This window comes from Onychomys torridus, chromosome 1, assembly GCF_903995425.1.
Source record: "Onychomys torridus chromosome 1, mOncTor1.1, whole genome shotgun sequence".
Lineage (NCBI taxonomy): Eukaryota > Metazoa > Chordata > Mammalia > Rodentia > Cricetidae > Onychomys > Onychomys torridus.
Genome location: NC_050443.1, coordinates 78,513,546 through 78,636,045, shown reverse-complemented (window position 1 = coordinate 78,636,045; position 122,500 = coordinate 78,513,546). Strand labels below are relative to the sequence as shown.

The following is a 122,500-nucleotide window of genomic DNA, read 5'->3' as shown; positions in this document are numbered from 1 at the left end:
GGCTGGGGGAAAAAAAACCCCAAAAACAAACAAACAAACAACAACAACAACAAAAAAAAAACACTTAAAAAAGAATTTGAACACACAAGCCACTGCTCTGATTTTTGTTACAAATTTGAATGGACTTTATGTAGTTGAGGTACTGGTAAATGAAAAGAAATATAGTCTAGGCATGGGGTATACGCCTAATCTCACGGATTGGGAGGTGGATGCAGGAGAATCATTCAAGGTCATTCTCAGCAACAGATGAAATCCAGTCTCAAAAAAAAAAAAAAAAAGCAAGAGCGAACAGACCCTCGAACAAATGATACTAGAACCTATTATCATTTAGAACAGAGAAAACGGATTTCCAGATTAGAGACGAGGGTGGCTAAGCTAATTTGTTTTCAATTTTATTGGTATTTTTGTGTGTGCCAGGGGTTGGGGGTTGGGGAGTGTGGGGGTGGGAGGACATGCGTGGAAAGGTCCTAGGACAACTGTGAAGTCCGTTCTCTTTGACCTCTGGATGCAGGGGGCCGAAATCAAGCGCCTTTGCCTACTGAGCCATCTGGCTGGTTCCCTAAATGAATTTCAATGAAAGCTTTCATTAGTGTGGTCGTGAAGGTGTAAGCAACAGGTTTCCGTGCTGGGTAAGCTCTGGTAGCGTGTGCTTATATCTGTAGTTTGCATCTCTTGTCTCACGGTTAGTCTGTTCAAAGTTTTTATTCATTTTTGAGTTGGGGACTCATGCAGCTCAAACTGGCTTCGTTCGAACTCGCTGTGTAGGCGAGAATGACCTTGAATTTCTGATCCTCCAGCCTCCACTTCTCTAGTGCTGGAATCGCAGGAGCGCTCCACCACGCTGGGGTACACTGATTTTTTTCAGACCAGAATTAGATTTGCACTTCCTGTTCCGCCTACACTACAGGTTGCTAGGTTACACTTCTTTTCGCCTTTATGAACGCAAGACTTCATTTCCCATGAACACTTGCAAGTGTCGCGGTCGCGCAGCGTCGCGTCGTCGCTCCGCGCCGCGTCCTTTATACCCACTTCCGCCCGCGAGCGACTTCCTTTCCTTTCGGTGGCGCGCGGCGCAAGATGGCGGTGCAGATTTCCAAGAAGAGGAAGGTAAGCATCTGGGCCGGACCCGGGGACTCGCGGCGCGTTCTAGAGGTGCCGCAGTGAGACGCACGGCTCCGTGCCCGACCTGGGGAGCGGCTCCTGCCGCCCGGCGTCTCTGCGGGCCGCGGATGGACGTGGATTGTGTGCTGGGCCGGCTCCGGGATAGCGCAGTGTGGCTGGGGAAGGGGAGAACAGACTCTAGTTCTGGGCCGGGCTGAGCACCGGGCGCCTGCGGGCCTTTCCTGGACACCTTTGGCCCTCTCTAGTAACCTTATGGCGCAGTTTGGGAGTGTGGGCTAATCCAGCGACTTTGGTAAACGAAGCTTAGCAGTACGTTCCCCTCCGTCATCCTGCAAGCCGCCTCCGTGGAAAGGCTGCTGACTATGGGCGTGCTTTCTCTGGGGAGCTGCAGCAAAAGCGTCCCGGACTTGTCAGTTCCGTGGGGGAGAAATAGATGGTGACCTGTCCGCGTTTATGCTTAATGCACGCAGGTCATGAAGTTGTGGTTTACAATGCTTTTTGAGTTAGGATCGCCTTCTCTTTCTCCAGGTAGACGTTACACAGTGTCCTTGCTATGCTCAGTGAACTGCAGATGTGCCACTTGAGAATAGATTTTTTTCTTTGCGCGTGTAAGTTAACGTTTTAAAACCCTTCGATGAAGAGGTGATGACGAGTCTGATTAGGAGCTGTTTTCTTTGCCCAGTGCTGCGTTCTGTGGCTATGGTCAAAGGGACTTCCTAATGATGACTTGTAGGCATTTGTCTGAGAAGGGTTGCTGCCGTCCTGCAGGGCCATTGAGGTAGCACTAAGTAAGCCTCCACCCCATCTTTACTCTGAACTTGCTTCTTTGGTTTAGTTTGTGGCTGATGGCATCTTCAAAGCTGAACTGAATGAGTTTCTCACCCGGGAACTGGCTGAAGATGGCTACTCTGGAGTTGAAGTCCGAGTTACACCAACCAGAACTGAAATCATTATTTTAGCCACCAGGTAAAAATGTTGGCTATCACCTGTAATCACTCACTGTGTGTACTAAGATACTATGTAAACTTGAGGCAGCCAGCCAGTGGCCTTGGTGAGTGTAGTTGGTTTTTTTGTTGTTTTGTTTTATTTGAGGCAATTTCTCAGTGTAGCTTAGGAGCCTGTCCTGGAACTCACTCTGTAGACCAGGCTGGCCTTGAACTCAGAGAGGCCGACTGCCTCTGCCGTCTCAAGTGCTGGGATTAAAGGCCTGTGCCACCACCACTCGGGATATAGTTGCTTTTTTAAAAAAAACTCCATTTGGAAAGAATTTATCTTAATCCTTTTCATTTAACGTGTGTTCTTGCTGTGTGATAGATGACACATGAGATGTTGAGTAAAGTATAACTTTTCCCCTCTGCAGAACACAGAATGTTCTTGGTGAGAAGGGTCGTCGGATCAGAGAGTTGACTGCGGTAGTCCAGAAGAGGTTCGGCTTCCCTGAGGGCAGTGTAGAGGTGAGTTCCCCTTGCTTATACCAGGGGTTGTTGTAGACTGGGTTTAGATGTTGGTTCTGTAGAATGATAATTCTGAAACCTTTGCATGGCCATTGAATATTACAGGTGGGTTGATACTCTGTCACAGTTCTCTTTTAAGTAGTGTCATTGCCGAGTATGGTAGGGGGCATACCTTGTATCCTGGCAACCACAAGGCGGGATGGTGGCTAGTGCAGAGCCAGTCGGGGCTGCCATAGTGAGACCCTGTCTAAAACTACAAACAATATGCTTAAGTTTATGGGAGTATTCTGGTGGCTAAAGTGTTTTGCATTACATTTATATATAGAAATGATACACAGGTGGACTGGCTATTCCATTGCTCTCCTAGTGAGGAGTGGTAAGTAATAAATGTGTCTCTTGTTTCCTTTAAAGCTTTATGCAGAAAAGGTGGCCACAAGAGGTCTGTGTGCCATCGCTCAGGCAGAGTCTCTCCGTTACAAACTCCTAGGAGGGCTTGCTGTTCGAAGGTGAGTGTTCTGAGACTTGATGGTCCTGCCCTTCTGCTGGTGAGTGTGTACCTGACTTTGTTAGCAGATAACTTTGGTGACAGGGTCATCTCTGGCCTCTGCTGGTGTAACAGTAAGATAGCTTGTGCCCCCTTGAACTGTTAGGACAACAAGACCTAGTGAAGGGCCTGTTGTGACACACGCTTATATATAATACCAACACTTGGAAGGTTGCAGGCCAGCCTGGGTTGTAGTATGAGCCCTTAAAGAATGGTCAAATAAGCCGGGTGGTGGTGGCGCACGCCTTTAATCCCAGTACTCGAAGGCAGAGGCAGGCGGATGGATCTCTGAGTTGGAGGCCAGCCTAGTCTACCAAGTGAGTTTCAGGAAAGGTACAAAGCTACACAGAGAAACCCTGTCTCAAAAAACGAAAAAAAAAAAAAGTGGTCAAATAATGGGACTACTTGGGGACACTGAGAATGGAACAAGAGTGAAGTCATACAGGGAGGGGACGTGTCGGTGTGCATTGTGTGGTTTAGAAAGGACCCTTGATAGGTAGGCAGAAAAGCATCCTGCTGCTCCTGTATGAGGTATCTGGTTAGTGGATAACACTTTAGTGCTGGGAAAACACATTTCAACAAGTTAGAAGTCATGCGGAACTATTAATGCATTTATTGTGGGGGCTATAAAGAGATACCAGGCTGAGTGGTGGTGACACATGCCTTTAATCCCAGCACTCGGGAGGCAGAGGCAGGTGGATTTCTGAGTTTGAGGCCAGCCTGGTCTACAGAGTTCTAGGAGCTAGGACTGTTTCAGAGAAACTCTGTCTCAAAAAGAGATGGAGAGATGAGAGTTGTGATGGGAAAGGACTAAAAGTCAAGGCATTAAATCGCTATAAATTGGTCAGGCGTGATATTGCTCACCCCTGATCCCAGCACTGTGAAGGTGAAGAATCTTGGGAATCCAAAGCCAGTCTCACAGGCCTAGAGGTGAGGCCTTGTCTCAGCTAAGCTATCCCTGTAAGTTGTGTGACACTAAGTGATGTGAGGGTTGGGACTCTGCCTCCTGAGCTGGTCTGACTTCATTTAAACAATGAGAATTAGAAGAAAATATGAAAAGGCTTTTTTTTTTTTTTTTTTGGAGAGACAGGGTCTGACTATAACCCTAGCTGGCCTATTTTAGAGGTGGTCCACCAAGATTAAAGGCCACTTCGCCTGGCTTACAGATTTGTTTTGTTTTGTTTTTGAGACAGGGTTCTCTGTATAGCCGTGACTATCTGGAATTCAGGCTGGCTTCGATTCAGATCTGCCTTCTGCCTCCCTAGTGATTAAGATGTCTGCCACCACGACCAGTCTTTTAGTTTTTATAAGCCTAAGGGCTTTTCTAGTGCCCTGATATCAAAGTGGCTAAAAATATGTTAGAGCCTCTTGTGCTTCTCAATTAGGATGGTACCTGGGAGCCACCTAGCAAGCATTTTTTCAAAATTACCTGTTCCTGTCGGATGTGCTTTGTGTATTTTTAATCCAGCACTCCAGAGCAGGGGCTGGTGGATCTCTGCAAATTCCAGCCAGCCAGGACTATGTAGTAAGACCTTGTCTCCAAGAATTGTCTCTCCTGACAGCAAGTGCTTGTCAGATGTGAGAAAATACCTATGGTTGAGCTTGGCCAGCCAAGATGATGGCTTGGAGAAGGACCCAGGCGTGAGGGTGTAGGTAAAGAGTTGATCAATCCTTCAAAGGTGATTGTAGCATACAGGCTAGGGTGGAAAACCATTCGGGCAGTGAGTTAGTTGCTGCTGTTTTGGCTACCATTTGAAAGTTAGTAAAGTGAAACCCAAGTGTTTTGTTATTAAGCTTGGTGAGAGGGACAGGCAGAGTGTGTCTTTGGTGATAACAGGTGACTCTCCTCTTCAAAGGGCCTGCTATGGTGTGCTTCGGTTCATTATGGAGAGTGGGGCCAAGGGCTGTGAGGTTGTGGTGTCCGGGAAGCTCCGAGGACAGAGGGCCAAGTCCATGAAGTTTGTGGATGGGCTGATGATCCACAGTGGAGACCCTGTTAACTACTATGTTGACACCGCTGTGCGCCATGTGCTCCTGAGACAAGGTGAGCAGCTGTGCTGGGAAGGGAACCTGGGGGCCTGGGTACCTAGGAATGTCGAGGGCCGAGGAGCAGATGGGTGTATTTCCATGGACCTGTGTTTGGGGGTCTATTGTGGAAGGAGCTGTTGGTTACAGGGGCTGTGAGGAAATGAGTTGTCTGCCTTCTGTGTGCCCTTCGGTGATGACAGGATGACGAGTCAGAAAGGCCACGCCTTGTCTTTGGTCCTTGTCAGCGCCATGTTCTGTGGCACTGTGCATGGTTCCTTTGGCAAAAGTGTCCTGCTCACTGATTGATTTAGAGGCATTTGTCTGAGAAGGGCCAGATCACAGTGCTTTTGAGTAAATACTGCTGTTTTCCTGTTGGGGAGGAGTTGGTAAAACCCCAGTTCAGTTCTAGCTCTGGTGTCTTTTAGGTGTGCTGGGCATCAAAGTGAAGATCATGCTGCCCTGGGACCCAAGTGGTAAGATCGGCCCCAAGAAGCCTCTTCCTGATCATGTGAGCATTGTGGAACCTAAAGACGAAATCTTGCCCACCACCCCCATCTCAGAGCAGAAGGGTGGGAAGCCAGAGCCACCTGCCATGCCCCAGCCAGTGCCTACAGCATAACAGGTATGTCTGCAGTGACGGTCCTGGGCCAGCAGCTGGTTTGTTGTTGGGGTTTTTGGTTTTGTTTTGTGTGTGTGTGTGTGTGTGTGGTTTTTTTTTTTTTTTTTTTTTTTTTTTTTGGGTGATGTTTCAGTGTGTGAGCGAGGCTTTTTGTTTGGTTAATGTGTGGGAGGATACAGGTTGGAATGTGGTGCCCACCCCCACAGTCAGTGTTTCCTTCACTGCCTTTGCACAAGAGTTTACAGATACTCTTGTTGCTACTTAGTATACCTTTTAGCAGCCTTGTCAAGGTTTCAGTAAACAAGCCTTTGTGCTGCGCTGTGTTACGGTAAACCCTGCATGGGAGTGTGTGTCAAATGAGTTTTTTCTTACATTGTTTTATTTGGTTTCAGGGTCTTGGCAGTTGCATCTGGAGGCTGGATGTTGGTTTGTACAAACAGACGTTTAATAAAATTGCACAAAGACAAAGCCTGACTGGATTGTGTCCAGAGTTCAGCTGACTGAGTTCTATCGGCCTGAGGAGTGTTGTTTATCCCACTGGTTTAAGCTGGAGGGCTTGAGCAGAGCTGACCAAAGAAGTCTTGGGTCTGTGAGGGCTGGTGGCTCAAGGTACCACCTTGACACCCTGTTCAGGGTTACAAGAGCAGTTTGGTTTTGGAGCTTATGATGGAACCCAGGTCCTTGCACGTAGTAAGCATACGTTGTGTTGTTAAGCTATGTTCCCAGCCTGGAGGGCTATATGTATGATAAATCCCCCCTGTTATGTAAGAAGTCTTTGGTGGGTAAAGATGCTTTTTATGAAGGCCTGTGACACTGGTATGTATGCACTTGGCATGCACGTAGAAAGTAAATTGGCCTGTTTTGCCACGCAGAGCGATTTTAGTCCAGCATTCCTAAAGTAAAAATTACTAATGCCATTTTCAGAAGTTTGAAATGTAAAGCTTGTTAAATCCGCATTTCTAAGTCTTGTACTTAGCCATTGTTTTAGAAAATGTGGTTAAATACAGAAATTCAGTAGCGTGTTTGCCATAATGTCTTAAAAGTATTTACTCTTGATGCTTGTTTTATGGGGGATCAAAGTTAGCTTGGAACTTCTGCTCTGGTGAGAAGACTGTCAAGGGCCTGGGGTGCCCCCGACTAGTGCCTGCAGTCTTCATGAGCCACTTTATATCTTTATTTCCTTGTCTTCACCCATGTAAGTTGGGAGCACACTGGCTATATATCCACAACCTATTTCCAGCTTAGTTCCATACATGGTGAGTAAGGCTTACCTTTATTATGTACAGTGTTGTGCCTGCACACCAGAAAAGGGCACTAGATCTCAAGATGTTTGAACCACCATCTGGTTGCTGGGAATTGAACTTAGGACCTCTGGAAGAGCAGCCAGTACTCTTAACCTGCATTCTCTCCAGCCCTTAGATGTACATGTCTTTAACTGTGTAGGCCTGGCTGGCCTCTGCCTTAGGGTGTTGTGAATAAAGTGTGCAGCCATCATCTGGTTGATGACATAACTCATGAATATAGGACAAATAATTGGCATCTGAATTCTCTAGACACTGGCTCAGCTAATTTGCTAGGCTATGGTTGAGTTGGTTTGGTGAGACTTCATGAAAACAACTGGTTGACTTAGAGTCATCGAACTCCAGTCGCAGGGGATCTGATGGCCTCTGCAGACACATGGTACACAGACAGTCAGGCAAGATAACCACAAACCTAGGAAAGTAGGAAGGGCAGAGGGAGGTAGCAAGGTGATGAGATACAGTGAGTGGCTTTGCACTCTACAAGAACCAGCATCCACATGAGTAGACTCAGCAGCTTTGCTAGAATGTTACCAGACTCCTTCCTCCCCTAATATTGGACCAATCAAGTGTGGGGGTCTTGAGCATGCTGGGTGAGTCTGGTCCTGGTACACCCAATTGTGTACTTTATATTAGATCTTAAAATGCCTACTGAAGTTTTTGCCGATTTGGAAGTCTAGCCTGTGAGCTAGTGTTTGCTCCTTTCCCAGTAGGTGGCACTATAGCAGCATTACCATAGAGCAGCCAGAGAGGAAGGGCTTAGTCAAATTCTGCCCTCTGCAGCCTGGGAAGGAAACTCCGTAAACTGAGCTTGTCCTTAGAACTCACTGGAAATGTAGTTGCTGGCAGTGTGAGGTCAGTACTGAAGCATTTCAGGCACTTGTTCTAGGTGGTCCTGTGAGCAGGAGGAGCATGACCATGTGGTTTTTGGTTTTGAGGCAGGGTCTCATTCCTGACTGGTCCACCTACCTCTGCTTGTTTTCAGTAGTTTTCCTTGGGGTTATTAGATTTTGATGCTGAAAACAGCTCACCTTTGTTTTTCATCAAGTCTGTAGTATATATGAGGTGAGGTTGTAACTCCTTGGGGCCACTAACAACATTTAATAACATCTTTGTGTGGACATATTCCATTGCTAGCTGATTGGCAGCAGGTCTAACCTTTGCCATCTACAGGATGTATTTATTCCTCTGAGGTTTACCTCAGAGTCTTCACTTCCAGTTTGGGAGTTAACGTCAGATCCCAAGTTGGAAGTGACTTAACCTTTGCTCCTAAGCTTCTCTAATTACACATAAAGCTGCAGCCCCAGGTAGCTTGGAAATGATGAAAGCTTCTCAGTGGGCAGTTATCCACTGAGGTGAGGGATGTATATTGGATGCATTCTTACAGATTTTTTTTTTTTTTTTTTTTTGAGTAGAGGATCGAACCCAGGGCTAGTCAAGAACTCTAGCACTGAGCTAAATCCCCAACCCTCAGACTTGTTTTCACTTTAAATTTATTTTTCTATTAGCTTGATACAGTATAAATTCGTGTCCTAATTGTTTCATTGAGGCTTGCCCAGTAATTAAGTAAAACCAAAACTTACTGTAAGCCACAGTCATACTAGGGCTTCCCCTGCTATATACCCTCCCTGGTTCTGTGGGTTGCAGTCTGATTGTTTTTATATCTAGAATCCACTTATGAGTGAGTACATACCATGTTTGGATTTGGGTTACCTCACTCAGGATGATATTTTCTAGTTCCATCCATTTGCCTGCACATTTCATGATGTCATTGTTTTTCTCTGCTGAGTAATGCAGACTTTTGTGTAGAGTAAGGGTCTGGCTGTGGCTTGGTTTGGCCTGGGACTCCCCATCCTGCCTCTCCTGAGTACTTAGATATGTCTCTTGCCTACCCCACCCCCAGCTGACCAAGAGAACAATATAGGGCACAATTAATAAATTAATTCCCCCCCCCCCATCCCCTCGTGTTTAGGGGCTTTTTTTTTTTTTTTTTTTTTTTTTTTGGGACCGGGTCTCCATAGTTGAACCTTGCCTGGGACTCACTACATAGTCTAGAACTAATACCATGTCCTAAGTGAGTACTTCCTCAGATGCAATGAATGCTCATTAGTTGGAGCTGGGACAAACTTGAAAGTACCAATTCCAGATTTCAAGTCTGTAATAAATAGGCTCTAGCCACTCACTGCTTTTGTACTTAAATTACAGTAGTTAAAGGAAATGATAACTCCTAATTTTGCTGAAGACACTTATTTTCTTGGTTCCACAATTGAAACTTTCATAGACCTGTAAACAATTGACTGATAGGTGGCCTGAAAAATTTGGCACGCTTCTTGCATGCTTGAGATTCTGGGTTCAATCTCTAGTAGAAATTATGTCAACACATTTCCCTCCAGTCACCATTTTGCAGAGGGCATCTTCTGGGGGGGGGGTCCTTGCCTTCCACTGTGGGTCTCTGGGATTGAGTCCAGTTGTTAGAATGGCAAGGAATGCCTCTACCCACTGAGCCATCTTGCTAGTGTGACTGGTGTTACTTGCATCCCTCCAGACTGAAGTGCTGCTGTGTACCCCTACATCCATCTGATCTGTCTGATGAGTGAGATTTCCTGTCATGGGTAAAAGGAGAAAGCGTGATTCCACCTGATGTTTCCAGACTTCTTAAGGATAGTACAACACTTGAGAAATGCAACGAGGAGGTGGGAGGTTGCCGTAATGGTTACTTTACTTCACTGTTCATCTAGGCTGTCCCATTCTGTGTTCTTGTCTTACTTGCCTGTGTGTCCTGGCAGACAGCGCATGCACAGGACAGCACTCACTCATTATAATGAGTGGTTAAAGTTTAAAAAATAGGGTCCTTTGGGAATCTGAGTGGGAAGTTTGGGATCACTGCTTGGCCTTCATGAAGTGTCTAGCCAGGGGAAAGACATCCTTTAGAAGAGTTTGTCTTAGATGGGCTCCTATTGTTCCTGAGTAGACATGATAGGTACCATTGCTTTGTCCTAAGTGTCCCCTTAGGGTTGGGATAGGCAGGCTGTGGTGCTGGCCTGTACTCCTCCCCTGCTGTCATTATCAGCTGTGTCCAGATGGCCACAGTTCCCTAATCTGTGGTATTGGAGCTCAGCTGGGACCAGAGCCTTTGTGCCTGGCTGGGATGGGCCAGCCCCAGCTGGAGAGACCCTGCAGACATGGCCCTGGGGCTTTGAGAATGGGAGAGATTGGGAAAGAGACAGGCTCCTCTTCAAAAGGCAATTAGTGCAAATGAGGATCTGCAGATGGGGCCAGCCAGTACTTAGTACTGCAGCCTCATGCCTGGAATAGCCTCTGCATTCCGGGTGTGTTTTTCCCTTTTTCCCATCCAGCAGTTTGTCACTGTTCTGGAGCCCTGGGCCATACTAAGTGTACAGTGGCATCAGAGTGTGTCTTACACTGATGGTGGGGATTTGGCCAGGGCTGTGGTGCTTTCTACCCTGAAACAAAAAAGTGCTAGGCCTGGAGAGGTGGCTCAGGGGATAAAGGCTCTTGCTGCTAAGCTTGCTGATATAAGTGAGTTCGGTCCCTAGAACCCGTGTGTTAGATGGAGAGAACCAACGTCCACAGTTTGATCCCTGACCTCCACAGGTACTGTGACACAGAAGTAAAAAATATCTACAGTAATGAAAGGAAGTGAGGTAATGGGTGTGCTAACAGTTGAAGGCAGATGTTCCTCCAAAGTGCTATGCTGGGTCCTAATACACAACGTCATAGCATTAAGAATGAGGACTGGTGACATGGCTGGAGCTGGTAAAATGCCATGCCAGCCTGAAGATGTGAGTTGGGATCCCCAGAACTCACGTAAGATAGAACAGACTCCACAAAGTTGTTCTCTGACCTCTACATGTACTTCATGCACATGTATACAAACATCATGCACTCACACTGTAGTAAGTGGATAATTTTAAAAAGAAATAGAGTCCTTCGGGTAGATGAATAAATCGTCTGGGATTAGTGACATTTGGGGAGGTTGAAGGGAACTTATAAAGCAGAGCATCACCAGATCGAATCTGCTGGCACCTTGCTCGTGACAATTGCATGCTCCAGTGTCCAGAATGGAGTAATTCACTGTAGTCTAATATGAATATAGCTATCTGCGTGGCCTACAGTGGTGTAGCTGTGCTGGCTAACTGCAAAATACCTTCTCTGGATAAAGCAGGCATGAGCTGGAACACACCTGACTTTTGAAAAACCTTTTATTTCTACAAGAAAAGGGGCAATAAGTTAGAGGACTATTCACATGGAGGGTCCAGGAGGGGAGCCAAGTGCCATGCCCAGGTTTTCTCTGCCTCCTGGTTCAGGCTGTCCCAGTCATCTGCTCAGGCTCTGGACAATGGTGACACAGCCATGCGAGCTGGTGCAGCGCTGCAGCGCTGGCTGAGCCTCCACCTGCCCACTGCTGGGGTCAAAGGTGAAGACGCTGTTGGTGCTTTCCCCATGTTCGTCCCGCCCACCGAGGATGTGCACCTTCCCATCACACACCGTCACGCCACAGCTCTCCTGAGTGGACAAACAGACAGTTAACTGTGGGATGCAGCAGGGACTCCCTTGGTTCTTAGCTGGCCAAGCCACATAGCAGAGTCTTCTTGCCCTACAGACAACTAGGCAATCTGGATGGCAGGGAGACAAAACAATTGACCCTTACTAAATAAATGGCCTGGACAAGTCACCTGCTCCATCTTAGATCTATCTCATCTGCACAGTTCAAAGAGCAACCATGCTCTTCGCTGTCATTGTATGTGGGATATCCTTCACTTGGTCTTCACCAGAAAGCTGAAGTCAAGCCTGGAAGATCGTATGCATGTGAACAGTACCACCATCTTACAGTCTTATTCAGAGAGCTGGGAACCTTAGTCTTGGAATCACCCAGGCCCAGAACTGACAGAGACCACCAATTATACATCTACATAGTTTCCCTGGAGTCGTGGGGCAGCAGGTGGGAGAAAAGGGGGCTGTGGAGGCCAGAACTTGCACCTCTGGCCACTGATGTCACTGGAGCAGGGAGCTTACTAAGTCACAGAACTTGAATTCTAGGCACTGGCTTACTACAGCCCAACTGATGGCCTTGGGCCAACCTCTTCAAGGCCAGTCTCATATGTCACTGGGGGGACAAGCAAGGGGACTATGTGATGCTACTCAGCATGGAGTCATATGCAGGACCTCAAACTGGTAAGCTGCAGAACCTTGGAAGTGGGTCTGCACTCCTGAATGTGCCAGTGCAGGGGCCCCCACTTACCACAGGGCCTGGCAGGTCAGCTGCCTCTCCCCAGACATCCGTGCCAGGGTCATAGGTGAAAATTTTACTCATGAGGCCTCCCACCACATAAATGGTGTCTTCCAAGGAAACGGCCTCAAGACATCGCTGCAAGAAGGGTGCTGGTGACCGCAGACTCCACTGGTCCTCCTTGGGGTCAAAGCACTGCACCTGCAGGAGGAAAGCAGGGGTGAATGAGCCTCACCCCTAACTGCCCACTGCCATGGCCTCTGTCTCTAGGAACACTCGGCAGATTACTCTAATTTTTAGCCCACTATGATTGGCTTAAGCAGTGCTAGGATCAAACTCTGCTTCCTGTGTCCTATAGCCCCAGCTTATAACAGATTTTCTTTCTTTTTTGAACGGAGAAAAGCATTTTAACTAATCCTATTCTGTCATCTAATTTTTTTTGTTGGGGGCGTGGTTTGAAACAGGGTTTCTCTGTAGCTTTGGAGCCTGTCCTGGACCAGCTGGCCTCGAACTCACAGAGATCCACCTGCCTCTTCCTCTGCCTCCCGAGTGCTGGGATTACAGGCGTGCACCACCACTGCCAGGCCTGTCATGTAATTTTTAAAAAGATTATTTTTATTTATGTGTCTCTCTGTCCGTCTGTGGGTGGTGGAAGCCAGAAGAATGTGTCAGATCCGGAGCTAGAGTGAAAGGCAGTTGTGAGCCATTTGACATGGGTGCTGGGAACCAAACTCTGGTCCTCTGCAAGAGCAGCAAGTGCACCGATGAGCCATCCCTCCAGCTCCAGCCCTGGCTGTCCTGGAACTTGCTCTGTAGACCAGGCTGGCCTCAAACGCCTCCCGGGGGCTGGGATTAAAGACGGGCACCACCACGGCCTGGATCAATCTTTCAAGTTTTAAAATCTATGAAACCCACATGGGTGGTACCAATCGGAAGAGTATAGGTGCCTCACTGAGTACCCTCTGAGATCATTTTCCCCTCCCCTTTCCCTGCACCCGCACCCCCCACCTCGGTTTTTTCAAGACAGGGTTTCTCTGTATAGTCCTGGCTGTCCTGTAATTCTGTCTATAGACCAGGCTGGCCTCAAATTCTGGGATCTGCTTGCCTTTGCCTCCTGAGTGGTGGGATTAGAGGCGTGCGTCCGGCTGCGGTCATCTTTCTTAACTCATTTCCTTGATCAAAATGATTCCCGGAGTGCTAACTGGTTTTAGAAAATTAGATTGTCTCACGCCAGCGCCCAGATCTAGCCTGCACACAGTAGGCTACGCTGTTTCCCTGCAGCCTCTTGCATCCCCTAATCCCAAGGCCTGAGCCCACCTTATCAGTGTTGACACCGTCCTGCCCAGCGCCCCCAATCACGTAGAGCAGGCCCGCGCAGGGCGCCACCGCTGCAGAGCTCACGGCTTCCGGCAGGGGCGCTGTGGCCGCCCAGGTGTTGGAGAAGGGGTCGTAGCGCTCCACGCTGCGCAGGCGCCGTAGGCCATCGAAGCCGCCCACTGCAAAGAGCTGAGGGCGAAGACAGGCCAGAGCCCAGGGATTCAGTGCTACAGGCGACTCTAACACCCCACTGCGTCAGTCTGTGAGCCCATCAGGGGCATCTCAGTGCAGCCACTGGCCAAGTTCCTCTTTCCCTAGTTCAGGAACCTCCCTCCCTGTTCAACACAGGGAACGGGAGGCAGGCATCTATCTGTATTCCAGATGCAGATGATGCTTAGTAATAACCCGAGTGCTTACTAAGGGTTTACCACCCACCTACCTGAATGCAGAATTCCTGTGTGTTTCTGAATGCAGAATGAGGTTTACAAAGGTAACTAGCAGGAGTTAAGTGGCAGAGTCAAGACTCAGTCAGTACATGGGTCCCAAGGCCCAAACCTTTCGACACTGAACTGTATTTTTTACAGTGACGGCTATTGATCTGGGATGGGTGATGATGTTGAGACAGGGTCTTGCTATGTAGCCCTGGCTGGCCTCAAACTCACGACCCTCTTGCCTCAGCCTCCCATGTGCTGATTTGCAGGTGTGAGCCTCTAGATCCAGCTGCTGTGATGACTGTTAACATTATTATGTGATCTTGAGCAAGTTCTTCCTAATCATTTGGGGCCTCAGATCCCTCCTTCCCCCGGATGATCTACGGCTAGGATCCCAGGGCAGTAGCCAGAGCATGTGCCTACCTGTCCCTGCAGGGCTACCATCTTGTGCCTCCACCTGCCCTTGTGCATCGAGGCAACCTTGATCCAGGTGTGCAGATGGGAGCTAAACATCCAGACATCACGGCTGTTGATGTGACCTCCTATGGAGAAAGGAGCAGTGCCCCTAAAGAGCCAGAAACACCCCTAAATCCAAAGGAAGGCTTAAGAGCATAGGAAGGCTTTCTGGCTGGGCTGGTGTAAGACTGGGCCTATCCCCCAGACAGTGTGCTTTGAATGGAAGAAGAGGGTGCCAGAGAGATCCAGGGAGGGGGAAGTGCTATTCACCAGGTGCCCTGTGGTGGGATACCAGCTGTGCTCAGGGAAGCAGAGGAGAATCCTCAAGACAATCACTAAGAATGTGTGATAGGCCGAGGGAGAGCGGGTCATCTGTACAGCGGTGGGGGAGAGAGTGACCCAGTCACTGTTCTTGACCAATGTTCTACCTTCATTTCCATCCCCATCTCTCTGCAGTGCTGGGATTAGTATACAGTTTCCACATAGGAAATAAGGATGAGGTTCAGGGACCGGGAATGACCTGCTGAAGACCAGAGCAAAGACCAAAGCCACAGCGTAAGGCCTTCCGGCCCCAAGACCAACATCAACATCCCCTACAGGTGACTGGCTTTGCTGGACCACACACAGGGCTTTAGCCACAAACTGTAGGGGATTATGGGAAAGCTGGCCCTCATCTCCCGATTGGAGGGAAAAAATAAAGGGTGTGTGTGTGTGTGTGTGTGTGTGTGTGTGTGTGTGTGTGTGTCTGTGTGTGTGTGTGTGTGTGTGTGTGTGTGGCGATAAGAGGCTCCTGCTTCTATTGTGCTCTCACCAGAAACATAAATGTCATTTCGCAGTGCACAGGAGGCAAATTCAGAGCGTGTGTAACCAGGCAGGCTAGGCAGTGGGGTCCAGCGCTGGCTCTCGGGGTGGTAAGCATCGGCGAATGGCAGCTTCAGGAGCCCCTTTCGGTCACACCCGCCAATGACCACTATCACTTCGGCTAGGTCCATGAATCTGGGGTGAGGACAAACCGAATACCTGTAGATCCACACTCATGCTGCGGCCCTTTCCCACGACACCGCTGTCTCCCACAAGGGACGCTGGGGATTACTGAACCAGGCGGCTAGTGCATGCACTCTGCCTCTAAGCCATCTATCTCCCTAGCCCTTTTCCGTGCAGCCTCTGGTCTTGAACTCTCTATCCTGTTTCTGCTTACTGAGTGCTGGACTTACCGGCATCTAGCACCAAGCCCGGCTCCTTTCTTGCTGTTTGGATCACATCACACAATGCCGCTGCCCTTCTGCATACACTGGCAGCTGCCACTGGAACCCATCACTTCCAGTCTTACCTCTGGTTTCAGATAGGAAGTCACTATCCCTTACCCTAGTCTACTCGCCTCTAAGTTACAGAAAAAAATGACTTTCCCCTTTCTTTATTTAATCCTTCAGATGGTTGTTAGGATTGTTGACCCTTTTACAGAGGAGGAAACTGAGGCTCCTGCATTGTGGGCTAAGGCATGCTCAGTTTTGTCTGATAAGAATCCTCCATCCCTAACACCTAATACACTGTTCTTCCCCTAGCCACCTCCTAATGGGGAACTTCCATGAGCAAGATTACTCAGACATTCTGCAAAGCTCTCCACCCTTGACTCTGGGTTTCTGGTCTCACCAGGTTTTCCTAACCAGCTGGCTAGTGCTTTCCTAACCCATCTTGTGTCCTTGGCCTCGTGCTCAAAGTTAGTGACAGCATCACCGCTGTCTTCTGTCCCTCGGGTATGAGGGCCATTGTGGACTATCCCACCTATAGTCTCTGGGTCTGGCATTGCACGGGCAGAGTGGCCATTTCTCATGCCTTTGTGTGTTTAGTTGTCTTACTAGCCTGTGGGTCCCCAGAGAGCAGATTCCCAACAGGACCCATTTCTCAGAATGGCAGATGAGGCAGGAAATGGAATGCATCCCTCCCTCCCAAGACTAACTCTTCAAGGCAGAACGCCAGGTACCAAGAAATAGTAACATTTCAAGAGGGGCAGTGAAGGAACCAGAGCTGGGGAAGATACGAGGCGTCGCTAGGCCATCAAGCCGGAGGCCATACCTCCGCGGCCGGGCCCGCAGCGCGCCCGCCTCCCGGCCCAGGATGAAGCAGGCGCGGGCCTCCAGCAGCAGCGGGCGGCAGTCGCCGCAGGCCTGCAGCAGCTCATCGGCCTCCACCTTCTCCAGGAAGTAGGCGGGCGCCAGCAGCGGCAGGCGCACGTGCTCCAGCAGCCGCCGCAGCTGCCCGCGGCGAGCCGGCGCGTCGTGGCGCACCCAGCGCATGGCCGCCTCGAACACGGCCTCCTCGCGGGCCACGCGCAGCGCGGGGTCGGCCAGCAGCGCCGCCACCTCGTCGGGCGCCAGCTCCAGGAAGTCGGCGTGGCGCGTCACCTCCACGAAGGCCTGGCGCAGCACGCGGCCGCAGCGCTCGGCTAGAGAGGCCAGCGAGAAGGCGGCGGCCACGCGGCGCAGCGCCAGGCTGTTGGCGGCCCGCAGGCGGCCCTCGAGGAAGCGCGCGCACGCCTCCCGCAGCCCCGCCACGCCCAGCCGCTCGGCCAGCGCCAGCACGGCGGCCGCCTCCTCCTCGGCGCGCAGCCGCACGCCCGCGCCATATATGTAGTCGAGCACCACGGCCAGGGCCGCCGCCGCCCCGGGGGCCTCGGGTCCTACGGGGACCACGGCCGCTGCACGCTCGGGCCGGCCGGCCGCGAACAGGCCGCGGAAGTGGGCGCTGGCCGCGCTGAGCGCCGCGCGGTGGCACGGGAAGTCGCGGCCTCCGGCGCGCAGCACCACGTCGGTGAGGGTGCCGCTCCGCCGGTACGCGTTGAGCGTCTGCAGGATGCGCTGCGCGTGGCAGGATGCGGCGCACGGGGCCTCCACGCCCGGCTCCAATTCCTCGCGCCCCGGGGTCTCCCGCATCCTGCGGGAAGAGAACACAGACTGCACTGGGAATGGGTCTGCTGGAGGACATCCCGCACATTTAGGCCTTCCTTCACTAGTTCACCATCGCTGGCCATGCACCTACTGTCCCCACCCCCACCTTGCCCATCCAGACTTCTGATGGCGTTGAGTCAGCCCCTGCCTTCTGTGTCTAGTCTTCCCCTCCAGTACCTGCTTCAGCCGTGTTGCCCTTTTCCGTTCAGACTTGGCTAAGAATTTTCCTGCCAGGCTCTGCAGGAAACAGATGGCAGACTCAAATAGGATAATTTAGGAGAGTCAGAAAGGGAGGGGGATGGAACGATTTAAACAAGTCTAGACTATGCTGGGTTTCAATAGTGGCTACCTCACAGAGGTTGCTGGAACCTGGACAAAATGTCTATAGGACGTTCTCATTGCATGAGCCGTAGTCTTGGTAAAGGGATTCAGGCTAACCTAGACACGTGTGTGTGTGTGTGTGTGTGTGTGTGTGGTGTGTGTCCCTCTCTCACTTCATCATGTTTCCTTCAAATCTGTAGGTACCTCCCCTTGGACCAGACTCTTCCATTTAGTATTTTCCCTAACCACCACAGCACACCAGCATACTATCCTAGGTGCTCAACACTTACTTATACAAGATCAAGTGCATGTATTAAATAAGCTAGCATTTATTATAGAGTGAGGGTTTTTTTTTTTTTTCTTTTTTTTCTTTTTTGAGCTGAGGATTGAACCCAGGGCCTTGCGCTTGCTAGGCAAATGCTCTACTACTGAGCTAAATCCCCAACCCTAGAGTGAGTTTTGAGCCAGACAGTCATAATGCCAACCTTTCTGGAGCTCAGCGCTTGGGTCCTTGGGGGAGGATTGGAGGAACTCCGAAAGGTCAGTACTCAGAGCTGGAGGAGATTTAAGGAAGGGATCCCGAGATGAGCAGAATTAGTGGAGTAAAGGCAGGGGAGTGAGAGATGTTTCTAGTTTCCAGTGGAGAGATCGGGCTCTAGGCACGTGGGGTTCTAATCCTCCTTTAGTCTGGAGTTGTTGGGCCCAGGCAAGCCACCAGCCCCATCTCTCTGAACGCCTAGCCACAGAATGCTATTGGACGGGATGTGGGAGAATGCTGGGATTGTAGTATGTGCCTTCTCTTTTACTGATGCAAAGGGGGCAGAACCTGGGGTGTGTGTAAGTCCAGAAAAGCCTTTCATCACTCACACCCTTTCAAGAGTTTGTTGTGAGGAATCGTCACAGAGAGGCAGCCTGCCCTTCATAGGTTTTGTGTGAGGGTCGGGAAGGAGTGTGTGTACGAAAACACGACACGGATTGCACTGTTCACCCCGGTTAGGATTTGTCCTTAAGAGCCAACACTTGGCATGGTCTGAAGATAGGCAGTGTTCTCCTATCCGTGGGAACTTACTCCGAGGCTCAGCTCTGCCTCTGCGGGTGCCTCTCAACCTCCATTCTCTCATCTACTGTTGGAGGTCAGATCAGCCTGGCTTTCTCAGTTTATGCAGGATCCTACTGAGTAGTGAATCCACTGCCTCAGGATCACAAGAAATAAGCCCCGATGGACAAGGTCTGTTGCTCAGGTAGAGGTGACCAGCCCAATCCTGCTATGCACCAGGCTGTTAAGTCTAGCCCCTCTGCAGGACTTGCTGGTGTGTGTGGGCGTGTCCTCTAGGAGCAACCAGGGATCCAGTGAGGCAGGTCATCGGAGTGCAGTAGGGCTGTCCTTAGGTAGCCTAGGACACAGCTACCCTCTAGGCTGAGACTTAAGAAGGCAGGCAGTCTCTGGACAAGCCCTCTGCTATTGTGATGGTTCTGAAGTTTGCCTCCCAGGAACTTTGCCAATACTTAATTCTACTGACCTAGGCTCAGGGAACTCTGGGCACACGGTGATGGGAGACTCAGTTTCCATCGTGAAGTCCCACCATCTGGAGGGCCCAAGGACACATGGGAAGGTAGGGATTCCCACCTGGGGCTCCATCAGCCTTATCCCATCTCACAGAGTGTAAGCCAGCTCATGGGCTGAGACTCAGCCAGTGGAAACTGGCTTAGCAGTCCACTATCCTGCTACTCCCTCCCACTTCCACCCCCATGCACCCCCCCCACACACACACACACACTCACACTTTGGATGGACACTTCCTACAGCAAGACAGTCCTCTAGCTGGGCTTCCCAAACCCTGCCCCCAGGTACTGGGTGCTTACCTGGCCACACCCTCTTCTGAAACTGCTGCTCTGGCAGAGACGCCCCAGTCTGTGCCTGCCGCTAGCCTGCTTGCCCGCTTGCCTAGCAGCCTGAGCTCTTGATTTTACCCTTGTTTTGCCTAGACTCCCACTTGGGCTCAGCTGCAGGAAGACAAAGGGACTGGACGCCAGGGGGGAGGGGAGGGGAGGGAGCTGGTAGGAATGGGCACTGGGCTTTTGTTCCGCTCTTGGACCTGTCTTGGGAGGGAGGGGTGTGGATAAGCATGGAATGGATTGCGTGTGCAGTGCTGGGCTGTGGTGTTTCGAGGACTTGGGGTGACTGTGTGTGGTATGTGTATAGGGTGTCTGCCTCAGGTAGATGGGGTGGTTGTCAGCATGTAGTGTTCTAGAACCTATAATGTGTGTGAGTGCATGGAACACAGTGACTGTGTAGTACTGGGGTGCTTGGGCTATGTGGACATAGGACTACATGACTTGGGATGTAACCAAGAATGTGGCTGCCACAGCTATGGATCCAGGTTTCCCGCCTGCCTCTTTGTGACCACCATGTGTTTGTTCCTGCCTCCCAGCACACCTGTCAATGTAGATTTCTGCATAACCCATTGTATCTGTGACTGTTCATTTGCATGCCAGGGGCTTGTGTCTATGAGAAATTAGTATCACACGTGTCTGTGTGGACACAGGCTCACGTGTATGTGAAAAGAACCTCTCTGTGCTCTACGTGTTACATGTATGTGGTCCTGTGACTGCAGTGTGTGCCTGGAGGAGTGTGGCCTCTTAGAGAGGGCACAGTGGGAAGGACATGCTGGCACTGAGCAGATGGAATTGGGCGGAAAAGAGAACGGGATAGCCTGGGTCCGCTTGGCCTCCTGAAGCCAGAGGAAGTGGATGTGGACGTGACTATTTGCTGCCTCTGTGAAGGACTATCACAGAGGAGCCCAGCAGTCTGGGGAGGAGGTGGCCTTGTTAGGAGCCTGTCCTGTTCTGTGAGCACACCACCACAGGCACCGGACAACTCTCGCGATGTAGCCTTGCCTGCCCCTCAGCCTGGTTCTTCTCACCAGCAGGAGGCTTGGGGGACTCTTGCTCTGCCCCTTGTGTGTGTCGGAGCCCCATCCTGCCAGGCTCAGGTGGGCCTAGAGATTGTGGAAGATGGGAGGATTGGTTTGGTATGAGTATAAAGTGTCCTCTGACAGGCTTCACATGGCCAGTAAGGCGACTCAGCAGGTACCAGCACCTGCTTCTGTGCCTAAGGAGCTGAGGTCCACAAGGTGGAAGGAGAGAACCTGCTCACACATGCTATACAGCACACATGTGCCCATGCACATACACACATTCACACATACAAAATAAACAAAATGTAATTTTAAAACATCTAAGCCAGCTGCAGTGGCGCACTCATTTAATCCTAATACTCAGGAGGCAGAGGCAAGAAGATCTCTGTGAGTTCTGGGACAGCCTGGTCTACAGAGTGAATTCCGGGATAGCCTGGGCTACATAGTGAGACCGTGTCTCAAAAAATAAAAAGAGCTCTCATGGGTCCTCAAGGTGATGGCAACCGTGCATTTTCTTGATTGGTGAGTGATGTGGGAGGGCCCTATCCCACAGGGGGCAGGTGGTCTTGAGTTGTATAAGAAATCAAGCTGAGCAAAAGAGGAGGAGGAAGCCAGTAAGCATTGTTCCTCCATGGTCCCTGCTTCAGTTCCTGCCTCCTGGTTCCTGCCTTGAGTTGCTGCCCTGACTTCCTTCAGTGACCTAAGAGCTGTAAGATAGAATAAACCTTTTCCTCTCCAAGTTGCTTTTGGTCATGGTGTTTTATCACAGGAACATAAAAGTAACTAAGGGGCTGAAGAGATGGCTCAGAGGTCAAGAGCACTGGCTGCTCTTCCAGAGGTCCTGAGTTCAATTCCCAGCAACCACATGGTGGCTCACGACCATCTGTAATGAGATCTGGCTCCCTCTTCTGGCACACAGTTATACATGCAGGCAGAACACTGTACACATAATAAATAAACAAACAGGAAGTGGTTAACTGCTCTTATACTGGGGGAGGAGAGAGCTTTTCTACGTAGGCATGAAAGGGTGTTAACAGGGCCAGGGAGATGGCTTAGCAGGTGACGGCACTTGCTGCTAAATCTGAGAGCCTCAGATTAATCTCTGGGATCTTGTCACGGCTTCAGTTGTTAACCTGACATAAACCTGGAGTCTCTTGGGAAGATGGAACCTCATCTGAAGAACTGCCTCGTGAGACTGGTCTGTGGCCATGTCTGTGACGTCTTTTCTTCCGTTTTTCGAGACAGGGTTTCTCTGTGTAGTTTTTTTTTTTTTTTTTTTTTTTTTTTTTTAAGATTTATTTATTATGTATACGGTGTTCTGTCTGCATGTATGATTGCAGGCCAGAAGAGGGCACCAGATCTCATTACAGATGGTCGTGAGCCACCATGTGGTTGCTGGGAATTGAACTCAGGACCTCTGGAAGAGCAGTCAGTGCTCTTAACCTCTGAGCCATCTCTCCAGCCCTCTCTTTGTGTAGTTTTGGTGCCTGTCCTGGATCTCACTCTGTAGAACAGGCTGGCCTTGAACTCACAGAGATCCACCTGGCTCTGCCTCCTGAGTGCTGGGATTAAAGGTGTGTGCCACTGCTGCCCGGCCCTGCAAAGTCTTTTCTCAGTTGCTAATTGATATAGGAAGATCCAACGTATGATGGGCAGTGCCATCCTAGACAGCTGGTCCTAGGATTCATAAGAAAGGTATCTGAGCAAGCCAGAGAGAAGCAAGCCAGTAAGCAGTGTTCCTCCATGCTCTCTGCTTCAGTTCCTGCCTTGTGCTCCTGCCCTGGCTTCCTTTGATGACGGACTATAACCTGTAAGCTAAAACAGATCCTTTCCTCACATTCCTTTTGGTCATAGTGTTTATCAGAACAACAGAAAAACACACAAGGACAGACCTACATGGTGGAAGGAAGAACTGACTCCCACAAGTTGCCCTCTGACCTCTACAGCTGTACTGTGACATACAAACACATACACACATAGTAAGAAATTGAAAAGGATGTAAGCGGCTTGGGGACCTTTATACTTGGGGAGGGGCTGAGGGTTTACAGATGGGTTGCAGGAGGTAGGGGGTCATCTGAGCTAGAGGACACTGGAGGAGCCGGAGCAGGGATGCACAGGGAATGGCCAGAATGTGAAAAGGCCCTTTTGTTTCTCTGTAAAGTGGGCAGAGAGGTGTCTTCTGTAGCCAAGGGAGCTACAGGAGGGCTTCAGCAAGGTGGTGTTTTCAGCAACCCCTAAGTTAGGCAGGAGAAGCCAAGGTGTAACATGAGCTGAAGGCCCCTTGGAGGATGGAGACAGGTCTGCTAGTCACTGCTTGGTGGACAGGGAAGTGGCCTGATGGTCCTCGGGCTGGGGAGGGTTACTGCAGCAGGCTCCGGTAATGGTGGGGTGCAACCCGAGATTCTGAATAGGACCCCAGGCTCTGCACTTTTTTATATCCCCCACCCCTTCCTGTGATTACAAGGTGTCTCAAGGCTCATCAGGATGGCCAGGAGCTTTGAACACCTTAGCTTGTGAGCCCAGGGAAGTTGACTGGATGGACAGGGAGAAGATTCCATGAAAGTGTCATCGTTTAGGAATGGGTTTCCACAGGCTGGACAGTGGTCATTGAGTCATGTGGGCAGGACAGTGTACCCCTCCCAACCTGGCAGATCTGATTGTGTTCTGTCTGTGTCCAGGGACAGGCAGGCAGGAGATGATCTCTGCCCCAGAAAGAGAAGATCTTGCTAGATGTTCAGTGGTGAGGGAAACAGTGGATAAATCCTCACAGATTCCCAAGGAAGGGGCTATGTAGAGAGGTTAATGGGGGGGGGCTACTGAAGGGTCTGAGTGTGGAAGGGGATCATTTCCTGTCTTCCTAGAAGGTGATAGAATCTTCTTATAGCAAGAATTCTGTCTAGAACACTCCACATTTGGAAATAAGACAGTACCTGGTCCCCTAAGTGGCATGGTATTTAACTAATGCAGTGGCTCTCAGCTTTCCTAATTCCGCGACCCTTTAATACAGTCCCTCATGTTGTAGTGACCCCCAACTATAAAATTACTTTTGTTACTACTTCATAACTGTAATTTTGCTACTGTTATGAATCATAATGTAAATATCTGTGTTTTCTGGTAGTCTTAGGTGACTCCTGTGTCATTTGACCATCATAGGGGTTGGGACCCACAGGTTGAGAACCACTGACCTAGTGCAGGATGATGCAGAAGTTCAGCCTTCCTTCTTCTTCCATTCAGGATGCACAACTCAAGACCATGCACATTCAGTGGGAGCCTCGAGAATTAAAGACCTTTCCTGTTTCTATTGCTGATCTTTCCCACAGAGGGCAGAAGGCCGAGTCCCAAAGGCTGTGAGGTAGGAGGGGATGCGACCCCAGTGTTCCCAGTGCTGTGTAGACTTTCAGCCCAGGGACTGCTCCTCGTGCTGAGCAGAGGGTGCCAGCGTGCCTCGGCCAGACCCACAGCCACTAAGGCAAGAGGCATCTCTGCACTCAGGGCTTCTTCTCCACGTCCAGGAGCTCAGATACCTCCATGTCACCTTGAAGGAGCTGCTAACCCACTCTACAGCCTGTCTCCAGAATCTCCACCCTACCGTGCCATTCCTAGCTGGTTACAAAAGGTCCTGCCCTCCCAGGCTGAATGTGAGGTCATGCTCTCCTACCCCCGTATTCTCAGCAGAGCTGAAGTTCTTTTTCGGTTTTTGGTTTCGTTTTGTTTGAGCTAGGTATGGTGGAGCACACTTTTTATCCAGCACTAGGGAGTCGGAGGAAGGCAGATCAAGGCTTGCCTGGTCTACATAGTGAATTCCAGGACAGCCAGGGATGCATAGAGAGATCCTGCCTCAAAAAATAAATTATTTTATGTATATGGGTGTTTCACCCCTATGTATGTCTGTACCACATGTGTGCAGTGGAGGCCAGTTACAGAGAGCTGTGAGCCACCATGTGGGTGTTGGGTATTGAAATCTGCTCCTCTGGAGGACTAGCCAGTACTCTTAACCACTGAGCCATTTCTTCAGTCCACTGAAGTTTATTTTTCAGAAAGACATTTTGGGGGCTGGAGAGATGGGTCAATGAGGTTAAGAGCACTGGCTGCTCTTCCAGAGGACCCAAGCTTGGTTCCCAGCACCTATATCAAGTGGCTCTCAACTGCTTGTACCTCCAGATCCAGGAGAGCCAGCACAGTCTTCTGGACTCTGAGGGTGCCACACACAAGTGGCGTGTATACATACACACGAATAAATATTTTTTAAATTAAAAAAAAAAGAGTTAAGGGGTGTGGATATGGACTTCTCAAAGATATGGACTTGTTTAAAGCTATGTGACCTTGGATGGTCACTTTGCCATGTTGCACCCCCCGCCCCCCATGAAAGGGTGTTTATTGGTTTTGCAGTTCAGGGCTCCTGAAGCCTAGGCATCATGGCTGACCAAGGGAAGAGCTCAGGTAGCCGGTCATTTTCACTTTCATTTGCGAAATGGCTCTTCCTCAAACCCAGGGGCCAGCCCCCAACCCCAAATCCACATCATGTGTCCCCAAATTGCCACTGACAGTTCAGAGACACCACACATTGAGATGGCAGCTTTAATTGTCCTAGCCCTAAGGTTCCCTTTACTGCAGGCATCTTTAGCCAGACACCCATGCTTGATGGAGCCCAGAGCACTTTGCCCAGGTGGCCCATTGCCCTGTGGCCACGGTTGTGGGAACCCAAGGTCCTATCAGTCTGTTGATTATCTGGTCTTCAAGGCCAGAACAGCCGTAGCCTGTGATTCTGGCCATCTTTAGCGAGTTCTCAGGGACAGAGGCCAGTGGTGGAGGGAAGCTGGTTGGGAGGAACATGTCTCCACCATAGCCACTGGTTTTCCTCCTGAGAACTTCCTTGTGCTTTGAGATGGATGCAGAAAGTAGAGTTGCCAGCAGGGGCGAGGCCCAGCAGGGGTGCGGCCCAGCCAACGTCCTCAAGGTCGGATGAGAACAGACTCATCTCACAGCACAGACAGAGAAACAGACAGGAGTGGGTGCAGGGAAGCATCCATGTTCTCCACTTCCAGCGGGCACATGGCATAGCCCAGTGACTCACCAACCTTCCAGGCTGGGAGGCTGAGGATGGCTGTGAGAGTGGACCAGGAGACCAGGCCCTCCCTTCCTGGATGAAAAGCCCCAGACCTGCAGGGGCATCTGAGAGGCTAGAGTCCTGGCCCAGGTGAGCTTCAGTGGGGAGGTCACCACCCCCAAGAGAGGCTGGAACTGACCAAGGAGCGTGGAACATCCAAGCAGTCTGCGGAACCAGCTCCCAGGGCACTCCAGGTGTGGAGTTTCTGCCAGCTCTTCTCTTCAGGATCCTACCTTAGGTACAAGTTGGGCAGCCAGATCTTCAGCTAATGCCCACCCCGGTCTGTGAGGGTCTTGGCACGGCTGCCACCACCTCGAGGGCCCACGGGAGTGGCTGTGCTGTTGGCATAGGTGTCGTAACTGCTGTCTGAACATACGGAGAGCTCGTCAGAGACCTCCACACCATCACTGATCTCTGTTGGACCAGAGGAGACAGAATGTGAGTGGGGAAGATGGGCTCTGAGGACAGGGAGACCAGAGGAGAAGAAGGCACTTAGAGGCAGCTGTAACCAGTAGATCCAGTTAGCACTGATCCTGTGGGCACTGGCATTCAGGGGCCCCTCGGTCCCTCCTGGGCCCTTCGTCCTCTGTGGCACCCCCACCCCCGAATGTCCTGCTGCAGAAAACCATGGCACCCTTAGGTGCCTTGTTACTCAGTGTTTACTTTCCTCCAGGCATTTGGACACACAGGCTTCTCTCTGTTGAGTGACTTCCCTCCCCAGAAATTCCTTTTTCCTGAAATTTGGCTCAGGTTTCCCCATCTCTGATATGTTGGTCTACCAGCCACCTCCTTGATTCCCCAGACTGGGTTGGGGCCTCCTATTTCAAGCCAGCCTGGTTCATCCAGCCCCCATCACAGCCCGCAAGGGTGGGGGCCTGAGCAGAGCCCCTCAAGAACACCTGTGTCCTAATGTTGGCAGAGCTGGGCAGAGCCGAGGTTCTGGCAAGTGGCTCTGTGGAATGCTGCTTGGCTCTTTGTGCCTGGACAAGCAGCGCAGCCTTGGGGGGCACACCTGTTCCCCCAGGAGTCTCCTTTCTTATGTCTGAGCATCCCACTACACAGGCACCTCTGGTCATCCTCCACACCCAGGCCATGTCACCACCCAGACCTTCCTTGCTGCCCCAGGGAGCTCTGAGCACACTTTCTGCCTTGACTCTTCTTACAAGAGCTACAGTGACACCTCATGTCCTTACAGCTGCCTTCATCAGACTGGGAATGTCAGCAGGGACCGGCAGTGAACAGAGCATAGTTGTCATTTAGCGAAGTCATGTGTGAACCAAGGAAAGGCACAGGACCTTCAAACAGACACTCCACCCCACACCCCAGCTTGTCAGCTTTGTTTCCCCACCAAAGGCTGACACTGAGCCCCTGGATCTGGGGTTGTCTGATGTGAAGATACATGTGTTTCTCTCCCTCAGTATGTGCATGGGTGTGAACCTGGAAAGAGGTTAAGTCCAACTGTCCTGCTGTGTTACATGTGCACCCCCTAATCCAGGGTCCATGCAGGCTGTCACCTGAGAAGATGAGCTTCTCTTTCATGATGCTGACATCCCGGCTGGTCCGGCGTACGGCGGCACTCAGCATGATCTGCTCTGGGTTGTAGCTCCGTATGCCACCCAGACGCCACCTGCAGAGATGGCCCCATGGGCATCAGGTCCTTCCCTAGCCTCCCTGGAGCAGATACCCTGCCCATTTCCAGAGCCTCTCCTGATGTGGCCTGGGAGTCACAGCATAAATGGTTAAACTGAGGCTCAGAGAGGGGCAGTCCACTGATTCCCAGCCAGGGCTCTCCTGCCTCTTTCTCTCCCCTCATTTATTAGCAGCCCTGGCCCAGATAGGCAGTTTTATTAGTTATGTCCTGGCTCTCTTTGGGTGGGACAGTCGGGGATGGGGAGGAGCCCAGCAGATGTGACTGACGACCTGCTTTATGGACACACCAGCCTCAGGAAGGCCCAGCAGAGACCTTCTGTAAAGCCACCAATGCAATGGGCTGAGGAGAGCCTGAAAGGGCCAAAGAGGACAGTGACAGTGACTGGCCCACATAGGTCCCCAGACAAGGATGTTAGAGGAACTTGGTATGGAGTTATCTGATTAGAAATAAGCACCCCGGATTCCCCAGGAGATGGGACCCTGATGGGTGGTTGGAGCAGTGAAGACTCCATATGAAACTCACTGTGGGTTTCTAGATGGGGCTAGCACAGCAGAAACGGACAGACAGGGTGGCGGGACGGAGCAAACAGGGGGGAAGCAGGAGGCAGGAGGGGAAGGCACTGTGCCTGGGCTGAGCCGGCTGCCTTGCCAATCCTTGTGGGCAGTGCTTGTTCCTCTGGCTCCGTGTCAGGCCCCCAGCGCCAGCCTCAATGCCTGGCGGAGTTGCGGAGTGGGGCAAGTGTTTATTGAATCAACGAATGAAAGAATACAGCCCACAGAGAAATTATCTTCCCCTGCTTCATCTCCCAGGTCCCCTCTTCTCCCTCTGGCTATTCCCTCAGGAGAAATGACTCTCTGCCCGGGCTATGTTTGGTGGGCTCAAGACCACACCAGGCAGCACCATGTGGACTCTGCAGGTGGAAGTTATACAAGCTGAACTTCCTTTCAAGAGCTCAGTCCTGGACCCTGGCCTAGAAGCTGCTCAGCAAAGCTGCCTGACCCAGCAGGTCCTAAGACACCTGACCATCCCTAATACCTAGGTCTCACCTTAGCAACTAATGTTAGAATCCACTGGGGAAAGTATCAGGCCAGGGTCTCTACTGCCAGGCACATCTGGGACAGGAAAGCCACTGGGGGTGGGGTGGGGGGATGTTTCCCCAGGGAAAGGAGAAAGGACTGAGGGTGTGGGTCATAGACAGTGGAAAGGAAAAGGTGATGGGAGAGATACAGAGAAACAGCACAGACCACTGGAAAGGAAGTCCCAAGAGGCAGAAGCCAACGGAGCAGGAGAGAAACAGAAATGGGGCTTCGCACGGGGCAGGTGGCAAAGGCCCCCCTGAGTGCTGGACTTGGGGATGTGAGGACCCTGTCCCCAGGGGAGACACTCCGGTGCTGAGGGAAGCTGGGTCAGCACCTACCACGGAGACGCTGGTCCCCACCTGCAAAAACTGCAGCAAGGACCCAAAGGTACAGAATCCATGGGCAGACAGGAAGAACAAATCCCAGCACGCAGGGGGCTGAGGCAGGAGGATTGAAAGTCGGAGGACAGCCTGGGCTACGTAGTGAGAGCTTGTCTCAAAGGAAACAGGGAAAGAAAAGGAAAGAGTGGAAAGGAGGGCGGGGTGGGAGGGTGGAGACGGCCAGTGCTGCAGGCAGAGACGGGCAAGGTGACCCAGGCTCAGCACTTGGTGAACAGCAGCTTTTCAGACAGACCTGGAAAGGGAGTGGCCGGAACGGGGAAGAGGAGCAGGAGGGAACACACCAGAATTACCTGATCAAGTGATAGCTGTGAGAGGCCAGAGTGCAGCAGAGAGGGGGAAGGGAGAGAGGAGGGACATGCGCCATCAGAGCAGGATGGGACAGAGAGAGAACGTCAGTCAAGAGCCAACCCCAGCCCCTTGGTTCCTGGTTGCCTAGGGCCCCAGGCTGGTCCCCTCCCCGGACCACCCATTCCACCCATGGCAACCACATGCCAGCTGTCTTAAGGGGTATGGAGGTTTCAGCTGGCAGAGTAGCCCTCGGTCCCCCCAGGAGTGAACCCCATGACCTGGCTGACAGTGGGCAGACTGGCCACAGAGGGAGCAGTGCCCACCAGATAGCACACAGCAGATCAGGACAAGGTTTGGCTCTGAGTCCTGAGCTGGCCATCCAGCTTCTGCTGAGGGTGGGGCCTGGGCCTGCTGAGGGTAGGCTGGTTATGGTCTACTCACTTCTGGAGCACAAAGATGCCGATGATGAGGCTGAAGGAGATCAGGTCGGCAGTGACCCACATGAGGCAGTACTCGTCTGGGGGCTGTGGAGAAATGACCCAAGACCAGCTTACAGTCATGGCTCATCTAGACCAAGGGGCCACAGACCGTGGGACCTTTTATATTAGACTAATGAGGAAGGGCAGGGGAGGAGCTTGAGGTGCCTTAATATTTTATTTTGTAAGAGTGGACTCTGGGCATGTTGGGCTAAGGGGCGCGCGCGCACGCGCGCGCGTGTGTGTGTGTGTGTGTGTGTGTGTGTGTGTGTGTGTTAGAAGTGGTGTGTGGAGTCCCAAGTGTGTGTAAGCTTACAGGAGCTCAAAGCAAGAGCCAAATGATACAAGATGGGTTCTTTATTGGCATGTAAGGTGCCATGTGCCTGGCAGATGGATATATGACCCTACAAATAGTTATGGGGCAAGAGGACATTGACCACAGGGCCTGGGGAAAACAAAGCCCCATATGTATAGCCTCAGCACCCTCAACCTCAGACAAATGGGGGGCACTTTTGGGGTCCATCAGCTCCGTGGGGCCTGCACCCATCTGCTGCCTGCCTGTTAGTTCATGTCACCTTCGAGGAGTGTTGGGGGCATTTAAGGACCACAGGCAGATGAGAGCTGGAAAGTGGGCTCTTTCAGGCTTGGCAGGGGGCCTGATGAGTTGCATTGGTCTGAAGCTCATGGCCCAGACCTCCACAGCTTCCTGTCCACGACCGAGGCCCTCTTCTGGCCTTGGCCACACCTCTTTCCTGAAACCACCTGTAACTTGGCTCTGACTTGCCAACACTGCTGCCCTCAGCTATGGAGGGCTTTCCCTGTCTTTGCATCCTCAGGGACGGACGTGGCAGGGGAGCCTCCGCCTCACTCCTGAGGTTACCTCAGGGGTAGGGGTGGGAGATCAGCTGGTCTCAGGTGCTCCATGACTGACCTCCACACACTCCTCAGGGTCCTCCAAGTAGACCTGTGCTGTCCCCAGCCTCTTTTTGAAACTATGTTCCTTTAAAACCAAATCTAACACCTAGCCCACAACCCAGGGAACTGTCAGTTTCTTGAGTGTTGGTTGCTAGGCAATGTGATCTTTCTATGAGTCAGGCCCAGGGTCTCTGGCACTTCAGACCTCAGAAGCTGTGACAATCCCATTCTGCCTTAGCCTATAGCCTGCTGCTCCACCCCCATCCCCCCCCCCCCCCCCCCCCCCCACCAACACACACACTGCCACCATCCCAGGTTCTCCCCAGGGGGAGCCCTGGCAATGACTGATAACCCTAGAGGCCCCTCAGGCCCCATAATCTCCAACTTACCATGATCCAGAGTGGAGAAGGCACCCGAGAAAGGATATGGGAGTTGTCAGAAGTGACGGATGGAACCCCAGCACACCATAGCAGAGAGAAGAGCCAGGGCGCATTGACAGTGTAGAGGTTTACACTCAGGTTCCAGGATGCATAGTCCCTGGGCAGGGGACAGAGTTTGGTCAGCTGTCTCTAGGTGCTCTGTTGCATGAAGCTGAAGGAGTACCCCATAGACTGTCACCCTCACAGCCACCCCAGGAGGAAGGCATGTCTGCATCCATGCTCACAGGGCAAGCCCAGCTCTGTCCAGAGCTTCTGGCCTCACATCCAAACCCTGTGTGCCTAAGCTCCCTGTGTGTTCTGCCCTGTGCCCACATGTGATAGGTGGAGGATTAAACTGGGGGTACACAGTCCCTCCCTCCTTCAGGGGCACCCGGGGTGGCACAGAGCAAGCACCTGAGCTCCTGGTGAGACACCTGAGTGTAGCGAAGGTTCAGCTTCTGGATGTGACCTCTCCGCAGGCTGGCAATGGCTTCTTTAGATCCAGATGTTTGCTGGAAGCCAGGAGCCATCTTCCGTACTAGAGGCCTCTGCCTGTTAGGCAGCCACATGACCTGCCGACAGGAGCCAGGGTGGTCAGGCCTCTCATCTCCAGATTTGGGGTGAGGGCTCTAGCCCTACTAGACCCTTTGAGGGTCAAAATGAGGCCTGTCCACAGTAATGGAGCCCATAGGGAACAACTCGGGCAGCTTCCCTGTTCAAGACAAGATGGGCAACCCCACCCTCCCAGCCTCTGAGCATCTCCAGAACTGTATGTCAGAGTGGCTTCAGGCTCCCAAAGTGTCACACCACAGTGATTTGGGTCTCGTTCCGCTGAAGTAACCAGGGAACACAGGGGCCCTCTCTCCTCTGAGCGATCGAAAGCACTTAGAGGACTCTTTCCTATACCCAGAATGGACCAGTCAGGAATAGCCCTGTGGTGAAGTGTGGGGAGGGGACAGGTGAGTCTATGGTGGTGTGATGGGCTAAGCCAGGGTCACCAACAGGGCTTCACCTGGTGCTGTGGGAAGCCTGAATGCAGCAGGGCCTCCAGCGTGACGTTGAGGAAGCTGCCTCGGTAGGGATGATCGCGGGGCGGGTCTCGAAGGTTGAGCAGCAGTGTGGCATTCCCTTTGGCTAGTTCCAGGAGTTCTGCCAGGCTGCAGATGGACTGGTTCTGGACCTCCCTGACGTCTGAAGGTGACAGGGAGCTGGCTGTCCAGAAGGGGTCAGTCTGGCAGAGACAGGGACAACCACGGCTGTCACCAGCCCTTCCAAGCTTTCAAACACCTTCCTGGCAATAGACATGGAGACCCTGGCAGCCAGTGACTGCTGGTGTGCAGTTGATGCCTGTGGCCCAGTAGGGGTCTTAAAAACACCTAACCTTCACGTCAGTGGTCCCCACCTGCTTCCTAAGAGAACCCTTTGCTTGGAGCCAGTCCAGTGTGGCCTTGAGTCCATTATGTAGCCAAGGATGACCCTGAACTCCTGATTCTCTTTGTGCTGAGATTATGCTACTCTACCAAGTTTATGAGGTGCTAGGGATTGAACCCAGGGCTTAGCACATGCTAGGCAAGCACTCCACCAAGTGAGTTACATCCTCAGTCCTATGGCTACAGCTTCAACAAGCAAATTAAGGATCAGCATCCTTGAGAGGGAAAGCCTCTTAATAAGCAGTGATAGCTCCAGGGTCTGGATGCCAGAGTCCACAGGAGGTCGCTGGCTAGGGTCCTCTGAGCTGATGGCCACCTGCCTCCTTCTTTAGGAGCCTTCCATGTCTCCCATGCCTATGGCAGGCCCAGGTACAGGCAGACCTTGAGGAACCATTGGCCGGCGTTGAGCCTCTGCAGGACAGTCCAGTTGAGCATGGACGCAGGCCTGCGGGCGAGCTCTGGAAACATCTGCTCCACATTGGTGGTCCGCCTCAGGGTGGTGTCATGCATGAGGAAGGGCACGCCATCCAGGCTGCAGGAGAGGGTCACTGTCACCACCCACTCAGGGCTATCACCTGCCCCCAGTCACCACCACCCCCTTTCTCCCCACCCTCAAAGGACACAGCTCTTCTGTTCCCACCTAAGCTACAGACTCCCACCTACACAGGAGTGTACTGGGCCGGTGGGGACCTCCAAGGGCTCCAGGGACAAGTCAAAGGACTCTACGAAGGTCGAGTGGGGAAGAGAGCTGAGGAGAGGAGGGCTGGGGAAAGTGAGTCTGTCACATAGCAACGTTAGGTGAGCACTGCCTCACTTGATAATGGGGGAAATGAGGCTAAGCAGGAAGCACTTATGTCAAGGTCTATGGCCACTAAGTGGTGGAACCTGGCCTCAAACCAAGTCCTTGAGATGCCATATTGATAACAGTGCCAGCACAGATCCCTTTGACAAAGTCCACCTACTTCCCTCATCTTTATCATCCCACCAGAGCTGGCCACGGTTCACAGAGGGCCGCAGTGTGAAGTAATAAAGGGCACCATGCTTCCCGCTCCTCAAGGCATTTTATCAACGCCTGCCGGAGAGGTATGGTGCATCTAATCCGTGCTGTTCACACTGGGAGTGGTAACCTCCCATGCATGGTGTAACTGTTCATTGTACACCCTGTGGAATAGTGTTTGGTGGCCTGCCTTCTCCTCTCCTCGGGGGTGAGGAGATAGGTTGGTGTGGGTTTCCCCATCACTTACACTAACACATACGCTGTATCTATAGATGGAATGTGCACATCACTTTTGTATGGTCTTGTTTTGCTTTGTTTTTCGAGACAGGGTTTCTCCATGTAGCTCTGGCTGTCCTGGATCTCGATCTGTAGACCAGGCTGGCCTCGAACTCACAGAGATCCACCTGCCTCTGCCTCTCAAATGCTGGGATTAAAGGTGTGCACCACCACCTCTCGGCTCTGTACAGTCTTGTATCCAGCACTGTCATTGTGTTCTCTGTACCTTGCTTGCTTCACTTAGCCAAGTGTTTGCACTTACGCAGCAGAGAAACACGGATCTAATTCTCTTTCTAATGTGTCTGTGGCAGGGCTCCAGGTCCCCACACCTAAACCCTACCCGAACAGGAGTCTGTCCTTTACATTCTGGAGTCTGGTACAAACCTCATTTGCACTGAAAGGGTGCCTGGCCTGTTGTGGGCCATCCAAGCCTCCAGGCTCCCACCGCTGAGGCAGGGGCAGGAGGCTTTACCCAGAGACCCAAATGCAGATGCTAGCGAGTGGGGAGCTGCCACCGCCCTCCTCCCCTATGCTGACCTGATGCTGACGTCAGCCTGCAACCCATACAGCTTCTGCTCCAGGGCCTTCCGGAAGGACATCAACGTGTGTTCTGGAGCCAGCTGAAAAGGAAAGGGTGGTGAGGGCCGAGCTAGGGTCCCCCTGATGACCCCTCCCCAGACAGTGGCTAGTCTTCCATGCTGGGAGGCCTGCTTCTCACCCTGGCTCATTTGTGGAGTTGCTGTGGCAACCCTGGGAGCCCACACAGCTGCTCCAGGGCTCAGGTTTTCCATTTGTTAGGACATGTGTACCTCACCGGGGTGGGGGTGGGGTGGGGGTGGGGGTGGAGGTGGGCTGGGGGAGGGGCAGCAGTGTCCCGAGTATATACATATGGAAGCCTGGCACAGCCAGGACTTAGCACACAGTAACTCTGACCACATCACCCTTGCTGCACTACAGGCACTGAGCAAAGACTCTGGAAGCAAATGGCCTTTTCCCCAAGTGGGGAAAGCCTTGGGCAGAGCCTCATTCCTTCTGGATTAATCTCAGAGCCCAGTCCTGGTGGAGATTCTGGAGGGGGAAGGAGAGGAGATGGGGTTTCTGTGGTGTGATGAGTTTCTTCATCTATTCAGATATGATAATATTCTTCTCATTCATACACTCATACATGGGTTAAAACCCAACTTAAGCTGCAACCCTGTAGCAGATCACCCAGATCAGTTCCAGCCACCGCACTGCATGACCCTGCCTTGCAACCTTAGGTGAATTCTCCCTCCTAAGGACCCCCCTCCTCTTCTGCCCATTGTGGATGTGGGCTCTCTGTTCTCTGGAGGTATTTATTCAGCTGAGGAGTTTCCAAGTCTCCTTCAATTCCATGCAGAGTAAATTGTCATACCTCCTCCTACCACTAGGGGTCAGCACCAAACCAGAGATTGGATTTAGACCCGGCAACTCTAAAGGCTGGCAATCTTTTGAGAAGCCCACATGAACACACCACACACTTCTGGACACAGTCATTCACAGTGACATCGAGGGGGCACTGGATGCCTCCCCAAACCAGCACTAAAGAGCCTGCAAAATGGCTTAGTAGGTTCTTGTTGTCAAACCGGACAACCTGAGTTTAATCCATGGGACAGCATGGTAGGAGGGAACTGACTCTAGCTGATTGTCCTCGGAATCTGCACATGTATTCTGAAGCATAAACCATGCACCTCCAAATTTTAAAAAATTTTTAAGTTGACTTCGCAGAAGTAAAGAGCAGAATAGTGGTTAACAGAGGCTAAGAGTGAGGAGAAAAAGGCTGGTTATCAGGTAGGAATACTGGGCAGGGGGAAGAGGTTCGAGCAGTCTGCAGCAGCAGGAGGCTGTGGTAAATGAGAACTCCCTGTATATTTTAAAACAGGCAGAGGATTCTGAATGTTCCTAACACAATGAAACAACATGTGAGGTGACAGGTGAATCTCTTTGATGTGAGAATAATGCCTTGTACACACACACATGCGAGAATAACACCCTGACCTGCAAATGTGCACCATTATCCTGTGAGTCAGGTAAAGAAAAAAAAAATTGAACACCACAACCAGGCATGGTGGCACACACCTGTAACCTCCTCAACACGCAGGAGGGTGAGGCGGAGGTCTGTGAGTTCCAGGCTATTCTGGGCTGCACACTGAGACCGTCTCAACAATGAAACAACAGACATAATGAGCAAGTCAGCACAGGGACGTGAGCAGCCAAGTGCACAGCTTGGGAGACCGTCGGGTGACAGCTTCGTCAACAGATAAATAGCAGAGGAGAAGGGGGGCGGGGCTGTCACAGAATAAAAGGCACCGAGGAGACATGTGTCAAGCAGATGGGCAGCATGATGTCATCTGGATCCTGATTGTAAAAACTGTACTACAAAAAGATATTTGGGGAGAAAATAGAGGAAAGCTAAACTATGCTACTAGGTCATGTGAAATCATTGTTAATCTGGGGGCTGCAGAGTCGGCGCTGAAGCTAGGAGCCCTGGCTGCTCTTTCAGAAGACCCGATGTGATTCCCAGCACCCACACGGCAGCTCACACACAATGCCATCCAGTCCCAGGGGATCTGACACCCTTTTCTGGCCTCCACAGTGCCAGGCAAAACAACTGTACACATAAAAACGAACATAAGTACTTTAAAAATTGTTAATTTGGCGGAGTGTTATAATTATTATCATTATGTAAGTGTGTGCATGTGTGTGTGAGTGAGTGGGTGTGGGTGTGTGCGCACACGTGTACACATTTTACTGCACAGCTAGAAGTTACAGGACAGCTTTCTGGAGTCAGCCCTCTTCTATCTTCATGTGGCTTTCTGGATTGAACTCAGTACGGCAGGCTTTCGTAACAAGCACTTCTCCTCAGAGCCATCCTGCCCCGGCCTGCTGTTTGTTTTTAAGGCCTTATGTTCTGGACATGGTAGCACATGCCTGTAACCCCAGCACTCAGGGGCCAGAGGCAGGAAGGCTGGTACTAGTTTAAACCCAGCTTGTCTCAATCAAGCGGATCAACACAGAAAGTCCTTCTGTGTTGGAGATACATCCTAAAGCATCCGTGGGTGAACTGGTCTAGGATTCACCTCACTGCAGAGAGGAAAACAGGAGAGCAGAGAGGTGGGAACAGTGGGCTGTTATAAAGCATGTAAGGTAGTAATGGGTTCTGCATTACATGGTACAGTACAGTATTTTCACACTTGGTGCATATCTGAATTTTTTTTTTTTTTTTTTTAACTGAGGCTGTCTTGCTTCCCTTCCCCCTGGCCTGCACAGCAGCCTCCAGTCCCACAGAGGCTGGTCCCACCTGAGAAGGTCAGGTTTTAACTTCTCTTCACAGTAGCAATAGCATGGGCACCCCAAACTGAGGCTCAAAGGGGCTGGTGACCCCCACAATACACACAGGTAGCAAACTGAACCTCCATCCAGATCCACTGGCTGCCCCTAGGAGGTGCCAGGCTCAGCACCAGCATGGGGTTCTATGGGAGAGTCCAGCTCAGAAGCACAGGCCTGTGAGGGTTTTTCCTAGAAAATAATACCTGAATCATGTGTAGGGAAGAACTTTCAGGTGTGTGTGTGTGTGTGTGTGTGTGTGTGTGTGTGTGTGTGTGTGTGCATGTGGGTATGTGTACATGTATGCAGGTACCATGGAGCCCAGAGGCCAGAAGTATTAGATGCCCCTGAAGTTGGCAGTACAGGCAGTTGTGAGCCACCTGATATTGGGTGCTGGAAACCGAATTACACGCTCTTAGCCACTACATGCTACATGCTCTCAATCACACCGCGCTCTTAACCACTGAGCCATCTCCCAAACCCCATTGTTTTGGAGAGCATTTTTCTGCGCTGAATCCAACAGCACAGAACTTCCTGCAGAGCCCAGTATTCAGAGAGCTCCAGCGTAGGTAGGGATGGGCACTGCCTCTACCCAGAAGCTCAGGTCCCAGGTTCTGGTGCATGGGGACACTCTGATCCTAAAAGGGATCCTGTTGAAGGTCACAATCCTGTCTCTTACTTTGTGTGCCTGGGATATATCTGGACACTTTGTCCATGCTCGCCTTCACCCCACAGCAGGCACCACTACTGTTTGTATGGCCTAGGAGGGGTCAGGGAACAGAGATGGTGAAGCCATGCCTCTACCACAGCAGGCCAGAGCCTGGACCTAGCCCCACAAGGCTAGGAGACTTTGTCTATCTCAGCTCTCTTATGGGGTGCTGGGCACCTCAGTGGTGCATCCCACTACTGATTTTGACTTTGCCCCTTCCTCTTCAGTCAAGTCCACTCTCTTCCCTTGAGTGGTCGGAACTGGGATCTCCCGCCTCAGACCTGGCCTTAGCCCCAAGGTCACTTGCTTACAGCTCTCCTGGCCTCCATAAGCCAAGGGCTGGCAGTGCAGAGCTGGAGCTGAAAACCCTCTAGCATATCTAGGCTTCTGCCAAGCACTTGATTTTTCTAGCAAGAGTCTTTAGGGCTCTTTGGGATCCATGCCCACCCAGGTTCTCGGGCCTTCTCCTTCTCCTTCCTACTACTCTTGAAAGGGCATTATGCCGGCCTATTGCTCTGCTCCCACAAGGATCACATCCATTTCCCTCAGGGTGCTCCTACAATGGCTGTCGCCCGGTTCTACCCTCTGGGGTCACTCACCATGGGGGCCCCTCGGTGGCCAATGAGGGCAGGCTTAGGGCCCAGGTCCTTTTTCTCCATGATGCAGGGAGAAGAGATCGTGAGAGGGATCAGGTAGAGGCTGAAGACCACAGCAAAGAAGGTACAAAGAACGGTGACCTGAGAGGCTGTGGACACAGGCAATGGGAACTTCCGGTGAGTCATCTGGTCAGCCCTCACCAGGCCCAACCAGGCCTAGTTGGCCAGATTGGAATGCAGGACTTGGTGATCTGAGGAGCGGCCTTTGCTCTTGACAGGAAGAGAACCCCATCTACAGTGTATGCACACATGTACACACAGACACAGGGACTTGGAGCAGAGATCCAGAGCGACCTCTGGTAGCATCTATGAACCACCTGGAACCAGCCCCTCCCCCTTCGCATGCCAAGCACCAAGGCCCCACCTCATGCCCAGGCCACCCAGTAGAGTCCCAGTAGGAACAGCCTAAGCAGGCCTTGGTGTTTGTGAGGCTCAGGATGGGTGGTCCCTCCTCAGGGGTACTCACAGGAGCGCTCTGCACGGGCGGACTGTCCTGCTATGATCCAGGAGAGTGCAGTGATGGCCACCAGGGCCCCTATGTGCAGGAACGGTGCGGTGCCCTGTGTGTGAGGAGAGGCAGGAGGGACCTAGGACTCAAAGACAGGTCCCGACTCTGAGGTCACCAGCATGCTGCTGCTGTCTCTACCTACAAGACAGGCAATCCTGTCTCCATTTGTCGGCTGGGGTCACTGGGGATCCTGCCACCAGGAAACCCCTTCCTGTTCTGCTCTGAGCCTTGGTGTGGAGGAACAGGGGTGTTAAAGGCACGGCCCATGGCAAGGGTCCCGGGAAGCACCGTCCCTGTCCCTAGTCCCTAGCCCAGCTCACTCACCTGCAGGGAGATCAGCAGCACCTCCCATTCATCTTCCCACAGCTGGGCCACTGCTGACATGGCAACCACCGTGCAGGCCAGGATGACCACCAGCACCATCTGGAAAGGGAGGTACCAGAGGGTCATGGCAGGAGAGAAGGGAACTTGTGTTGGGAGGAGGGGAGGAGTGGGAAGGGGAGGAGGGGAGGGGAGGAGTGGGAAGGGGAGGAGGGGAGGGGAGGAGGGGAGGGGAGGGAGGAGAGAAAGAGAGGGGAGGGGAGAGGAGGAGAGGGGAGAGAAGAAGAGAGGAAGGCAGGAGAGCACAAAGGCCAGGCAGTGGTAGCACATGCCTTTAAACCTAGGTGAATCCCTGAGTTCAAGGCCAGCCTGGTCTGCAGAGCGCATTCCAGGACAGTCAAGGCTACACAGAGAAACCGCGTCTCAAAAAACAAAAACAAAAACCCAAACCCAAAGCCAAAACCAACAACAACAAAAACCAAAAAGAAGAGGAAGTTCACAAAGAGCAAGGAAGAGGAGGGAAGGAGAGAGCCTGGGATGGGCTGAAGGCAGCAGGGACATGAGAGGCAGGCCGAGGCCGAGGCAGGAGAGAGCTGTGCAGTGGGAGCCGACTGGGCTCACACTAGAGGGAACTGGAGCCAGAGCAGATGCAGACGCTGGGCTCTGCTCATGGTGTTGCCTGAGAAACTGGCTACCTGAGTCTCCTTCCTGCATCTGGCTGTTTTTGTCTTGACACAAGGTCTTAAGTAGCCTTGAACTCCTGACATTGCTGCTGCTAGGATTACAAGAATACACCGCCATGTTTATGCTTTGCTGGGGACTGAACCCAGGGTCTTCTGCATGCTAGGTAGACACTAGCAACTGAGCTGCATCCCCAGCCCGGCTTCTAGTATGTTCCACAGGAAGTGTGGGGCACAGCTGTAATGAACATCGAGGTACCTTCAGGGACAGAGATCTGTGGTGACAGATGGCACCTGAAACCCCAACTAAGACTAATCTGGGGTTCCCTGCTTCAATCCTCTATGGAGCCATAGAATTCTTCATGGTTCCGGCCCTCCTCCACCAGCGAAGCCTCTGAAGAGCACTTTCTGAAGACATCTTATTACAATAGTAGGCCACCAGCAGAAGCCCTAGCAATAAAACTGATTCCCCATAATCCTAATACAATTAAAATTTCATCACTTTTACAGTTGCTGCTGTACTACCCATGATGCTTGGCAGCATCATTGAAAGTTCGGGGAGAGACTTCTTCCCCATGGTGTCCTTCAGCCACAGGAATAACACAGGCTTACAACATCGTGACCGACCCAAACCTAACCCAGGAACACCTGGAGGCCTGGGGTAGACCTGAACTCAGCCATGGCATTTCTGTCCTTCTGGGCTGTGACTATGATGGCAATGGGGGAGACTCCATTCATTCATTCATTCATTCATTCACTCACTCACTCACTCATTCATCTAAGTCTTTCCCGTGTGCTAAGACCCAAGAAGAATTGGAATCCAGCCTTGTAGATTGGTCTCTTGGCAGGTGCCTGGTTCTTAGGCCTGGGTCTCTATACCCGAGTCACACTCGTGGGTCAAATCCTGGCTCTGTTGCCTTGGAGGAGGGTACAGCTTCGGGGAACTTCTCTGAGCTGGGACATAGGGACAGTGATGAGTGCCTCGTGGGGAGGGGTCAGGGACTTAAATGGGAACACACAAGCAAGATGCTTTGCACAGTGACTGCCACTGAAAGGAAATGAGTATTAGATGTGAGTGCCACCACTCTGAGTAATTGTAACCAAAAGGGGTGACAGAGGAACAGATGAAACCCTGGGGGGAAGTGCCAGTCACACACAGTAAGCACCCAAGAAACGCTGCTCAGTGCTATTATGACAAGCCTGGTGTCTGGCAGACAGGAAGTTCTCAAATGTGCCTTCCTAGGGAGCAGCTGGAAGGACAGAAGCTAGCTGCCAGAAAGAACCGTCACGAGCCCCAGCTGCCGAGGAACAGCCTGAATTCATGGTGCTGCTGGGGTGTCCAGGGCTCAGCAGGCAGCAGCCCAGCTCAGCCACATTTGTGGTCAGGCGGAGTCTCTGGGCTTCGGCCTGGGTGGCTGATAGAGCGTCCTGGGACCAAGCCTTGGACTACAGCAGCGGACCCCTGGGGTAGGGAATTAGCACCACAGAACAGGGACAGAGCAGAGCTAGTGTACACCACCACAGCTAGGGGGGTGACAGCTAGGACAGGTCCCTCAGAAGAGGCGTCTGAGATGGCTCTGGGTGGTGGCTGGGCACAGAGGGGTCTTCTGTTTGCCACAAAACAGCTCCCCACAATACCTTGGCTTCCCTCACCTCCCAGGCCCCTAGACTTCTCTTGGGGATCCCTGGGGAGCTCTGGGCCACAGTACTCACCTAATACAGATGGCCTCTCCCTGCTCATTCCTAAACCCCTTTACCTTCCCCTCCTCGGGACTTAGGAAAACCAGGGACTTTAAACACAGACCAGGATTAAAATGTCCCATAAAACTGTCATCTTCAAAGCAATGTGACCCTGGCATAAAACCAGAGAAGTAAATGAAAGCCAAGTTCAGAAAGAGGTCTGAATGCATTAAAGGAATATAACAGCATTTCAGATTGGAGGGGGGAGAGTGTGTTTGCAAGGGAGATGTGTGTGCAAGGGAAATGTGTGTGCAAGGGAGATGGCTGAGGACACGCAGGGGACACTGGGAAGCATCTCCAGTGAGCTTGGCAAGATCACACTAGGCCCCAAAATAACTTGCAAAAGATCTACGAACATTTAAATGTCAAAAAAGCAATGTCATACAATTACCTAGAGATATCACACAAAAATTTTCATATCTTGGAGTGGGAAGGAGCCTTCCTTCAAGTCTGACCCAAGGGCCACAAAAAAAGGTGACAGATTCAGGTTTTTGTGGTTGTTGTTGGTGGTGGTAGGTTTTTGTTTGGTTTTTGTTCTTGTTTTATTTTTCCAACAGGTTTCTCTGTGTAACAGCCCTGGCTGTCCTGGAACTTGCTCTGCAGGCCAAGCTGGCCTTGAACTCACAGAGATCCGCCTGCCTCTGCTGCCCAAGTTCTGGGATTAAGGCGTGCGCCACCTCACCCACCCAGATTTAAATGTTCTTTTAGAATTAAAAAAAAACAAAAAAATCACATGGCACAAATACAAGAGCAATATTTAAATTATCTGCAGTTCACCAGCCCAAGGGTCAACTCCCCAGATCTACCAGGAGCTCCCGTAAATTAATAGGCAGACCCCAAGCAAAAGGATAGGAGCCAGGAAGCTAAAACTCCAGTGCCCACGTCTGTGAAACACCAAGTCCATTCACTGTCTAGGGAGCACAGCTGGTGGTGTGTGGCAAGGAGGGCATTGGAGAAGATCAAGACTGTGAAAGCAGACCTTCTTGTTGGACATGGTGGCAAATATCTATAACGTGTGCACTCAGGAGGCTGAGGTAGGAGGAGGGTGAGCTTGAGGTGAGCCTGGGCTCCAGAAAGTGACCCTGTCTCAAAAATCACATAACATAAAAAGCTGACAGCGAGAGTGGGGGCGCATGCCTTTAATCCCAGCACCCGGGAGGCAGAGGCAGGGGGATCTCTGTGAGTTCGAGGCTAGCCTGGTCTACAGAGTGAGTTCTAAGTGAGACGCAGTCTCAAAATAACAACAAAAGAAAAGAGAAAAAGGAAAATACATGATGCTTATTTTTTCCCTGATCACAGCTGCACTGCCCCAGAAAAAGACTGAAAACCACTGGATGTTTAACAGGAGCTGTGTAGATACCTAGAGAATGAGGGGACAGGCACCCATGGGCATGGCCTTCCTGTGTCCAAGAAGGGCTCCTAACACTTTTCTAAGAGGGGGGCAAAGGTGAGGTGAACTGTGTGTGCATTTAAGAAAGGGAGGGCGCTGAAGAGACTGTGCAGCAGTTAAGACCACTGGCTGCCCTAGCAGAGGACCACATGGCATCTCACAACTGTCTGCAATTCCAGTTCCAGGGACTCTGACGCCCTCTTCTGTCCTCTGCAGGCATTGCATACATGTAGTATACTTACATAAATGCAGGCAAAATACCTGTGCTCATAAAATAAAAATAAATTTAAAGAAAAAAGGAGCTGGGCTGTGGTGGTACACACCTTTAATCCCAGCACTCAGGAGATAGAGACAGGCAGATCTCTGTGAGTTCCAGGCCAGCCTGGTCTACAAAGTGAGTTCCAGGACAGCCAGAGCTGCACAGAGAAACCAGGCTTAGAAAAACCAAAAGCAGGAAGCAGGTTAGCTGAGGGATTCCTGCATGGAGCCTCCAGACCTGCCTGGCTCTGCAGAACTGCAGGCTTCTCCCCTAGGATCAAGAACGTTTGACTTGACCTGCTGAGAGCCAGGCACAGCCCCAGGAGGAAACCACAGCATGTGTGCCCCATCCCCAGGCGCCAGCTGGTCCCCTCTTTCAAGTGTTAGCTGTGTAGTTAAGAGTAGAAAGGACGTCTCAGAGGGGGCTGAGGAAGTCTCAGAGCAGCCCTCAGAAAGAAAGACCAGCAGGGACTGTTCTACTGTTCTCTTCATCCCTGCAAGACTTTGGCCACCTAGGCCTGGCTCCCAAAGTGTCCCCCACTGCTGGCCTGCACCTCCCGTTCCAACTCATGTTCATCTGTGCCTTGGCTCCCTCTTTATGTCCCTCTGCTAGCTGGGTCCATCTCCAGGGTCCAGTCTGTTTCCAGGCGTTTCTGCCCCTTCTTAGATGGGGTACTCACTTGTAGCCATGCTCTGGTTAAAGGGACGACCCACTCCTCCCTCTACACCCTGGGGCTCCTAGAGGGGTGGCTCTATCTTGGCCAGGACTGGCACAATTCTATGGCCCTGTTCAAGCAGAGCAGGCATTAGCAACCTACACTCAGCATCTGTGTGTGTGTGTGTGTGTGTGTGTGTGTGTGTGTGTGTGAGAGAGAGAGAGAGAGAGAGAGAGAGAGAGAGAGAGACAGAGACAGAGACAGACAGAGAGAGACAGAGAGAGAGACAGAGAGAGAGACAGAGAGAGAGACAGAGAATGAGAGTCAGATGAAGTCCTGGGATCTCAGGAATGAGGTCTGGAATGAACACTGGGGACATCAGGGAAGCAATCAGTGCCAATTTAGTCTTCAAGGAGCACCAAATTGGAGTGGGCTAGCTCGAGAGCCTGATAGAAATTGATAACACAAATGTTCTAAAATGCATCTGGGAGATGGGGAGGCTGCTGGGGCTGGGGGAGGGAGCCCTTCCCTTGGGACACAAGCTGCCCAGGGAGGGTTCAAATAACAGGAAACGGGCTCAAAGAGCAACTGAGCAAATGAGGCCAGAGCAAGGCGCTAAAAGCCAAGGAAAGGTGGGCATGCTCAGGGGTGGGAATGACGTTTCCCAGAGCAGAAGCCGAGGTGACTATCCCATGGCAGCCCAGAGAGTCCATCATCAGGACCAGCCCAGGACAGTCTGGGTCATCCTAGACCTCATTCCCCAGAATTCACTGAAGCCAGTAGGGAAGGTGGGAGCCAAGCAGAGCTCGCGCTGGTGGGTGAATGTCTGCAGAGCTGAACCCTGGGCCTTCCACTCCCGCTGGGAGACCTTAGGCATGTTGACTAACCTCTCTGGTTTTTTGTCCCTGGAAGGTGGGGTGGTGGCAGTGCCTACCTTGTAGGTCTGTGAGGGCTAAAGGGGTGAGTGCAAGCTGGGTTGGATGGTGCCTGGCTCAGTCAGGGTTCAGTAGAATAAGCAGTTACAGAGGTGATCCAGGGGAGGGACCACCCAGGCTATTCTCTGCTTCCACACCTCTTCTCCCACCCCCCCCCCCCAGTAGAACAGCTTCCCCTTACCTTGTGTAGCCAGTACAGGTTCATCTGCTGCCCCACAGCGACGTGACATAGTGCCAGGACCTGAAGAGGGTCCCCATGGGCCAGTCAAGCCAAGTGTGATGAGAAAGCTTGCCAGCTCTCCAGATGCCCTGCCCCACACTCCTGCCCTTGGTCTGACCCTAGGCAGGCAGCACACCCTCCCCACAGGCACCAGGAATGCCCAGCCCAGCCCTGGCCTGGCCTCCTTCCAGATTACTCCAGGCCTCCAGCCTCCTCCTCTAGGAATTCCCCTGTGCGAGGTTCCTGGGTTTGGCACGCAAACTGCCCAACTTTATGCATCAACTGTTTTGGAGATCTAGGCCCTAGGATTCAGAAACAGACTTGAGCCCTGTCCCCAAGGAGCCCCCAGTGCAGAATGTGGTCAACCCGAGTCTCTTAGTATGGAGGACATTGGGGGTAGGCAGCCCAAGCAGTTTCTGGAAAGTGTCCGTGGTAGGTGCCGAAAGCCAGAATGGCTCTTGTTGGCCTGGGGTTGGGGGTGGGGTTGAGAAGGGGTTTCCAGAGGGACAGCTGAAGGGGACTCATAAAATGAGACCTGCTACCTTGGAGGACTCAGGCCTAGACCCAAGCAACATTCAAAGGGGTCTGGGCAGAAGCCCACCCCTCCTCACAGACCAGCACAGGCCATGTCTCCCCCTACTAGGAACAGACCCATATGAGCCCAAGGGAGCCCCTTCACACATACCAGGAGGCCTGCAATGTATGTGAAGGCAGCAGCTGTGGTCACGAGGATGGGCACAGACCAGTCACTCCAGTAGCCCATGCGGTTGTAGAGGTACCTGGTGGGGAGAGGGGCAGAGGTCAGACCTCCACCGGGCCACTGCCTAGCCACAGAGCTAGGATAATCTTAGTTCTCACACAGCTGTGGCTAAGGAGTCACAAGCAAGCCCTTTCCGTCCCATATTGGCAATCAGTGCTTCCCTTGGGGTCGCCATGCCTACTTCTGGTGGGCACTCAGGGCATGAAGCAGAAGAGCCCAGGCACTGTTCTGAAAGCCATACACTTCCTTCCCACTGGCCGCTGCACCTGGAGACAAGTATGAACAGCAGATCTGGGATAAACACTCCACCCCTGCCACCCCCAGGAGCATGGTCAGCACAGCCCTGAGGGACGAACACACTCTGGGATCTAATCTCCACACTGCCTCTTGCTGGCTCATAGGACCTTGTGGAGGTGACAGGCATCACGGATTCTGAGATGCCCTTGACGGTCGTTCATCTCAAGTTCAACGACAGAATGTGTAACTATGGAGCCTTAGGACGGAAAAGATATAACACTCTAGTCCACTCACCTGTAGGGTGGGAATAAGAGAAAGCCCTTCACCGGGCTTCAGGGAATGAAGGGAGGGAGGCTTGTGACAAGGACATAATAAATGTCCTCCTAACAAGAGCACCCACTGAAACCAGGAAAAGTGCTGAGAAACCGTGATTTATTTTAAAGCAGCATGTGGTCTTCTTGCATTCATGTGCCATCTATAGTCAGCTTCCCATTAGTGGAACATCATAGCTTGCAATGATTCACTTTATAAACTAACACAAAAATGAGAAAATGGACACATCTTTTTGCATTTCTATTTCCTTGGGTTGGGTTGCTATAAACAGAATGACAGGGCGGAGGGAGCAAGCTTCTTAAGGGTCCTGGAGGATGCAGCTTAGCTACTCCCCAGAATGATGCCTCACTCACACCCTCCTTGTGTTTGTAGGGAAAGAGAGGCTCAGAGGATAAAATAACTCACTCAGGGTATTAAGGAGTGAGCCAGCATCAGCACAGGTAGTGGTAACCTTCCTGGAGCTGGGAGGAGACAATAGGAAGATTTCCCAGGGCATCTGCCTCCCCATCCCTTCCCAGGGCCCTGCTCTGAGCCTGTGGGAAGGCCTACCATTCAGAAAACCACAGGCTATGTTCATCTGATTGTACAGCTTGGGAAACTGAGGCCCAAAGAAGTTTGGGAATCAGCCCTGGAGCTACTCCTGAAAGATTTTCTGGTCCCACTGGCCTCTCAAGTGTGGCCACATTGGGCAGGAGAGCCTCCAGGACAAACCATAATAGCTTACCAGGTGTGTCCAACCTGTACAAGACAAATTGTAAACTTCGTCAAACATTGTTGTGAGTTTTGTTACTTTGGGTGTGTCTGTCTGTTTGCAATAACCCCACTGTGTAGTACTCTAGCGTACACTGTCGATGACAGCACCCACTGTGTCTCGATGTCAAAAGGTTGGACACTCTCGGCCCTACGTGGCTCTCCTTGCCTATGCCCAGCCAGTGCTGACCCTTGGTGCTTACATCCTCTTTGTGCAGGACGTAATCCCAGAGACTCAGGAGAAGCTCCAGCCTCCCAGGAAACAGCTGGCAGGTAAAGGAGCTGTAGTTTTCAGGCAGGCCTCTGTGCTGCCTTCTTGACAGGCTGGCCTCTGCTGAATCTTCCAGTGACAGGGAGCTATGGAGGGTCAAACCTCCTTCACTGATTTATTGGCAGCTTGCTGTGTGACCTCACAAAGGCCCTTCTACCCTCTCTGAGCCTGTATTTCCTCAGACTGCACTTGCCATGTGTCCTTGGCACTGACTGGCTGTATGACCACGGGTGAGTGTCCCCCCTCAGACCTCACTTTGTTCATATATACAGGGTGTGTGCCGCTGTCTAGGGATTGCCACTGAGGGCCAGCAAGTAATGTTCTCATGCATCTACCATACTACCCATGCTTTAGATACTTACAAAGGTGCATGATTGACCTGTGGTATGTAATAGAGACCAGGGCCCAGCTCCAGCACGTGAGTGGGCCTGGCTCATCTTGCTGGGCTACAGGTCAGGTGGAGGCAACAGCAGTGTGTCCTTTACCGTATTCATTAATGACAGTGGCCCAGTCTGGAGCTTCGGAGAGTACAATTCAATCGTCAACTTGACAGAATCTAGACTCACCTAGGAGGCACTGAGGGAGTTTCTAGATGGGGTTAAAAATGAGGCGGGGAGACCACCCCGAGTGTGGGTGGTGCCATCCCATGGGCTGGGGGCAGGAGGCAGGATGAGCATCAGAATTTATCTCCCCCTGAGCCTGATGTGATAAAGGCGGCTGCCCCAAGCTCCTGTTGCCATGACTGACAGGTTGTGCTCTGGAACTGTGAGCCAAAGCAAACCTCTCCTTTCTCAAGTTGCGTGTATTAAGCCATTTTGTCCCGGCGATGGGAAAGTAACTAACACACAGGTGGGTGGACAGCAGACGTCATGTTCCATTAATAGTCTTGGGATCCCAGCAGAATTCTTGAACCTCAGCCCACCAGAAGCCGAGTCTGCCGAGCCGGTGCTCTGAGTCAGAGCCTCCCTCCGGTGGAGACTTGGCCTCCCAGGAAGCAGCTCCGTGCCCCGCCCCCACTCATCCCCCTGTCTCCTCCTCCTAAGAACCTGATGAGACTGGAGTTATCCCACCTCACAGAGGGAGAAAGAAACTCAGAGTGCACCAGAGGCTTGCTCCCTAGCACTGACTCCTCGCACTAGATACATGAACTTGGGCCTCCGTTTTCAAAAATCTGTCAGTGGAAGAGTTGTCAGAAGCACCCAGAATCTTCTTCCCTGCCCACGCCCTTTCCTGGTCAACACAAAGCTGGCGAGGGAGGAGGTGAGGGCATGGGTAATATTGTACCTGCCCTTGGACCCAAAGTGCCCCTAAAGGAGGCAGAGATGAATTAGATAGTGACATCTGCCAGCCATGCCAGTCCAGACACAGGAGCCAGGGAGCCCGAGGCTAGGGACTGCCTCTTCTGCCCAGATCTTGGTCTCTCTTGGTCTTGCAGCTCTTTTCTCCGAAGTGGGCTAGCAGCCCTCCACCTCAGGCTGATATCGCTCTGCCTTCTGCTCCTGTTCTTCACAGCCTGGGCCTAGAGAGCATCACTGGGTCTCCCTGTAAACTTTAGGGGACCTAAGAGCCAGATCAGGCTAGTTCCCATGTCTCCTCCTCCAGGAAGCCTTCCTGAAGGCCTGCAGATGGGCAGGATCTGGGCTCCAGAGCTGGCCTTGCTTGAGGCCACAGGGGCTGCTGGTTGTAGAACTCTAGGGCCAGGCTGGGCCCTCGGGATTCCTCCACTTACCAGTTGAATTCATCATAGTCGTTGTGAACTTCCCACCAGAAGTAGAGCCAAGTGAGAGTGAGGCTGAAGGTGCACACCAGGAGCAAGAACCACAGGCGTTCCCACTGCAAGAGGAGAGCAGAGGGTGGAGTCACATCGGGAGGCTCTCGCCGGAGCAGGACGAGGGTCCCACCAGGAAGCAAGCGTGTGTCTAAGGCCCTTCTGCTGCATGTGGAGGCCTGCCCAGTGTGTGTTAGCCCTCTGTCCTGGTACTGGTCCCTAGGAACAAAGAAAGCCTCTCACAGAGTCTCCTGTAGCCCTGGCCTGCCTCAAACTCCTTATGTAGCTGAAAATGGCCTTGAACGCCTGGTCCTCTTGGTCTCCACCTCCCACATGCTGGGATTACAGATATGTGCCCCCAGGCCCAGCTATTTTAAGATTTATTTTATGACTTTTATTTGTGGGGTGTGTGTGTGTGTGTGTGTGTGTGTGTGTGTGTGTGTGTGTGTACATGTGTACAATGTGGAAGCCAGAGGCAATGGATCCTCCTGGAGCTGAATTATAATAGGCACTTGTGAGATGCACATGGATGCTGGAAATGGAACTCAGGTCCTCTGGAAGATCAATGTGCGCTCTTTACCACTCCTGCCAACCAAGTAGTTTTAAGGTGGTGCTGGGTATGGAAAGCAGGGTTTTGTGCATGCTAGGCATACACTATCAACGAGCGACACCCCCCAGCCCCTTACATCTCCCCTGTCCCATTCTCATAGGTTCACACAGCAGGCATTGCTTACCACCTCTACCCGATACTACCAACAGAAACACTGAAGCCCAGAGAGACCAATCACTTTGCCAGAGACACACAGCTAATTAGTAGAAGGTTAGGACCAATGAGTTCCCTAAATGGAAGAAAGGCAGCAACTGCCTTCTCACTATGGTGCTGGGGCCTCAGGACTGAGCTGGGAAAGATCACACACACCCTTTCCACTCCTGCTGGAGTGGGTAAACACAGACCCAGCCATGAAGCTCGTGGGAGCCTGGGCTCAGAGGCTTGCAAGTGCATCCGCTGGCCAAGCCCTGGGTTTTCCCCAGCTTCCATGCCTCTGTTGAGCTCAGCAGCACAAACTAGGGCAGATCATCTTGCTATGCCCTGAGAAGCTGCTGAGGTCAACAGCAATGATCTGAAACGAGATTCGAGAACTCAGATTATTCACCCCTGGAGCGCTGAGTCCCTCAAAATCCCATTTCCGTTCTGATCTCTCCAACACAGGATGGCCAGCCTGGCAAAAGGATCAGGAGTTCCAATTGGTTAATATCCTCCTGGATCCTCACTGTTTAGCCAAGCAAGGAATGCCCTTTCTTCTGCGTGTGTGACCTCTGACCCCAGCTTCATCCCCTCCACTGGGAAGGACCACAGGCTTGGGCTTGTCACTCCATGTTCCTATGGAGGATCCATGGAGTTGGGTCACATGGCTCCCCCTCTGGGAAGCCTTCCTGCACTCAGCTCTAGCTGCTCGACCTCACTGTGCTCCATCAATGCCTCTCTTCTCCAAACTCACTCTCTGTGCCCCTAGATGGCACGGGACCCATTAGTATTGATGACTAGGAAAGAGGGTGTCAGGAGGAGAAAAAAACATTCCCTAACTTCCCAGACCCCCTCCATCCCACATCAGTAACTAAATGTTGTGTTTGGAGCCAGACTGCCTGGGAATCTCAAATCCCCATTACCACTGACAAGCCGTGTGTCTCTGGACAGGTTTCTCAACCTCTCTGTGACTGAACTAAATCCAATAATGGCATTCATAGCACAAGGTTGATATGAGTGGCCCATTGCCACCATGCAGGAGAGGTTCTCAACCTGGATAATCCGGGCCTGGGTACACACTGGCACCCTCGTACCAATGTGGTGACCCATGTTTGGGTGAGCAGCTGCCACCGCTCACAGGCATGTGCAGAGCTAGGCTGCTGGGCCTAACCCTGCTCTGCTTGTAAACAGGGATGTGAAGGTGACATTCTTTCAAGCCTGGGCTACACCAGGTTGGGGGGGGGGGGGGGTGAAGATAGCTTTTCAGAGAAAAGCTCCCCTGTGTCCCCGCCCCACCTGGGCATGGGCCAGCACTGACCCAGACTAGGAGAGAGAGTCCTGACTAGGAACAAGACAGGACACCTGTCTTCCTGTAGGGACAGGACCTGGGGGTGGGGGGCACTAAAATGGCTGGGATGGTGAAGGAGCAGAGTGAGTGGCACTCAGTCCTTCTCCCCAGAGCCTGTACCTTCCCCTCCAGCCCTAGGCCCAGTCCCGACAGTCTCGCCTGTTGCCTCAAGCTCCTACTTGCTCATCAAAGGCTTGTTTCCTGGAGTTGAGCTGACAGGTCCCAGGTCAGCTTTCACATCGGGCTCCACTCAGTTGGAGCCTACTTCCACCTCCCCATCACGTTGTGAAGCACAAACTGCCACTGGTCTCAGCTCCACAGACACCAGGGCACACCCACAGCTAGCCCACTGAGGCAGAGGGAGGCTCTGGGGACGGGGAGCCTGAACCTACTGGGGCCTGTCCTAGGCAAATAGCCTGGGTGTGGAGAGGGCAGGCAGAGGATGTACCACAAGCATGACACAAGCCCCAGGACAGCACTGCTAAGGGGCCAAAGCTTAGGTGGAACAGGTTGGGGAAGGAGGGCGGGCAGGGGCTCACTTGGCCACATCCCAGGGCAGAGTACATATGAGGGGTCCCAGGCTCTCAGCAGTCAGGAACTGACAAGATTAGAGCCAGTAAGTAGGCATGGCAGGAGGGTGCGGGGCCTTGGAAACCAGGAACTAGGAACCTCATTTTCAGAAGCTAGGGCTAAGGAGCCTAGTGATTAAAATCCCTCAGAAGCTGGAGGTCATTAGGCCACAGGTAGCTGACGGATGGGGACGAAGAGGCCCCAACACAGCAGGGAGAGGGGCACATGGCTGTACCGAGAACAATCAGAGGAAAAAACTGAATGGCGCGCTTGGAAGAGAGGAGATGGGGAAGGAAGGTGACGAGTGGGAGAGGAGGTGGCCTCCCCGCAGTCCCACTGATAGAGAGGCTCTCAGGGGCACTAATGGGCCTTGTCAGGGAGAATTACCAAGGAGAAAGGCCTGGGCATGCTCTGCCCATTAGCGAGTGGGTCTGGCTGGGCTCCAAGGAGATACAGAGGGCACACTGCCTCACCAGCCTCCAAGGCGACACCAGTGGACCTCAAGGCCCTGGCCCTACGTCTCTCTGCATGGTACCAGAGGGGGTTACAGGAATGTGGTGCAGCACATGATGGCTCAGAAAGGGAAGGACCCTTCTGATCACCTGTGGGTAAGCAACTGTGCCTACCATTCAAGGCAGTTAACCACACACGTATAGCGTTATGACAGTCATTTGGCAGACAGTAGTCAAGGAGGGGTCAACATGGGCTAGTAGAGGTCGGAGAGGTCACCAAGTAAGGGAGTTCTGAGATGTTCCCCCTGAACTTATCCTACCCCACTGGGACTCTATATGGCAACCCCAGGCTCAGTGTCCATTCACACACACACCCTTTCTGCAGGCTGAACCCCCCCAGGCGTAACCTCTGGCTCCTCCTGGATGCCTTTGTGTCCCCCAAAGACCTCCCACCCCCCAAACATCCTGTGCTGACTCTTGATACCCAGCCACCTGCCCTCCAACTGCACCCAGCTGCAGAGCGAGGCTATGTGTCTCAGAGTTGCTGCTTTAGCCAGGGTTCTGCCCTCAGAGCCTGGAGGCCTCACCTAGAGGATGGGAACTCCAAGCCTTACTTTGGAAGGGTGCTGTCGAGTAAGCTGAGCTGCTTCCAGTGACTCACAGTAAGTGTGTCATAAAGGGGACTTCACTGACTAGCTCACACATTCCTCGGAGAGCAGTGGGGCATGGTGTGACCTGGGTCTCCAGTGCCTACCAGCGTGTTGGGACACAAAGTGGTGCTCAGATATGGTGTGGGGAACCAAGAAAGGATGGATGTGAGACTGTGAGATGCAAGGAGGCTAGGTTCAAAGAACAGACTGGCCTCAGGCCAGGGGCCCACCGAGCCCAGGCAGCTGGGGGCTGGACTAAGGGAACAGCCCCTCTGTGTTCACATAGGTGGCAGAAGGCCTGTGCTGGAGTCTGCCACATGGAGAGAAGAGGTCTGGGTTGGGAGGGCAGAGAGGTCTGGCCTGGCCAGGCAGCATTCTGTATCCCTGCTCCAGGGGATAGAGGCCGAGGAGTGATAACTGACAGAGAATCCCCAAGGTTCCAGCCCCACAGCCCTGTCTCATCTCCTCCCACTCTCACCTTGGTCCTCCAGGAGCTGAGACCCTTTGTGGCAGAGGGGCCACAGGGGGCTGATTTCTTCAAAGGTGGTGGTTTCTCCTCCCTACCTCTTATTGATGAGCATGTGACCATCCTCGCCTGTGTCCAGTCCCCCCCAACCTCCACCCTGACCCCAGAGCCTTCTGCACTCCAAGACCCTACTGACAGAAAGAGCTCATTAGCAGCCAGGCTCTGACAGTCCCAAACCCGACTGGACACAGGACGCATGGGCAGCACCCGGGGTGGGCCGACTATGTTCCTGAGGCTTCCACTCGCTACCAGCTCCTGTGAACCCCTGACTGCCGCCAGGATGCACACAGCTGCCTATCATTGACGGCGCAGTCACTTTTTTGGGGTACCTGGACAGAACAGAGCCTGGTTTCTGAACTCTGTGATCTGACAGGGCAGGAGCTGCCGGCCCCACCCTGGCAACATCAACAACTCAGAGTCATAGACATTGGAGCCTGAGATGTCCCACTCCGTTCCTGTCTCCTGTGTCCCAGGGCAGGGTGGGAGTTCAGCCTGCTGCAGCTCAGGCAGCCCCAGGGAGAACCCCCCAAAGCTCTTCCCTCTTAGACCCCCAGCCTGACCAGCAGGCAGGCTCAGACCCTCGGCAATGCTGGGTTTGAATCCTGGGATGGTCATAGCTGAGTAGCCCTGGAGATTGTCCAACCTCTTCAGAGCCCTAGCTTCCTGCTCTCAGAATGAGGACAGGTATGGTGTGCCATACAGGGCACTAATAAAGCACCTGCAAGTGGAGCTGGCCAGGAAGGGGAGCTGTTCCCTTGGTTCCCTGCCCCGCCCACCCCTCCACCTCTCTGACTCCCTCCAGTGGAGCTAAAAACCACTCCCCTTAGATGGAAACCACACAGACCAATCCAGCCAAAGGGGGTCAAACAATACTGGAGTCAAATGGCCAATGAGAGAGTGGTGTGTGTGTGTGTGTGTGTGTGTGTGTGTGTGTGTGTGTGTGTGTGACAGCTGGGCTTTAATTCCAGTCCTCCTACCCACTGGCTGTGCGGCTGTGGCCAAGCCCTCAGCACCTCAACCCTCAGCTTCCTCCCCTGTTCACAGAGATGACATCACCACCACCTCACAGGAAAGCTGCCAGGCCCCAGCGATTACACATGTAAGCTGTAAGTCGCCAGATCCACCATGGTTCCTATAATTACCATTCACGTCTGACAGCCCTTTAATTATGTGAAGACAGTGATCAAGTCTTCGCCCTCCCCCTGCTCTACATTGAGTCTTCCTCTGGCTGCTGAGGACAGCAAGCCCGATCACCTGCTCCTGGCCCAGGGTGGGCACCCAGAGGCAGGGAGAACAAGAAGTCAGGCCTGGCTCTGCAGGCTTTGTGCTGTGGGCCCTAGGAGCTCAGTCAGGAGGCTGACTGTGACATGCCCCTGGCACGCCACTGCTCAACCCCTGCCTCTCACACAGGCTGTAGCCCTAGCTTTGGGAGAGAGAGGCCTGGAGGAGCTCTTCATGGCACTGGGGTAGGGTTCTCTACGTCTCTCTCCCACTGTTCAGCAAAGCAGGTAGGATGGTTGAGACTGAGACCCAGACAGGGAAAGTGACTGGCCTAAGGTCACAAAGAACAAACACACAGCACTGGTCAGCCAGAACTAGAAACCAGGCCTAGGTGTCTCTGTTATCCTCAACTGTCTCAAGAAAACAAGAGCCAGGACATGTAACTATCCTTGTCTGACCACAGAGGAAACGGGCTTAGAGAGTCAGAGCTTTGGCCGAGGTCCCACTGCGGGTCACAGGTGAAGAGAATTTCAGGTCTCACCATCTCACCCTTCCACTAAAGAAATGGAGAAACTAGGTAGAAGAAGCAAGGTAGAAGAATGGCCTAGAGACAGGGTCATGGGGTTAGGAACCCAGCAAGGGAGTGCAGATTGACAGAGAAGGCCGCAGATGGAGTTGGGACACACGGACATGCACCCAGAAAAGCTCCTGCCTCACACCCCACACCACTGATCTTCCCAGTCACTCCTCACAGGGATGCTGAGCCCTTCCCTGTGGAGACCCAACAGTCCGCTGCCGTGACCAGGTAGCAGACCGGCCACTTCAGTCCTGGGCATGGGTGAGAGCAAGGACAGCCCAAGAGCGCAGAGGATGAGATTTACCATCTACTATGGGAGGACCGAGGCAGGCACAGAGAGCTTCCTGGAGGAGGAGGAAGGGAGGTTGGTAGGAAAACCTTGCTGGGAGGACCGGCCGATGATGAACCTCCATCTGGCCAGGGAGGAACAGAGAGGCAGACATGGATTGGGCACTTCTTGTTCAGAGAACAAGTAATATCGCCAAGTCTTGTCCAGGCTTCTCTTCTACGGCCATTTTTTTCAAATTAAGTAATTTGATAATAAAATAATGTTTGGTTAGGTATGTGTCTACACTCATGTACATGTGGATGCCGTGGTACATTTGTGGAAGGCAGAGGACAATTTTGGCAAGTTGGATCTCTCCACTGCAGGTTGTAGGGCTTGAACTCAAGGTCACCAGGCTTGGACAAGTGCCTATACCTTCTTGGCCATCTTGTCCATCCACCCCTTATTTTTTTAAGCTAGGGATGACTTTGAACCCCTGGTCCTCCTGACTCTATCTCCCAAGAGCTGGGATTACATGGTGTTAGGAAGTGCTGAACGTCAGCTTCAGCAAACCTGGCAAGCCTTCCACCAACTGAGCTCCACCTCAGACCCCCAATTTAAATTTTCACATCGTCAGGTCTACCCCCTTTGACTTTCTTCAAGTCCGCCTTTGTGCTTGAGGAGAGCAGCCAAGAGCAGACACTACACTTAAGTCATAGTTACAGCGGGAATGCTCAGCCTTACCGTCAATGCTGAGCCCCACCCATCCTTCTGGACGGCAGTACACCAAGAGGGTCTCCAGAGCCTACCCTAGAGCACAACAAAGCCTCAAGTGTCTTTCCATTCACGTCTTTCCAGGCGGTCTGATTTTCTCAACAATTTCCTCTATGCTTCCTAAATAGAAGAAACGTTTAAAAATAGGGAAGATACATTTCAATCCATCTGGAATTTATTCTGGTGTGAGGTAAGGGGCAAGATCTCCCACTGCCGCTATATGACTGTCCCCATACTACAGGACACTTGCAATGACACCACCTCACTTTACTACACGGCAAGTTCTCCAGTGTCTGCACATTTGTTTCTAGATTCTCAGCCTGTCTGGACAGAAGCAGGCCTTTTTCCCGTGTGTGACTCTGCCTTGAGCGGGCCTGTTCAGCTTAACTGTCCCAGAGTCTCGTGTGGTCCAGCTCTGCTTAGGAGTCCCAGAGAGACATGCAACTCTCAGCGTTCAGGGACACCTCTGTCCAATGATCAACTCGCCCAGTTTCAAATGAGGGATGGAGGAAATGTGGGCTGGGAAGGGGGCAGGAGTTGCTGGGAGGCAGAGCCAGGCATGCCCTGGCAGGATTATGCTGGCTCAGGCCCAGGAGATTTGGGGGAGGGGCTGCTGGGCAGGGCTGAGTTAGATGGCAGGATTAGGGCCTAGCTGGGAGGGGATTATTAGAATCCCACCGCCAGCCAGTTCCTGGCAGCCTAAGAGGCTGGATTTGTTTCTCCGGGCTATAGAAGGCTGGGCAATTAGAACTCTGTCTGTCCTCGCTTCTGCCAGGGCGCCCTCAGAGCAGCTCATTAGGTGGGAGGATGGCATCAGGCCCAGCTGGCAACTCTTCTTTCCTCCTGTCCATCCCTCAGGCACAGCAGAGCTGGAGGACCCTGAGGACAGGCCACTGAGCCCCTTAGGCCCACCCAGTTTACAGGCCCGGGCTGGAATAGTTTATGTACCCTCCCTAAGGAATGGTCCAGGCCTCCACCTGATCAGATCTAGGTGGTGTTAGTGCCCTTCACAGAGGAGATGAAAAATGCCAGGAGACCCTCTCCTATTCTCTTCTTCACACCACCCCACTATAGAAGTAGAAAACTAAAGTCCAGAAGATCATTCCTCATCCTTCAGGACCCTGTAGCCACCAAAAGGAGAGTGCCATCCATGGGAAGTCCGTAGAGGGGGCAAACTCTTCTCAAGGTTAGAACTGAGTCTCTTCTTACATGGGACAGGAGGCACGTGGGTACCTGCTGTCTAATACCCCATTTAACTGGCAAGCAGGCTGAGGCTGAGAAGCCCGGGGCTTGCCTGGGGGCTGGGGTAGCATCAGAAGAAAAGGCAGAGTTAGAGATGCAGCTGCCTGGCCAGGAGGGTCCAGCTGAATCCAACCGTATCCTGGAATCTGCTTTAAGGACTTCATCACCAAGGCAACCCCGAAGTCTCTCTTCCTCTACACCCCAACCACGACTCAAACCACAAGGCTGCCAGGACAGGAAGCTGGGAAATTCCCCTTCTTGTCCACCTGTAGAAAAAGCCAATCTCAGCCTTCAAGGGTGGTCTGAGAGAACGCAAGGGCTGAGTCAGGACCCTGCCCTTCCAGCCACAGCCAGAAACCCAAGAGGCAGGCCTGGCATACAGCAAGCTCCTTATCATATATGCGCGTCTTCCTCTCCAGGACCCCACCACTCAAGAACTCCCCCATAGTAGTCAGCAAGATGACAGGCACATCCCCTGACGTCTTCCTTAGTTCACTGTCCCGGCCATCACCCTTCCTGAATTTCTCTTAGCATGCATTGCCAAGCCTGAGCCAGGCCTGGAGTCCACTGGAAGGGTCAGCAAATCCCAGTCCTTATGGCTAGCACTGGCCCAAAGTGCTGTGAGAGCCCACAGGATGGGAGGAGCAATGGCTTGGTGTGGTGGAAAGACATCTGAGGTAAGAGAAGGGGGAGCAGTGGGCACTGGGGCAGGGAGGCGAAGCCGTCTGCAGAGGGGGCCAGATTAGTAGGAACACGGAGAAGCCTGGATGGCATGGCTAGCGTGGCTGGTGTGGAAGGGCAAGGGAGGGGCAGAGGCAACAGACCTTCATGGCAGACCTTCTTCCAGTTCCACCCCAAGAGGGAGGCCACCGGGGCTGGGAACACTGACTTGCCTGCCCGCCCCCGCTGTTTCGTTCCCAAAGACTTACCCACAGTCACAGCACAGCCCGCATCTCTTAGGGTGGCTTCCAACTTCCCAGACTAAGAACTATGGGATGACAGGGACTCTTTCCAAGGTTCTGCCTGGGTCAGCCTGTGAATGGACCTTGGAGGTGTCTGTGGAATCTTTCCTCTTGCCCATATCCCTGCACATGCGCACGTGTGCACACACATGCGCACGTCACCTCCCCAAACTCTCTTCTGGCTCCCTGGCCTTCCTCTCAAGGGCTCTCAGAGTATTCTGTACAGTGTAACCCTGGGGCCTTTGCGCAGCTTGACCCAAGGCTGAAGCCTGGGCTGCTCAGTACCGCCCGCAGGCTCAGGCCTCCAGGTAGCATGTTCCCCTCCTCCAGATGAAGTGCAATGATTTGCAGCTCCCAAACACAAGTCAGTAGCAACAGACACCCTGCCCCATACACTTACCACCCACTCCCAGCATCCCCTGGATCTGGCTTTGATTTCCCTGTGTGATCTGGGTGTCTATTCATAACTGTCCCCTGGACCTCACCAGCCTGGGCTCCCTTTCAAGGGAGGAAAGAACCAGGTCAGCTACAACTGGGATTCGTGAGCATGTGCCAGAATAGGTTTGTTGATTGCATACGTAAGTGCAGCTCAGCCTAACTCACTGGAGGTGCAAGAGGAGAGAAGATGCAGGCTGGGGGTGTGAGCAGGGGTGCACATTGTGCCAATGGCCCCTCAGCTTGCATAAATTAGTCTTCTTGGAGCTCCATCCACAAGCTGGGAGGGATCCATTAAGGTCATAACAGCTTTTAAAAGGCAAGGGTAGCACAGACGTGCAAGACAGCTGATTGCCATACTCTGCTTCTTGCACATACTGACTTGTGTTTGGGAGCTGCTTCTTGGCTAAGAAGTTCCTCCAGGCCTCTGACCTAAATCCCTCTCAGTATGGAAGCTGGTTTTGACACTGCCACCTTCAGGGGACCCAGGGACTTGGGCGAGGGCTGCCAGAGGGAGGAGGGCCAGAGCCAGCTTGAGAACAGTCTCTGTCTCACTGAGTCCTTAATTGGCAGTATTAAAATAATGAGTCACAAACAACAGCCAATTAATTATCCTCAGTTATAAAAAGCTCCGCTTCCCTTCCTCGCCGTCGCGTGAGGCACCCTCAGCCGAGCTGCTCCACACCCTTGGCCAGCAGCAGGAGAGGCAATTCCATCTCCATGCTCCCAGACTCCTGCTTCCATATGGTGTGTCTCCTGTGAACAAAGGCTTGGGAGTGGGGGAAGAGTGGCCTTCATGGAGAGGTTCTGTTTTAAGTTCTGTGATCCTGCTCATCCGTATCACCCGGCCTGGCATCAGAGAACAACCTTGCCTCACCCCAGACCCTGTTCCTCAGTCAAGCAATTTCCTGAGTCTGCTCCTGGCCCCATTCTCCTTGGGCTCTCTTTATCCATACATCACTGCAAGCAATCTTCCTGCAGCCTCCAGCCTCCGGCCACTGCGGCTTGCAGACCTGTCATGACCTCCTGCACAGCTGCCCTGGGCCTGGATTTCTCCCTCTGTAAAGTGGGTGCACAATGAGATGCGGCCAGCAGGGATGTCCATTTACGGGCAGTAAATCATTCTCTCCCTGAATGCAGCAGGCACTCAATAATATTAACTCTTACCAAGACTATCTGACTTATTTCCTAGCTTCCATTTCACAAGTGAGATCTAGGTGATGGGGACTCCCTTGCAGAGGCTTCTCCTCCCTGCTCCCCAGAGCCAGCAATGGCCTCGACCTGCCCAGCGGACTGTACATAACCCCTGTCCTACACCAGCTACTTTCGTTTTGTTTTGAGACAGGGCCTCAGATAACTCAGGCTGGCTTGGCACTCTCTAAGTGTCTGAGAATGACCTTGAACTTCTGATCCTCCTGCTTCCACTCCTCAGTGCTGGGCTCACACACCTGAGCCACATGCCTCCATGCCCGGTTTATCCAATGCTGGGAAGCAAACCCAGGGCTTCCTGCATGCTAGGCAAGCATTCTACCACCTGAACTCCATGCCTCGCCTGCACCCGCTGTCTTTGTGATCACAGACCTCGTTCCCTTTACTGTGCCTGGTAAGAGAGTCCAGCATAGCCCCATCACCATCCTGGCCATCTGCAGCAGGAGGAGACTAGGAAATCTGAAGAGAGGGGAGGAGAGAAAGAAAATGTTCACACAAGTAGGAGAGGAAGTGAGCTGTGAGCCTCTGAGGCTCATCATCAGCTGACTTTGGGGTCCCCTGAGGTGAGCTCAGCCATCTGCAGAAACAGAATGAACTGAAGTCTCTGCCACTCCTTCAGCCTCAGTTCCCAGCATCCCAGACCCTGGTGTCCTCACAGCTGGGGCTGTAGCTGTGTCCAGGCTCCTAGTCACTGCCTCGGTGGCACACCTTCTCCGCCCTTCTTTTGGTCACAGTCAAGCCCCCTCACTTCCTGACTCATGGCCTAAGAAGGCTGCCTGGCCAGTGGCCTTTCCCTGAGGAGCTTGGTCACCCCTCCATTGCCTCGGCTGCCTTCCATCCCCAGCTCTGCTTATTACCACTTGTATGATCTTGCTCCAGTCCCTGGCTTCTGCTTCTCCGTGACCCATGGGTCACAGGAACAAAAGGAGCTGAGCCTGTCAGTAGAGCACTGACTCACAGAGCACAGAGGGTAGCAGTCCCAGGGCAGTCAGGTCAAAGAGGCCTGCTGCCTGCCCTAGGCCCGAATGGGGCAGACTGCTGTGGAGCAAAGTGGGTGGCCCATAAGGTCGATCTGGTCCCTTCCCATCTCAGTGAGGCCGTAGTTGGAAGGACTTGTCCTAACATCTTCTCACAGGTGACACCATGCTGGTCACTTAACATCCCTATCTCACATGTTGGCCCGTGAGAGGGTATGTTACCTCCTCTCCCTTCCAAGTACGTAGCTCATGGACACTGGCAACTCACGGAAGATGTACCACGGATCCTTTGTCAACTCTGGTCTGTGTCTCTCTTGGGCAGAAAACTCTGTTTACCCAAGAGTGAATGCCCACACCATGTAGTGCCCAGGATGCCAACTCAGGCTGAGGCCACAGTGGAAGATGGGTTCCATCCTGGCACTGCCAGGGTTACTGTGTGGCCTTCGCTATGCCCTTCCTCTTCCTCTCCCTTCAGTCATGGCTCCTCCTCTCTGCTGGACTCCCAGTGTGGAGTGTCTGGGTCCATTCTGTGCTTCTCATGGGGGTCCTAGGCTCCTGACACAGCCTTGCACAAACAGATGAGGGCAGGCAGGTAGGCAAGCCCCCTGACCCTCCCCATTCCTACAGGCTGGCTCAGCCTCCAACCTCAGCTGCTGCACCCTTGACCCTCCAGCCTGTTTAGGGCTGGTGAATTCAGAAGCTACCTTCTTTGTTCAGACAAGCAAGAGGGAGGTGAAAAGCTGTTCTCCAGGCAGCAAAGCTTTTAGATAAACACCACACAGGAATCGGGTTCCTTCAGAGAAGAAACCAGATCCACAGGCTGATAGCGCCCCAGGGACAGGAGTGCTGCTTGGTCTGGCCGGGAAGCCAGCACTGAGGCCTCTTTATCCAGCTTAGCACCTGCTGCCAGGCCTGGCAAGCCAGCAGCTCAGGTGACTGGGCTCTGGTGCCAAGCCATGGCCCCATCAGCTCCCAGGCTCCAGGATGGCCAGACCTACCTCTTCACCCTCCTGACACCCCAACCTGGCCTTTCAGGTCAGTGGGAACTGAGAACTTCTGTTCCTCTTGGGGTGACCCTTCTAGGATCGCCCCCACTCCTTCCTGCCCAGGCCCCTGGAGCAGGCTGCCCCACTACCAGAAGACAGTTAATAGCTAACTATCTACACCCATGCAGACAAGTCCCTTCTCGACCATCCCACATGACCAGGGGCCTCGGGAATCGCTATAGGCCAATTTTGCTGAGGAAGAAACTGAACTCTGAAAGGGCTATGGGCCTTCCCTGAACCACACAGAGACAATGGAACCCTGATCTCCCCCAGCTCCAGGCCCTATCACCAGGCATTTGGATGCCTCGGACGCCATCTCAGGGAAGCTCACCGGTGTGGTGTCATCGTGTGAGCGCTGGTAGCGCTTCCAGCGGCAGCCATAGATGCCCGTGAGGCATGAGAGGCACAGTTGGGGCTCGTAGTACTGCAGGGGCTGGTGTCTCACCATGCTCGTGCCCGCGGCCCTGGCGCCCGGCCCTCAAGCGCCCATGGAGGCCCCTGGCTGGTACTGCAGGAGAAAGCACAGAGTGTGAGTCAGGGGGAGGCGTGGGTTCTGCAGAAGTCACTGTAACCTGGGTCAGGGAGGCTATCCTCTTCTGGAAGCCCTCCTGGGTGCTGGAGGGAGAGCCATCCTCGAAGGCCCCTGGGACCTGTCCCTGCCACTCAGGCTCTTCTCCGCTCCGGTCACACTGATGTCTTCAGGGTCTGCCACACTTACCTAGTATGATGTTTTCGCTTCCTCGGAAACCTGCATGGCTCTCTCTTTCTATCTCAGGTTTCTATCTCATTCTTCTCCTTCTGTTTATCTCTCTCTCTCTCCCCCTCTCCATTTCCCGATCCTTCCCCTCTCCCTGTCTCTCCCTTCCTCTCTCAGCTCATCATATAACTGAGGCTGGCCCTGAACTTTGATCCTCCTGCCTGAACCTCCCAGGGGCTGGGGTTGCAGGCATGCACCATCCTGCCTGGTTAGTAAGACTTTTGCAGCCCTGGAGCCCCTCCCCCCCCCCCTAAGCTCCCTCCCATAGTCTCAGATTTATTTTCTCAGCCTTGTTCTTAAATATAATTTGTCTGCTCATTCTGTTTGTCTGCCCACCCCCACTGTAAGTTCCACGAAGGCGAGGAGTTTTGTCTTTTTAATTCCCTGCTGTCTCCCCCGTGACTGGAACAGAGCCCGGCAATAACAGACTTTTCAAAATAAACATTCTACAAAATACATGATCATAAACACTGACGGGCGCAGAGTGCTAGAAGAAATGCCCTGGAAAGTGTCACACATCCACGCCTCCCTTTCATCATCACCGTCACCTGAAGTGGCAGGCACCCTGTCCTAAAGCCATCTGGCTGTTGGACAAACCAAGGCTCAGAGAGAGAATGGACAGTGCCCGCCTGTAGCCACACTATGTAAAGGCATCAGAGGTCCACTCCAGCTTCCCCAAGCAATCCAGGCCCAAGGGGCATTCAGCATGGTGGGAACTGGAGAGGCTAAAGGGACAATAGGAGATACCCTGAAGGATGAACTGCGTCTACCCAGTGCTGCTTGTCAGTCTGGACCCTGCCTCACTCCCCCAGGACTCAGCCTCCCAGGGCTGGTGCTGCTCAAGTGTGAACCAGGCATCATTTGAGCTCCAGCCCCACTGTGTGGATGTCACCACTATGGTGATTCCGACATACAGATGAGAAACCTGCCTTGCTCTGTTGCCTCTAAGACTCAAAGCCATAACTCCCTCATCAGATCCTCAGATGATGGGGCCCTGAACAGATGATTCCCTTGCAGTAATGCTACCAGCATCTGTGGGAAGGAAGTGGTGTCTTGCTTTTCTATTGAAACATATTTCACGTCTGTAAAATTCACCCGTGCGCAAAATGTGCTGTGGTGTTCAACATGTGCGCTTTTTAGTGTATTTGCTCAAGTTGTACTTGGTTCCTAACCACCACGACCAAACACCGGAGCATTTCTGCTGTCCCAACCACCACCCAAAGCCCACTATCAGTGACACCCTCACTCACCCTAGCCCACCCCTCAGGCTTGACGGCTGCCAAGCCCCTTTCTATGGCTATAGACTAACCAGTTCTGGAGCTCCCCAGTCTTGGAATCCATGGCCTTTTGTATGATCGATACTGCTTTTCTTTAACAAAATGTCTTCAGGGTTTACCCATGTCACAGCATGCATCAGTTCCTCATTTCCTTCTTTCCTGAGACAAGGCCTCATGTAGCCCAGGTTGCCCTTGAACTCAATAAGTATTTTAGGATAGCCTTGGACTCTTGACCAGCCTCTCAAGGGCTGGAATTACAGGCATGCACCACCACTCCTACTTATTAGTTTTTAAATAGGTAAATAATATTTGAGTCTATGGATATTTTGCATCTTGTTCATCCCTCATTGGGTGAGGGATACTCTAGCTTGTTACCAGTTTTTACATGGACCTGAATTTTCATTTCTCTTAGATACAAACTTTGGGGATAGATTTGCTGGGTCAAATGGTAACTCCACATTTGACGTTTGGTACTTGTTTGAAATAAGTACTTTTACAGTGTCAAAGCCCTGTCTTAGCCATTTTATATATTAGAAATCTGAGGCCCAGGAAGACTCAGCCCCTCACAAAGGTGATCCAGCAAAGCTAAAATTCATACCCAGGCAGTCTGGCTCCAAGGAACCTTATCCTAGCCCATGGCTTGGCAAATTGTAATCACTGCCTTGCCACATCTGACCTGTTACCTACTTTTTTTCCTTTGTACAGCTTGAAACCTAAGAATGTTTTCTACATTTATAAATGTAGAAAATGGACTTAAAACAAAAATATCTGTGACACATAAAAATTCTATGAAAGTCAAATCCCAGCATCTATAAATAAAGCTTTATTGAACATAGCTTCACTTGGCCATTCTGCACACCCAGTCCCCTCCACACACCCAGTCCCCTCCACACACCCAGTCCCCTCCACATACCCAGTCCCCTCCACACACACAGTCCCCTCCACACACACAGTCCCCTCCACACACACAGTCCCCTCCACACACACAGTCCCCTCCACACACCCAGTCCATGTCTGCTCTAACTAGAACTCTAGGGCAAGCGGCGGCTACAGGGCCATGTGGAATAATCCAAGAGGGAATAATCAAGGCACAGTCACAATCAAATCAAATCAAATCAAACCAAACTCCAAAAGTGTAAATAATTCAGCGTCCAATGTCTGGGCTTCACACACTCTCCTCTGGGTACCAAAGGCAGCGGCACTTTTCCACGTCTGCTATCCACAGTACACACAGCTTGTCTCCCAGGCTCGGCCCAGCTCCACTCCACAACTCCTATTGCCCTTGGTGGTAATCCCAGGGCCCTGGCATCTCCAAAATGCTGGGGTTGCCCCTGTAACTGGGCAACCATCTTCTCCTGGACTCTCTTCAGGGACTCTCAACTCTGCTAAATGGTGCCAAGCCTCAACTTCTCTCTAAGGTCCCTTCAATCCTGGGGCTTTGACTGCCACGGTAGCTGTGCCTTCACTACTGGCCTCTCTTCAGGGATCCCTGCCACACAGTGCCAAGCCTCAGCGGCTCTCCATGACCCCTTCATACCTTCAAAACCAGTACCACTTGGGAGACCCTTACCCAAGTTCAGCTACCAAACAAGTACTGTCTTGGCCCCCACACATACACTCTCATATTCTCAGTCTTCCAGAGAAGGTGGAAACAGAAGCCACAGCTAGGAAGCCGGAGTTCATCCATGCAACCCCCAACATTAGGTCTCACTGGGACATCAGCTATCATATCTGCCCCGACTCCCAGCGGGGAGGAGGCAACTCCAGTGTAGGTGGATGCTCAGATTCATCTCGCTCTGGCCAGTGACTTGCTCTGTGACAGGGCCACTCCAGGCTCTTCTCTGGGCCTTAGTGATGTGTAAAAGAGGGTGACAGGCCTTGCTTTGGCAATTATGGGGCTCTGTGAACTGCTAGGCTGGGGTGGAGGAGGGCTAGCTCCCCGTGAGGACCAAGGCCCAGCAGGTGGCTCCAGGAGCATGGCCAGGGCTCCCAGACCCCTGACTGCTGGCCCCCTAGTCACTTCACCCAAGAATAGAAACGATAGCTCCATTCTAAAAGAGGGTGGTGAAAGGTAGTGTCCCACCTGGGCCGCGACACACTGATTCTACCCCGGGCTTCTCCCAGCCTCCAGTAAATGTTTAGCCTGTCCATAGCTGGAAAACTCCTTCTATTTACTCTGTGTATCTCCACCAGGGGCCATCTCATCCCCTTCCGGTTTCAATAACCAGGTGACCTAAGCCAGTGACCAAGGCCATCTTGTTTGCCTCTGATGATGGCAACCAATGGCTCTTGCCTTTCTGCAGGAGGGGAATCTCCCAGGCCCTGCAAGCCCAGCTCTGTCACACTGCCTGCTTCTAAGGCCCTCCGTAAGCCATGCCTCCCACCACCCTGGCCTGGTCTCCTCTGCCCAGCCTCCATACTGCCAGCCAGCCTCTGCTCAAAACTCCACTAAAGCAAGGGTGCACTTGTACACACAAACAGCCTCCTGACCAGGCCCTGCCCTGCTAATCCAGCCTGCCCTCTGTCCCATCTGGCTTACTCTTCCTAACCTTGGTAGTCTCCAGGGAGCCTCCCCTGAACCCTGGCTCAGTTGGGGGTCTCTCAGGCCTACTGTGGCCTACAGGTCCTCCTGCTCTTTCCTGGACCATTCTGTTATGTGTGCACTCCTGACATGTGTGCCTGCCCCATAACCCTAGGGACCAGCAAAGAGCCGTGAGAAGAGAACGTTCCAGAAGCTTGCTGGACAGAGGTGAATCCAGTTCTACTCATGGAGTTGTGGCTCAGACACTGGGCAGCGGACACATAGGTCACCTCTCACAGACAAGGGTCTTTCCACCTGTCCCCAGCCTGTCCCCACCCTCCCCTTCCAGCCATGCTAATGGCACCACTCAGCAGCAATGATTTCTTCAAGCCACCTAAGACTGCTCATACCAACCAATTGCCAGAGAAATCCCCTGCCAAGAACTCTGGGACAAGAGAGGTGTCTCCCCAACCCAAAGTTCTGTGTTCTGCTGGACACTTGGCTTGAACTTTTCCAGCCTCCTGGCCTCACAGGGAATGCCCACACCTCCATGGAGAAAGTGCCTGCTACGGGTCCCTGGCAAGATGGGGGGTATGCGTGCCCACCTCCAAGGTCCTCTTGCCACCGTAACCTCCTGGAATGCGCGTGACATGTGTCCCCACTCCTCCTCCCATCTATGACTGCCAGCTGCCAAGCCAACCAGACCTCAGACCATGATGCTCAGTCTCCTTTCTGAGATGTGAGTGCCTGAGTCTTGGTGTGGTCTCCCTCGGGAGACTCGGCTATGTGACTTTGCAAGTCATCCTCTCTGAGCCTTACTTTACCTCTCACAGAACTGGGGCTAGGTGGACTAGCACAGGAAAGTGCTCACGTCTGCTGCAGTAAAAAGCATCAGGGGGACAGCTCAGTTGGTAAAGTGTTTGCCCTGGAAGCATGTGAGTTTGATCCCCAGAACCCACATGAAAAAGCTGGGCATAGGAGCCAGTGAGATGGCTCGGTGGGTAAAGGTGTGTGTCACTGAGCCCGATGACCCGAGTTTGACCCCCATAATAAACCCACATGGTAGAAGGAAAGAACTGGCTCCCACAAGTTTTCCTCTGATCTCCATAGAGGCACTGAGATAATACTTGCGCATGCGCGCGCGCGCGCGCGCGCACACACACACACACACACACACACACAAATAATAGATAGGTAGATAGATAGATAGAGAGAGAGAGAGAGAGAGAGAGAGAGAGAGAGATAGAGAACCAGACAGGGTTGCATGTACTTACAATCTCAACTCTGAGGAGGTGGAAACATGCAGAACCCTGTGCTCGATGGCCAACTAACCTAGCCTAATTGATGAGTTGCTGGCCAAGTAAAAGACCCTGTCTCAGATCTCAGACACAGGGAGTCGGTACCTAAAAGGACACACACACAAGGGGGTAAAACATGGGTGCTTGATTGACAAACAAATCTTGAAAATGCTTCCGTAGATACAGGAAGCTAGTTAAAATAGACTGCTTATTAAGTGACTCCATTTATAAGGCCTGCCCAGGCAAACAGACAATGATTAATGAATAATCGCGGGGCGGGGAGCGTTAGAGAAGGACGGAGCACCTGACTGGGTACGGAGCTGCTTCTGGAAGTGACGAAATGTTCTGGAATTAGTGGCAATGTTTATGTGACTGTGAATATACTAAAAACCACTGAATTGTGCTCTTTAAGCAGGCAAGTTGTAGCCAGGTTTAGTGGCATACACCTTTAATTCCAGCTCTTGAGAGGCAGAGGCAGGAGGATCTCTATGAGTTCAAAGCCAGCCTGGTCTACAAAGTGAGTCTCCAGGGCAGTCAGAGATACACAGTGACACCCTGTCTCAAAAAAAAAACAAAAAGGAAAAAAAAAAAAGCAAGTTATGCAAACCAGGTGCAGTGGGCAGCATGCGTCTGTGATTACATCATTTGGGAGACTGAGGCAGGAAGGTCACCTTGGTCTACAAATGTCCAGGCAAAAATAAAACAAGGCTAGGCATTCCTAGTGCCTGTTTTAAATCCCAGCACTTGGGAGCCCAAGGCAGATAAATCTCTGTTAGTTCAGGCTATGCTGGTCTACATATCAAATTCCAGGCCAGGCGGAGATTCATGGTGAGACCCGGTGTCAAACAATAAAACAGTAACAATGAAATAGACAAATTGTATCTTATATAATAAAACAGTTTCCTCTCTATTTGCCCAGCTCTGAAAGCCACTGTAGCAGAAGGGCCAGGGGCCATGGGCTCTTGCTGTGCCTGGACCCCTCCATTCCTACCCAGGCTGGGGTCTCCAAGGCGCTCCAGGTCTGAGAACTGGCCTGTCTCCTGCTCTTCCACTCAAATGAACCTGAATCATGACTACGGTTTGCAACCCAACCCCTCCGCTAGGACAAGGCGTTCACTGCGGCCCCAGCTCTCAAGAGGTGTTACACTGAGCCAATGTGCTGCAGGGACAGCAGGACACACAGGTATAATGTAACTACTGCTAGTCACAGCATCTTCTGTCCCTCATGCCTGATGTATGGTATGGTGGGCTACACAGTGAGGATCAGTGGGTATATGGGAGCATCCTGGGCATAAGGGGCCTGGTAGGTCTGGGCACCACAGAGATCGTCGCTGCTAGGTGGCGTTATGGGCACCATGAGGGTAAGAGCTTCCTGAGTGCCATATTTAGTGTTGCCCAAGGAACCTCCAGATAGCAACCCTACCAAGTAGAGACCATGTCTACAAATTGTGCCTGGGAGAAGTGGGTAAGCTATGATGCATCACACAATGGAATATTATTTAACAAGAAAAAGAAATCAGCAACCTGGGCATGGTGGCAGAGGCCTGTAATCCCAGCACTGGAGAACTGCGTAGTGAAACTTTGTGTCTGAGAAAGAAGTGGCAAGCCACAGAAGGACAAGGGGAAACTTGGAAGCACGTGGTGGATGAAAGCAGGCCTCTTTTAAATATTCTAGAACAGGCAAATAGAGACAAAAAAGATCAGTGCTTGCCTGGGGCTCAGGGGCAGGGAAAACCAGGTGGAACACAGGGAGGTCAGGGCAGCCACACTATTCTGGATGACCCAGTAAGGCCCCACTTGTCACACCCCAGAGGTCTGGCCATGCAAACCCTCACTCTAGTCAATAACCATGTATTGATACTCATTCATCAGCTGTCCCAAAGGTACCATAGTAATGCAGAATGTAAAACAGAGGGAGAGCGTGAGGAGAGGGGAGCAGAAAAAGAGCGTGCTGGGAACTAATCAACCTCTCTAAAGGCTAAAATGAATATTTAAAAGTCTATTAGAGAGAGAGAGAGAGAGAGAGAGAGAGAGAGAGAGAGAGAGAGAGAGAGAGCGAGCTCACACAGATAACTTCAGGGGAGTCTATCTAAAACAAGGGTGCCAATGTCCAGGCTACCTCTGCAGTGGCCCCGGGGTGGGGCCAGTCCTTAGTCTAATCCTGTGTACCTCTCTATCACTCCTGGAGCCAGCAGCTTGTGTCTCCCAGGGCAGAGCACTCTGTTTTGATTGGCATCAGGGACACCCAGGCCAGAAACTGGAAGAGGAAACCCCTGAGGCTGCCAGGGCTGGGTGTGGGCCTGGCCTTTCCATGGTCTGTCAGGCCCCACAGAAGGAAGGACACACTGGGAAATATCTTCTCCTTGGCCTTAGCTACACCTTCTGTGTGTGGCTCAAACCCAGCCAAGTCCAGCAATGGTGGTCTGAGGTTAAGCTTGGCCACGACAGGCCACCTCCATCTTCTGGGTGACCACATCTCTTATCTTCTCTCAGACACTCTCCGGGGATTTCTTCAGCACTCAACTGCTCACCTTTTAGTCACCAGCTCATTCTTCATCCCCAGGGCAAAGCAGAGATATGGCTGCTCAGAGAGGACTGGACATCCCACAGTCCTTCCTGCTGATGGCAGAAGAGGCCCTCTGTTCCCTGGGCTAGGCTTGAACGTGAGGAACCACCTGACTCTGAAGGTTCTCACTCCCAGAGGTAGTGACAAACCCAACCAAAAAATATGAGGCTAACTAATCCCTACCTCTACCTGTTGGTGGAGCCACCTCCGAGGCCCTAGGTTCCCATGGCTTCTTCGGATGGCTTGCACAGACAGCAGTAGGCTGTCACCATGTTACTGTGTCATCTTGGGTGACGTGCTTCATCTCTTTGGATCTCAGAGAAAGCCCTAGGTTCTGGTGAATCAATAGTGAAGTAGCTAGACCTAGGGCAGGGAGGAAATCTAAGTCCCTAGGCAGTGGCAGGAGAAGAGACAGGCAGAAGGAAGCCTAGGAGGTTTCCCAGGTAAACTCTACCCCATCACACCTGCTCTCTGTTTGGGGAAAAGTAACTCAGTGGAGGAGGGCTTCGAGCCAGAGCCCTCAAAGAATTAATCATGCCATAATTAGGGTCATTATGAATCTTCTGCATGGTAATGCCAGGCCCTCTTGTTTACCCAACTCTTCTGTCGCAGGAGACTGCTGCTCTTCTGGGAAAGAACCGGAGGCCAAAGAAGGTCAGGTCTTCCTGTAGTTGTGAGCCTCCAGGCCAAGGAAGGCCAGGTCTTCAGTACGTGTGCACCCCCCAGGCGATCCAGTTTTCCCAGCTCAGAGGCTTTCTCTCCTGCCCTGCTCCAGCCTTCTCCTGGCCTGTCCCACCCTCAGGCTCTGAGCTCTGTCACCTGTATTTTAGAGGCTTCCACTGGGGTCAGACGTGACTTAGTGGGAGCTCCATCTGGAAATAGTATGACCCTTCCTGCCCTCGAGGAGATGACCTCAGTGTGGCAAAGGCAACTTCTCACAAATGTAGGAACGGTGCTTTACAGTTTACGAAGAGCTTACACACACATCATGCTGGTGAGGTGTCACACGGATTCCCAGGTAATTCCCAAGACCTTCATTTCACAGACATCATCAATGAGAGAAACAGGAAGCTGCCCAGGGCCTCAGATGCCGGAAATCACACATTCTGAGCCTTGCCTTGGCAGTGGGGCTGAGGACCAGGGGTCTGCAGAACCTTCTTCCTCAGGCAGGGGCATGTTTGGAAGTACATTCAAGGCCATAGTTTTGATAGGTTCAAGTACCTGCTTAGAAGCCTTTGGTTTTCCTGGAACCCAAAGACTGAGGACCTCTCCTCCTAGCAAACCTCTATCTCCAAAATATTTACACTACAATTCATAACAGTAGCAAAATCACAAAGTAGCAACAAAATAACTTTATGGTTAGGGGTCACCACAACATGAGAAAGTGTATTATAGGGTCAAAGCCTTAGGAAGGTTGAGATCCACTGTCCTAAGTCAAAGCTATAAGCAAGCTATAAGCACAGGACTGAAAAGTCACCTCAAATGGCCAGCCCTGCCCAGCACAGTGGCACATGCCTTTAATCCTAGCAGTTGGGAGGCAGACACAGAGACAGACAGAGCTCTGTGAGTTCAGAGCTAGCCTTAGCCTGGTCTACATAATGAGTTCCAGGCCAGCCAGTGTTACCAAGTGAGACCCTGTCTCAATAAAAGAATGGCTAGTCCTACCAGAGAGCAGAGCTTTGCTTCACAAAACCTTAGACTTCAGGCCCCATATTCCCAAACCAACTTCAACATCAGCTCACCTTGTGGAGCATATTCCCAGCATTCAGCAGGCTGGGACAGCAGGAACCTATGTTTAAGGCCAGCCTTTACTACAAAACAAGACCCTATCTCAAAATAAATGAATGAAAAAATATATGTTTTAAAAATCCTTCCCCTCAAGATGCTCACAACTATAGAATTCTAGAGCAAGCTGAGTAGGATTTCAGGACTAGGAAGTCAATATCAGTCCCAAGCAAGTCGTAAGGACACTTTTTCTGGCCTCTATCCATGCCGATCGATGGTCCTGTGCAGCAACTGGTTGCTATGCTGGGCTCCTTAGACAGGCTCCTATGGCACTCCTGACTCTCTGGAAGCTTGGACAGCCCCTCCGAGCCATCAAGACTGTAGGAAGATTGTCCTGGGAGGAGTTTCTGGCCCTGTCATGGCTTCCTCTCACTCACGAGCACTATCAGGTTCTCCCTGGAATAACCCAAAGACCTTTGGCTGAGTCTAGAGGGCCAGCCTGGGGGAGCCTTGCATGGGGCTGACTCATCACCTTCTCATCTACTCTCAGGTGGATGTCCAGGGCTTTGACTAACAGCCCAGTGATTCAAAGGGCTCAGCAAGCTTTCTCTCATGCCCTCTGGGACCCTGAGAAAGAGACCACTGGCATCAGGTTGGGTGGGGAAGAAGGAAGCTGGGTCTGGCAGAGACTTGACACATTGACAATTCTCTCTGCCCCGTTTTTTGTCCCTTAAAGGAATGGGGATCAATGATTTATTTACTTATGTAAACCAGCAAAGTTCTTATCCAAACATCTTCTCCAGTCAGGCCCAGGATGGAGAGAGAAGCAAGGACACCTCCTCTGGTCAAGTCTGCCCCTCCAGCCTCTCCTCCTCCTGCACCAGGCTCCAAAGACAAGTCTTGCTGATAGCTTCCCTTCCCCCCTGCCCTTCCCCCCAACTCCGATCCGCATTAACACATGGACCTGTGCAAGCCTTGGGCTGAGCCACCCTGTCCCCAAGCCATTGCCTCAGCCTTTTGGGCTCGCATGGACTAGCCGAGGCCTTGAGAGCCATCAGTGACCTCAGTACTTAGTTATCAGCTTCTTCTATCCAGCCTCCAGTCCCACGTGGCCAGCCTTGTCTGAAGCCCCAAGTATCTGCCACTTTGTACCCAGTGATCTGGACACAAGGCACCACAGACCCAGACCCCTCCCTGACAAGGAGTCACTGTAGCAGAGGACCTGGATATCACACACTGGGTTAGGCACCAAGGGGAAGCCCACGTATTTGCCAGTGAGAAAAACCAGTTAAATGGGCAAAACAAGGAGAGAAAGAACCAATCAGAGCTTTTAAGATCCATGATCTCAGTACTCAGAAGCTGAGGCAGGAGGATAGAGTTCAAGGTCAGCCAGGGCTACACAACAAGATCCTGTCTCTAAATAAATAAACCACATAACTACAGAGCTACTCCTGAGTCTAGGCTGAATTCTGCCATTGAATAATAATAATTAGTTGTTTCCCAATTTATAGGAAAAAAAAAAAAAACTAAGTTGCTTTAAAAAAACAAAAAGCCAACTCAGTTAAGCACATTTCTCCTACAATTTTTTCTAAAGCCCCCGACACAGGTTTGCACGCTTCTGTCCCAGGTCTGATGAAGGTGACCTGAAGCTGAGTGCAAGACCCCACCCCATCATCTCCGCGTCATTAATGTACCTCTCTTCCCCACAGCATTCTGCCAAGAGAAGCAGTCTCTCTGCCTAGGCATGTCTCAGGGGATGAGACCTAAACCTGTCTCTGCCTTGTTCAAAGGGCCACCGTGTTCTCTCTGGTGATTAGCACCTTGACTGACTGTTGAGGAAGAAAGTCCCGGGAGTTGGGACCCACCTCAGGGCTCAGGGCAGTTCCATGGCACAGGCCTCCAGTCCCACCATTTACCATTCATTCTTTTGACCGGAAAGCATGGCCTTCTTTCTCTAGGCTCCCTGTTCAGATGAATTCTCCCTGAATCTGTGGGCCCAGTAAAAGCCCCAAAGTGGAGTTCAAAGAAATAACTAATCCGAGCTATAGAGAGGCTATGCACAGGGGCTGGAGACAAGCCTATATTGCTTGGGTTCAAAACCCAGATTTCTTACGTAGTTACCTGGGCACGTGACCTAATGACACGCTGCTTCAGTTTCCCGATTTATAACGTGGGATAATGGCATCAACCTCAGAGGCCGTTACAAGGACTATGCAAGCTGCTACTATATCTGATGAGACTTGGGACTCAAACACCATGCTAGGCAAGAGGCCTCTCTTCTCTGTGCTACACTTTCCTCATCCATAGATAGGACAATTGTCCCTGTCCCTCCTGGTTTTCTCCATAGACTGCAGAGTTCTTCCCCAGAAGCCAGGGGGCTGTTCTCTGCAACCCATTTCTACCTCCCCCACCCCCACTTCCTTCCTTTCCTCTTTCTTTACCTGGAAGAAGGTCCGGTGGCTATGGGCTGCGCTCCAGGGGTGTCCTGTCCACAAAGATGGTGATGTCACTTCAATCGCAGAGCTGAGGAGACAAGGGGACAAGCTCACGGAGAGCCTTCATCTCCCACCACCCAGCATCTTCCCTCCACACCTGGCTTGAATGAGCTCCGTCCTGGGACTTCCCACCCCGATGCTGCCCATCCCGTGCTGGGGGTGGGCCCACTGATGGGTAGTTCCCAGGAAGCCCCCAGTCCCTAGGGAAGCTACGAAGCTGGTGGCTGATCCAGGGACACACGGTCCCACTTCCATTCCTGGGGGCCAAACCCAGGGAACCCGCTCCCTGAACACCCATGCCTCTAGCCAGGGCTTATGAGAACAGGCTCCCGGGTACAGCCATCCTGAGGCAGAGACCTTCCTGCTGCCAGGGAACCTGCTTCCTCAAGGAGCTGAGACCAGCTGTTCTTCCAAGGAAGCCGCCAGGGGAAGGGGGGAGGGCCGGTGGGCCGGAGGTGGATCTGGGGCACCACAATTATGTGCCTGAATTCTGACTCATGTATGGCCTCCCCACCAGCCCCCACAGCCAGGAGGACACCCCCACCCCAGGAGCTATGATGAGAGACAGGAGGCTGGCTCCAGAGGAAGGGGCCTCCAGTCAGCCCTTCAGACCTCACAGGACATTGCTACCTTGTCTATTCAGGGGCGCCAAGCCTGGCAGGGCACACAGGGCAGCAATAGCCAGGCCTGGGCTCCTGTCAACTTGACAGCTCTCCCCAACCCACTCAGCTCTTGGAGCCAACATGAAGCCCAGGCGACCAGCTTCAGAGTGGGCAGGCAGAGCTGGGCCCAGAAACAGCTTCCAGACACTGGACAGTCACCCTCTCCTGACTACCCTCCACTCCATCCCCACCCTCCTGCTCAAGCCCTGCCTCTGCAGCTCTTCCGAGCTTCCTCACAATCCTCGGGATGTGATGCATTTTATAGTTGACAAAGCCCACTTATTGACATAGGCCTGCTAGTGCAGGCCTGTAAGTCTAACTAGTCAGGAGACCAAGGAAGAAGGGTAAAAAGTCAAGGCTTTGTGGGCTTACAGAGTGACTCAAGGCCAGCCTGGACAACCTAGTGAGATATCTCAAATATTTTAAAAGTTAAAAGAAGGCTGGGTTACAGCACACACCAAGGCCGTGGGTCTAAGCCCACCATTTAAAAAAAAAAAAGGAGCAAATAAAGAAAAATACAGGGATCCTCAGGCTTGAGGCAGAGGGATGGATATAAACAGAGCAGGGCAGCTCAGACTTGAGAGTACCAGGAACCACCCTGAGATCCTGTGAGCTGCAGTTGGCCTCAGTGTCTCTGGTGTGGGCCTGAGGTTCTGAATGCCCATGTCACAGAGTCAAGGACCACAGCCTAAGTAACAAGGACCTCAAAGAGAATACAGTGCTGGGGTAAGCTTCCCAGCGTGCAATCTTGGCTTGTGTAGTGTGATCTTGAATATTTCACCTAATCTCCTTCTGAATAAAGCAATAATAATGATGCCTGCTCACTAGCCTGTGTGTGGGAGGAACTAGCTAATATGTGTAGAGCACCACGTGAGTCTTATTAGATTTGAAAACGAGGCTCTAGGGGTCTGGAAAGATGGCTCAGTAGTTAAAGGCACCTATTGCCAAGCCTGCTGACCTGAGTTTGACCCTGGGGACACTCAGAGGAGAGAACTGACTCCCACAAGCTGTCTTCTATCTACTTACACACACACACACACACACACACACACACACACACACACACACACACACACACACACACACATTAAAAATAATAAAAATTCTATAAAATAACTAAAGCAGAGGCCCTAGGAAAATGGGCACACCAGCCAGGGGGCAGAGTTTAAATTAAATCCCAAATCTCCCCCAATCTCTTTTTTACTCTACCAAGACAGGGTTTAATTTTAAAATCTGTAGCCTAGACTATTCTCAAACTTGAAGCAATCCTTCTGCCTCAGTGTCTTGAGGGTTAGGATTATAGCAATAAGCCATCCAGATATCTTTTTCATTTTCTTTTAATATTTTTTTATTGTGTAGTTTTTAATTTTTTTTCGCATGTATATGCGTACATGTAGCGTATATGTGTGTATGGGTGTTCATGTATGTGGGCACACATCTGTGCAGGTGTATGTGCGTGTACGTGTGCATAAGGAGGCCTAAGGCTGGCATTGCTCCTCAACCTCATCCACTGAGGCACAGTCTCTTAGAACTTGCTGATACGGCCAGTCTGGATAGTAGCTTGCTCCAGGCATGCCCCATCACTGCTTTCTAAGCCCTAGAATTACAGGCCGGCTTCCATGCCCACCAGGTTCACATGGGGTCTCGGGATCAACACTCAGACCTGCACAGCAATCACTTGATTCCCTGAGCTGTCTGCCAAGCCCTTAACACTGTTTTTCTTCTGTTCTGTTTTCCTGTTTTGAGACAGGGTCTCACACAACCCTGGCTGACCTTGAGCTCCTGATGTAGCTCAAGATGACCTTGTACTTCCGATCCTCCATCTCCCCAGTGCCCGGGTTACAGATGCGTGCTACCACGCATAGTTTCTGTGGTACCGGGCGTCAAACCCAGGACTTTGTGCATGCTAGGCAAGCACTCTGCCAGCTGAGCCCCAGCCTCACAATCCATGATCTCTTGGGATAAACCCTTCAATACTGAGCTGTATAAAGATCACTGTTAGCAGGAGACAGTGGACAAACTTGCGTATGGAGGCACAGAGATGGGTCGGGGAACCCATGTAGTCACCGGAAAGTTGTTATTGGAGATTCAAGTCTATGCCCCAGCCTGGAGCTCTTCCCACCATGCCTCTCTGTTCTCTGGGGAAGAGGAAGTGTGACAGACCCTCACTGAGGTGTCTCAGCTCTGCCATCAACCTCACCTGGGCTAGTGGCTGCCCGCCAAAGCAGAATGAGGGGTGACGAGAAGCAGAGGCCACCCCCATCTCTGCTCTCTCTACTGGAGCCTGTGCCCACCAGGCAAGCCAGGATACAACAGTCTCACACCTGAAGTGAACCAAGACAGTTGTTTCCTATCTGAGACTGAGCCACTGACTTAGTCTCTGGACACCCAGTAGGGGTCCTGGCTAAGGGTGACATGTCCAGGCCTGGTTCTAGCCACAGCACAGAGACAGTGAGAGACTGTGAGTCACTTGAAGGAAGTTCTGGGCCCTAAACAGGAAGTGGCTCTTGAGTCTGAAACCCCCTGCAGGATGGAAGCAGTGAGAGAGGCTGATGGCAGAGGGGGAGCTATTGGGACACTGTAACACCTGCTAAGATTTCACTCAAGACTCCCCTCACCAGCACCCCTCAGGCCTCGGGCAAACCTGTCTCCTGTTCTGAAACTGAAGAACAAAAGGTGTGTCTGTCCAGATGCCTGCCGGCCATCTGCTGAGAGGGATACAGGCTGGTGGTGGTGGTGGTGGTGGTGGTGGTGGTGGTGTGTGTGTGTGTGTGTGTGTGTGTGTATTTTCTTCCTTTTGCATTTTATTAGTGGGGCTCACAGGAAACGTGCATGGTACCAAGGAACCTCTTACAATATTTAACAATTCCTGTTGTGCTCATGCAACAGGAAATGAGATCCTTGCTCTTTTAGAAATTATATTTATTTATTTAATTATTTATGTTTGTGTGTGCGACAGTGTAAATGCAACTTGCGGGCGTCAATTCTTGTCTTCTACATGTGGGTCCCAGGGACTTCAGGTATGCCCCATCGTGCTAAGTCTATTATTTAGTTTTGGGGGTGCTAGACATTAAACCTAGAGTCTTGTGCTTGCTAGGCAAGCTATCTCCCACTGAGATACATCCCCATACCTCATCAGTTTTTTCTTTATATTTTGAGGCAGGGGCTTGCTAGATTGCCCAAGCATGCATCGACCACGTGATCTTGGTGCTTCAGTCTCTCACGGAGTTGAGCCTGCATGACCTGGCCAGGCTAAGCAATCGTGTTCTAAAAGCTGATGCTAATTAGGATGTATGTTGTTCAATTTTAATACATTCATAAAGACAATGTCTGCAAAGATAAGATAAATTTTCTTGTATTTACATTCACTGTAGTTTACATTTTTGACAGAAATATATTCAAACTTCACACACTGTGAATGTGGCACTGGGGGTGGAGCCAAAGCCTTTGCATGTGAGGCAAGCGCTCTGCCAGGGGGCCACATCCCCAGGGCTCAAACTCTGGGCCCCTTGCAAGATAATTGCATCTTGTTTCTAATCCTTTAAATCGCTGCTGCCAACAGAACACAAATATTATGAAAATCTTGCTAAAGTGAAGACTAATATGAAACAAATAAAAATGAATGTAGATCTCACTACTTAACATCAGCAGGCCACCAACAAAACACGCAACACTCAGAGGCGTTGTTTAAGTGTCCACACTCACTGACGGAGAGACGACTCAGTGGGTAAAGCGCCTGCTGTACAAGTGTGAGGACCTGAGTTCGGATCCCCAGAACTTACATAAAGCCAGGCATGGCAGCCCGTGTCTGTAGTCATGGCACTCCTGTGGTGAGGTGGGAGGTGGAGACAGACTCTAGAAGCCCCCAGGCCAGCTGGCTTGCTGTACACAACAGTGAACGACAAAAAGAGATGTGTCTCAAGCCAGATGGAAGATGAGGGCCAATATCCAAGGTTGTCCTCCGACCTGCACACACACACACACACACACACACACACACACACACACACACAGACAGAGAGAGAGAGAGAGAGAGAGAGAGAGAGAGAGAGAGAGAGAGAATAAATGAATACAGACACTCAGTATTTTGTCACTTGAAGCCACTCAGTATTTTGTCACTTGAAGCCAGGAGACTCACTTTACATGTGCAGTTCAGTTCCTACAAGGAAAGCCATGCTTGCCATGGTGGGAAGGCCGAGGCCTCCGGTTTAATAGCCCAGAGCCAGGCCGAGACACCTGCACACACTGTCCACTCCACTGCAGAAGGGATGAATCCTACTGGCAGCAGATGACACTGGAACAGGCAAGGTTGCTCAGGTTTCTGCTCTGACTCCCAAGTCTGAGTGGCCCACCACATATTTCTAGAGTTTTCTTGAGTGCTCCGTGGACTGATGGTACAGCCCATGATTATAATGGAGAAAAATTTTGTGTGATGAAGGTGGTTGGGCTGAGGGCAGAGAGTGAGAAGTCTTCTTGCGAGATCACGGCTGTCCCCCAGCCTCCGCTCCTGCCTAGCACAGGTCTGAATCTGTGTAGGAATCGGTAGACTTATTCTGGCACCACCACCACAGCACATCTCCTCCCACTGTTTCTGAGATGTCTAGACCATCGCCCTAGGTCTAACTGTGAGCCCCTCGGGTTCTGAGTGTTTTCCAAGCCTCAGGACAAACGGGGATTACTAGTACTAGACTAAAATCATCTAACTTTGGAGGAACACCTGTCCAAGTTTGGTTAGGAACCTGAGTCACTGAGGTTCAGAGAAGGCAGGGAATGTGGCCATGGGCACACAGCAGGTGGTAGAGTCTGGCTGGACTAGAACCTGTGCTCTCCAGGACTAGACTCCCAGTGGCCTGAGTCAGGAGGCAAAACCGTGGGTGAAATTATTGCCTGTGATGTGAGAAGGATGGGGGAGTTAGGGTGGACATCATCGAGACCAACCAAGGCTGACCTCAGCATCTAAGTCAGACACAGTCAGTCAGAACAGCATGGAAGGACAGCTTTCTGTTTGTTCCTTCTTGGGACGTGCTGACCAGTGTGAGTTCCCCGGGAGGAAAAGTCAAGTGCAACTGAGGAAAGACGAGCCAAGGTCCTCTGTAGCCCTGTACTAAGTCAGCATCCTTTCCTGAGTTCAAGGAGATCTCGGCTAGAAGAGCACCATGTGTGGCAATGGCCCTGCTGACTCCCTTCCTCCACCCTTCCTACAAGCTGTCATTCACCAGGGCTGGGTTCTGGGCAGTCAGCACTCCTTCGGCCTTATTTCCTAATCCTGTCAAATCTCCAAAGCCAGCAGTCAGGCTCCACCATCTTCCCAGAACCCTTTACTTTTGGAGGACACACTGGACCATGTCCTCCTAAAGGCAAGCACCTGACTTTGGGGGCCCAAAGTCCTCAGGACTACTGGAATCTCTGCACCCCAGGGCACCACCATCCTCCAAGGCAGACCCTACCAACAAAGTTTTTGCCCCTGGAGTGTTACCACAGGGGTACAGCTGTCATTGTCTGCCAATCACCTGCATGGGGTTGGCTGAGGTCACCTCTCTTCCTCCTCTTCCCTTAGCACTTTATATCTCACTAAAATTCATGAAAACCACTCTCATGTGTGCCATTGCAGAGATGAGGAAACTGAGGCACAGAGACCCCCAGCAGCCAGGCAATAGAACATGAACTTAATATAGGTCTTCCCAAATGAAATCCCCTGCCTCAGCCCTCTCCTCTCTGCCCACTGCTTGCATCATCTGGATGTGTTCATGTCCTCACACGCTGCTGCTGTCCCCTCCTGGTCCTCTGAGCTCACTTCCCATTCTTCTTCTCATCGCTAGAAGGCAAAGGGAAGGCTCTGCAGAAGGTCCAAGGAGAATGACTCAGTCCTCAGACTCCTAGCTGGCTCTGACCCTGTTTTTTGGTCAGTCCTTGTGAATCAGGGCGGGTCTGACATTCTGGGAATGCAGGGAGACTTCAAACCAACTCCACAAAAACAAGTTGTAAAAACACTGGCCAAGCGCTCGGTCGGATGATAGGTTTGGCTCCACGGTCAGGGTTGAACAAGTTCATCAGAAGGGAAACACACAGCAGGAAAGATATAGGCTAGACTCAAAGGAAGAACTTCCCAGTAATTGAGACCTGGGACCAGGCTGGGTCTGGGTGTGGTCTCTTTGCAAACAGGCAAATCAGCATTCTGACCCTTCCAGGACCTTCTAGATTGAAATGTCCATGAAGCAACCTCCTCAAGCACTTAGGAGGCCAGCCCCACTCATTCCCAGGCTCCACTCCTGACCTGTGCCTGGTTTAAGAGTGTCCTAGCCTTCTCCAGCCTGACAGATGCTGCTCTACAGACCTGAAGGCAGACAGGGGCCTGGAGATGGGCTGTGCTTTGGGCAGGATGAAGAAGGCTTCTATGCTTCTAAGCTGGCCTGATGGAAAGAGCGCCTCCTCCAGGCATCCTCCAACCCTGTTACTGAGGACCACAACAGGTCCTTAGGTGCCTGGATCCATCGCAGACAGGCTCCTTCTAGGTGGAAATCACAGGCCTGAGTCTGTTCTAGACAATCACAGCCAAACCCAGTTTTCCCTTCTTTGTCCAGAGAAACGTCTTCGTCCATGCTCATGTCGCCATTTCCTCCCTCTGTCCCATCAAGTTCACCAGCAGCTTCCTTGTAGGACCCCTCTTCATCCTTGGCTAACACTGGGCTGACCCTCCTGGAAAGGCTTCCTTCCTTGGCTTCCTGGAAACGTTTCCTCCCAGCTCCCCAGCCCCTTACTGCTCTTCTCTCCCCATCCAGCACGGCTGCCCAGCCCATGCCCATTTTCTCTCTTGCCCCTCAGATCTTGAGTTCAAACACTGGGCCTTCACATACCAGGACTTATCTTAGGATCTGAGTAGCCTGTCCAGGTCACCTGCCTCACACCCCTCAGGTGCCCTGCACCACAGTGGCCAAGTAGGAACACATCACTCTCCCTTAGGCTTGCCTGCCTCATTCCCCATCTCAAGGGCTGCCACCTCCTGACTCCCAGGAAGATGAACATCACCCTCCCACTCCATCTGCATCCGATCCCTTAATCAATGGTGCACCAGGCCCTGCTCCTGTAGCCACCCTTTCCCAGTTGTGTTCTCTAGAGTCATGGCTCAACTCCTCCTACAGTAAGCTCTGATTGCCCCACAGGCTTCAGTATGCCTTCAGCTGCTTACACACACACACACACACACACACACACACACACACACACACACACACACACCCTGGCCCGCCCCAAGTCCAGAAACACCCAAATGAAGCAGCATGTCAAAGACTCAGGCTAGCTCCTAAAGGCAGCAGCCAGCTGTGTCTGTTCTGACCCTCAGCCCCCAGGGCAAGGACGGATGCCACCCTCTGCTCCTCTCGGTGCCCTTTATGAGTCACCTCCCTTGATTGCTACTTTCTAGAGCGTTCACAGGTGCCCAGAGAAGTGCCCCCCACACATGCATGCACAGCCACACACAGACAGATGCATACAGACAAACATGCATAAGGCATGCATGCATGTGGATGCACACACCAGGAGACACACTGGCACCAGCACATAGGCTTCTTGAGTACAGAGACAAGCCTAAGGGGCATGAACATCCTGGAGACAGAAGGGACCCGGATCATGGTTGCCCTGAACCCACCAGGTCAGGGAAACAGTGGATCTGGCCAGCCCTGGAGGGCTACCTGTTCAGTCTGGACCCTGAAGCTGTAGAAAGGTGTGTGAAGAGGACTCAGGGATGCAGGCCGAGTTGGGACAGAGTGGGCTGCCAGTCCTTCTGCCAAAGCAGGACTCATGGCCGCAGTGGAGCCAAACTGAACAGAGAAGGTGACAGGGTCTGATCTACTGGAAAGGGAGGAGAGAGCCCCAGTACACATGTCACACTGAAAGCTGATGTAGCTGACAGGAACAAACACAGCATGAGCCCCATCTGCCTGCCCTCTGCCATCCCAGCACCTCCCAAATCCGCTTGAGTTCACAAGCACCTTTCTCACTGTGGCACTGTGGGCCCTGATGCCTTACTCTGGTACCTACAGATCAAGAATAAACATCATATGTAAGGCTTTGCTCTCTGTCAGGCCTCAATTCACCTTTCTAGTTCCTCCCTCTGCACCCCTGGGGAGTCTCGCCACCTGGAGCTGTGTCCTTCTCCAGGGACTCCCCTTAGCTCTGGATTTCCTGTGTGTGGAACACGTCTACCGTCTCCACTTGGTAAACTCCTATAGATCCCTCAGTACCCACATGGGAAGTGCCTCTGTTCCTAGGACTGGCTTCAGCAGTGGCAGCCAGGTCCTACAGCCAGCCAGCACACCATGAGTAAATTGCATATGGTCAAAAGCGCGCCTGGCTATATATAGCTCCAGCTTATATGCGATGCCTAGGCATTGTTCTAGGCATTTCCTGTTTTGACTCATGTAGCCCTTACAACAGGGGCAGATTGGATTACCAGAGACATCTGCAGCAGCACTGCCCATCCCCCACAGGTCCCTTAGCATCACTCTGACATCTTCCCTTGGAGAACTGAGGTCTGTGTATCCACATTCAAGGGTGGGAGAGCCTGGAAGTGATGGCTGAGGAGATGCTCGGAACCTCTCAAGGCTATGTCTTCTAAGGGAACACAGCTGTTTTCTCACTTGGGAGCATGCTCCTGCAGGAACCCTGAATCATTTTGTAGGAGCTTTGGTTGCATAGGAACCATCATGATACAGGAGAGCCCGACCAGGCATTTAGTTTGTTTGTTTGGAGATAGGTTCTAATTGTATAGCCCTGGCTAGCCCAGAACTCCTTAGGTAGACCAGGCTGGCCTCAAACTCACAAAGATTCACCTGTCTCTGCCTTCTGAGTGCTGGACTTAAAGGTGTGTACCACCATGCCTGGCTTTCAACCAGGCTTTTGGACAAAGGAGGCCCTGACCCTATATGAAGGCGAAGAGAAGCCTCAATCCAGGGGACCAGCTCCTTGCTGTTCTAGCCACATGCATCACACCAGGGGCTGCTTGCCCGAGCCCATCTTAAATCTCTGATTTATGAAAGGGTTTGTTTGTTTTGGGACAGAGTCTCATGTAGCCCAGGATGACCTTGAACTTCTGATTCTTTTGCTCCCACCTCCTGGGAGCTGGGATTATAAATCTGTACTTCCACAGTTGGTTTTAGGAGGCAGAAGGGATCGAACACAGGGCTTCAGGCATAGTAGGCAAATATTCTCCAATTAAGCTACACTCCCCTAAAAACGGCAGCTTTTCTGTAAGGTCACGAAGTTTGAGGTGATCTGTTGCATAAAGTACCAGTCTCTCTGCTTCAGAGAAGAAAGGTGTAGTGCACAGAGAGCTTAAGCAACTTGCCTGGGGTCACACAGGCAGGAAATGGCAGAGGCAGGCTTTCAACCCAGGCAGTTTTAGCCCAGAATCCCCACTATTCCTGCCAGGCCTGTGCTAAATGCCTCCAGGTTTGACTGGTCTCCCACCCTATCACAGGGCTCAGGGGAGGGGTTACCAGGTGTAGAAATGATGGAAAGAAGAGATGAGCCACCAGTGACCGAGTATGAGGGAGCAAAAGCAGTGTGTGAGCCCCCAGGGGCAAGGTGACGACTTAGAACAGCCAGTGTGGAACAAGTGAGTCTGACCAAGCCCTGTTGCCAGGACAACTTGGCTATTCACAACACTGGGTGTCATGGGGTCAGAGGTGCCATGGCCTCTGCCCTCTGCAGGGAATGGCCCCACAGGCTCACCCTGTTTCTTCCCTCCCCTGCAGCTCTGACACTTGCAGAATTGTGGGTGGGCCACAGGTTGAAGACCTGTGGACTCTAGGTGTTGCTAGAGACCTGGATTGAATCACAGCATGGCCACTGATTGGCTGTGTGAATTTGGACACACCCCTAACTGTCTCTGAGCTCAACTGACAGGCACACAGCTCTGATATCATGGGGTACACATGATATGTGGGTCCTGCAACCCACAGACAAAAGGATATGCCCATAATAGGAAATTAGGTAATAGGAATGACTTCTCCCTGCCACTCAGTGTGAGCTTGCTGTGTGCTGGGCCTCTCTACGTGCAAAGTTTCTGCTCTACCACTGAGCAGAGCAGCAGCGGGAAAGGCCTCAGACTCATAGCAAAGGTGACATTGACACAACCCAGGCCTGTTCCCCTTCAGAAATCTAATTTCTGACATAGTAGTCAAGATCTAGAAGCAACCCAACTGTCCATGAATGGGTGAATGGGCAAGATGTGGTATGTCCACACCATGGAATATTACTTTGCCTTTAAAAGGAAAGCCTGACACTTGCTATATAACATGTATGAACCAAGAGGGCATTACCCTAAGTGAAATAAGGTACTCACAAAGTGACAGATACCAGGGGATTATATTTAATGAAGCTTCTACAAGAGTCAAGTTCATAGAAACAGAAAGTAGAGTGGTGGGTATTAGGGACTCAGGGAGGGAAGGGGAAGGGAAGTGGTGGGGGAGGGTCGTCTAATGGGTGTACACTGCCACTTTCACCTGATGAAAAAGCTCTGGAGATATAGATCAAGGGTAAAGCACTTTCTTCTGTGTTCCAGGGTTCCAAAAACACCCACTTGGGGGGCTTGTTGCACAACTATGTAATTGAAGTTACCACCATGCAGTTGTGGGTCAAAATAGCTCAGGTGGTATGTTATGTGTTTCTTTCGATTTTTTAGACGGGGTCTCTAGCCCAGACTGGTTTCAACTCTCTATGTAGCTGAGGATGGCCTTGAACTTGTGATCCTCCTGCCCCCACACCTCCAGTGCTGGAATTACAGGCCTCCATCCATCACACCTGGCTTGTTAATGTGGTACTAGGGATTAAACCCACAGCATCTTCCATGCCAGGCAAACGTTCTGCCAAATGAGCTACATCCCCTGCCTGTGTTATGCATTTTTAATATAAAATAAAATGTAATAATATGCTCCCAGTTTGGGGGAAGACAGGAGCCGAGAAGGGTACTGGGCAGGGGGCACTCAGCAAGACCTCAGATTTGCACAGGAGCACTTAAGTGGGGCAGGATTGGGGCAAACACAGATGGGCGGAGGCTCTCCAGGCTAAGGCTGGACCTCTATCTGACTCCAAGCCCTGATTGCCCAAGTCTGACCTCAAAGTGCTGCTCCTGAGCAGAGCAGGCCCTGGCCTTCAAGAAAGAAGGGATTCCTTGAGCACCTACTATGCGCTCCTAGGCCCACTTACATATGACCCGGGCCCTTTCTGTTCTAGTGCCTCGGTCTTCCCGAGAGTGGTTCACGATGCTGAAGCGTCCCTATAGTTCTCACACTGGCAACCACCACATGAGAGGCCTGCAGAGAGGAAAAGTCTAGGACACTGTCCGGAGGGGACAGCAGGGAGCTGCTGCTTTGGTCTTACGGCCCTGCCCTAAGCAGCCTTGCCCAGTTTGTGGAAGGGACTGGGAGATCCAAGAGGGTTTGACTTAATTCAGACTCAATAGGCCTGTGCCTGGACCTACTATGTGCATGACGGGGCCACAATCCTCAGCCCTAGGCCTGTTGTTTCTCCAGTTCCACACAGGCACCAAAAGTAGAAAAGACTCAAATATACAGCAAAGCATGGTTATCATAAGGATAACATTTTCCCACCCTGGAGCTTTCTAGAAGAGCGCGCCTCTGGCACAGGGTGGGTAAGACGATGGTTGCCAGCCCGGACTCTGCTAGGTCACATCAGGACACGGCACCAAGGATCCTTGCTATAACCAATAGGTAGGTTAGATGAAGCCAGGGCACCAAACGCTGAGGCCAGGGCTGGCATACAGTAGGCGCTCAATAACAGCCGCTACCCTCAGTTCTCTGCTTTCAGACAAAAAGGCATTTTATTGATTGGTTTGTTCCACTCAAAGGCTGGTTTGTTTGTTTGAATTGTCCCAGAAGACATTCCCCGCACCCCCCCCCCCCAGGACACAGAGAGACTGGAGGCCCAGGGGACAGGCAGGAGGGAGGAGCCTACTCTATAGACTACAGGGAAAATGCCATCCCCTGGGGCCAGGCTATGAAACTTCTCAGCAGTCCCTCCACCCAGGAGAATCCAGGGTGGCCCCAGAGGCTACTTAACAAGCTCCCTGGTGACTGGTGGGAGGCTGATGCACAGGGCTGTGCTGAGATCACATCCAACAATCTATTCTTAGCCACACAGAACCTGGTGCCTGCCCTGCACTGCCCAGAAGAACCGACAATCTCAGGTGGCCACTCACAGCAGTGGGGCCTGAGTGGGCAGCTCTATGGCCTGAACTGAGTTAGGCCACTGGAGGCCCTTAAGGTGGCCCAGGACTCCACGGAGGGACTGCATGGGCTGGTCGTGGCTCACCGTTTCCTACCAGGCTTCCTCTGCTGTATAGATTTTACTTAGGCCACAACAGCAGGACTCTGAATTAGGTACAAGTCCCTCACACAAGCCAGCACTATGTGTTGGTGTACACAGAGCAGGGAGAGACAGACACCTTGCTGTCCCTCTTGTCTCTTGGATCCAGGAACCAGACACCACCCTCCCCAGCTGCATCCCAGGAGTATGAGGTTTTGTTCTCTGGGACAGGTGGGAGGCACACTCCAGGAACTTTCCTCAACTTGCCAGCACTGCTATAGGCTGAGTCCAACAGGACCTGCCTGCATATGGGGGGCCTGGCCCTGGGCAGCTGGCGGTGTTGAAGGATTGGGGCTGGTAGTCACAGGGCCTGAAGGGCAGAGTGAGACAGTCACTCCAGCACCCCCTCCCTTCCCTACTGGTCTTAAGGAGGTGTCAGTAGGGCAGCTGAGATCTCCAGGGTGACTTTATTTCATCAAAGCCCAGAGCACCCACTCCAGGAGCCAGCAGCCTGGCCACACAGGGTGCCTGGTCAGAGCACCCTGGCCAGGATGGGATCTCAAGGGATGGGGCTGGCTCTACCCAGCATCCCATCCTCCTGAATCCTGAGGGTCCCTCCTCATAATGCCTTTATGTCTACAGCAGGCTGTCAGTGCCTCCCTGACCCTGGGCCATCAAGCAGCACAGTACAGCAGGTAGACTTCCTCCAATCATCAACCTGCCCATGAACCCCAGGTGTCCCTTGACCCTCCAGCACTAGACACTGCTGGGCAGGGTAACCGTGTCTGGCCTGTGCCTATAGAGCCAGCACATCCCAATCACAAGCAGCAGTGACCTGTCACAGCCCCAAAGTGGAACAATGGGTGAGAACCCCAGACCCACGGCCTTTAGGGATCATAATTCCTTGACACGGCTACACTTTGGGTGACAGCATCCTGGTACCACCTCTTCAAATACCCTGTTTTGGATGGGAAAATTGGGGCAGGGAGAGGAAGATCGGCTGCCCAGGTCACATAGGCAGTTGAAGGCAGAGGCCAGCAGAATCTTCCCTGGGGTAGAGATTGCCATGGACACATCTTTGGACTAGTGCCCACCACTGACCCTTCTGTGGGCACTTCCTTTCCATCTACCCCAAACTGGGGCCCCTGGGACATGGCTGTTTCTGTTCCCTGAGTCCTCAACACAGTGACTGAACCATAAGGTCATCTGAGGGACAAGCTGAGGGACAAGCAGGGGGTAGGACAGTGAGTGGGATCACGGCCTCATGCCCAAGGCTGGCTACTGAGCATGCATGTAGTCTGCTGAGGACTGACCCTGACACACGTAGGGGACACTTGTCAGGCAACCAGCAGCTAATTAACCAGCTGCTCCATCAGAGGAAGCAAATGAGGCTCACACAGCCTATCTTTCACAGTCTGGCTGTCACCAGGACCAGGAAGCCAGACTCAGTCGCTGGAGCCCCTGGGCGGTACTTGGGGCTGTGCCCTCAGGGCCTCCCAGCTCAGTAGCTTCTGCTTTTCCTTCAAGGCAGCACATGGGGAGTGCAGACCGCAGTTCCCTGTGACCCAGGAACAAGGAAGAAAGGGACTCCTCAGATCACCTGGTTAGCCTGAAGGCTTGCCTGGCCTGCCTGAAAGTGACAGGCACTGGGGTAACTTGGAGTGACAGGTACTAGCATACCTCTGCTGTCGCTCCTTCCTGGGCCCTGTGGAAACGACCTCTTTTTTGCTGAGGGAGATCTCGGATCAAGTATCTACAGTGCTCAGCTTCTTTGCTGAGGCCTGGAATTGGCTCTTCCTTCCCAGGTGCCGACCATGCACCTTGCTTGCTTTTGACCTCAGCCTGGCCTGTAAGATCAAGCCACTTCAGCAGCTCATTGCCATCAAGGTCAGGAAGGCAAGCTACAGATCCAAGGGTGCGCAGTGTGGGAACCCAGACAGAACCTTTTCTAAGCCAGAAAGACAGGAGGTGGGTCAGAGATGTGACTCAGTGGTGGAGTGCTGACCTAGTATGGACAAGGTCTTGAGTGTGTAAGACCCTGACAGGAGTGTGTGTGTGTGTGTGTGTGTGTGTGTGTGTGTCTGCACGTGCACACGCACACATGTGCTAGGGCCTATCTTTTCTCTGTAACCAGCTTAAGTTACATTGCTAAGCTATTACATCCTTTCAGCTGCTGCCACCCCGGGCCTCTCCTACCCACCAACCCAAGCGTAGGGAACATCTGGACAGTCTCTGGGGCCAGCCTTGCCAGCTGTCTGTTCTCCACTCTGCTCTGACAGGGCCAGGACACCATCTGGGAGCTGTAGGCATAAAGGCATTATGAGGAGGGACCCTCAGGATTCAGGAGGATGGGATGCTGGGTAGAGCCAGCCCCATCCCTTGAGATCCCATCCTGGCCAGGGTGCTCTGACCAAGCACCCTGTGTGGCCAGGCTGCTGGCTCCTGGAGTGGGTGCTCTGGGCTTTGATGAAATAAAGTCACCCTGGAGATCTCAGCTGCCCTACTGACACCTCCTTAAGACCAGTAGGGAAGGGAGGGGGTGCTGGAGTGACTGTCTCACTCTGCCCTTCAGGCCCTGTGACTACCAGCCCCAATCCTTCAACACCGCCAGCTGCCCAGGGCCAGGCCCCCCATATGCAGGCAGGTCCTGTTGGACTCAGCCTATAGCAGTGCTGGCAAGTTGAGGAAAGTTCCTGGAGTGTGCCTCCCACCTGTCCCAGAGAACAAAACCTCATACTCCTGGGATGCAGCTGGGGAGGGTGGTGTCTGGTAACACCTATGCAGCAGGGGAAGCCTGGTAGAAAACAGTGAGCCATGACCAGGGAAGACTTCTGGAAATGGTGACAAGTCAGCCAGAAGCCTGGGGGATTCATAGCAACTAAACAATAGAGACTATTGATGATCTGATGATCATAGCTGTGTGTGTGTGTGTATAAGTCAATCTGTCTATCTGTCTATCTATCTATCTATCTATCTATCTATCTATCTATCTATCTAGTCTTTTTTTTTTTTCCTGAGACAGGGATTCATCTATCCCAGCCTAAACTTGAACTTCCTACAGAGTCAAGGATGACTTTGAACTTGTGATCCCTCTGCCTTTATCTCTTGCACGTTTGGATTAATTGCAGGTATGTGCCACTACACCTGGTTTAGGGGTATTGAGCCCAGGGCTTTCTAGGCAAGCACTCTACCAACTGAGCTACATCCCCAGCCCCTAAGTCAGTTTATAGTACGTATCCATGTTATCTCCCTAGATCAGTACAAATGCCTTGTGTGGGAGTTATTATTATTCTCATTCAACAGAGGAAGAAACTGAAGATGGCAGACTGTGGAACTTTCCTACACCATGTCAAGCTGCAGGCACTAACCCACATTTCAGCCTGGCTCCACTTGCCTCTCCAGCTCCATCCTGCTTTGCTGTGAGATCTGGGGCTATAGGAGCGCGGTTAGTGAGGTGACCAGGGCTAGCCACAGCTGAGGCAAGTTAATAAGAGGAGTGCAGGTCACTGGCAAAAGGTGGCCAACCCAGCCAGGGGCCTCGGATCCTGCCCAGCTCGCGCAACCTGGAGGTCCTCAAGACTGGAGGAGAAGTAAGCATGCCAGAGCTCCTTTCAGCCTTAGGAAAGATGTGCCAGTGACCTTGCCTAACCACAATGAGAAGACTTGAGGCTTGCAGAAAAGAACATGCTTAAAAATCCAGTCAGTCCCCACATGCCAGCTGGACACTAGCCAAGTGCTGGGACACTACAATGAGTGTGACTTGGCCCTGGCCCTCAGGGCACTCCTGGTCAGCTAGGTACCCATTGAGCTGGTACGTTGACACTCCTTATCTACCCAGCAACCTCTCCCGTGGTTTTCCTGTGTTCCCATTGTCTAGGGCCCTTCAAGCATCCCCATTCACGGCCATCTCTACATTTCTGCTCCAGTTGTTACCTTGCTGAGAATACTGGACAGACCCCACCCCCACCCCACCCTCCCTCCCGTGTGGTATCTCACTACAATGCTAAGTCCGGGCCAATGGGTCTCAGGAGGCAGCATCCTGTGCCCTCCCTCCTCTTCTAGGTCTCCCTCACTCCACTTGACTCCTCAGACTTCCTACAGCATCTGAGAATCTCTACCCAGGATAATTGGCCCTCAACAGCTCCTGGGAGATCTGACGCTAAGCAGGGTCTAGGTACAGCTCCACGGCACAGAATAAATGTGTCACCCGCCCACCCACCACCACGACCTGGAACAATTAAAAACTTGCTTCTTCCTTTTAAGGCTTGTATGTGTCTTTCTTTAAAAACCCTTAGTGGGCTGGGAAATGAAATGGAAGATTCTTAGTCAGACGTGTCTTGGCATTTCCTAGGGCTGGCTGTGTGCCTGGCCCACAGTCGGTGCCTGAGACAGGTCCGTTTGGTGGATGAAGAATCAACACATCTCTCTCTTTACCTTCCACATGTCCTGCGGCCTGAAGCTCTACTATTATAGCCACGTCTGTCTTGCACCAGTGTCCTCAAGATAGTCTCCAGAACGCAAACAGTCCTAAGCCAAGAATGGGTTTCTTCCTGCACAAGGCAGCCTGGTGATAACTTGCCTAGCAGCTTGTCCCGGGCTCCAGGCCTCCAAACAAGCCTGGGAACCTGGCATGATAATGTACACCTGAGATCACAACACTTAGAGTTCAAGACCTGCCCTGACTGTATGAGACTTTGTCTCGAAAACAAAGCACAACACAGAATGTCACAAGTTTGTGAAGAGCTAACTGTATGTACACTGTCACCTGTTTGTAATGCAGGAAAAGCCCCAAGAAGGTTCTGAGTCATATGATATATGTGGCATGATGGCTTTCCAGAACACAGTTGGGCATTAATTCAAGTACCTTGCAGGACAGTGTGAGTGTGTGTGTGTGTGTGTGTGTGTGTGTGTGTGTGTGTGTGTGTGTGTTTTAGAGGATTAGAGGATGCTCTGAGGCTGGTATCCAGGAAAGGTCACACTGAACTGACCATTTATTTAATAGAGGCAGATGTCAATCTCAGCCCCTACCACTAATTCTTGGTGGCAGACAGAAAAGAAGGTGAGACCGTAGAGCCTGCAGAGTATGGAGAAGGAGATGGTCAAGGGTGGGCTGGAGATGTGAGCTAGCTGTAGGGCAGGGACTTTGTCTGCCAGGCCAGGCAGCCATGGTTGGCAGAGGGGTGTTGAGATTCCTCCATGGATTATGGTGGAGATTCAGGGTGGCAAGCAGAGGCAGAAGCCCAGTGCCAGCACTCGCTCTGTGCATGATGATTTCCCTGTCTGCTGCCAGAAGGGTGTGGTCATGCCCTGACCAAGCAGAGCCACTGCAGAAATCCTCCACCAGGATGGATGGAGTTCTCAGCATGACCCAGAGTACGAGCGGCCGGCTGGATAGTAATGAATGAACAAAGGCTGGTAAGACCAGCCAGTTAGAAAAGTCAGTCAGATAAGCACAAGGAGAGAAAGAAGGGGCGCTGGGATGCGGGAGGCAGGTTTGTGGGCAGCAGGGTGAAGGGATGGGGGAGATTAGCGCCAGAACATAGAGCCCAGCAGGCACAGTCACAGAGCAGACACTTGGCAAAGCAGGTAAGTTCTGTAAGCCCCGTCCTTGCAGGGCGACCACTCCTATCTTGAGCAGGAAAAGAACCATTTCCCCACCCCAGGCTCCATGCTCTTTTATGAAAGTTCCATCCCAAACTATGCAAATGATTTTACAGGTGTGATGAACTGAGGAAGCCTCTGGGCAGGACACAGGCTTCATTGCCTGGAAGACAGCTTCCTGTACCTACACCATTTGGCATACTCAATGTGCGAGACATTTTGAAAATATCTATGCTCCAGGCAAGCACTGTTTGGCTCTGTGGACAAGAGGCCACAGCAGGCATGGCGGCATTACACATGGGGGATTCTGAGTAAGTGAAGCAGTGGGTCACTTGAGGGTAGAAGTGAGGTTTTGTAGGAAAAACAAAAAACCCCACAGACTGAAAGCCTGGAACCAAACCACAGCACTGAGTGGCCTCCGACAGTCACCTTTCTTTGACTTTCCATCCTCTCATCTATAAAGTGAGGCTGATGGTTAAAACCACAGAGCTGGGGGCTGCAGAGATGGCTCAGTGGTTAAGAGCACTGACTGCTCTTCCAGAGGACCCAGGTTCAACTCCCAGCACCCACATGGCAGCTCACAACTGTCTGTAACTGGGTTCCAGCTCCAGGGGATTCATCCAATACCCTTTCTTCTGACCTTTGGAGACACACACACACACACACACACACACACACACACACACACAATAAATAAGCAAACAAACAAACAAATGCTAAAAAACATTAAAAAAAAAAAAAACCCACAAAACTGCATCAGGTGCAGGATAAACATTCCCTCACTCAACTTGCAAAGCCAGTCCAGGGTCTCTAGCTGTGTGTGTGAGAAGATGAGGACCTGAGATCCGTGCGGAGGTGGGAGTCACAATGCAGTCCTGGGCAGGCCTGCTTCTAGAACCTACCCTCGCTTTCTCCCTAACAAATGTTCCACACAGACTGTGGGGAATTCAGAGACATTTGATAGTAATGCTTTGCAAGGCTACACTGGTGTGTGTCCAAGGCAACAAGAAGGAATCTTGAGTCCCCTGTGATACCAAAATGCTTAAGTTCCCAAAGCTTGAAGAACTGGCGGGGTCCAGAACACCCAGGAAGAGTAAGCCGTACTGCTGAGGCTTACTCTCCCGCCACCCCCATTGCCCACAGAGCAGCCGGATGCCCAGCTCGCCCAGATGCGGCCGGCTTGGCCTACAATCACCTGCCTATCCTGTGTTCCACCCCTGTCAATTACCTAGAGGGTCCTGCTTGGTCTGGGTGTCAGGGGAGACTCTCCAGGGTCTCTCCCCAGCCCCCCAGATGGGTTGTGGGATTTCTAGTCAGTCCTTGTACCAGCTTTGCTGAGCCTCCCTCTGGTTTCCCACTTGCAAGGATTGAAGAGACAGCGGATAAGGTGCTTCTACCGAAGAGAAAGTGTACAAGCAAGCCAGAGCCGCTGTGCAGTTAGCTGAGTAGGCAGGCCCAAGAGAACCATGATGTCCATGTCTGGTCTGAGGAAGGAGCCATCACTCCACCCATGAGGAATGGCCAACCGACCTTCAACTCAGGGCCACCCCTGGGAGCCTCAGCCTGAATAATGAATTAGTCAGATCCTACCACAACCAATAGAGCCCTTGCCTACTCTACACACAGGTTGTCTGGGGCCCAAGAATAAGAAAGAGGCCATGAAGCTAAATTGCACATCTTCACTACGGAGACCTGGGCCCCAGAATGCAGATATCCTCTAGGACACTATGGATGTAAGCCCCGCAGCAGGACAGGCGGCCACCAGCATGCAGGCTTCTGGCTTGGGCCAGGGCTCTCTCCTCTGCCCTAGAACCACACCATTTGGAGTGTGAGTAATTAGGACAAGTCACACACATACCCTCTACCCTGGGCAGAAGGCTCTGCTATCAACTGCTGGGACCCCACGCTCCAGGATGCAAACTGACAGTTCCTGTTGCTCCTTTCCGGCCTCACTGCAGCTACTGTTGGGCGCCTGAGGATGGAGGATGGGCTCAGTCAGCCTCTGCACAAGCCCCAGACAAGATGAAAGGGATTCCAGCTACAGAACAATGGACTTCAGTTAGATGCAAGAAAGAACTTCCTGGAGAGGCGTTAGGGATGACAGAGAAGGAGAGATGGGTGAGGGTGGCTGTAGAACTTCCTGTGAGATGTAAGATGCTGGCCTTATCCATTACGTCATTTTACCTTCCAACAGCGTGGACAGTAAGTGTTGCCGGGCTCCTGGGCATGCAGCTAAGGCTCAGCCAGGCTTAGTGGCTAGCTCGGCGTCTTTCAGTTCTACTCAAAGGTGCAGGGGTGGGACTGAAAGTGAGGACAGACTCTGAGGCCCACATCCTCCCTCCACAGGGACCTCTTCTGAGCACTGAGACACCAACCCTGTCACTGATGCCTGTGAGTGAGGCAGGGGCAGATGCCCCTTGGGGGCTAGCTGCAAGGGCTCTGTGTTCTAGGCCTGTCCGCCTACGCTCGGCAGACACCATCAGCATCCTGTGGGGCCTCCTAGCATTTCCATGCCAAGTGCCCAGCCACATCTCCTGTACCGTCTCTTAGCCAGGCTTCCTCCCAAGTTTAGAGTCTGTCCTTTACACCATGTCACCTGTTCCCTGCTTAGAAGTAGCCCCACATGCTCCCCACATCCCCCCTACCAATGATGACTTTCTATCATACTCTGTAGGTTCCATATTCCCTTACTGGCCTTCAGGAGACTGGGGGGCTCCTGAGCTCAGGGTAGCAAGGCCCGAATAATCGTCAGGGACCGGTGGTGGCAGCTGACATCTCCAGGGAACATGGCCACCACAGGGCTGGCTTTGAGCTGGCATGCAGAGGGCCTTATGCACTACCACTAGTGTCTTCATGAACTTGACCCACTGGGAGATAAGGCAAGGCCTCTCTGGAGGCCACATTCATCCTGACTTGCTGGCGAGGACGGAGATGGAGAGAAGTAGCCCAGAACCCCGTCTCTGAGAGGACTGTGGCAGCCAACGGGCTTTAGCATGGGGGCCCCCAGCTTACTACACTAGCGGGCTGAGCGTGACCCCCCACGGTCTCATTCACATAGAAAAACTCTGCTCAAGGACAAAGTGACTTGTCCATTGTCACCTTGTAACAAGAGACAAAGTCAGGACTGAAAGTGCAAGTTTTTGTGTCTCTAAACCCACTGGCCTCACCCTGCAACAGTCATTGGGTTGATCTGGCTAGCAATACCGGGGTTTGATTTCAGGGGGGTCAACTGCCGGTGAGGACTTGCACAGAGGCCTCTAATGTCCCCCAGACACCCTCCCCTCACTGGAAAACAACCCCCCCCCCCACCGACATTCTCCAGTTCTCCCAGGTGGGACCAGAGCCTGGTGGGTGGAGCAGTCGAGTGTCCGGGTTGGAAAACAAGCAAACTCAGACCAGGCTCCATTGTTACAGGGAGCCTGACACTTTGACCACTAAGACAAAACCAAGCAAACGGAGTGCTGGCTATCACTTATGGAGAAGAAGGACAATGGGCGGCTTCCGAGGGTCCTCAGTGGTTAAGAGCACTGGCTGCTCCTCCAGAGGACCAGCATCCACATGGCAGCTCACAACTGTCTGTAACTCCAGTTCCAGAGGGGATCTGATACTCTCTTCTGGCCTCTGAGGGGGTCAGGTATGCACGTGATGCACAGACATACAAACAGACGAAACACCCATGCACACAAGATAAATAAATACAATCTTTAAAAGAAGAAGAAGAATCAGACAAGAACCCCAAGTCTATGGACTCATCCTTCCCCACCCAGCCCTGACCCCAGAAATCTGGTACAAGCAGGTGGCTGGAACAGAGAATCCAGACATTGAGTCCCACCAGGCTCTGCTGCTGTTTCTGCGACCTTTCACTGCATGCTGGTGACATGATGTGTCAGGCATGCACATTCCATGCGTGGTCTCATGTCAGACAAAGATTATTTCTACCCCCATTCTTCAGATGAGGAAACCAAGGCTGGAAAAAGACACCAGGGGAGCAAAGTCTGCTAGACTGAGGCTCAGAGAAGTCCCAGGTCAGCAGTGTGGCCAGGAGCTGCTCCTCAAGCGGGCAGCCTTGTGGGATGCTTCAGGCCTGTGGAGCCCACAGGCAGGTCTCAGATGTCCTTACTGAAATGTCCTGAAACTCTGATAACTGAGCCCAACCCTTGCCTCAGGAATAGCCCTGGCTTTTCCAGAGCTGCAGACATTCTCAAAAGGCCAGGAACTACTGCTGCAGCCACACCTACTTCAGAAACCTCTTTAGGGAACAAAGGGATTTAATACTCTAATCCCATGTTCCAGAGGGCAGAGTGTCCTCAACCTTCACAGCCAGTCCTAACGAAGGCAAGTACAAAGGTGCTCTTTGGGATTCTTGGGGTGGGGTGTCCTGACTCCCTTTATATAGGAAAGAACTTTCTCTTTGAGCCTCTTGGCTGGGGGAGAGGGGTGAGATGGTTTTGGGGGGCACTTTTTCTTTTTTTTCTTCTTTTGTTGTTGATGTTTTGTTCTGCTTTCTTGAGACAGGGTCTCTCTCCAGAGCCCCAGCTGTCCTGGAACTCATTCTGTAGACCAGATTGGCCTTGATTCACAGGGATCTGCCTACCTCTGCCTTCCTAGGGATTAGAGTTCTGGGCCATCAGGACCCTTTTCCTCAGAGTCCACTCATTCACAAGCTGGACAGGGAAAGCTGAGGACCCCCACTACGACTGCCTACTTTGTGAGCCAGAAGACAAAAGGGCTCCAAGCAGGCCTATGAATTTGGCCCCCAGCCTAGGAAAGGTTCGGCCTCTGGGGCAAGCTGCCTCTACTTCTTCCCCAACTGCCTTTTGGCCCTCCTGTTGTGGATGGAGAGGTGGCAAGGGGTTGAGGAAGGACAGCAGAGGCTAGAGGTTCTGGCTACACTTAGGAAGGAAGACACAAGCCCAGCTCAGAAGCGCTGCCTCCAGGAAGCCTTCCCTGATCCTTCCCTGGGCATCCCAGCCCTGACCTACCTAGGCCCATTCTGCACCGTCATGGTTTCTGTACCCTCCTCTCCCCACCAGGCTGTTCATTCACACTGCGGAGCAACTGCCCTTTGCCTGGGATCCATTCCAACGCTCTCCTTGAGCACCTGTTCCCTCTCAGCAACCTGCTTGGTCCTGACGACACAGATAACAACGGTTTGCCATCCCCTGAGTGCTTATCACGTGCCAGGGCTGTGTGCCTGCATGCATGGTGCCAGGGATGGGACCCAGGACCTTGTGCATATTCAGGAAGTGCTCCACCTTTGAGCCAAACCCCAGGCCATGCTGGGCCTTTCGAGCATCTTACGTGTCGGAGCTATGTCACCCTCACACTAGCCCTGGGATGGAGGTGATGTAAGAGCCCCATTTTACAGATGCAGCTTGCCCCAGCCTTGTGAGTGGGACCAGCCCAGCCTCAGGAAATCACTTCTTAGCCTGGAATTTTGGCCCCCACGTGTTTACCTGTGGTCAGTATGTTTCCCCCAGGGCCCACAGTCTCCAGTGGTGTCACCTGTCAGTGGATGGACGGTGGGGTGATGCATCTATTGGCTGGATCCCAAAGGCTTGTCTCAGTTGATCATTACGGCCACACAGGGTTTGAGAAGAGATACCCAGGCCCCCAGACATCTAGGTCCTACTCCCTGCCCCAGTCCCAGCTCAAGGTCCCTTCCAGGCCGACAACTGTCTGCTCACACTCACACATGAAGATGGGAAGCAGCATCTCCCGTCTAAATCCACCCGAAAGCCTCCTCCCCCAGGGAAGTCCTCCCTGCCATGCCCGGGATCCAGTCGCTGGGCTCTTCAGTTAGCTTCTTACAGAGGCATTAGTTCATGAGGCCAAAGAGGGAAAGGCAAGGGGATTCACTGACCATGTACCTGCCTGTGAGCTAGACCTCGGCAGGTCCTCTGCCTACATCTCACTAAACCTCACACATTGCTATTATCAATCAGCTCATCTTAGAGGTAAGAAAACAGACTCCAGAGTTGAAAGACTTGGGCCAGAGGCCACTTGCTTCCTCTGTCCTAGGACAGCTACCTTGTACCAAACACACTGCTGGGCATTCAGGGGAGGGGTTCCGCAGGCTAGCTAGCAGACAGATCCATCCCCTCCCCGGGTTAGCCAGGTAAACAGGGGCCTTGGGCCAACAACAGAGGAAGGTTGAGCTCTACCTGCTTGAAAGGAGTCCCAAGGGCTTCTGGGTGGAGGGATCTCCAGGCCTGAAAGGACTCTATAATCCTCCTCTAACCATAACAGAGCAGCAGGCAAGCCATGGCTCACAAAACCCTGACACCCTACAGGCAGCGCAGCAAGGAGAAGCCAGCTGCCCTGCCAATGACCCCACAGTGGCCGGGCCAGCTGGCCTCTAGTCCTGCCAACCTGGCCTAGCCCCGCCAGCTCTCAATCATAGCTAATGAGCTTGCTGCCTGCAGCCCAGGCCATCACCCTCCTTCAAGTGACCACAGTGCTCCTGGCCCACATATCAGCGAGGCCAAAATCACAGCTGCCTGTCCCACCACATCCTTTGGCCCTGTACAGTGACCTCTTCCTCCTGCCAGGGTCATGAAGGACACTGCAGAAGGCTGGGGACAATGGGTTCTGGGACACTAAATGACACAGAGGGGCTGACTCACTGCAGGCACTGCCAGCCAGCACAGAGCCCGGGACCCGGGTTTCTTCCTGGGGACTATCCTCAGTCCAGCACGGCCATATGTTGGCTTAGGTAAGAAGGCTTGAGTCTAGGCTCATCACATACAAAGAATGCTTTCGAGTACTGGGTGCAGTGAGGCCATAGAACATCTCCTAAAAGCTGGCTACGTGTCCATTCAGTGACAGAGAGGAACAAAGATTTCCAGTTGAAATAGATGCAGGTCTGGCTCCCAGTCCCTTGATGTTTAGCTGTAAGAATTTGGGCAAGACAGAGCACCTCTCCGAGCTCCAGCCTCTCGGCAAAAACAGCTGCTTTGCAGAGTTACCATGATGGATAGTGTCTAAAGTGCTCAGCACAGTGTGCAGCCCATCCTAAGTACTGAAGGGTATTGGCTGTCACCAACATCACCACAGTAGAACTGATTGTGCCTGCATTTCCTAAACTGTAGAACAGTATTACTTTTATCATTGTGTTTATCATGAAGTGTTAAACTTTTACAGTTGGCACCCCAGAGGGTTGGACAACCCAGGAACATTTGGGGGCAGGATTTGTGACCCAAATTGGGCCGAAGCAGATAGAGAAGTAAGCAGAGAAGGGGCAGGGATGTGGTCCAGACTATCCCACAAGCAAAAGGGTAGCTCGGTGGTCACATGTGGTATGTTAAACAGTGACGAGCAGGGAACCTGAGGTCTCATTAGTGGCTATGGCTGGCAAAGGCTGTACCCAAGGCCTGGTCCCCACTTCACAGAGGGGTTCTAAACGGCCTCCACTCCCCTCCCACCCGATTGCTCAGCCTTCTGGTTCTGAATCACTACCCCAGTATTACTGTTCCAGAATTCTCCTCACCCTTCCACCTACCATGCCATTTCATTCCCCGACACACACCAACTCACTCCCCTGTGTGTTCACAATGAAGCACTCCTTGCCTGACTGCCATTGCTGCCTAGTGTTTTACTTATGTGACCCTAAGGTCACCCATAATGAACTTGAGAAGTTAGCCTCACTGTGCTAATTTTACAGAGGGGAGAAATAGTGGTCATGTATGGTCAGGTGACTTGGCCTCCAGCCTCTGAGCAGAAAGCACAAGCAGGATCCCTGAGGACCTCCCTGGCCACTCTCCCCTCCCCTTCCTCCACATCTCTAGCATCTGTGGCCTGAAGCTTGATCCTGGTTCAGCTACCTTGGTTCCCGCTGTTGCCTATAGGTATCTGCTCCGCCCCCAAGGGTTGAGAGCTGGGGAGGATGGTAGGTCCTTCTCTCCTTGTCCTGCTCCACAACCCTCCTACACACACACACACACACACACACACACACACACACACACACGCACACTCAGCATAACCCGGACTGAGACACAATCAGGAGCCACTGGCCTCCTCTGGGGGGACGGAAGCACAGCAGAGTGCAGCTATTTCCCTAGCCTGCCTCCCAGCGAGGGGAATGATAAATTATTCACTGCACCCTGTGCTTAGAGAGGCCAGACAATGGGCCAAAGGGAATGGACACCAGCTCCTGCCCCACAGGAAGCCACAGTGGGTGTGAGGACGGTTAGAATCCAGAGCCCCTTACCAGCGTTCCCCAAACAGATTCTAGGAGGCTTTGTAAGGAGGAAAGGCTGCCCAGGGAGCACGGCCTGCCCAGGGCCCAGCTAAGCACGTCGAAGTCTCTCAGCCTGCAACAGGCACCTGTGTTCTAACGTCAGGCAAGTTTGAGGATTTTCCAGACTTCCTGGTCAAAACTCCAGTTTCCTTTCTCCACAGGGAAGGAAATGGATGGTGGCCAGGCGCTGTGTGTATCTGCAGCTCAGTTAATCTTGGTAGAAGAGGCATCCCACCCTCACAGAAAAGCAGAGGGCTCAGAGGATGACATGACTGCCCCATGGTCAGGAGGCAGGGTAGGTTCATCACCACAGTACTGACCACTGGTCACTTAGCCCCAGTCTGCCACTTAGCTCATCTGAGTAATTCCCACACCACTCGGCAGAGAGTGGACGATCAAATAGTTCCTGAAGCAAACTCAGCAGGCAAAGAGTTCACCTTTCTGAGCCTCAATTTCCCACACAGGGTCGCCCCAGATAACAAGCCCATACTGGGCACGAACTGCTTAGCGCTCAACAGCTTGTTTATGGGATCTTCTCATGATCTGAACTGGCAACAGTGTTTTGACCCGGCTTCACCCGTACAACATCAGAAGGAGGCATCCCCCACAAGCTCCTGCTCTGCCTCACCTGAGGTTCCCAGCTCTTTCCAGCACCGGTGAAATGAGATCACAAGTGTGAAATTAGTTCATCAAAGGAGGGTTCTGTTTAGATGCAAGGATTATTATGAGGATCTGAATCCCCAGGCAGAGGTGGGGGAGGGGGAATCCCAAGCCCCTTAGTCAACTTGTAGGCTCCCTGAACCCCTCCAACCCCAGGAACAGGCTTCTAGTCTTTAAGACCCTGCTCCATCTCCCAGGTGCTTTCCAAGGTGGTTTCCCCAGACGCCAAGGAGTCCAGCACAGCAAAGGTTAAGTAGTCCCAGCCAAGGCCACAGTGCCCAGACCAAGGCCATATGCCTCCCCCTCCCCACCCAGAACAAGAGCCCCACAGGGTGGGTGCCAAACGCTCTGTCCTACACAGATGGAGAGGCAGGTGAGAGGACCCTCTGCCTGGGAAGCAACACAGCTGGACTCTGTCCCCAGACCGGGCAGCCATAACCTTACGACCTGGAGAAGTTCTCTCCTGGGCCAGAGGGTCTTGCAGGTTCCTCTGCAGTAACAGAAACTGAGGTCAGTCCTTGATCTGAGCCCCAGCGCCAACCACACATGCTCACTGCAGCCTCATACATGGTCACCCCAACCTCATACTGGGGGTGGGGAAACCCCAGTCACAAACCCAAAAAAGTATGATCTGGGAAGGGGAGAGGACCCTTGATGGATGTTTGGAAATCTTTTTCAGGTCTGCTTCTGGCTCAACCACTCACTGGCTTTAGGGCCTGGGCCAACTGTGCTCCCCGCCAGTCTTCAGTGTCCCCATTAATAACGTCAAGAAGAGAAGGTGGGTGAATTCTGAAGGATAACAACTCCAGCTTCCATATGGCTGTGGCTTGGGGACCAACATGGTGAGCCCCTAACAGATAAAGAATACTTCAGTAACTTGGGGGACCCCTACTCTGGGAGGCAGGTTGTTCCTCCTACCTGGACCCCGGGAAGAGATCTTTTGGAACTGGGAAGCTTCCCACCTCTGCCCTCAACGCAGGGTCACTTTTCCTGGGAGATGACAGGTCCATAATCCAAGAGTCGCTGGTAAGGAGAAGTACCTCTGCAGCTCCAAGATCAGTGCTTGGATTTTGGATGCCCCCGTGACCCCCACCTTGCCAACCTCTTGTTTGCAGTCTGTCTGTTTCCTTTCTTCTCCCCCGCCCCTCTTTGCTCTCTCTCTATCTTTTCCCTTCTCCCCGTCAAATCCTCCGCACGGAGAGCAGAGCTCCTCAGTCCTGTCATGCCTCAGTTTCCCCATCGGTCCGAGCCCATAACAATCACAACAGCTTTTATCTCAGGGAGGGGTAGCGTGGAGCTTTGGATAAGGAACAATTTGTGCAAGGGCGGGGCTCGGACCTGCACACAATGGGCACTCAATAAGTGCCTGTTTCTCTCTACTATCTTTTGCGCGCCCTCTCCTAAACAGTTGACTCTCTGCGGGTGTCCCCTCCACGCCCTCCACTGACCCGGGCCCGGTCTCCAGGCGCCCGGGACCGCTCCCGCCGCGCATCCGGGGCTCTCACCTGCAATCTCGGCTCGCTGGAGACTGGGGCAGAAGAAGCCCCTGTGTTCTCTTTGGTGCAAGCACCCCCAAGTCCTTAGCCTAGGGCGGAGGAAGGTGGAAGCTTCGGCTCGTAGCACCAGCCCAGGGGGTCAGTCTGACTGTCCTGCTTGCTTGGGACCCCTCACGGTGCGCTGGACTTGGGCGGCGCCAGTACAGTTTCAAGTCCGGAACAGTCGGGTCCAAGGCAGCTGAAGGTTTGGTTCTCCAGGAGCCGGAGGCCGGTGGGAGTCCCGGCTCCTCTACACTTCAGGTCCAGGAGCTGGGGCCACCTTGCGCCGACCCGGGGGCGGAGGGCACACGGGCGGAGATGGGTCGGTACGATGGGGCTGGGCGCGTCCCGTCTCGGAGCTCCGGGTCAAGCAGCTGCGGACCACCGGGCTGGGAAAGTCCAGGCGCGGAACACCGAGCTCGGACCAGCAGGGCAGGGCAGGACAGGCTGGGCGCCAGCGGCCGGAGCACGGCAAAGTCTGCCCAGGTCCCGACACGGCTCGCTCTGCAAATCTGGGCGGACCTAGCCCGGCGGCGGACTCTGGAGCTCCTCGCCGACGCTCCACTTCCTCCTCTTACCCGCTCCGCGCTCGTCGCTTGCTCAAGCCCGGCGCCGCAGCCTCTGCCACCGCGGCTGTCACCCTAGCCGCCCACCCCCACCCGAGCTGCAGACCGAGCCGAGCCGAGCCGAGCCCCGCCGAGACATCGCCCGAGCGCCAGCGAGCCTGGCCCCGCCCCAAAGGGTGGGGCCGCCAGAGTGCCCGCCCCTAGCCGGTCCGCGGCCAAAGACCGGGCGTGCAGGACTCTGCTAGGCGGGTCCCCTCGCGGTTGGGCAGCGGGAGCCAATGGGAGAGTGGAAAGAGGGCGGAACTCTGGTGATCGCGTGGACTGGTGGGGCAGGAGGAGGACAATGAATGCGGTGGGCAGCCGGGGAGCGGGCCTCCTGGGGACCAGGATGGAAGGAGAAGCGCAGGGGTCCTGTGTTGACCGCGACCCGCAAGAGCGAGGCACGTATGAAGCGAGGTTGGGGCTGAGATGTCCCTGGGTAGTGGAACCCGGGGCGTGGCGTGGCGCTGCTGGCCTTTGGCTCCTCCTAGCTGCTAGGGCTCCTTGCACGGAGCTGCATTTGAGAACAGTGAAAGGTTCAGATTTTAGGAAGCGGTGCAAAAGAAGTTTTTAAAAATAAAGAACAGATCTGTTTCCCATACTTCCCCTTTCTCAGCGTTCGGCGGCTTGGGGAGGAGCGTCGTTATTAGTTTCAAAAATAAGAGCGGAGGTGTATGAGGACAAATCACCTCGAATCGTGACGTCTGTCGGCTGCGCACCGGCTTCCCCGCCTCAGCCCTGTCTTAGAGGCCCCAGCGTCCTGTGCCGGGTACTGAGCAGGCGTGAAGGGGTTTGAGATATATGAATGAACATTGCGAGTGCGCGCGGGCGGGGCATATGTCGCTGGCCTGAGGAGCCCTAGGATGAAGCAGCAGAAGCACAGCTTCATCTGTAAACCTCACGCCAATCTTATGCATGGACCCCCATGTCGCTGCTGAGAACCAAGACTGAAGAAGCCACCTGATGTACCCCAGATCCCCCCGTTGCTGGTCTAGGAGTCTACCATCTCTGTGGCATTCCTGGGCTAGACTTGCTTTGGAAAGGCTTTAGCCTCCTGTGGTGACGCTCAATGAGTTCAAGGTCATCCTCAACTACATAGTGCATTCAAAACCAGTGTGGGCTGCAGGGGACCCTGTCTCACAAAACATAATAATAACAATGATAAATAAACTCAAGATGCTGAGGCTTGGCAGGGAAATGAGCGAGGAAGCAGATGGGCAATGGACTTAGAAGATGGAAGGGATGGTGTCCCTGGCAGAAGGGACACCTTTCTGGATCTGTACCTTGTGTTGGTTGGCTTCCCAGAGCAGGTGACAGGCTTGCCGAGGTCAAAATGAATTAGCGAGTTAGCAGGACTGGACTGTGCTCCTGGGGAGATCCTGGCTGCAGGAGAGAGCTGTGCTCTGAGGAAGAGTCAATGTGGAGACTCCCAAGAGGCAGGTAGAGGGGAGTTCAGACTTATACAAAGGACCAAATATTTCTTTGGCTCCTCCTGAGTCCAGAGCCCAGCCAGATGATGCTGGGGGGAGGGGAGCCATTTTGAACCCACTGTTGACATGATGGAGGTCTGTAGGAAAACAAGTGTCTTTAAAACATAGCCCAAGAGATGAGTGGCACCAGGCTTGCTTGGAGGCTGAAAATGCCTGTATTCAACTTGATGATTGTGCGAAGATCCCTTACACATTCCCCTTTTGCCAGGAACCTTCTTCAGCTTTGAGTTGGCAGCACCACCAAGCCCTGAGCTCCTAGCCCGCTACTGTAGCCCTTCTGTTTTGACCCGTGCCAGCTGCCTGTCTTTCCACCTCTTCTCTCTGCCTCTACATCACACCTCTCTCAGACTGAAGAGCAAGTGAGGCACATTGTCTCCACACAGTTCCTCCAAGTGGCTGCTCCTAAGGTCCTTTTGGGCTGCCATGCACCTCACCCTAAGTTTATTCCTGCTTCCCTAGAGGACTGAAGGTAGATTCTTTAGGCATATCCATGCTTCATATCCCCACCTCTTATGGCTGGGAGCTACTCAGTCAGTGGATGTATGTTCCCGCCCACCGTGGCGCCGCTGATGCCTGGTGGCCCTTGAGAGACCTCAGCATAAAGAATGGTCTGGCTGCCCCTGTTGGGACAGCCTCCTGGGGGGGAGGGGGTCAGAGGAACAGAATGTCTAAAAGAAAAAAGCTTTTCAGAGCACAGCCTCATCGGGTGACTCCTAAGACCCTCTCAAGGTCACCAAGCGGTGACCAGCACTCAGGTCTCAAACGCCCACGTTTGCCCCCTGCCTGCCCCTCTGGAGGAGAAGAAGTCTTCTGATCTGGGGCAATTTGGCCTTTTGTGACTAGGGAGGCCACAGTGTGACAGTGTTATGATCGGTAGGGGCTTGTTTGGGAGGATGTCAATGCATGGACTGGCTTGGAACCCATGCCCGGAGGCTGACGGGAAACAGTAGCCTTCTGTGTGCCCCGCTGCTCCTGAGAACCTCTTGCATCTAACCAGAGAGATTCGCAGAGGTTCTGCAGTGGATGTGCACCGGGCACTCTGTGTTCTCACCCCAGATGGACACTCGCTTGCAGGCTGACAGCTAGCAGTCACTTGGCATTCTTTTTCTAAATAGGCCACCTTGTTGGATAAAGCTTCTCCGCTAGATAACCTCTGTGCGTGATGAGTGGGCACAGTGCTCCGCAGTGGCAGGAGCCACTGAGACTCGGCAGGCAGCGGTGGCCTTACCCTCATGCTGCTCGCTGTTTAGTGGGGTTAGTGGGCTCAGCGGAGCTCACCGCACATGCAGATTCTTGATGTTTTCCCACCTAGGTCTCTGGCTCCACCAGCCCATAGTCCCTGCATGCGTCACTTTCCACCAGGGGCTGACTGTCCCATCCTGTAAAACTTAGTATACAGGCTGGCTTCTCCAAGCAGCCTCCCCACTTCTTTCAGTGGACAGCACCATGTCTCACTCTGGAGCCTGTCTCTGTGACGGCTCCCACCCCTCTCTTGTAATGTACGCCCATGGAGCAGAGCTGGCGGTGACTCAGTTTCTCCACCCGATTCTGAGCTTCTAAGGACAAGGGATGGAGCATGATTGCCCCCCTGCCCGGAGATAGTGTGTTTCATTCTCTCACTCTCTACCCCCAGTGTTTCCTGAACTAGACCAAGTCATATGCCACATATTGGACACTCATTCTGGGACAGTGACACCCTCTAGGATGGGCCCTTGGCCCAAGACTATCTGCATGGACCTGCATGTCAAGTTCTCCCTGAACACAAGGACTGCCCACTTAGCTGGCTGCGGCCACAGCATCGCCATGGGGGAGAGCATGAGAGAGCGCTGGGTACCTGTAATGGTTAATATTGCTTGTCAACCTGATGAGATCTACAGCGACCTGGGAGACAAGCCCCTGGGCATGTCTGTGAGGGATTTCTCCATTGGATTAATGGAAGTGAGAGGCCCCACCCTGAAGGTGGGCAGGGTCACCCAATAAAGAGAAGGAAGCGGGAGAAGGACTGTCCTCACCGCTCTTCATCCTGACTGTCACTGCAATGTGACCAGCTGTTCCCGTGACCTGGCTTCCATGACTTCCCTGCAGTGATGGACTGAGCCCTCATAGGAAGAGCCAAAATAGACGCTTTCTTCCTTACATTGCTTTAGGAAGGTGTCTGCCACAGCAACTAAAGCAGGGAACACACGGTACCCAAGGCTATGCGGGTTACTCCAGGGAATCAGGGGACACTGGTCAGAGACGTGAACTCGAGAACTGTCGAGTGACGGGTGAGAAAGTCCATCCATCTGTAGAATAGGAAAGATGGAGAAACTGAGGCTGCAGAGTGGAGCAGTTAGAGCACAGACTCCGGGCCCATGTGGTCCGTCTGGCCCCCTGACCCTGCCTGTGTTAGCTCTGCGATCTCTCTATATCTTAGTTTCCTCGTCTGTAAGGTCTGTAAATATCATAGGATATTTCAAGAGACCAAGGAGTTAGTTTTTGTTTGTTTGTTTTTTTGTTTTTGTTTTTGTTTTTTTTGTTTTTGCTTTTTTGGTTTTTCAAGACAGGGTTTCTCTGTGTAGCTTTGCGCCTTTCCTGGAATTTACTTGGTAGTTCAGGCTGGCCTCGAACTCAAAGAGATCCACCTGCCTCTGCCTCTCCTTTGGTTCATAATTCATGTGCTTTAATCCCAAGTGCTGGGATTAAAGGCGTGGGCCACCACCGCCCGGCAAGGAGTTAGTTTTTCTTATACATTTGGGTTATGTTGATGTGTGGTGAGCCCCACATCGGTGCCTGATAGGTAAAATGAAGATGGAGGGCCGGATGGGCTTTGGTGTGGGCTTCATCCTGAGGAAGCTTCACTTGGATAGTCCCTTTTTCTTCACTTTCACACAGCATGGGGCCTCTGAGGGCTCCAGGCTGCTGGCCCTTCACCTCTCCAGCCTTCTAAGTCCCCTCAGTATAAACTAGAACTGTAGAAGCTGGGGCCGTACACCAAGAAAACGGTATGGCCCCATTTATTGAAGATGGGGAGGGGGGTGCTGTGGAGGGTCCAGGACACCAGTACATTGTAAGCATCTGAACCCTCTTCTCAGCCTCAACTTCCTGAGGCCAAAGTGGAAGTAAACAAAATGACCTGCTGAAAGGTCAGTGTGAGGGTCTGAACGTGAATGGGTCCCACACAGGGCCCATCTAGCACACTCCCTGCCTGCAACTTGCAGATCAGATGTGAGCTCTCAGCTGCTGCTCCAGCCCCATGCCTGCCTGCCATCATGCTTCCCACCTGATACCATGGACTTACCCTCTGAAACTGTAAGAAAACTTCCAATTAAAGTAAGCTTTCTTTTATAAGTTCCCTTGGTCACGGTGTCTCTTCACAGCAAAAGGAAAGTAAGACAGGAAGGTCCAGGAATGAAATGTTCTGCAGACATCTGGGGCCATGGACGATGGGAGAGCAGGATGTGGGTAAAGATGGAGGAGCATCCTTGGCGACAGGTCAGCCCTTTCTAGGGCAGCCGACAAAGGAGCACGTGTGTGTGTGTGTGGGGGGGGTGCCAGAGGAGGACTGAAAGGCAGATGGTACAACCGAGGACAGGAACAGGAGGCTAATCTGGCTCTGGGAAGAGAAAGCCTTGGGGCTGGGGAGGAGATAGAATGGAGGACCACAGAGGGCATAAGAACCCGTGAAGAAGGAATGTGTGGCCCCTTGTGACATGGACAGGGTTGGGTGGCTTTGGTAAATCTGGGTCAGGTTAATGAAGGGTGACCCAGCTCTCTCTTCTCCTGGATTCCTGAACCTACTACCTGGAAAGATTAAAGACCTTCAGTTCCTCTCTGACTGCGGTCTTGCTGTCCCTCAAGCCTGGGGATCCTGACTCCATACTGCCTGACTAACACCCTTGGCTGCTCAGAAGCAGTGTTACTTTGTCCCCATCACTCTTGACCACAGGGCTGCTAACCTCTGGACTATGGACTCCTTGCCAGATTTACTTCAGTGTCTTTAGCGTAGGGCATAGGTCACACTCAGCAGGTGTGTATACATTTTCTGCAGAAAGCAAGTGCCTGCCTTTGGCTGCCTATGCCGCCCCCTGCTGCCTGATACTGGTTACTGCAATAAAATAAGCTAAGGCTGGGGCGAGTTCTCAAATTTTGGCTTCAGGACTTCTTTCACACCTAAAACTTTGAAGAACCCCAATGAACCATGATTGAAGGATTTATATATACTATAACGTATATTGCTATAAATTAAAATGCACAAGTTTTAATTTTCTGTAATTTCAGATCAAGCATAGTTGTCAGTATAACAACATATTTAGGAAAGATAACTATATTCTCCCAAATAAAAAAGATTGTGAGGTTAATGAGATGGCTCAGTGAATAAAGGTGCTTGCCACCAAACTTGCCAGCCTGAGTTCAATTCTCAGGACCAACATGGTGGAAGGAGAGAATTGGGTACAGCGAGTTGTCCTCTGACCTCCTCTGACCTCCACATGCACGCAATAGCACATATGTGCCCACAGACATGCACAAAATAATCAATGCCCCCAAAATCCAGCAACCCACTGTGAGTGCAAACACACACACAACCACACACACACACACACACACACACACACACACACACACACACACACACACACACACACACAGGAAGCAAAGCCTTTAACACATGTTCATAGTGCTGTTTACCTTGGGCAAAGGGTGGGAGAGCAAGCCGGATGAAGAGGTAAGGAAAAGGGGAGCACCCACAATTTGACATTCTTCAGCCTTGAAAGAGAAGGTATTCTGCCATAACATACAACGGGGATGAACCTTGAGGATAAGAGGCTGAGTGAAATGAGCCAGACACAGAAGGACAGATGATTCTTCCTGCATGAGGCACCCAGAGTGCAGAAACGCAGGTAAGAAGAGCAATCATTCCCAAGGGCTCGGGGAGCAGAGTGGAAGCTCACTGCCCAAAGGGCACAGAGCTTCAGTTTGGCAAGATGGAAACATTCCAGAAGTGAATGATGACCCAGTCGCACCATATGTGTCTACTTTGTGTGAGAGTACTTGGCCTTGCAAAGTGTATAAACCATGCCTAGTACACAACACATACTCCAGACAGTGCAGGGGCATCTGCAAGGCTCAGGCTCTTTTAAAAAATGTTCTTCTCAAAATAATTACTAGAAAAATGTTCTTCTCTCATTTCTGTATTTGTGCCCAAGCATTTCCATGCATGGCACTCCTGTAGAGGTCAGAGGAATCAGTTCTCTCCCTCCACCATGTGGGTTCCAGGGACCACACTCAAGTCTTGGTGCCAGGCACCTTTACCTGCTGAGCCATAGAGCCAGCCTTGGATTCTTCTCATAATAACATGAAAGCATCATTTAAAGAGAGAGATGGTGTCTCAAAACACACGAGAGAGAGAGAGAGAGAGAGAGAGAGAGAGAGAGAGAGAGAGAGAAGTGCTGGCCTGTAATCCCCACATTCAGGAGAAAAGCTGAAACAGGGGAATTGTAGGTTTCAAGCTAGCTTTGGCTACATAGTGAAACAATTGGCAAAAACAAACTAACAGCCAGGTAGTGGTGACGCACACCTTTAATCCAGCACTCAGGAGACAGAGGCAGGCAGATCCCTGAGTTAGAGACCAGCCTGCTCTACAGAGTAAGTTCCATGTCAGCCAGGGCTACACAGAGAAATTTTGTCTTGAAAAACATCAAAACAAAAACCAAGAAAAGAAAATATCATTTGCCTATGTTACTCTGCCCTGGGTCGTCTCTGACTGCAAGAAGTCACCAAGTGATATGCAGTCCCTTGCTTTTTCTTTCTGTTTCATTGTCCTTCAATGCCTGCCCTTAATACATATCTTATCTATTACCTATCTATCTGTCTGTCTGTCTGTCTATCTATCCATCCATCCATCCATCCATCCATCCATCCATCCATCCATCCATCTATCTACATATATATGGATGTACACACACACACACACACACACACACACACACACACACACACACCCATCCCTGTCTGTTGCCACAAAGGAACCTGGAGCCTTGCACACACCAAACCCTTGCTCTACCACTGAGTTACCCAGCACCCCAGGGATCGTTTGCATATTCTGTGTGACAGCATGAGAAGTGTCACAAAGCACTTTTGCCACAGAGGATATGCTATGACAGCTGTGTCTATGCAATTGTTCAAAGTGCGAGCTGAGCTGGTCACCTTTTCACAGAGCATCATTGCCGCTTAAAAGAGATCCTGACAGCTGAATTACACATATGAAGACTTGGGTGTCTGGTAGACATTTACTCAAAAATGAGTAAAGTGCATCTGGCATGTCTCCAGGCAAATTGATAGCACTTATTGCTAATGACAAAATTCAAACTTTCAAGTAGAAAAAAAAAAATCAGGATTTAGAGAAACTGTGTCACTGCTGTGAGCCGGACAGCCTCTGATGATGGTGATATATAGTGAAGGTAATTTTTTAAAAGATTTACTCATTTTTATGTTAATTGGTGTTTGTCTGCACGTATATCTGTGTATGCCAGATCCCTTGGAACTGGAGTTACAGACAGTTGTGAGCTGCCATGTGGGTGCTGGGAATTGAACCCAGGACCTCTAGAAGAGCAGCCAATGCTCTCAACCACTGAGCCATCTCTCCAGCCATGGTAGTTTTTAAAGACAGTGTCTTCTTCAAACTTTGGAGCAATACTTGATGTGATAATACCCTACTTGGATGAAAGACACATTCGGAGCCTGTAGAAACAGCTTGGGGATTAGAAGCACTTGCTGCTTTTGCAGACCCCAGGTTCTCCTTCCCTACTGCGCTTTCTGGACAGCCCACAACAAGGCAGAGAGATACTGGTTCATCTGGTCATTGCTTCCTTCCTTTCTTCAGTCTTGTGAGTGTATCCCGAGTGATTCCTTGGTGCCCAGTGTTACTGCCATGCTGGCACTGTGGGTACTAAAGGCACTTTCACTAAAGGCACTTTGTGGTAGAGGAAGGCAGATGATGAGCACCTGGCACTCAGGAGGGAGGAGCTGACGTTCAAGTAAACACTGAAGCAAAGACAGGAGCGAAGGCCTATGGTGGGGGTGTCTGGTGTCCACGTGGCTGGAGGACAGGGTGACTCCTGAGAACTGAAGAGATAAAGGACACCAGGCCATGCAGGCCATGGTAGGAGCCTGCCTTTCTCAATTTACTATGAGAAGATACTAGACATATTTGACTGAGGGAGGGGGTGAGGTGCGTTAACCACACAGGAGGGACAGTGTGGGGGCAGATATGGTGAGAGCAGGGATGGGCGCCAGATTTTTGGATGTCTTTCAGAAGCAGAGCTGTAGGATTAAGGGGGTCATTGTGCGTGTGGAGGGCAGAGGGGAACCTCAGGAGTTGCTCCTCAGAAACCATCCATCATGTCTTTTCAGACAGGGTCTCTCTCGGGCCTGAGTTCACCAAATAGGCTAGGAGCCAAGACTGGCCAATGAGACCCAGGGATCTACCTGTCTCCACCTCCCTGGCTCTGTGACTGTAGAGTGAAGAATCCTGGAATTGAACTGAGGTCTGCATGCTTGCAAGGCAAACATTTTATTGACTGAGCTGTCTCCTCAGTCCCAGGATTTTCTCATAAATTATATATATATATATATATATATATATATATATATATATATATATATATATCCTTCGGTAGGCTGTAAGAAAAAGGAGGGTCAAGAGGACCACAATTAACTGATATAAGAGGAAGATGAGGAAATCCATCAGAATTCACATTTGGGTTCATTTCCAGATGACATTTAGACAGCTCAGTTAAAAAAAAAAAAAAGGTTGGGCCCACTTGTTTGTTAGACGAACAAGTCCAGGGTCAGGGAGAGTTCTTGAAACCTGGTTGTTCCAGGCGTAGAGAAATGTGATCAGATGGGGCTGGAAAGGCAATATTGGCTGCCAGAGAAGAGCCGGGGAGCAAGCTGGAGACTCTGGAGCCCAGCCAGGGTCAGGACAGAGCAGGGCAGGCAGCAGGGGTCCAGGAGCCTCGAGGAGGTTGAAAATCAAGTGAAGAGGAACCCGGGAATGACAAGAAGGGTAGCCTGAAAGGAAAGGCCAGAGAAAGGGGCCGAGAGGGGTGGCCAGGAGCACAGGGCAAGCAAGGAGGATCCCCCCGCCCCCACCCCTGGACCTGGAGCCTCGGCTACTTCTTGAACCTAGGAATGAGAGTTCAGCGGAAAGACAGAGGTGAACCCTGGCTGCCACAGGGGTAGGGGAGGAGGAGAGACTTAGAAACAGGGAGATAAGCCTCTCTTCAGGGAGGATTTGATACAGAGCAGTGGTTCTCAACCTGTGGGTCATGACCCCTTTGGCAAACTTCTGTCTCCAAAAATGTTTACATTGCCATTCATAACAGTAGCAAAGTCACAGTGATGAAGTGGCAATGGAAATGATTTTGGGGTTGGGGGCTCTCCACAGCATGAGGAACTATATAAAAGGGTCGCAGCTTAGGAAGGCAGAGAACCACTGGTCTAGAGGACGGAGGAAAAGACTTTCCTAAGCTGTGTCTGTTGATGGGAGGGGTGAGAGGAGAGGGGCAGCAATGGCCTGGAGGAGGTGGAAGGCTGGGGCTGGCACTCGGGCAGAGGGGCACATGTTCCTCCCTGAGAGCGAGAGAAGGTCACCTGTCTATCCACTGGGGACAGGCCAGGGGCGCTGGGGCCCCTGGGAGTTCCTTCCTGGTAGCCTCAGGTTTCTCGGAGTCTGAGACTCCCAGCTGTTCGAGGGTTGGCAGAGACATGAAGGAGAGGAGGAGACAGGAGAAGGTCGCCCTGGAGGGAGAGAGAGCAGACGTCTTGGGAGTTAGAGCTAAGGGTGCAGGTCCCTAGGAGTGGCCGCCAGATGTGACGGAGCCACAAAGGCTTCAGCAGAGTGCCAGGCATTTCCACCCAGGCTAGGACACAGGCAGGTGTATGGTAAGAGGCTGGATGATTAGAGGGTACAGGCCTGGATTTGCATACTTAGGCAAAGCTGGCCCTCCCTGTTCCTGTGCCTCAGACATCTAACATCATGGCTCTGCCTCTTCTTTTTCCTCTTTAAGGTTGCCCTCCAGGAAAGTGGGGCTCTGTCCAGGGGACCCACTGCCTATCCACTTTGCAGCCTGCTGGTGTAGCTGGACACCTGATGGGCACCATCCTCGTCTCCTAACCAGAACCTCCTCTCAAGCCCTGGCCAGCTCCTGAGGACACTTTACATCTGGAACCCCGCAGCTGAATGCTCACTGGAGAACCAGAATGGCCCTTCAGGTATTGAGCAGCCAGACTCATCCAGGAATGTCCCTGCCTCTTATTTCCAATTCTAGTTCTGTTCTCTTGTCCCCACATTCCTTCCAGAGCACTCAGGATGGGATGTGCTAGCCTCAGGCACACAGCCACTGTCTTTTTAGGTTGGGGAAAGGTCAGCAAATGTTAAAGGGAAAAGGAGCATGCATTTTCTGCATGCTTCTGGTGTGGTCAGGTTCCATACTAGGAATTTGTAATACCCATGCCTTGCTTCTACCACAGTGACAACACTCCTGATTTTTTTTCCTGGGCTTATGGCCCTTCAACACAAAGAGTGCCTTCCACAGACTCTCTTGCAGCTATGTTCGCAGGACTAAAGTCATAACAAATGGAAAATGGATAGAATTACTGTGTATGACTTCTGACAAGTGCCCTTAGAGAGGCTAGCATGCTGTCATTCCATCTTTTTTCTATCTATAGGCCAGAGAGTGGATATGATGACTTGGGCTCTGGCTGCTATCTAGGGTTTTGGAGACAAGTGCCACACCCTTTGACATAAGTGATGGATGAAACAAAACCTCCCCATCACCCCTGGACCATCTATTTCCAGACTTTTGTTTGGTTGATTTTTTGTTTGTTTGGTTTTTTTTTTTTTATGTGCATTAGTGTTTTGCCATGGGTTTGTGGTTCCCTGGAACTGGAGTTACAGACAGTTGTGAGATGCCATGTGGGTACTGGGAGTTGATCCCAGGTCCTCTAGAAGAGCAGTCAGTGTTCTTAACTGCTGAGCCGTCTCTCCAGCTCCTAATTCCAGACTTTATCCATGTGAGAAACACTTATTTGAGTCACTGTTATTCTGTGGTTCTGTTGAAACAGAATCCACTTTACTTTCCCTGAGTTATCTCATCCTGACAGCATCTCTGCCCAGTGGATGTGACTTCATCTTAGGAACCAGACTAGGAGGCTCAGAGATGTTAAGCAAGTGATCCAAGACTGCTTAGCCACTGTGAGGCTGAAGCGGGATTAAGTCCTGGACACTCTCATTACTGGGCCCTGCTGTTTCTGTGAAGCCTGAGGACACCACTCTCAAGCTGGGTGTACCTGTGGGTCTGGACCATGACGTCACCTGCTTTCCCCAGGTGTCCTTTACCCATGGCCAGACGCCTCTGGTGGGCAGGAGGGATGTTGTTACAGCTATTATAAGACAACCCACTGCTCTAGTTTCCCCAAGACTGTCCCCATTTCAGCCTTAAAAGTCCCATATCCCTCGTCCCTGGGCAAATCAGTTCTGTGGGATCTGAGCTGAGGCCCAGCGGAGATCTGCCACAGTTCCCACAGACTGCCGCTTCGTGATGGTTCCTACACCTTTGCTTCCTGGCGCTGCTGGGAGCCTCTGGACTCTGGGTGGGCTTGAGTCCTCAGGAAGATGAAGCTTGTCGCTGCCAGCGAGAAGCCCTAGGCCAAATGACACTGGATTTTCCCTGCACTACCTTGGAAGTCAGTCCCCCCATCTTAACCTTTCCTATCTTCTGAGTCACCGCACAGCGCCCTCATCTGGTGGGGTCAGAAGTGAGCAGACCTCCATCCAGGTTCCAGCCACACAGTGGTGCCACCTCCTCGACGCAAGACGAGGACTTCTGTGGGAGACAGACTCCCATCAAGGCTGGCCTCTCCAGTCTTCCTTCCCAGGGAGGCCCTGGCCAGAGGTGTTTGACGTTGAGCTTGTTTTCTGGCTGCACAGGGCTGACTGTCCCTGCTCGGGTGGCTGTAACAAGGGCGGGGACCGCATGGCAGGAGCCTGGTACACAGCCAGGGCTCGGTACAGGTGCTCCTGTCTTGTTGGTACCATCACACCTCCCACCAGGCAGCCAACGGACACCAGAACCAACCGTGAGCCAGAACCCACCCAGGCCACTTCAAGGAAAGCGCAACCCGACAGAGTTGGGACACAAAGACAATTTGCAAAACACATCAGTTGCTGGGAGGGTGTGTGTGTGTGGAGAGTGTGGGGAGGGGTGGGGAGGAGACTGCCTCTGCTTGCAGGGGTCAATCCCAAGGAAGCAGAAGTGGGTGGACCCGTGGACTAGAATGCAGCCAGGAGGGCCAGGGACATGGGGACTGTTCTCGCAGCTTCTCCAAGCCCAGGATTCTGTTCTCTACCAGCAGTGACTGTCTGGGGGACTCAGCGAAGGCTCTAGAAGCTGGAAACCAGAGCATCCACACCCTCTGCTGAGGACCACAGCGTACCCCCAGACCTGGCCCACCAGCCCCTGCCTATTACCTACCCTGCTTAAAAAGATTTTTTTGAGAGAAAAATCATTTTTCTACTCTGTGCCAAATGAGGAAGGTCAAGAGAGCTATCAGAGGGCCTGCTCTGTGTTCCCCACTGAGGGGCTGCACAGGACCAGGCTGGTCCCCGCACATGCTCAGGATGATGACTAAGTTGGGGTATCCTGGGGAGAGTGAGCACATATCAAAAGGTGTAGACAGAGGGGGCCTGCTCATCAGTGCACCTGGAGAGAGCCTGTGGCTGGGAGCTGGGGGACACAAGGAGAGAGGAAACTGCTCAGACTCAATCAAATCTAGGAGGAGTGTAGTGGGTAGCCATCCCAGCATTGGCCTGGAAGTTCCAACCCCCATTGAGGCTTCGGTAATGGTCACGCCCACAAGGCAGGGCGGAGAAGGAAACGGGAGATGGAGGATCGGAGGATTGAGAGGAGGTAGCAAGCTTGGTTCCGGGGACCCTGGACGCTGGAGGTAGACCGAGCAGAGTTCTCCAGAGAACACCGCCGGACTGCACTATACCTTTCCCAGACCCTGCAACCTACCCCTTCATTTGTAAGTTACCCCACAAAATAAACCTCCCTTTTAACTACATGGAGTGGCCTAAAAATAATTTCACCATTAGAGGAGATGTCACGAGCTGACAGGTGACATGGTCCCCAGAAGGGGAAGCTGTCAGTCAACTTCGAACATCCACCATGTCCCAGAGAGCCACCCCAGGCCAGGTCTCCACTGTGTCACACAAGTAGCATGTTTTCTGCCCTCTTTACCTCACCTATCCCAGGCCGCAAGGAGCAGCAAAGATGGCGGGGCGGGGGTGGGGGGTGGAGGGAAGACCAGTGGTTTCTTCATGAGACGTTTTGCCGACTCAGCTGTCTCCTTAGTCCAAAGGGTGCAGCGACCTCTGCTGACCTCTGAGAAATGACCAAGTCTGTGCCCTCTGTTAGACTAGGGCACTAGGGTCCAGGCACACACCTGAGACAGAGGCTGGCAGAATGGAAGAGCCATTCCATGGAAGCCGGGGCCGATACTTGCTTCTTTCAGCTTTGAGTTCCCAGTCTCTAGGACCATGCCGGGCACACAGTAGGTGCTCAATAAGCCAATCTGCAGCTGTGCTGCCATCTTCCTGGGTTGTCTGCCTGGACAGTGGCTCTTGCCCAGTTGGGCATTAACTGGAGCCCACACTCAGCCTCCCTCCAGTCACTGACAGATGCTGCCCACACCCCTGCTCAAACCCCAAATGCTGAGATTATACGAGTGTGCTGCCATACTTGGCTTAAAAATATTAAGGTCAGGTGTGGGGGTGCATGCCTTTAATCCCAGCACTTAGGAGGCAAAGGCAGAGAGATCTCTGTGAGTTTAAGGCCAGCCTGTAGCCAGCCTGGTTTACATAGCCTGGTTTACATAGCCGGTTCCAGGACAACCAGGGCTACACAGTGAGAATCTGTCTAAAACAACAAAAGTAAGACCAACAAACCCCACAAATTAGAACTATTAAGATTCAAAATGGCAGCTGGTGAGATGGCTTAGCTGTCAAAAATGCTTGCTGTGTGAGCGTGATTCCCTGGATTCCTGGCTCAGAATCCATGATGGGAGGGGGAATAAGCTCCTGGAAGCTGTCCTCTGACCTGTACACACACACACACACACACACACACACACACACACACACACACACAAACACAAACACATACACACACACAAAATTTAAAAAGATATATACTTGGTTTTTTGAGACAAGGTTTCTCTCTCTCTCTCTCTCTCTCTCTCTCTCTCTGTGTGTGTGTGTGTGTGTGTGTGTGTGTGTATGTGTGTGTGTGTGTGTGTGTGTGTGTGTAGCCCTTGCTTTCCTGGAACTAGCTTTGTAGACCAAACTGGCCTGGAACTCACGGAAATCCACCTTCCTCTGCCTCCTGAATGCTGGGATTAAAGACATGTACCAGCACCACCTGACTAAATAATAAATTTTTTAAATAGAAAGGATTCAAGGTGGTGACAGCATAGAATTATGCTGTATTCTACATAAGGCTTCAGAAAGAAAACACACCTAGCTAAATAAGAATTTCAGAGAAACAATGGATTCTTTTTAATGTTTGGGTGTCTAAAGCAACATTTGCAACCAAATGTTGCATTTTCTATTTGAAATTTAGCCTTAATTAAGCATCCTGTATTTCTCCAACCTTGCTCCCAGGCACCTCCTGTCTCCTCCATTCCCTCAGCCTCTCAGGAGAGGTTCTTACCCAAGATGCCGGAAGAACAGTTTGCAACCTTGTGTCCACACCACCTGGAGGGTTCGTTAACACAGAGAGATTAGTAGGCCACACCTCCTAAATTTTCTGGTTTATAGGTCTAAGATGGGATCCAGTAAAAATACTTTCTAACAGATTTGATCTTAAACCATGTTACTGGTCCTGAAAGCTGCAGGAAATTGCAGTAGCTCAAAATGGACACCAGAGGGCAGAAGTGTCCATGGGTCAGGTCTCTTCCCACCCAGTGTCTTCGGGCAGGTCTTACACAACCGCTTAGCATTTTGCTGTGTCCTGGGGATGCCAAAGGCATGGATTAGACTCAGTTCCTGCCACTTGGGTCTCAGGTTACGGAGAGGAAGGCAGGTATGCTAACGGGGGATTACAGCTGGTGTTGAGGTATGAGAAGCTCAGGGAAGGGTCTGCACCAGAGCCCTTGGACAGAGCAGCCATCCATGAGAGGAGCAAGGACGAAGGGTGTTCTGGGAATACCAGAGTGCTTGAAGTGGAGGAGAGAACCTGGGAGGGGGCTGCTGAAGCTGGCAGGGGTAGAGGAAGCTTTGGTGCCGGACAGGGAGTGGCTACCTCTTGAGAGTTGCCCGGAATCCCGGAAAGCATCTCACTAGGTGGTGTGTTGGAATGATCCCCTGGCAACAGTGTGGAGGAGGCTGGAAGTTGGTAAGGAAGTATTAGGGACAAAGGTCAAGAATGAGATGACCAGGAGAAGCGAGCATGACGGTACCAGCAAGCTCTGCATCCATGTATCCATCCCTGTGTTTATGTGTCCCCACGTGCATGATCCATCACAGACATACACGGAACACCTCTGAGCCAGCTCTGGATTAGTGCCTGGTGGTGCCGGCCGGCGCTGATGAAGGCAGGCAGTTCCTGGCCTATCTACAGAGCTTACCCTCCAACAAGGAGGACCACAGTTTAATAGCCAGTAGCACAGAGAGCTGACTTGTTACAGCCACGGCCCCTGACAGCAAGCCAAACGGCAGGGCCTGGGTTGAGTTGGGGGTAGGTTGGGAAGTCACCTTCCCAAGAGAGTGCCTGACCTGGGCATTCCAACTCAACAGCACAGATGACTCATTCAGCAGACCCTGGAGCCTCTGCTGCCACAGCCCAGAGCCAACAATACAGCTATTGAAGGTTCCTACCACTGCTCCAGACCAGCTTTCTTGGCCCAACCTCCCTCAGCCACACAATCTGGCCTTCACTGAGGAAGACATACCAAGATTATACCCAGGTACCAGTGGCTGTGCATGCTCCTTATCCGTCAGTCTGGGCAGAGGAGTGCCCACTGACAGACTCCTTCAAGTATCCAGGGCTCTTCCTCTAAGCTCCACACTCCACATTAGTGTGACAGCCAGGAGCAAAGAGGGTTGAGATAACTCCGAATCTCCTCAGTGACCTGAGGCTCTGGGGTCCTGGAGCACAGCGTGATTGTGTGCAGGGTATGATCAGCCTCACGAATGGACTGATAAGATAAAGCTGACTAGAGCTTTAATCTCTAGAAAGCTAACCTTCTTGTCACCCCCTAGATCATTCCTCAGTTGCTCTGGCCTTGCCTCCTCTGCGCTTGCACCTCCCTTCAGAGGATTTTTGGCTTCTCCCAACAAGAGCTGCCTGGGGTTGGCTTCACTGAGATAAGAATAATGGCTTCTGGGCGGTGGTGGCACACATCTTTAATCCCAGCACTCGGGAGGCAGAGGCAGGCCCTGTGAGTTTGAGGCCAGCCTATCTACGAAATGAGTTCCAGGACAGCCAGGAGTGTTACACAGAGAAACTTTATCTTGAAAAACCAAAAAGAAGAAGAGGAAGAAGGAGGAGGAGGAGTTTCCAAAGTAAGCCCAGGCCCAAGGCCCAGGACAGGTGGATGTCACTACACGATGTTGTTCGAATATAGATGGTCTTTTAATAGAAAACCCAGAGCCAGATATGAGGGTGAGAGCTGAGAGATCAGAGAAGCGGAACAGCCAGCCACTAGTTCTTACCTCTACGAAATCCTCAGCCTAAAGAGAGTGAGTCCCTGTTTCCTCACGCCTTATATACCTTTCTCTGCCCTGCCATAATACTTCCTGGGATTAAAGGCCTGTGTGCTTCCCAAGCAAAGGCATGAGATCTCAAGTGCTGGGATTAAAGGTATATGCCACCACCGCCTGGCTGTGTGTCTGAGCTAGTGGCTGGCTCTGTCCTCTGATCCTCAGGCAAGTTAATTATGGTACTCTATGTATCACCACAACACAAATGTATGATGGGGAGGTGGGAAAGATAGAACAGAGTGTGTGTGCCCTAGGGAGAGAGGCAGGACTGGAGACTTGTGGGCTGTGACAGGTGAGAAAGAGGGCTGAGGTCATTCTGTTAGTGCCCAGTAGGCTTCGGGGGAGGATGACAGCACTTACAGAGACACAGACTCAGGCGCCAACCTACTTCACGCCACAGGATCCCCCTGGCTCTGGGCATCGACAGAGGTCCAAGTTGAAGAGAATCTCACTCTCTGGATTGGACCTCCTTAAAGGACCACCATGGTCTCTGACACCACAGGAGGCCATGTTAGTGTGAGTGGCCCATGCTGCTGCCCCAGACCCCAATGAAACCTGAGATCCATGTGGACATACGTAGTCTGCTGCTGTCTGATGTTGTGGTAATGTCCTCAGGCTTTGCTGAGGGCCATGAGTGAGTCAGTGGTCCTGACATGGC

The 122,500-nt window shown here is 52.2% G+C and overlaps 3 protein-coding genes and 2 non-coding genes across 6 annotated transcripts; 3 read left to right on the top strand and 2 right to left on the bottom strand.

Annotated features, from left to right (window-relative positions):
- Nucleotides 1–1,024: 1,024 nt before the first annotated feature.
- Rps3 (ribosomal protein S3) lies at nucleotides 1,025–6,267 on the top strand. The gene is made up of 7 exons (XM_036176007.1): nucleotides 1,025–1,107; nucleotides 1,958–2,088; nucleotides 2,483–2,576; nucleotides 2,988–3,082; nucleotides 4,977–5,164; nucleotides 5,574–5,770; nucleotides 6,160–6,267. The coding sequence occupies exons 1-6, from the start codon at nucleotides 1,078–1,080 to the stop codon at nucleotides 5,765–5,767; spliced, it is 732 nt and encodes a 243-aa protein (XP_036031900.1). The 5' UTR covers nucleotides 1,025–1,077; the 3' UTR covers nucleotides 5,768–5,770; nucleotides 6,160–6,267.
- On the top strand, nucleotides 1,752–1,872 carry LOC118576860. Its single transcript, XR_004944059.1, has one exon. It is a non-coding gene; the product is annotated as a small nucleolar RNA SNORD15 (small nucleolar RNA).
- Nucleotides 5,334–5,478, top strand: LOC118576859. Its single transcript, XR_004944058.1, has one exon. It is a non-coding gene; the product is annotated as a small nucleolar RNA SNORD15 (small nucleolar RNA).
- Nucleotides 6,268–11,274: 5,007 nt separating the features above from the next.
- On the bottom strand, nucleotides 11,275–17,451 carry Klhl35 (kelch like family member 35). Its single transcript, XM_036198798.1, has 6 exons — nucleotides 16,594–17,451; nucleotides 15,332–15,516; nucleotides 14,488–14,606; nucleotides 13,634–13,822; nucleotides 12,329–12,517; nucleotides 11,275–11,592 (listed from the first exon to the last, which is right to left on the bottom strand). Exons 1-6 carry the CDS (start codon nucleotides 17,448–17,450, stop codon nucleotides 11,404–11,406), a joined length of 1,728 nt encoding a protein of 575 aa, XP_036054691.1. The 5' UTR covers nucleotide 17,451; the 3' UTR covers nucleotides 11,275–11,403.
- Nucleotides 17,452–25,268: 7,817 nt separating this feature from the next.
- Gdpd5 (glycerophosphodiester phosphodiesterase domain containing 5) lies at nucleotides 25,269–104,637 on the bottom strand. 2 transcript variants are annotated; one of them, XM_036198262.1, is made up of 18 exons: nucleotides 103,913–104,637; nucleotides 74,865–74,946; nucleotides 62,611–62,787; nucleotides 49,242–49,345; nucleotides 45,847–45,940; nucleotides 45,123–45,182; nucleotides 39,286–39,384; nucleotides 38,920–39,013; nucleotides 38,397–38,542; nucleotides 34,281–34,363; nucleotides 32,852–33,002; nucleotides 32,053–32,271; nucleotides 31,455–31,612; nucleotides 31,011–31,158; nucleotides 29,672–29,754; nucleotides 29,233–29,247; nucleotides 27,326–27,438; nucleotides 25,269–26,225 (listed from the first exon to the last, which is right to left on the bottom strand). In XM_036198262.1, the coding sequence occupies exons 3-18, from the start codon at nucleotides 62,725–62,727 to the stop codon at nucleotides 26,077–26,079; spliced, it is 1,833 nt and encodes a 610-aa protein (XP_036054155.1). In that variant the 5' UTR covers nucleotides 62,728–62,787; nucleotides 74,865–74,946; nucleotides 103,913–104,637; the 3' UTR covers nucleotides 25,269–26,076. The 2 variants fall into 2 exon arrangements, with proteins under 2 accessions (XP_036054155.1, XP_036054164.1); XM_036198271.1 differs by lacking the exon at nucleotides 29,233–29,247.
- Nucleotides 104,638–122,500: the final 17,863 nt, after the last annotated feature.

Bases quoted from the DNA above. Each gene is read 5' to 3' on its own strand.
- Rps3 (XM_036176007.1), top strand. From the start codon at position 1,078: ATGGCGGTGCAGATTTCCAAGAAGAGGAAG. The intron at 1,108-1,957 runs GTAAGCATCTGG...TCTTTGGTTTAG, and splicing joins AGATTTCCAAGAAGAGGAAG to TTTGTGGCTGATGGCATCTT. The intron at 2,577-2,987 runs GTGAGTTCCCCT...TTTCCTTTAAAG, and splicing joins TCCCTGAGGGCAGTGTAGAG to CTTTATGCAGAAAAGGTGGC.
- Gdpd5 (XM_036198262.1), bottom strand. From the start codon at position 62,727: ATGGTGAGACACCAGCCCCTGCAGTACTACGAGCCCCAACTGTGCCTC. The intron at 32,272-32,851 runs GTCTGCCTGTAC...TGTCTCTGCCAG, and splicing joins CCGGCCAATGGTTCCTCAAG to ACTGACCCCTTCTGGACAGC. The intron at 31,159-31,454 runs GTGCTTGCTCTG...TCCCCTGCCCAG, and splicing joins GTGTCTCACCAGGAGCTCAG to GGACTATGCATCCTGGAACC.
- Klhl35 (XM_036198798.1), bottom strand. From the start codon at position 17,450: ATGCGGGAGACCCCGGGGCGCGAGGAATTGGAGCCGGGCGTGGAGGCC. The intron at 14,607-15,331 runs GTGAGAGCACAA...CTTTCTCCATAG, and splicing joins AAATGACATTTATGTTTCTG to GAGGTCACATCAACAGCCGT. The intron at 13,823-14,487 runs GTAGGCACATGC...CTTCGCCCTCAG, and splicing joins TGGTAGCCCTGCAGGGACAG to CTCTTTGCAGTGGGCGGCTT.